Source organism: Bos indicus, chromosome 24, assembly GCF_029378745.1.
Source record: "Bos indicus isolate NIAB-ARS_2022 breed Sahiwal x Tharparkar chromosome 24, NIAB-ARS_B.indTharparkar_mat_pri_1.0, whole genome shotgun sequence".
NCBI classification, from domain to species: domain Eukaryota; kingdom Metazoa; phylum Chordata; class Mammalia; order Artiodactyla; family Bovidae; genus Bos; species Bos indicus.
In genome coordinates, this window is record NC_091783.1 from 7,696,782 (window position 1) to 7,814,009 (window position 117,228).

The 117,228-nt window shown below is 43.0% G+C and overlaps 1 protein-coding gene across 3 annotated transcripts; it reads left to right on the forward strand.

Moving 5' to 3' along the window:
- The first annotated feature begins 430 nt into the window (after positions 1 to 430).
- Positions 431 to 114,612, forward strand: CD226 (CD226 molecule). Of its 3 annotated transcripts, none has more exons than XM_019986993.2 (7): positions 431 to 612; positions 27,760 to 27,924; positions 28,209 to 28,544; positions 82,337 to 82,684; positions 102,130 to 102,232; positions 107,485 to 107,542; positions 109,871 to 114,612. In XM_019986993.2, exons 2-7 carry the CDS (start codon positions 27,879 to 27,881, stop codon positions 109,982 to 109,984), a joined length of 1,005 nt encoding a protein of 334 aa, XP_019842552.2. In that variant the 5' UTR covers positions 431 to 612; positions 27,760 to 27,878; the 3' UTR covers positions 109,985 to 114,612. The 3 variants fall into 3 exon arrangements, with proteins under 3 accessions (XP_019842552.2, XP_019842551.2, XP_070634779.1); XM_019986992.2 differs by lacking the exon at positions 431 to 612 and adding an exon at positions 22,431 to 23,143; XM_070778678.1 differs by lacking the exon at positions 431 to 612 and adding an exon at positions 22,431 to 22,968.
- The last annotated feature ends 2,616 nt before the right edge of the window (positions 114,613 to 117,228 follow it).

Genomic DNA, 117,228 nt, shown 5'->3' on the forward strand with positions numbered 1-117,228 from the left:
AAATAAGATATTCAGAGCTTTGGGCCTGAAATTCCCCATGTGGGTGGAGGGCCTTGGCTGGGACAGCATGAGGGTGGGGTTTGCCGGCCTGGGTGCTCCCAAGGGGCTGGCAGGCTCCGTGCTCTCAGCAAAACACTGGGAGCTGGAGGCCCCACGGCGTGTCCATGAAGAAGTGGGATTTGAACCCCAGTGTCGTTGCAAAGCCCACACTCTTTTGTTTATGGGGAAGTAACTCTCGCTTCTGCTCACTCACTAACCATGGTGCAGAGGGAATATTGTCACTTAGCAGCAGCCCAGAGAGATGTGGGAAGCAGAGGAGGAAGGAAGGAGCTTGGTCAGGGGACAGCTGTGGGGACGAGATAGGAATATCTGCGAGTCCCTGTCTGTCCACAGACAGTAACTTCTCCTGTTCCCTGGGGCCTCTGAACAAATTCCCAGAGAACTTAGTCCTCACTCGGGCTGTCAGGTCAGGAGCCCTGTAAATGTCTGTGCAATGTTTGTTTTCCTGAGACCCTGAGACCATCAGGAGAGAGGAGAGGCATACACAGAGGAGGAAGAAGACCGAGGCCAGCGGAGGCTCAGGTGCGGCTGGGGCCGGCAGTGCCACACCAGGTGAGCAGAGGCTGGGCCTCCTGGCCCGCGCAGAGCTTTTCTGAATGGATGTCTTATTTTTATGAGCATAAGTAAGTGTGTGTCAATTGCTCAGTCATGGCTGACTTTGCAATTCCGTGGACTGTAGCCCACCAGGCTCCTCTGTCCATGGAATTCTCCAGGCAAGAATACTGAAGTGGGTAGTCATTCCCTTCTCCAGGGTATCTTCCCGACCCAGGGGTTAAACCCAGGTCTCCTGCATTGTGGGCAATTATGAGCGTATGTGTATTGAAAAAAGTTCTTCACTTGGTATGTGACATATTTTGCACAAGTAAGTAGAGATCTGCATAACCACTGAAGAGCCGTGGAGCATCCCAGCCTATGGGTTTAGCACCATAAGCTGATCCAGTTCCCTAGAGAAAGGCACACAGAGAGTTCCCAGCTTTCATTCATAGAAACGGTGCTGTAATAAACATTTAGGTGTTTAAACACAGATCTTTGCTAAACGTGTTGTTCTGTAGGATAAATATCTTGCAGTGACCTTACTGGGTCAGAGGAGACAATAAGTCATAGCTTTAGTTCTCCATGTAGAAAATGCAAACCTGTTTGAGTCTACACCCACAGAATCTGGCATTTGTGTTTCTATCCACTCTTTTTTTTTTTTAATTTTTATTACTGTCAATTTATTTATTTATTTATTTGTTGGCTGCACTGGGTCTTGGCTGCTGCTCGGGCCTTTGTCTGTTGTGGTGCACAGGCTTCTCACTGCAATGGCTTCACTTGTTGCAGAGCGGGCTCTAACCTGCATGTGCTGCAGTAGTTGCAGCTGGCAGGCTCTGGTGCACAGGCTCAGTACTTGCAATGCAAGGGATTAGTTGCTCTGCAGTATGTGGGATCTTCCTGGACCAGGAATTGAACCCATGTACCCTGCACTGGCAGCTGGATTCTTATCCACCTTGCCACCAGGGAAGTCCTCCATCTACCCTTGTTAATAATGATCACTTTCATTCTTCTCATTTATATATTTACATTTGTGAAGTGAAAGTGGCTCAGTCATGTCTGACTCTTTGCGACCCCATGGACTATACAGTCCATGGAATTCTCCAGGCCAGAATACTGGAGTGGGTAGCTGTTGGGGTCCTTTAATGGACCGGAACATGGTGGTCCAGAGTTGACGATAAGAAAGTGAAAGAAGGAAAGAGGCTAATATTCCCTGGGTTATGCAGCCGACCTTCGCACTCCAGGGAATCAGCCAGAAAGAGAGAGAGAGAGAGAGGGGGAGAGAGAGAGAGAGAGAGAGAGAGAGATGGACATGGGGACCCAAGTCTCTGGTGGAACAAGGGTGCTTTATTGAATTCTGTGTGAGTATATATACCATATTCCAAGGTAGCTTCTTCAGATAGAGATCAAAAGACCAGAGTTTACAAGTTACCAAGGAATCAAGGAGCAATAGAAGCCATAAGGCCAAAAGGCAATCCATATCAAACGAGGGTCACAGATAATACCTTTCACCATATGGGAAGGCTAATGAAGGAAATCCTATGCAAGCATCCCATCTCTATGATCTCAGTCCTGGGAGTGGCTTGACACTCCTCTTGCTCCTGACAGGAACTGATAAGGAACAGAGGGCTCAAGAGAGATAGGAAACAGCACACAGGAATACTACTGTTAAACATTCCCTAACAATTCCCCCTATTTTATTATATTTGTAAAAAAAAGGTCCAGAACATTTGAGTTTGTTTAGTTTTAACAATTTTTGCAGAAAGGCAATGGTAAACAACAAATATAATTACCAAGACAATCGCCAGAGTTACAGTTCCAGACCCGATGCTGTGGGTGATGCTTTGAAACTATCCTTGTGAGTCTAGCCCAGATAATTGATCAGCTAGTTGTTCAGCTAAAATTTCCAGATGGGGGATGAGGGCAGACTTTTAGAGAAGGTTTCAAAGATTTCTTTTTGCAATAATTGTACATTCAGAGAGGCATTATCATGTATTATTTTGTAAATGAAATTTGATTTGCTCCCAGTTATAGGCACTATGATTGAATTGAACAGGAGTAACACAAAATTGAGTAGAATTCCAATCACATTTTAGTATCACTTGTTTTTGTACATCTATTAATTGATCTCTAACCCATTTGATGGCTGTTTTTAGTTCCTGTATTTCATCTTGAATATCCTCATCTATCTGAGCCTAGTGGCCCACATAGTATGAGCATCTTTAGTCCAATGTTGGATAAAATTATGTGTTTGAATTGAGGTTTGTAAAGCAATTCCAACGATGGCAGCAGTGGTGCAAATAGCTATTAATCCCCAAATGCCAAGAATCAGCCGTCCAATGAATCATTTAGATCATCGGAGTAATTTAGTAAGTAACTGGGAAGCAAGCCTGGACATGGTACCTTCTTCCCAGGGCCGTTGGAAATTTACTGGTAACCACAAATTACGTCAAGATCAAAGAATCAAAAGGGATTCATTTCTTAAGGAAATAGAAGAGTTAAGACAGGTATACAATTTGCAATTTATACAAGTTACAGAATGTAAAGTCTTATTGAATTGTAAGTTTCCTGTGGCTGAAACAAAAGGAAGGGGAATACAAGCCTGTATGAAATATGATTGGTTAAAGCTAAAGAAATAATTACTATGACTACGACTGGTTCCTGTGAAATGTCCTGTCCAAGTTCCAAGTTCTTTGGTGCTTGCAGCAAGTTTCCATATGGCCTATTGTTCAGGCCCAATTTGTTTATCGAGGATGATCCGAGGACGAGGTGGTGCCATTCCACCATCAAGCTAGCCAAGAAGTCCTTTGTCATGGTGATGTTCCATCCTAGTGTTAGTAACTTTCCAAGCCACTTGAGTAGCATAATCACACACAGTGCTATTAATATCATCTGAATAGTTGGACAACCAATACCATGAGGTCCCCAATTGACAATGGTGTGGCTAGCCACAAATATTAGTTTTCCTGATTTGGCTTGACATTTGTCCCAATGAACAGGAGTATATTTAAAGTTCTTATAAGTAAACCCTTTACATAATGTTCTTTGTTCTTTCCCTAACTCTTTCCCTAAAGTTTCAGTAGTATCAACATGGTTCACAAAGAAAGGGCAGTAAATAATCCAAGCAATGTCTGAAAGTCTTTTGGAGGCAGGATGAAAGCCCAAGTTTGTTGGCTGACGTTTATGCATACTTACCCTGGGCCCAGGCACAAGGGAAGGACTTCATAGCCTAAAGAAATGTTGATTAGTTTTCCCTCCTCCCCAGGGTGTGAGGGTCCCTTCACATTCCAGGGAGGGGGCATATGGGTGGAGTCATTGGTTGATACATCCTTTCTCCGTCCATTCTATGACCTGCAATAAAGGGGCATTGGGTAAGTAAGCCCAGTAAGTATGATTAGTTAATCTGGCTCCAGCGGGAGCCAGGGGATATGCAGGCCAACCGAGTGAGCAAAGAGATAAGAAGGTTTTCAGGACTCCGAGGCATTCCCTGTTGAGAAACCAGATTTTCAGCTTGATTAGTAAGGGTTTTTTTCTGTCTCCAAGAGGGGAGGTCATACGGTTGATGTCACCAAGGGCGGTGCTTTCTGGAGGTCTTTAGAGCTGACATGGCCCATATTGGAATTTCTTCCTCCTGGGGTTTTTGTTGTTTTGGTCTCCATTTTGAACGCCGGGGGCCCCCTTGGGTCGAATCTTCTGAAGAGGAAGCCATGTGAGTTCATTGGATCCATCTGGGGAAATACAAGCATATCCCTTTCCCTGTAAGATTATTTTCCCAGATTTCCATTGTTTATTGAACCCGTCTTGATACCAAATGGGCAGAGGAAGAGAAGTGTCCTTCAATTACTCGAAATGTTTTTCTGCTCTTGTCAAGATATCTCTTTGTGGTAAGTTTAAAAAATTTAAAACAAATAAAACTGTACTAACAATAGTTACAGGTTTAGAGAATATCTTATGTTGGAATCTAGTAGAGTCTGCTTTAGAAAGGGAAGATAGCAATGTTTCAGTGTATTCCCCCATTTCAAATTTTTTTATTTGCAATTTTAGTTTGTGATGTGAATAAGAGCATATAATTCGTTTTGCTGAGCAGAATGGAATTTAGTTTAAAAAACTTTATATTCTTTGAGAGACCAGAAAGAGGCTTTAGTGTTCTTTAGTGTTCAGATAATGTCCGATCTATATAGAAAGCTTCAGCTTGAGGTATTGGCTGTGAGCTGAATGTAAGGTAGGTAGAATAGGGAAAAGGAGTCCAAAATGGCGGTGGCTAAAAGACAAGGAAGGTCCGAGGACCAGAGTGAAGACTTCAGGCAGAACAAACAGAACAAACAGCACTCCTGGCTAAGCCCAATTTGCATAGGGCAGGCCCAGGTGGAGGAAAAAACATATAAAAGGAGGAGCCAAAGCGCTTTCTCTCGGACTCTCTCTCCCGCGTGCATGCGCTCTATCTCTCTCTCTCTTTCTCTCTCTCACTCTCTCTCTCTCCCCCTCCCTCCCCATGCACTCCTCCACTCTCTTCTCTTCAAGTCTTGGATTCTCCTGCTATCTTCTAAATAAAATAGAGCTGTAACACTGATTTGCCTAAGAGCTGTAGCACGGTTTGTCCAAGACCCAAGAGCTGTGACGCGCCGAGGGCTTTAATGTCCGTTGCTCCAAATCTTTGTTGTGACGAGACAAAGAACCGAGGAACATACACTCGCGTGACATGACGATACGGGAAATAATAAATTCAGTATTTTTGAAGAAATTCCATAGCTTGTTAGAAGGATAATGAAATGAAATTTCTCCAAAATAGTCCAGAAAAGCTATTTGGAAATCAATAGAAGTTTGTAAGGCATTCTCGAATTGAGATTTATTGACAGGTATCACAGTTTTACGGGGGTCGGAGCCAATTAGAGTTTTAGTCCTACTTCTTTCATTGATAATGGTTAGAGCAATTAAATCAAGGTAGAGTGTACATGACTTTATTCCTCTAAAATGGGTATAGATCCATTCTATTGGGTGTTCTTTTTGGGCAAGAAGTCCCATGGGAGAATGAAGAGAGGGGAGTAAAAATAGTTCTAAAGGTGAAAAGTGAAAGTGAAGTTGCTCAGTCGTGTCCGACTCTTTGCGACCCCATGTGCTATAGCCTATCAGGCTCCTCCGTCCATGGGATTTTCCAGGCAAGAATGCTGGAGTGGATTGGAATTTCCTTCTCCAGGGGATCTTCCTGACCCAGGAATCAAACCCAGGTCTCCCGCATTGCAGGCAGATGCTTTAAATCTAGTCTAATGCGAGTAAGAAATTGCTTTTGTAATTTATTTTGTACCAAATAGAATTCCTCTCATGTCTCCTGAGAAAGTGCTCAGGGGCTGTTTAAATCAGGATCTCCTTTCAAAGTATTAAATAGATTAGTCAGTTGATAATTAGCAATGCCAAGGCAATGGCAACCCACTCCAGTACCCTTGTCTGGAAAATCCCATGGATGGAGGAGCCCGGTAGGCTGCAGTCCATGGGGTCGCTAAGAGTTGGGCACGACTGAGCGACTTCATTTTCACTTTTCACTTTCATGCATTGGAGAAGGAAATGGCAACCCACTCCAGTGTTCTTGCCTGGAGAATCCCAGGGACAGGGGAGCCTTGTGGGCTGCCGTCTATGGGGTCGCACAGAGTCAGACACGACTGAAGTGACTTAGAAGCAGCAACACTGGATCATGGAAAAAGCAAGAGTTCCAGAAAAATATCTGTTTCTGCTTTATTGACTATGCCAAAGCCTTTGACTGTGTGGATCACAAAAAACTGTGGAAAATTCTGAAAGAGATGGGAATACCAGACCACCTGACCTGCCTCCTGAGAAATCTATATGCAGGTCAGGAAGCAACAGTTAGAACTGGACATGGAACAATAGACTGGTTCCAAATAGGAAAACGAGTACCTCAAGGCTGTATATTGTCACCCTGCTTATTTAACTTCTATGCAGAGTACATCATGAGAAACGCTGGGCTGGAAGAAGCACAAGCTGGAATTAAGATTGCTGGGAGAAATATCAATAACCTCAGATACGGAGATGACACCACCCTTATGGCAGAAAGTGAAGAGGAACTCAAAAGCCTCTTGATGAAAGTGAAAGTGGAGAGTGAAAAAGTTGGCGTAAAGCTCAACATTCAGAAAACGAAGATCATGGCATCTGGTCCCATCACTTCATGGAAAATAGATGGGGAAACAGTGGAAACAGTGTCAGACTTTATTTTTCTGGGCTCCAAAATCACTGCAGATGGTGATTGCAGCCATGAAATTAAAAGACGCTTACTCCTTAGAAGGAAAGTTATGTCCAACCTAGATAGCATATTGAAAAGCAGAGACATTACTTTGCCAACAAAGGTCTGTCTAGTCAAGGCTATGGTTTTTCCTGTGGTCATGTATGGATGTGAGAGTTGGACTGTGAAGAAGGCTGAGTGCCGAAGAATTGATGCTTTTGAACTGTGGTGTTGGAGAAGACTCTTGAGAGTCCCTTGGACTGCAAGGAGATCCAACCAGTCCATTCTGAAGGAGATCAGCCCTGGGATTTCTTTGGAAGGAATGATGCTAAAGCTGAAACTCCAGTACTTTGGCCACTTCATGCGAAGAGTTGACTCATTGGAAAAGGCTCTGATGCTGGGAGGGATTGGGGGCGGGAGGAGAAGGGGACAACAGAGGATAAGATGGCTGGATGGCATCACTGACTCGATGGACATGAGTCTGAGTGAACTTCGGGAGTTGGTGATGGACAGGGAGGCCTGGCGTGCTGCGATTCATGGGGTCGCAAAGAGTCGGACACGACTGAGTGACTGAACTGAACTGAAAGAGGGTCTAATCCAATTTATATCATCTAAGAGTTTCTGAAAATCATTTAAGTTTGATAATTTATTAGTACAAATCTGAGTTAGTTGGGGAGTAGTACGTTGTCTATTAACAACAAATCCTAAGTAATAAGGTGTAGAGGTTTGAATTTTTTCAGGGGCAATGATTAATCCAGAGTTTTTTAGGCATTTTTGAGCTATATCAAACATGTGTGTGAGTTTCTAAAATGGATGGAGCCAAAAACAATATATCATCCATATAATGGATAACAAGAAAGTCAGGAAATTGTTTTCTCACAGGCTGAAGGGCTTTAGCTACTTAGTACTGACACATGGTGGGAGAATTCATCATTCCTTGAGGCAATACAGTCCATTGGTATCGTTTATGAGGCCGGATATGATTAGGATAAGGGGGAGAGAAAGCGAATCTCTCTCTGTCTAAAGGGAGAGATTCTCTCTCTACTGCTACTGCTAAGTCACTTCAGTCGTGTCCGACTCTGTGTAACCCCATGGACGGCAGCCCACCAGGCTCCCCCGTCCCTGGGATTCTTCAGGCAAGAACACTGGATTGGGTTGCCATTTCCTTCTCCAATGCATGAAAGTGAAAAGTGAAAGTGAAGACGCTGAGTCATATCCGACCCTCAGCGACCCCATGGACTGCAGCCTTCCAGGCTCCTCCATCCATGGGATTTTCCAGGCAAGAGTACTGGAGTGGGTTGCCATTGCCTTCTCCGGTCTAAAGGGTGTAGAGGTATATTAAAAGAGAAATCTTGCAAGTCAATAATAATAATGTGCCAATTTTGAGGAATAGTGGTAGGTGATGGGATTCCTGATTGTAATGCACCCATAGGTTTCATAGATGCATTAACTTTTCTACGGTCTTTTAAGAGACGCCATTTGTTAGATTTTCTTTTTATAACAAAAATAAGAGAGTTCCAAGGACAGCAAGAGTCCTCGATATGTTTCAGTTCTAATTGTGTGTCTATAAGTTCTTTAGCAGCCTGTAGTTTCCCTTTCGTAAGGGGCCACTGCTCTGTCCAAATGGGCTCGTTGTTTTTCCAAGTTATTTTAATAATTGTATTATTTGTTAAATGAGCAGTGGCCCCTAGGAAAAATGTGGAATGTATATCTGAGTTTGCCATAGCATAAGTAAATCCCTTCCTATTGAATTAAGGGGTGCATCTATCACATAAGGTTTTAATGTTGCAGGTTGGCCTTCTGGTCCCTCACATAGGTAGATTTGAACACTTTGATAAACTTCTTGTACTTTAGTTTGAGAAATTCCTGCAATTTGGCAAGAGATTTTCTTGTATAGGCCAGTATTTGAGCCATAAATGTTTGGATATAATAGTAATATCAGATCCAGTATTGAGGAGACCAGAAAATCTTTTACCATTAATTTTGATATATATATTTTGTCAGGCATATTCAGATACCAGTGATGTCAATAAAGATTGTTTTTGATCTGTTTTGCCGAATCTGCCTGTCCATACATCATTAGAGGAGTTAATAGAAATGTAGGATAAAAGAAATAATTGAGCAATTTTGTCCCCTCTTTTGAATTGCCATGAAATCTTAGATGACATCATAATTTGAATTTCTTCTTTATAATCTGAATCAATTACTCCAGGGTGAACAGTAATTCCTTTAGAAGTTAAACTAGTTCTGCCGAGTAAAAGACCAAAGGTGTGTGGGGGCAGACTTTTTGGAGGTTTTTTATTAGCTTTCTTTGGGCAATCCCTTTTAAAATAGTTCTCATCCCCACATATAGAACATCTCTCATTTCCCTTTTTAAAGCAAGCAGCCATTGTCTCAGCTAGCATTTGCATTTTTTGAGTTTCTGATCCTAGATTGCGACAAACATTCAAATAATCAATAATAGTCCCTGTCTCACGAATTGGGGCTATAGCCTTTTGACATTCCTGATTTGCATTTTCATAAGCAAGTAATTTCTCTAGTTGCCTTTTAGCTTCTTCTCTGATTACAGTATGGGAAATAGCAGTTTCTAATCTAGCTAAAAGATCAGCATAAGTTTCATTAGGTCCTTGCAATATTTTAGTGTAGCTACCTGTAGGTTCCCCTTGAGGAGTAATTCTATCCCACGCTTCAAGGGCCACTGTTTTCAATTGTTCATGCAACAAAGGAGGGCACTGTATTTGAGCTTCTATAGCATCAAATTGTCCAGCGCCAGTTAACATTTCAAAAGTTATTTGGTTTTGGGGAGCGCTAGCTCAAGCGTTTTTGTTAGCATGATCTCTGGCTATATCTTGAAACCACATTATCCATTGAAGATATTCTCCTGGTTTAAGGAGAGCTTTTTATTAAAGTTCGCCAATCATAGGGAATAAAGATTTCAATAGAAGACACCATAGCATTTAGAATTTCTCTAGCAAAAGGTGAATGTGGGCCATACATAGTTACAGCCTTTTTTATTTGTTGCATGTGAAAAATGTTAATATCTTCATATTAAGGTATTATTTGCCCTCGAGTGTTAGCATTTCTTAAAACTGGGAAGGCGGAAAAACCATCATCTTCAGAGTCTTGTGATTGCAAAGCCAGCAATTCAGAGAGCCTCTGTCACGAAGGAGAGTGAGTAGTTAGCAATTTTTTGCAAATATGAGATTGTGCTAAGGACTTATCATTATTATCCAGGTGTGTCTCAGGAGAGTCGTTGTCAGAATCATTAGGTTCTAGAAAAAGAGAGACTTTTGGATTCGTGCCTGTTGGCAGAGGAGGAGCATTTGGAGCAGCCAGGGCAGGGCTTGTAGAAAAATTCTGAAATGTTTTATGTTGTTCTAATTGGTCCTTTTGTAAAGTTTCATCATCTAATTCATGTTCATGTAATAAGCATTCTGTCTGTTGTCGAATATCAGGAGGGCTAGAATTGCCTTGAAATGGCAGAATTACAGCTTTAATGAGAGTCCACAGGGGCCAGAAATCAACTAGAATATTTTTTCCCCATCTGGCGGCTTGTTCAACATTCTTTTTGGCCCAGTGCCAAATTTCTAAATCAAAACTGCCTTCATCAGGGAACCAGGGATGATGGTCAACTATTGTTTGAGGGCAAGCCTCTACTCGTTAGTGCGAAACCGGAAGTCCCTGAACTGTAAACAAATGATGAAGTAAAGTAGAAAAGTGAAGGGGCTTTCCAGCCATTTGATCCATGTCCTTGTACTTACCAGCCTCGATAGGCCCTGAGTCACTCCGTCCGAAGTGCCGCGTGTACCAGGCCCCTGTTCTGGGTGCCACTTGTTGGGGTCCTTTAATGGACCGGAACCTGGTGGTCCGGAGTCGACGATAAGAAAGTGAAAGAAGGAAAGAGGCTAATATTCCTTGAGTTACGCAGCTGGCCTTTGCGCTCCAGGGAATCAGCCAGAAATAGAGAGATAGAGAGAGAGAGAGAGAAAGGACATGGGGACCCAAGTCTCTGGTGGAACAAGGGTACTTTTTTGAATTCTGTGTGAGTATATATACCATATTACAAGGTAGCTTCTTCAGATAAAGATCAAAAGACCAGACATTACAAGTTACCAAGGAATCAAGGAGCAATAGAGGCCATAAGGCCAAAAGGCAATCCATATCAAAAGAGGATCATAGATAATCCCTTTCATCATATGGAAGCATCCCATCTCTATGATCTCAGTCCTGGGAATGGCTTGCCACTCCTCTTGCTCCTGACAGGAACTGATAAGGAACAGAGGGCTCAACAGAGATAGGAAACACCACACAGGAATCCTACTGTTAAACATTCCATGATAGGTAGCCTTTCCCTTCGCCAGGGGATCTTCCCAACTCAGGGATGGAACCCAGATCTCCCGAATTGCAGGCGGATTCTTTATCAGCTGAGCCACAGGGAAGCCCAAGAACACTGGGGTGGGTAGCCTATCCCTCCTCCAGCAGATCTTCCAGACCCAGGAATGGAACTGGGGTCTTCTGCATTGCAGGCATGACATGCAAAAATTAGTTGGTCCTTGTTTTCACTTATTACAACTGATGAGATTAAATAGGTTTTTACATTTTTCAGTCTGTAGTCCTTCTGATGTGAATTGATGTTCAGCATCCATTGCCTGTTTTATATTGGGACATTTGTGGGATTTTTTTGGTCACTCATATTTAAGTACTTTGCACTTAGAAAATACCCACTGTCACATCCCTCTCCTAATTGTCCCACCTTTGGCTTTACTAGTGTGTTGTTGTTGTTGTGTTAGTCACTCAGGCGTGTCCGACTCTTTGCGACCCCACAGACTGTAGCCTGGGAGGCTTCTCTATCCATGGAATTCTCCAGACAAGAATACTGGAGTGGATTGCCATTCCCTTCTCCAGAGGAACTTCCCAACCCGGGGATTGAACCCTGGTCTCCTGCCTCACAGGCAGATTCTTTACCATTTGAGCTACAGGGAAGTGTAATTTTTGCCAAGTCAGAGTTTTAAGTTTTTATGTAGGAAAAACTGTCACATTTTCCCTGGCTTTGGCATTATGTGTGTGTGTGTGTGTGTGGTTTAGTCGCTGTCAATATATATATTGTTTAATTGCCAAGTCATATCTGATTCTTTTGCAACCCCATCAACTATAGCCCACCAGGCTCCTCTGTGCATGGGATTATCCCAGGCAAGAATACTGGAGTGGGTAGCCATTTCCTTCTCCAGGGGATCTTCCCAACCCACGGATTGAACCCACATTTCTTGCTTTGGCAAGTGAATTCTCTACCACTGAGCCTCCAGGGAAGCCCTATATATATATATATATTATGTGTATCTTAATATATTTTACATATATACATATTATATATGTATGTAATCTCAAAACCAAAATTCTGTCTTCACTCTCAGGCTAATAAAACTTTTTCTCCCATTTTTAGAATGTGTTCTCTATTCAAATTATCAATATATTTGAAGTGTCAGCTGCTGTGAGAGCTGAGTGCACGGGTCAGGGTTCTTAGTTCTAACTTTCCAAAATGCTTCCGTCTTAAGTTGAGAAGGAAACAACTTGAAAGGACAGGGGACGTGGAACAGGCCACAGAGTGAATGGGATGAGTTGCGGGGAGCCGGCTCCATGCCGTGGTACCGGCCACAGTCCCCCAGGACCGCCCCACCGTAGGCCTGGAAGACACCCTTGCAGCTGTCGTTTGGCACCGGCCCCGCCACCGCCTGCATGGGGACAGCCAGCTCCCCGCTGCCGGCAGAGCCTGTGCGCTGCTGCCCAGGGCACGGGTGGGGCTGCAGCCCTGCGGCCCTCAGGGGCCCTGGGGCGGTGCTGATATCCTGCTTTGAATCCTCAAGCTTTGGAGTCCAATTCTGATGAAATAAATGTATGGGCGGAGCCTATGTCTGCATCCGGAGGCAAGCTGTGCGGGCCCTCAGGTGGGCGTGGCGGGGCAGTCCTACTACCTGGGGGTGGCAGACGTCCATGGGCAGGGGTGGCAGCCAACTTTTCAGCTTTTCCCAGTAGCTAGGCACTTTCTCTAACACCGGACGGTAGACAATGTATTCCTCCCCGCCCGGCCCTGCCCCACCCCGTGCGGAAATCTCACAGTTGTCATGTGCTGAAAATCTGCTGTTCTGTTTTCTTAAACTCCAAATGTGCTTAGTCACTCAGTCGTGTCTGACGCTTTGTGATTCCATGGACTGTAGCCTGCCAGGCACCTCTGTCCATGGGATTCTCCAGGCAAGAATACTGGAGTGGGTTGCCATGCCCTCCTGCAGGGGATCTCCCCAACCCAGGGACTGAACCTAGGTCTCCCACATTGCAGGTGGATTCTTTACCGTCTGAGCCACCAGGGAAAAGTGGAAATGAAAGTCGCTTAGGCGTGTACGACTCTTTGCGACCCTATAGACTATACAGTCCATGGAATTCTCCAGGCCAGAATACTGGAGTGGGTAGCCTTTCCCTTCTCCAGGGGATCTTCCAACCCTGGGATTGAACCCAGGTCTCCCACATTGCAGGCAGATTCTTTTACCACCTGAGCCACACCAAGGAAGCAAACCCCAATTAATTCTGGGTTTATTGAAAAGAGGCTGACAACCTGACCTGCAGAGCCATCATCCACTGTCTACTCATTTCTAAAAAATCTTTTTCCCTGTGACCTAAATACATTTTGTTTGATGCCACTTAATTATAAGAACGGAGAAGGCGATGGCACCCCACTCCAGTACTCTTGCCTGGAAAATCCCATGGACGGGGGAGCCTGGTGGGCTGCAGTCCATGGGGTTGCAAAGAGTTGGACATGACTGAGCGACTTCCCTTTTACTTTTCACTTTCACGCAATGGAGAAGGAAATGGCAACCCACTCCAGTGTTCTTGCCTGGAGAATCCCAGGGATGGGGGAGCCTGGTGGGCTGCCATCTATGGGGTCACACAGAGTCGGACACGACTGAAGTGACTTAGTAGTAGTAGTAATTATGAGAAAGGGCTTCCCTGGTGGCTTGGTGGTAAAGAATCCTCCCACAATGCAGGAGATCTGGGTTCAATCCCTGGGTTGGGAAGATCCCCTGGAGGAGGGCATGGTGATCCACTTCGGTATTCTAGCCTGGAGAGTCCCCAGGGTCAGAGGAGCCTGGCGGGCTACAGTCCATAGGGTCGCATAGAGTCAGACATGACTGAGCGACTAACACTTTTACTTTACTTTTCAATTACAAGAAAACATTTTACACGTATGTGGACCATCTACCCAATCCTGACCAACTGAAACATTGGGTGTCATAGGAAATGAGATGTTGGCATTGAAAGGATGGTGAGCCATTTGTCTAAGACAAAGAAAGCCCCTTTAGTGATGTAAGAGAGTATTCCACGTCCCACAGGTGCTGGGAATATCCAGGAGGGCAGGGCCCCCTCCTCCTACGTGAGGCCTCGTCCCTTTGCCCAGCATCCTTCTGCAGGAGATGGAAGGGCTTCTTACTCGAGCTGAGCTTCAGCCACAGAGCAGCTTACTTCTTTCACTCGCTCCCTCGTTAATCAGAGGGAACTCTGATGAAACAGTTGTAGACTGGCTTCCTGCAGGGTTTGCTGCTTATTATGACTTCAAGCCTGATGGAGGCAGAATGGCGATGCCTGTGTAGGTATCCTTGCTGTTTCTTGGCTGAAGGAATGCAGCAGAACCCCCTCCTGTCCCAAGAGAGGGACATTTCTTTTGCAGTTGTTGAAAGGATCCTGGTTTCTATTCAGAGCTGCTCTCTGGGCCGCATGAGGTCACTAGACCATCTTCAGTTTGCAGTTGTTGAAAGGACCCTGGTTTCTATTCAGAGCTGCTCTCTGGGCCGCATGAGATCACTAGACCATCTTCATTTTTCAAGTTAGCAGCACCTTTAGGCCCAGTGAGTGAAGTGAAGCGAAAGTCACTCAGTCATGTCTGACTTTGCAACCCCATGGACAGGGGATTGCAGAGTCAGACACAACTGAGTGATAACACCACCACCTCCACCGGCAGTGGGAGGAGGGTGTTGGTGTAAGGAGGCATCGAGGGCAGGCCCCACACACCTTCTTGGCTGCAGTATCCGCCAGCATCACACACTCAGCACTGTGTCACAGACACCAGGAGGAGCCTGTGGAGGAGGTCATGAGTGTTCTTTTCCGAACAGCTGAACTGAATCTCGACCCCTGAACATCTCTAGTTCTTCAGGTCTGCCTCTGAATTCTCAATTCTAATAGAGTAAAACCTTTTCACATTGTTGTTTTATCATGCATTTTAATATCTGGTAGTGCATGGTGACCTCACTCCATTTTTCTTCTTATTAAAAGTGCACTTTGCTCTTAGGCATTTAAACAAAGCTCTTACTCATCGAGAAATGTTTGTTATATGAACATCCATACACACCAACCACACCGAGTGCTGACGAAAAGTTCCCCGACTGCCTCCCATGGCCTTTGCCATCTCATGAGTCAGCGAGGCTTTCACAGTCTCTCCCAGCCCGACCTGCTCAAGAATATAAAAGATTTTAAAATTCCAGATAAATTGAAACATTTCTGATATATTTTCCCAAGATTGGTTCTTGCCATGGAGGAACATAGGATGCTACCTTCATTTATTCAAGACTTATATGTTATTTCCTTCAATAGAATTCACAGATTTTGTATAATTACTACAGATTCTTGAGGAACATTCATATATATTCATACATACATATGTATATGCATAGACTTGCATATATATGTTCATTTTGCTGCTCTTTTGATATGATATAAAGTAAAGCTGATGAGCCTTATGAAATCTTTTTGCTAGACATATCATTTATTCTTTTCTCAGTTCCTTTTTTTTGTTTGATTTCTGTGGTGTTCTCCACATACATTGTTGATCATCTGCAAATAATAGTGTATTTAAAATAATACAACATTTACAATTTTTTATTCTTTTTTTAAAAACTTAGAACATCAGTGAAAACTTCCATGGGGAGGGAGGAGGGAGGAGGGTTCAGGATGGGGAACACATGTATACCTGTGGCGGATTCATTTTGATATTTGGCAAAACTAATACAATAAAAAATAAATAAATAAATAAATAAAAATAAAAAAAATAAAAAATTATCTGTCTACTTTCCACCTTAATAAATACATTAAAAAAAAAAAAACAACTTCCAGAGCAGTGCCAAATAGTGGCATTTGATAGCAGTCATCCTCATCTTGGGAATTTAATTATGATCCTTCTATGTCTTACCATCAAGTTCACCATGTGTTTCTAATCAGGTTTCTTTATTATGCTAATCATATTCCAAAATTATTCTGAGTTTTTATCAGGAAAAGATGTGCCTTTTGGGCATTTGCTGGATTCAGTTCAGTAGCGCAGTAGTGTCTGACTCTTTGTGACCCCATGAAGCGAAGCATGCCAGGCCTCCCTGTCCATCATCAACTCCTGGTGTTCACACAGACTCACGTCCATCGAGTCAGTGATGCCATCCAGCCATCTCATCCTCTGTCGTCCCCTTCTCCTCCTGTCCTCAATCGCTCCCAGCATCAGAGTCTTTTCCAATGAGTCAACTCTTCACATGAGGTGGCCAAAGTATTGGAGTTTCAGCTTTAGCATCAGTCCTTCCAAAGAAATCCCAGGGCTGATCTCCTTTAGGATGGACTCCTTTTGGATCTCCTTGCAGTCCAAGGGACTCTCAAGAGTCTTCTCCAACATCACAGTTCAAAAGCATCAATTCTTCGGTGCTCATCTTTCTTCACAGTCCAACTCTCACATCCATACATGACCACTGGAAAAACCGTAGCCTTGACTATGTAGACAGACCTTTTTTGGCAAAGTAATGTCTCTACTTTTCAATATGCTATCTAGGTCGGCCATAACTTTTCTTCCAAGGAGTAAACGTCTTTTAATTTCACGGCTGCAGTCACCATCTGCAGTGATTTTGGAGCCCCCAAAATAAAGTCTGACACTGTTTCCACTGTTTCCCCGTCTATTTCCCATGAAGTGATGGGACCAGATGCCATGATCTTTGTTTTCTGAACTCTCCATTTTCACTTTCATCAAGAGGCTTTTTAGTTCCTCTTCACTTTCTGCCATAAGGGTGGTGTCATCTGCATATCTGAGGTTATTGATATTTCTCCCGGCAATCTTGATTCCAGCTTGTGCTTCTTCTAGCCCAGCATTTCTCATGATGTACTCTGTATAGAAGTTAAATAAGCAGGGTGGCAATATACAGCCTTGACATACTTCTTTTCCTATTTGTAACCAGTCTGTTGTTCCATGCCCAGTTCTAACTGTTGCTTCCTGACCTGCATAGAGGTTTCTCAACAGGCAAGTCCGGTGGTCTGGTATTCCCATCTCTTTCAGAATTTCCCACAGTTTATTGTGATCCACACAGTCCAAGGCTTTGGCATAGTCAATAAAGCAGAAATAGATGTTTTTCTGGAACTCTCTTGCTTTTTTCCATGACCCAGCGGATGTTGGCAATTTGATCTCTTGTTCCTATGCCTTTTCTAAAACCAGCTTGAACATCAGGAAGTTCACGATTCAGGTATTGCTGAAGCCTGGCTTGGAGAATTTTGAGCATTACTTTACTAGCGTGTGAGATGAGAGCAATTGTGTGGTAGCTTGAGCATTCTTTGGCATTGCCTTTCTTTGGGATTGGAATGAAAACTGACCTTTTCCAGTCCTGTGGCCACTGCTGAGTTTTCCAGATTTGCTGGCATATTGAGTGCAGCACTTTCACAGCATCATCTTTCAGGATTTGAAATAGCTCCACTGGAATTCCATCACCTCCACTAGCTTTGTTTGTAGTGATGCTTTCTAAGGCCCATTTGACTTCACATTCCAGGATGTCTGGCTCTAGGTGAGTGATCACACCATCATGATTATCTTGGTCGTGAAGATCTTTTTTGTATAGTTCTTCAGTGTATTCTTGCCACCTCTTCTTAATATCTTCTGCTTCTGTTAGGTCCATACCATTTCTGTCCTTTATCGAGCCCATCTTTGCATGAAATGTTCCCTTGGAATCTCTAATTTTCTTGAAGAGATCTCTAGTCTTTCCGATTTTCTTGTTTTCCTCTATTTCTTTGCACTGATCTCTGAGGAAGGCTTTCTTATCGCTTCTTGCTATTCTTTGGAACTCTGCATTCAGATGCTTATATCTTTCCTTTTCTCCTTTGCTTTTGGCTTCTCTTCTTTTCACAGCTATTTGTAAGGTCTCCCTAGAGAGCCATTTTGCTTTTTTGCATTTCTTTTCCATGGGGATGGTCTTGCTCCCTGTCTCCTGTACAGTGTCACCAACCTCAGTCCATAGTTCATCAGGCACTCTATCTATCAGATCTAGGCCCTTAAATCTATTTCTCACTTCCACTGTATAATCATAAGGGACTTAATTTAGGTCATACCTGAATGGTCTAGTGGTTTTCCCTACCTTCTTCAATTTAAGTCTGAATTTGGCAGTAAGGAGTTCATGATCTGAGCCACAGTCAGCTCCTGGTCTTGTTTTTGCTGACTGTATAGAGCTTCTGCATCTTTGGCTGCAAAGAATATAATCAATCTGATTTCGGTGTTGACCATATGTTGATGTCCATGTGTAGAGTCTTCTCTTGAGTTGTTGGAAGAGGGTGTTTGCTATGACCAGGGTGTTCTCTTGGCAAAATTCTATTAACCTTTGCCCTGCTTCATTCAGTATTCCAAGGCCAAATTTGCATGTTATTCCAGGTGTTTCTTGACTTCCTACTTCTGCATTCCAGTCCCCTATAATGAAAAGGACATCTTTTTTGGGTGTTAGTTCTAAAAGGTCTTGTAGGTCTTCATAGAACCGTTCAACTTCAGCTTCTTCAGCGTTACTGGTTGTGGCATAGACTTGGATTACTGTGATATTGAATGGTTTGCCTTGGAAATGAATAGAGATCATTCCATCGTTTTTGAGATTGCATCCAAGTATTGCATTTCGGACTCTTTTGTTGATCATGATGGCCACTCCATTTCTTCTAAGGGATTCCTGCCCGCAGTCGTAGATATAATGGTCATCTGAGTTAAATTCACCCATTCCAGCCCATTTTAGTTCGCTGATTCCTAGAATGTTCATGTTCACTCTTGCCATCTCCTGTTTGACCACTTCCAATTTGCCTTGATTCATGGACCCAACATTCCAGGTTCCTATGCAATATTGCTCTTTACAGCATCAGACCTTGCTCCTCACCAGTCACATCCACAACTGGGTATTGTTTGTGCTTTGGCTCCATCCCTTCATTCTTTCTGGAGTTATTTCTCCACTGATCTCCAGTAGCATTTTGGGCACCTACAGACCTGGGGAGTTCATCTTTCAGTATCCTATCATTTTGCCTTTTCATACTGTTCATGGGGTTCTCAAGGCAAGAATACTGAAGTGGTTTGCCATTGCCTTCTCCAGTGGACCACATTCTGTCAGACCTCTCCACCATGACCTGGCCATCTTGGGTGGCCCCACAGGGCATGGCTTAGTTTCATTGAGTTAGACAAGACTGTGGTCCTAGTGTGATTAGATTGACTAGTTTTCTGTGATTATGGTTTCAGTGTGTCTGCCCTCTGATGCCCTCTTGCAATGCCTACTTTCTTACTTGGGTTTCTTTTGCCTTGGACGTGGGGTATCTCTTCACGGCTGCTCCTTACCTTGGACGAGGGGTATCTCCCCACCGCCGCCCCTCCCGACCTTGAGGCGTTTTCTCATGTTAACCATAATTTTCATTATTTATTGAGAACCCAAAACATTTGTCCCATGGTTTCTCTTGCTTTCTGTGTTCAGTTCATTGCTTCCTCATGGGCCCATTCTTTTAGTACCTGTATCCCCAGACACTAGAGACTGGTCCAGATGCAGGTTCCATCACTGGTGGGAGTTCTTCCCAGGTGGTACTGTATTTCCTTCTGCCACATCACGTCAGGAGTCCCTTCCTGTCTGGGTGGACCATTTTAGTGAGATTAGGGTTGATCAGGGAGAAGGCAATGGCACCCTACTCCAGTACTCTTGCCCGGAGAATCCCATGGATGGAGGAGCCTGGTAGGCTGTGGTCCATGGGGTCAGGAAGAGTCTGACACAACTGAGTGACTTCACTTTCACTTTTCACTTTCACTCATTGGAGAAGGAAATTGCAACCCACTCCAGTGTTCTTGCCTGGAGAATCCAGGGACGGTGGAGCCTGGTGGGCTGCTGTCTATGGGGTCGCACAGAGTCGGACATGACTGACGTGACTTAGCAGCAGCAGCAGGGTTGATCAGAGGGCTCAGGTGTTGTCAGTCAAGAGTATATGTCGTTATAAAACCCCCACTCACCTTTTGCCTAATGGCTTTAGCATCTAGTGACAATTGTCTCAAGCTATTACTTTAATAGTGTTGAAAAGCAGTGATTTGAAAAGATCTATTATTGTTTTTTTCCACTCAGTAGCTGAATTTTTCTTCAGAGAGAAATGCAGGTCACTCTGAAATGCAATTTGTATAGCAAAGGCATTTGTTAAAACTTACCACTTGTTAGAACGACAAGTCGGTGCCCTGACCACCTTTGAGGAAGAAGTAGGTGGCAGGTGAGATAGTGCTCTATGCAGAGATGTGAGGATTTTAGCTGTGCTTTCTACTTCTGTCAACAAATGGTAACGTTAAAGAGTCTTTTGACTTTTAAACTGTTGAAGAAGTCCTTAATAAGAGTCAATGAAACCACTGGAGGGAAGACTTTTTCTCATCTCTATCCTGACCCTCTGCTCTTCCTCATCTTGACAGCAGCGTGCCGGGGGGAACACTTAGAACTACCATTGTCTGGGGGTGTCAGGCAGTTTCATTTGCGCAGGATGCTGTTATTGTCTGTTTTGGATTCATTATTGATCATGTGCTCTTTTAACGTTTCCCCTGCTTGCTGAGTAAGACCTTGCTGGGGAGACCGTTGTTGCTTTCCTGGGGCCAAGACACTGAGATGCCAGTGTCCCCACAGGAGCAGATATAAAGCTGATGGTTAGATTCTGGCTAGATTCCGAAAGCCCCAAGAAGAAGCCAAAGAGGATCCTACAGAGATGCAATAGAAACTGTCTCCGCTCCTCCTTCCTTAGTAATAGCAATATATGTATTATGATACGGGTGATGATGACAATGCATGTGTTTGCAGGTGGATGAAAACTTAGGACGTGAGTATAGAAGAGTAATCGTGGAAAAGCCCCTAACCTGTGTGAATCTGGATTTTGTGTGGAAGAATGAATTTGCAAGCCTAAGACCCAAGAGATGTAAATAAATAGCACCTACCGTTACAACAGGCTCTGATAGTTGGCACGACGTGAATCATCTGGGTAGATGGGGATGGTTCTGGGTGCTGTTTGCGGTTCAGTTCAGGGCCTATTGTGTCATTTTGAGAAAGGATTGGCCCCAAACTGCAAAGTTTGTCTTTGGGTTGGTCCTGAAAAATCAGTGTGCATTTTGGCCTGAGGCTTCTTCTTCTTCTTCTTTTTTTTTTTTTTGTTTTATTCATTGGAGAAATAGAAAGATGAGACAAAAGAAAAAAATAAAAATCACACCTTGGAATCGGGACAGATTCCAGATTGTAGTTAGATCACATGTTGTGAAATCTAACAGAAGTCATCACTTCACCCACCCACAACACGTTTTGATTTGATGGGACACCCACCACGTGCTGGGCACCGTGCCAGGCCCTGTGGATACGGCGCTGGACAAGAGCTCATCTTCACCTTGAAGGGGTTTGGTTAGGTATCATAAGAAATTCAGCAGCTAAATGGGCCATTGCAAAGGATGTGGTATGTGTTTCGGTCAGGATGTGCCTAGGATTCTCAGGAAATTCAAAGGAAGAACACCTCTCTGTCTTGGGGGGTGTGCTCAGGGAGAGGACTCTAAAAGGGACATCTAAGCTGAGACCTGCTGGGTGGAAGAAGAACAAGAGAGGTCACAGCAAAGTAACCTCTGCCCTTCAGAATATGTTCCCCAAATTATCAGCCGTTAGGAGGATCAGGAATGGAGGGAGGGAGTGAGCAAATTTTCAAGACATGCGCCTCGAAAAAAAACAGCCGAGTTCAAGTGTGTCTGGCCTTGTAAGTCAGCGAGAAGTTGGATCTTCTTTTTGAGGATGGTGCGGCATTGAAGGGAGGACAAGAGTCAGGCAGGTGCTTTGGGAAGCTTCCTTTGCCCCACAACAACGTGCTCGAAAGACACTTGTGTAATAAAAGGCAGCACTTCAAGGTCTTTTGCACGCTTTCAGGCATCCATGTGCTCTGCAGAAGAGGCCAGCCTGAGGCTGCAACCCACTGTTCAACCCTGGGGCCAGGTCATGCCTTCTCTTTTGTTTGATGCCACGTTTTCTCGCCAGTATTTCCACAAACTGCATGAACTGAGCCTCAGCCACAAACCCTGTGTGTTGGTTTAACCTCCATCCCTTACTAAGTCAAAAGCATGGATAAAATTAACTCTGCTGTCCTCTGGAACAACCTAGAAACTGTTGTGTGTCTGAAACAAAGAAGCTGATAGATTTGTGGGGAAGGTTCTTAGGAAACCACCAACCTGTGTGCTTTCTGTGTCAGAGAGTCGGAGAGGCAGAAAACAAAACCGAGAAGGGTATCTGGGAGGCAGCGCTCAGATCTGGGCAGAGATAAGCTTCCTGGGCCTCAGAGACTTCTGCCTCTGAAGTGCTTTGATTGGCAGGAAAACGAATGGGGAAGAAAAGGCAAAGTAACCAATTTCAGGTTTTTTCTTTTTGAGCGTGTAGTTTCAGTTCAGAGTTAGAACACTGACGGTGAAAGTGCATCCTTTCAAACTGTAGACGCTTACTGGGGGAAAGAGAAGGGACCAAAGTATATCTGACTTGGGAATGAGTCTGAGTGGCTGAAACAGTAGAGATGCTCCCAGAGAGAAGCAGGGCTGCTTGTTGATTGGTTTGAATCCTCCCGGGTGAAATGTCAGTGATTTAACTTCAGCTCTGACCTGAGGGAGCCCTAGTGTGAAGGGGGCGTGGGACCAGGAGGCTCTGGGACAAACCAAGCCCCAGCTGCCCCCAAGACACACCCCCAGGGAATGAGCGGGGTGGGGAGATGGCCTTGACTGAGAGGGAGTGAGGCCAGGAGGCCCCGATAAACAGGAAGCCCTTACCGGAGATGCACACCGGGAAGAGGACTCAGAACGAGCCGAGCCCTTGCGTCTCCAGGTTGGTGGTAACCTTCTAGAGGAAGGTTGGATGTGGTCGAACTCACGCTTTCAAACTTAATACTGATCAGGGAGAGGGGGGCTGTGGATCCAGAAGGATGACCAGCGGGGAAAACAGGCAAGTTGCTGCGGGGAAGAGCTGTGACTGACTCCAGGACGACCATTCCCACAAGCATGTAAGTTTAATGATGGGCATAGTTTAGTAAAAGGGTGTCGCTCAAAGTCCTTTTTCTGTCTGTTCCTGGGAAGGTCCGATAGTTTGGATCTTGAGAATAAGAAAACTGGGCCTTTTTACCAGTGTTGGGCTGCCTGGCTTAACCTGGTGATGGTGGTTTTGTTACTAAGTCATGTCCAGCTCTTTGCGACCCTGTGGACTATAGCCCACCAGGCTCCTCTGTCCAGGGGCATCCTCCAGGCAAGAATGTGGGGGTGGGTTGCCATTCCCTTGTCCAGGGGATCTTCCCCACTCAGGATCAAACCCCAGTGTCCTGCTTTGCAGGCAGATTCTCTATCAACTGAGCTACCAGGGAAGGCCTCTGGCTTAACCTACCTGCCATCAAGAAAGCCTGAGTGAGGATAACTTAGTCATAAAGGTTTGATCTCCAGGTGTAAATAACCCTAGGCAAGGGATGGCAAACTTCTGCGAAGGGCCAGAGAGTCAACACTTTGGGCTCTGGAGGCCGTGTGCTGTTCGGTACATTTCCTCATATGGCAGGAAACAGCCGAACGGGCATGTCTGAGTTCCCGCTGAGCTGTCTCCAGAGATAGGACAGTGGGCTGGCTTGTTCTGGGGGATCCCAAAGCAAAGTCTCTGCCTTGAATGGAAGCAAGTTTCCATGGCCCCTCAGAGGCAGCAGAACCTGTCAGAGGGAGGTCTGTGACTGGCCACCAGGCCCTGGTGGGAAAGGTTCTTTTAAGGAGACTCAGTGAAGCAGGAGCAGCCCCTGGACCCTGCTGCTCCCCTGATAGGCTGCGAGCAGGAGCCTCTGAGCAGCCAGGACCCCCAGCCACAGGCCCCGTCAGCTCTCCCTCTGAACACCGGGGAGAGGACAGAGCTTGAGTGGTCTTGACCCGCCCGCCTTGCCGCATTGTTCTCAGGGCTTAGCTCAGGCTTTCGGTTCCACAGCCCTCGGCTCCCGGGCATGTGGGTCGTTGTCCAGGCTGGGAGGAGGAGGTGGGAGCAGGGATGGGCTTCCGGACGCACCAGGAGTCTCGGCAGGAGACCTGGAGGGCGGACTTGGGGAACCGAGGAGAGAGCAGGATCCTCCCAGTCTCACCGGCACTTGGAAAAGCAGAACGCCTCATAGAGAGCAGAGCAGTGCAGCTGAGGAGGTGGGGAGGGTCTGTGAGGATGGCCAAGGGAGGGGCACCCAGCCCAGGACATGTGGCGGGCATCAGCCCTGTGCGTTGAAGTCACACTTCTGCAGATTGCAGAGATGCGGTCAACGGTAGAGAAGTCAAGGAATGTGTTGATGAATGCCATCCTTGAGAATGGGCTCTTTTTTACACAGATGGCTCTATTAGGAAAAATCCTCAAGCCCAAATCCCTTCATAAATCATGCAAAAAAAAAAAAAAAAAAAAAAAGGCTGCCTGCACAGCAAAAAATAGATCCTGCACAGCTTCTGTTTGTCTTCAGCTGGATGTTGATCAATAGGGCACATCCTTAGCAAAGGTGTTGCAGCTGAACCTTATCTCCAGCCCCATGTCTTTCTGCACCTTTAATTCACGTCTGTGACCTCTAGGCCCCTTGAGTGTAGATGCTTCAGAATGCAAGTGCCCTCTACTCTCTTCACCTGTTAGTAAGTTGGCCTCGGATGCCTTGGGAATGAAGGGGTTACTACAAGTTTTTGTTCATGCACACCCCTTTCCCGGTCAGCCTCCTGCATTCCCCAGTCCTCACTCCCTGGGCGAGGAGGTTCACTGAGGGTCTTTCTGTCTTTCTGATGTGAAGTGTAGATCATTTCCTTGATTCTTCTTGGATCTACTCAGGCCCCACTTGCCTTCTCCACCTCCAGCCCCCAAATCTGTCATAGTTCTCAGTGGAATGGCTCCAATTAGTCATGATATCCCTGTGGTGTGGGAGAAACCAATCCCCAAACCAGAACAGGTTTTTGTTAGGAGTCGGGAGAGGAAGATGGGCAATGCTCGGCTCTCTTTCTAAGAATTTAAAGCAGACACTTAAGATTGGTGTCTTAAGTGCCTCCAACTGATTCCACCTAGAATCGTATCAGAAGGTCTTTGAGGGCAAACAGCCTCATCCTGTCTCTCTGCACAGTCTAATCTCTTGTCATTTTCTGTCTCCATCTGCCCTCAATGGCTTCAGCTGCAGTGATTTTTTACATTTCCTCCTGGAGCTGGGATTCTTTATGCCATCAATACATGTCCCAGGAATCATGCTTGGTGCTGGAGCAACAGTGGTAAAATAGCTGCCAAGTCTGAACTCCTCTCTGGATGTCATTTAAGACCCTTTGGATCCAGACGCAACTTCATTTGTGTCCCTTCCCACCCCTCTAGGCTGTAGTCACATCATTCCTGAAAATGCCCCGTGTTATGCACCTTTATCTCCTCTTTCCATTTCTCTCTGTCTTTTTTAATGATATCATTCACATTTTTCTTTGGCTGTGCTTGTGAAATCTTAGTTCCCTGACCAGGGATTGAACCCAGGCCCCATCGGTGAAAGCGTCCAGTGCTAACCACCGGATTACCAGGGCATTCCCTCCTCTTCCCATTTCTCTACTTGGAAAGTCTCATTCAGGTGGAAAAGCCCAGGAAGAGGTGCAGCTTTCCTATGAAATCTTCCCCAAATCTGATAGAATGAATTTGTTCCTCTTTGGGATGTCGTAAAACTCGATCATACAACTTGAATAGAAATGATTTAGTTTTGTTATCATAAATTGCTCCTTGTATCTGTCTGATACGATGTGCTATACATGACTGGAAGGCAGAGACCATTCTTGTGTCTCCAGGACCTAATCAGGGTCCCTGAGACAGGGCTCAGTAAAATTTTTTATCAAATTACTTACAAAACAAAGATGACAGTTGCCTCATCGGACTAGGTCACAAAACAGAGAGGAAAGGTTTTGGAAAACAGAGTGCTCTGTAGACATAAGAAAGCACTGTGCAGTATTCTACAGACACGTTAGAGTTTTGTTCTGATGATCGTTACCTTTTTTTTTTTTTTAATAATTTTGTTTATTATGTTTGGCTGTGCTGGGTCTTCACTGCTGTGCTGGGACTTCCTCTAGGTGTGGCGGGCTGGTGCCCTGTGGGGGCTGCTCACCGTGGTGGCTTCTCTGGTTGCAGATCACGGGCTCTGGGCGCTCGGGCTTCAGTGGTTGGGCTCCTGGCTCCAGAGCACAGGCTCAGTAGTGGTGGTGCACGGGCCTAGTTGCCATGCTGCACGTGGGATCTTCCCAGACCAGGGATTGAACCTGTGTCTCCTGCATTGGCAGACGAATTCTTTACCCCTGAGCCACCAGGAAAACCCTATCATTACATTTCTGATGTCACACTTGAAGTTCCCACATTAGTTACTGATGTGAAGGAGAAGACACATACTGGCGAATTTTTTATATGGAATCACATAGGCTCAGAGTCAGCATCAGGCAAAGGTGCCTTTAATGGTTCCTGCTCCCTGTTTTCTCCATTTTTAACCCACCTTTTATTTCGACCGTTTCATCAGGGGGTCAGGTGCATTCTTCTTCATTGTCTCTTGTAGTATGCTCCCAGCAAGTTCTCAGGAAACTGAATATTGTTTTACAAGAGAAGGAGAGCAATGATGCACCTCTTAGGATTATGTAAGATGGAAGCATCAGGAGAAATTGGGTGAAGGGTACACAGACCCTCTCTGTACTTTTTCTGAAAATTTCTGTGCTGCTGCTGCTGCTGCTAAGTCACTTCAGTCGTGTCCAACTCTGTGCGACCCCATAGATGGCAGCCCACCAGGCTCCCCCGTCCCTGGGATTTTCCAGGCAAGAACACTGGAGTGGGTTGCCATTTCCTTCTCCAATGCATGAAAGTGAAACGTGAAAGTGAAGTCATTCAGTCGTGTCCGACTCTTTGCGACCCCATGGACTGCAGCCAACCAGGCTCCTCAGTCCATGGGAGTTTCCAGGCAAGAATACTGGAGTGGGTTGCCATTGCCTTCTCTGGAAAATTCCTGTGACTTTACAATTATTTCAAAATAAAAAGTTAAAAAAAACAACGGTGTATTTGTATATAACCCGAGCCACGCTCTGGAGGGCCTTCTGCAGTCCCTTAATTTACCCCCAAAGCAAATGCCTGAGGTCAGCAAAGAGGCAGAGGTGACGGGTTGGCTGTGACGGTGGGCCACCCACGCTGGTAGAGTTCAGGCCCCTCCTCACACCCGGCAGACTCTGCTCCCCTCTCTTGTTCTCAGTGCAGACTCCCTGGCCCTCCTTCCATGGGGAACACCACCACCTCTTCCCCATCGCCTGCCCTGCTTTGTTTTCCTTCATACACTCACCGCCTCACCACACCCCATACTTCCTTATTTTATTTTCTGTCTCTTCCCACTGGAAGGTAAGGTGCATGATGGCAAGGATTTTTTTTTTTTTTTTAATTTATTGGTCCATCCTCATCACCTAGAGCAGAGCCAGGCACCGAGCATGTGCTCAGACCACATTTGTTTGATGAGCGAGTTTTTTGTAGAAAACGAAAGCTTGAAAATAAGCCATTTCCCCAAGAGAGAAGTAATTCGAATCTACCCATCCTTGCGCGAGTGAGCCTGACTTTGAACCTCAGACCTTTTTTCCTGTGTTCACACTTCAGATAAAGAAGACGCTGCTGATAGGATCTGAGAGGAAGGAAGCAGTGCCTGCTGGCAGGGCTCTGCAGATGACATTATAAATTGTCCTTCTAGAAACCGGCCTCCCCGACGGCTTCCAGAGATGGATCACTTCACCCTCCTCTTGGCAATTCTTTATGTGTACACAGGTAACGATAATGTCTTCATTTAAAGAATTTACTCCTTTTTCAAGTCTTATACTGTGACACATTCAGAATTTATGACGCTCTGGGTTGGTCTAGATAACTTCTCACTTGTTCAGAAAAACTACAAGTTGCGAATGCCCATAATCAGCAGTGGAAACCTTTTTAGGCTAAGATAGAAACTGCCAGCCTTTACCGTGATTCCAATGTATTTATAGGTCTAGAATAAGTTTCTGATATCTCTCTGGTGTTTCAGTCTAATTGAACTCGCGTGATGACATGTCTTTCAGCGCCATGTGAAGAGATTTTCTGGGACACGACTGTTAAACTTGCTAAGAATATGACCCTAGAATGTGTGTATCCATTAGCGGACACTGTAACCCAGATGGAGTGGTTCAAGATTAAGATGGAGAGAGAGTCCATGGCCATTTTCAACCCTGCATTCCATGGGATCATAAGAGAGGCCTACACTGATAGGGTCTACTTCTCAAATCACACCATGGCCTCTAACGACATGACCCTGTCCTTCCACAATGCCTCTGAGGCAGACTTGGGCTTCTATTCCTGCCTCCTGCATACTTTCCCACACGGAACCTGGGAGAAGGTGATACAGGTGGTCCCACCAGGTAAGTGACGTTTTCGCTTACCTTTTCACCCACCTCCAATATTTGGTTCTACGAAGACCGTGTAGCAACTGTGAAATGCCTTACCCTATTTTTGTGTCATTTCCCAGTTGCATTTCTAGATTCTATATTGTTGTTTGAAAGAAATAATACTGTGAATCAATTCCATTTTTCTTAATGTGCTATCATCTCGTGAATTCAAATGTCATGGGAGAAAGCACAGGCTTTACCTTGCCTCGATGAGAACTTGAACCTCAGTGAAGCTGCTGTGGACAGTGTTTGGGTTCTGGGGCCAGTCACCCACTGTGTGGTGGTCCCATTTCCTTTTGCAAGACTCCAAGTGCTTCAGCTCTGCGCATTCAGTCCTTTCTGTGACAGCAAATCTGGGTTTATTAGTGAGTCCTGGGCAGGGTTCAAGCCCTGGCTCCTGTTTTCTCTTCACCCAAGTTTCACTAGAGAGGATGCTTTAGAAGTTGCAAGCTGTCATTTCAGGAAGAATCAAATGAGCTCTTTAAGTGTTTCCTGCCATGTCTGCCAGTGACTGTGGTTCAGTGCTTAGTGAGTGAATGAGTCCTGCGAGGAATACCCACATGGATGGGGTATTATATTTGGAAACACTCAGTTTTAAAGCCTTTACTTCCTTTATAACCTTGAATTAGCTGCTCAGTCTCTCTGAATCTCAGGTTCCAAAACAGCAAATTGAGTTAATAGCTCCATTCTCTTTGTTGAATGGTTTAGGGATCAGATATGTAAAGAACTCGGTCCTCGATAGCCGGGGAATTATTATTATTGGTAGGTATTATTATTGCTTGTGCTTTTACTTTATTTTTAAAAAATTTAAACAGTTTTTCTTCTGTTATTTTTGGCTGTGCTGATCTTCATGGCCGCGTGGGCTTTCTCTAGTGGTGAGCAGGATCTCCTCTCTCATTGCGGGGTGCTGGGTCCTCCTTGCGGTGGCTCCTCTTGTGGCTCTTGGACCCTGGCACGCTGGCTCAGTCATTGTGATGCACAGGCCTGGTTGTCCCATGGCACGCAGGTTCTTCCCAGACCAGGGCTCAAACCTGTGTCCCCTGCATCAGCAGGGGGATTCTTTACCACTGGACCACCAGGGTAGGCCTGTGCTTTTGATGCAAAATGACTAACGATGACATTTTTAGATAGACTGGGTAAGGCAAAAGTTCGGGACTGTGTGTTTCCTGTCTGGTGTCTCTCAAGTTATATCCCAAACAGACCTCCAGCAGAGCACACCATATACCACCTGATACAGTGCTCTCTTTTTAAGGAATCTGTATTATAAAGAACAACTTACAGTAGTACATAGGAATATCTAATGGTCAGGAGGTGAGACAAACTTCCATGTGTTAGTTTTCCCTTTAGCTAAGCTTAAGAATAATTCTGTGCATATGAATGAGCCTTACAGAGTGTGAATCAGCAAAATCTCTCCTTAAATACTCACTTATTAAAGACCTCATTCATCACTCAAGCTCTCATTTGCTGGTGAAAGCTATTAAAAGCTGTTTGCACGTCTTCAGTGTCTCGTCCACTCTGATGAGCCACTCAGGTGGGGCAGAGGATGACTAGGGTCTTGGGGTGAGCTCTTGGATGCACGGCCTGAACCACCTGGGCCAGAAACCTATATGCTTCCCCACCCTGCCTCGGGTGGCGAGATTTTGTAGTTTGGGTTCCAAGTCAGGTATTCTGATCTCTGTCAAAGAACAGTCAACTGAAAACAGGTGCAACTGAAACGGACCCAACACCGTAAACCAGCTGTACTCCAGTGAAATGAAAACGTGAAAATACTGTGTTATGAAGCAGCAGCAAGGTAATATATTTTTCATGGGTGTATTTGAGATCTGTACAGACTTTTCTGCTTCTTTCAAGGTCTTGATTCAATACGATTTATTAGCACTGTCTTCTTTATATGAAAAAAAAAAAAAAAAAGCTTTGTATAAAAGTTTGTATTTTTCTGTCTCTAGAACTGACATGTCTATGCTCAATTGTCTTAAAATAACCACTGTGAGTGAGAAAGGCTTTTCTTTAAAAAAAAAAACAAAACACAGGTAGAGCACTGGTTACTAGGGCGGGGAGGTGGGAAGTTGGGGAGATACATGTTGGTCAGAGAACAAAGTTGAAGTTACATGGATGGAATCAGTCTAGAGACCCAATGTTCAGTGTAAAGACCATAGTTAATGTCATCATCTTGAACTCTGGAGGTTTGCTAAGAGAGTAGATGTTGGATGCTCTTCTCAACAACAGCAGCAAAATGTAACTGTGGGGAGAAGATATGTGAATTAACTTGACTATAGCAATTATTCTACATACCATTTTGTGGTATAGGCCCTAAATATATACAATTTTTATTTGGAACAAAAACATGTAGCTTGACCTCTTCTGAAGGTTTAAGGATACAGGGTAGCACTAAATTATTGAGAACTAAATTATGGTTGCCACCCCAAGGTAGGATTTGTAGCACCATGTACGAATGACTTCGGCAATATTTTCCCTCATCCAGATTTATTTCTCCCTGTTGTTATTTTGAGGAAAAGGGAGATCTCTGCCATATGGGACTTTTTCAGAAACTGTGGTGAGATTGTCAGTCAGTCACCAGTCAGAGAAAGGCCAACTCTCCTTGTTGCCGGAATTCTGATGATGGTAGTCTTAAACATATTTTGCTGTTGTTTTTGATCATTTATATTTTTAAAGGATAGATTGCATTAACCAGCCGATGAGAGTATTTCATTCACTTTTGAGATTTGGAGGGTTTCATTTTTTCTTTTAAGCTAAGAATGATAGTGAATTTATAAAATATAGTAGCTATATTTCAAAATTAATCTTAACTATACTTAAGCTCTTCCCTGCGTGCTTTGTTTTTCAGAACGTATTTATCTGTTTACTTTTGGCTGTGCTGGGCCTTCCTTGCCATGCGTGGGCCTTCTCTAGTTGCAGCAAGCAGGGTACTCTCTAGTCGCAGTGCGCGGCTCTCATCGCACTGGCTTCTCTTGTTGTGGAGCGCTGGCACTGGGCCTGCAGTCTTCAGTCATTGCTCCGTGGCGCGTGGAATCTTCCCTCACCAGGGATCGAGCCTATGTCCCCTACCTTGGCAGGGGGACTCTTAACCAGGGGACCACCAGGGAAGTCCCATGTGTGCTTTAGTGCATGTCAGGGTCTACAAACATCACCTGCTTGTATAACGCAGAGGGGTAGTTATCTACTTAACAGTGAAAGATTGGACTCAGAATCCAGAGATCTTCATGTGTACAACAGATTGTAAGATCTTTAAAAAGATGAAAGAATTGAGCCATGTGTGCTCTAAATATACAGATTTCTCCCTTTACTGAAAGTTGATAGTGTGCGAGGAGCTCAGTCAACCTTACTGAGGTCTTCTCGTTTAACTCCCCCTCCTTCCCACTTGGATGTAGATGTAACTTAGATTTGAGGGTGAGGAAACTGAAGGCAAGTGAGGTCTAGTGACCTGTCCAACTTCTCAGGCTTTGTGTCGACTGGATCGAGTTGCAAGTAGAGGACAGGAAGTGCCGGCTCAGGGGACACGTGAGCAGGTGGGGGCTGAGGGGACACCCGTCATTGCTGGTCCCTGCGGTCCTTCTCCTCCTTGAGTTTTCAGCACAGAGTGGAAGAGCACGTTGAAGATCTCCTTCTGGATAAATGATATTGTTAGTGCAAAATTATGTGAAAATGTGCGTTCCCTTCAGAGCAGGCATTTCTTAATCAGTAACTGATTTAGAGCATTTAATGGCAAGAATGGCTACATTTATTTCAGTGCCTCATGGAAAGATATACTGAGGCATCTCGAGAGGGGACAATTCAAAGGCAGCCCTTTCATGGAAGAGTTTGTGGAGGAAGTGGGGTTGTGGAGAAAATGACTGTGTAACCCACGTGTCTCTGGCTTCACTAGTCAGGGTGAATGTAGTTATATTGATGGAAGTGTCCCCCCAAATGTGTCATGCACCCCAAATACTCCACCAGCTAACTCTGACCAGGTTAGCTAAATCTGACTCATGCCAGGTGTGCATGAGGTAGATACTTATCCTCTGGTTTAGTGCTCATGAAACAAGGTGGGGTCGGAGGTAATGTGTTCCCGTTCTGTGTGTGCTCAGTTGCTCAGTCATGTCCAACTCTTGGCTATTCCACAGACTGTACAAAAGAGACTACAGTCTCTCTTGCAAAGAGACTGACGGTGGGACTGGACTCTTTGCGACCCCATGGACTGTAGCCCACCAGGCTCCTCTGTCCATGGGATTTTCCTGGCAAGAATACTGGAGTGGGTTGTCATTTTCTCCTCCAGGGGATCTTCCCAACCCAGAGACTGAATTCGCATCTCCTGCATGGGGAGGTAGGTTTACAACTGTGCCTCCTGGGAAGTCCAAATACAGCTGAGGAAACCGAAGGGTCATTAGCCAATTCAAGGTTGCCGAGTTGCAACACCAGGGTGAAACCAGGTGGTATTTTCAAAGAATGAGAAGGAGAGCCGGATGCCAGCAGAGTGGGTGTGAACAAGGAGGCTTAGGAGGAACAGGTCCTGCTGGACCTGGAGGACTTGGAAGGATCTTTTAAAAAATTATGATATGATTGCTGTACAGTATGATATAAGCTGGGCTTCCATGGTGGCTCAGACAGTAAAGAATCTGCCTGCAAGCCTGGAGACCCGGGTTCAACCCCTGAGTCGGGAAGATCCCCTGGAGATGGGAATGGTAACCCACTCCAGTATTCTTGCCTGGAGAATCCCATGGACAGAGGAGCCTGCTGGGTCAATGGGTTCACAAAGAGTTGGAACAGAACTGAGGGACTAACACACACACACACACACACACACACACGATATAAATCACAGGCATACAGTGTAGTGATTCACAGTTTTTAAAAGTTACACCTCATTTATGGTCATTAAAAAATATTGGCAATATTCCCCTGGTGGCTCAGATGATAAAGAATCTGTGTGCAGTCCAGGAGACCCAGTTCGATCCCTGAGTCAGGAATATCCTCTGGAGAAGGGAGTGTCTACCCGCTCCAGTATTCTTGCCTGGAAAATTCCATAGACAGAGGAGCCTGGCGGGCTACAGTCCATGGGGTCGTAAAGAGTCAAACACGACTGAGCAACTAATACTCCCTGTGTTGTACAATATATCCTTGTAGCTTATTTAATACATAATACATTTTTACAAGGAATTTTTTAGCATAGCCTGGGGGAAGGAAAGAGAGAAAATGGAGGGAAAAAAGTGGGGGTGCTGATGGCCACGAGAAGGGCATGGGGAAGTCTGATTCAGGCAGATGGAGACTGGATGGTGTGACTGGAGGGCAGAGCTCCAGGTCTCACCTGAGCCTCATTTGGGGCCCCTCACCGCCTTAGAGGCGGCCTCGAGGTCACAGAAGGAACTGTGATGGTGGGACCCTCTCTCTGCGCTCACAGCAGAGGTTCTCTGTGGGCCCAGGTAAGGTTTTATACAGTAGATTCTGTGTTTAAAAAAAGAAGCCAAAGCCCACAAAGCAGCAGAAAGTCAGAGAAGAGCCTGGAAATGTTGGACGGCCCAATGTCGCTGTGCCTGATGGAGTTTGAACTTGACTCTGCAGTGTAGACCATCGGAAGTCTCTGAATGTTTTCAGAGGGAGACACATAATAAACCAGTTTTTTCCCTCACCACCTATGTTAAACTCATTGCAGCCGTATAGAAGGGGAAGAGTTGAAGGGCAGGTGAACAAATATTAATAGGATTTTATGAGTTGGAATGCTTATCCACTGGTGACAGGAGTGCAAGTTGGTGGATCTATTGTGTTAATGGTGATGGTAATACTCAGGGCTGTTCAGAGAAACAGAGTCAATACCGTGTGTCATGTGATTTTGGATAGGGCGGGCCAGCAGGTGGAGACCCAGGAGGGCCCAGTGATGGTGCAGATGCCATGGGGAAGCAGCCTGCTGAAGGCGGGAGGGGGCGGTCTTTTTCTTGTATTCAGACCTTCAAGTGATTGGATGAGGCCCACACACATTAGGGAGACCAATCTTCTTGCTCAGCAGTCACCAATTTAAATGTTAATCTTCACTAAAACTGACTCATTGGAAAAGACCCTGATGCTAGGAAAGATTGAGGGCAAAAGCAGAAGAGGGCAACAGAGGATGAGATGGTTGGATGGCATCACTGATTCAATGGACACACACTTGGGCAAACTCTGGGAGACGGTGAAGGAAAGGGAGGCCTGGAATGCTGCAGTCCGTGGGGTCACAAAGAGTTGGATACAACCTGGCAACTGAACAACAACTTAACCAAAACCACTCTCCAAATTAACACCCTAAATTTAGCCATCACATCTATTTGGAAAATGATACTGCTTTAGTTAAAGAATCCGATTCCTAAGACCTAATCATTCCACCCCCTTGTGTATTCTGGGGATTGCCCACATGTAGGAGACATGCCTGAGAAGGTTTAGGCAGCAGGTTGCTGTGACAGCCTACAAATGAACGACTGATCACGGTGCTCCCCGGCCAGGATGAATTTGGGGAACATCATGTGAGAGGAAAAAAGCAAGGGTTTCTGGAGAACACGTAGGGTGCGATTCCTTTCCTTTATGGTTTAGAAACATGCGGGGCTAAGCGGTATGTTGCTTAGAGATGCACACATGTGCTGAAACGCTGAGGAAAGCACAGGCTGGAAAGACATGGAGTCAAGGAGAGACACGAGGGTCTTCCGAGTTCCCAGTCAGGTGTTTTTCTTATCCAGGAGCTTTGTTTCCCATCTGCCTTAAAAATGTTTCATGAAATTCCTCTCAAATCTATTGAATTTCTAATAATAATAATAATAAAAAAAAACAGTGAAGAATGCACTTGCGATTTTGAGCGTTCACAGATAATTATCTAAATTAACGGTGAGATCTTCATTCTGATTTGGGCTAGAGGTCCAGAAGAGGGAAAACGGTCCAAATTTTTATAATCCAAGGGCTGAAAAATGATGGTTTCATTTAGAAAGATGGGAACTTAGGAGATGGCTTGTCTTGGAAGAGAGGAAGTAACTGCAAATGGTTTCAAATACATTGAGTTGAAAAGTAGCCTTTGACCAGTTAATGGGTTGGGTTATGGAACAGAAAACCAAAAGAAAGTTGAGGACTGAAGACATTTGGATGATCACCCAGCACATGTGAAGACGGCAGTTAACCAATCGAGTTCTTATGGGTGGGAGGAAGCTGAGAACATCGCGTCACAGGATGGTCACACTGAAGCTGGTGGGGAGCATTCGTGTTACAGACTGGAGAGGACTGGGGGCGGGGAGGAGGGAAGTGGGGGACACTCAAGCAGGACGGGGGCTCTTGGTGTGGGAGCTACTGTGTTCATGGCAGAGGTGCTCTGTGTCGCTGTATCACGCAGGCTTCTCACCCTATCTTCTTCGGCACTCCAGCCCCACCTGCTCCCATCTCAACTCGGACAGTGAGGGTGTTCCTCACTGTCTCCTTTCTGGTTTTGTTCTTTCCTGGGTGGGATGAGACTCCCTGTATGTCGTCCACACTTGGCCTTACTACTACTACTACTAAGTCGCTTCAGTCGTGTCCGACTCTCTGCGACCCCATAGATGGCAGCCCACCAGGCTCCCCCGTCCCTGTGATTCTCCAGGCAAGAACACTGGAGTGGGTTGCCATTTCCTTCTCCAATGCATGAAAGTGAAAAGTGAAAGTGAAGTCACTCAGTCGTGTCCGACTCAGCGACCCCATGGACTATGGCCTACCAGGCTCCTCCATCCATGGGATTTTCCAGGCAAGAGTGCTGGAGAGGGGTGCCATTGCCTTCTCTGACACTTGGCCTTAGATGGGTCTTATCGCTACGCCCGTCAATGTCAATATTTGCTCTTGTCTTGTCAGTTGGTTTTTCTAAAGTTGGGGTATCTCAGGATTTAAATTTATTTAAAGCTGGAAATGGGAAAGTGGCCCAGATCTGGCAGGTAGACCTGGCTGGGCTGATTTGTGGGAATGACATCACTCATCCACTAATTCACTCATCACGGCTTTATTGAGAGCCTGATCTATTTAAAATAATGTCTGTGCTTGGGAAACTAGAGAGACACGATCTTAGCTCTAAACCGTACACAAAGTATTAGGGGAGATAGAAGTTGTGTATCGCAAATTATAATTTAAAGCCAAGAGTAAGTGCTATTTACTTTCAACCGGGAAATTCAGGATAAATTTCCTGGAAACAGGGAATTTGAAGTTCACCCTGATGGAGGTAAATTTGAATATTTGGATAAGGAGATAGTAGCATTCAGGAGAATCACTTCAAATATTATCTAAAAAGTAGACACTTTGGCTCTGCTTTAACCCACATTGCAAGACAACACCTAGGCGTGTGCTTCTCTGGTGGCTCAGACGGTAAAGAATCTGCCTGCAATGCGGGAGACCTGGGTTTGATCCCTGGGTTGGGAAGATGCAGTTTATTCTGGTTTACAGTTCATGGCTTGGTTTATTTCAGCGTGTTGCTGACTTAATGCTTCAAGAGGCATAGGAATCCAGATGTATTTGGAAATTATATTTTACAATCTATCTCAAGATATTTTCATACTCTCAATTCAGTTGGTGTGTTATCTATCCCAAATTCAGAAGAAAGGAAGAAAACAGAGAAACTAACACTACCTTATATATTAGTGACAAGAGATGGAGGAGGATACTTAGTCTAAAAGGCTTCTTTGTCTTTCAGTGGTAATTCCAGACGGGACTAAGAGGCCACTGGAAAGGGTCTTTCTTACTCTCCCATTACAAGTGTCACCAGGACACACCAGCATGTCTCATCTCTGCCAGATTCTTTCAGTTTTGCCCATCAGATGAATGCTCTTGCTTTGGAGTTGGATTTTTTTATTTGTTTGTTTAAGTGAGGTAGAAAAATTCTTTCACATTTACTATTGAAAGAATTAACAAATGATTACTAATAGATAATAATAAATGATATTAATAAATACCAAACTCAAGATCTTAAGGTCCATTCTTAAAAGCTCAGAAGTAAGTCATGAGCGTTTCCCCATCTATACAACTGTGTGTTGTACACATATATGAGAAGAAAAATGCGTTCTCTAAAATGTTACATTTCAGTAGTTTTTCATTTAAGGAAGGGAAAAAGATATTAAATAGTGTCAATAAGAAATAGCCAGCTGAGGAAAGCAGAAATATTTTAAAGGCTGAGAAATCTCACTCCTTAATGAAATAAAATAGCAGATAGAGGAGGCAGACGATAAAGAGCATCTTAAGACGTGTGGAGAGCGAGTTCACGGTCACTGAACTTCTCAAGGGTGAAATTAATGGGAGCCTGAAAGTGGAACAGTCGCCAGTACGCGAGCCATGCTTGCTTCTACTGACTCGCTCTCTGGTCGCTAAACCTAGAGGAGATGCTTGAGATTCACCATGAGAGTCAACTCTCGGTCTTCGGGGTAGAGCTCTGTAATAAAAAATCAAAAAGGGAGACATAAAAAACGACTCTGAAACAAGGCAATACTGGATTTGTATACAAAATTAAACTCAACAATCGAGTGGCTGGTGAAGTTCAGTTTTGTTGTTCTCCAGTCGCTCAGTCGTGTTAAACTGTGCGACCCCGTGGACGGCAGCACGCCAGGCCTCCCTGTCCTTCATCATCTCCCGAAGTTTGCTCACACTCATGTCCGTTAAGAGCCATCCCGTCCTCTGCCTCGGTTTCAATGAGAGTAGTTTTTTCTGTTCATCCATCCCGGGGCACAGACCTCTCTCTGGGGTGTTGCCTGCGAGCCCTTTTGGGTCACTCAATCCCTCCCACTCTGCCAGGCCTCTGCATCCCTGGAGAGAATGGTCATGCAGGCTTGTGGGAAGATGCACCCAGGCCGTCCAGAGCAGGGGAGGCCACTGGCTGCGCTCCTTGCCCGTGGGCGTTTTTGTTGACTTCACAAGCCCACTCCTTCCTTGACCAGCTGCTCTCCTTTCCCGGGGTGGGGGATGGCTTTGGTGGGACCGCAGGAAGGTGCGCTTCACTCGCCTGCAGCCCTCGAAATCGCCTTAGTGCCGCGCAGACACACAGCTCTCGGGTTTCCCTCCTCCAGCTCACACTCTTCTGTCGCTCGTGACCACAGCCCTTCTCTCCCCAGCGCTCAGGTGGCTGCCAACCGCAGCCTCTGGAACACGCTTCCTCTGCCTGCCGAGTGGGTGCTGCTGGCGTGTGGGTGTGAGTGCAGGGTGGGGACTGTGGCTTCAAGTATGAGTAAGAGCCACCCCCTCCACTACCCCTGGGTTAACTGGAACCCCTTCAGCCCACACACGCCGAGACCCTCCTCTGCACCATCTCAGCTTCTAGATTCTTAAAAAAAAAAAAAATTCCTCCTATGAAGGGGTGAGAAGGTGTGTTCACTGCACCTTTGCTCAGAAGCTTCTCATAGGATTAGAGGTGGTGTCAGGGACCTTCAAAGAAACCTTATGGGGACAGGCATCCTGACAGTACTGACTGAGTATAAAATGATACTTTTGCATTTTATTAGATAAAAATGCTGGATTTTGGATGTTTAAAAGTGGAGAAATGAAAATAAATAACTGAAGCAAGGTGAAAGGTCAAGCTCTCAGGGCCAGCGGCTTGAGACTCCGCAACCCACTGTCTCTTTGAGCTGATGCTGGGGCAGGGGGCTGGTTTAGTATAGACAGAAAAATCACTTGGTCTCTGCCTTTGGTTCCTGGTTTTTGTTTTCCTTTCGTTTTTATAGGGAGGGGAGGTCGCAAGCAGGATGGTTCTTCTGTTCCTTCAGGCACATTTCTGAAGACAGTTAAGATTTTGAAACCATTAAGAATTTTAAAGTTTATCAAGTCCATCCTTCAGGGATCAATGCGAAATTATTCCTCCAGGCACCATCTCTTCTCCTTACTCCACAATAGTTTTAATTAAATAACGTAGCTGATGGGGCTTCTGCTACTTCCCTGGAGAGATTATTCACTACCCAATAAATCTCAATGTGAGAAAATTTTCCCTGACTTCAGCCATTTAACCCACTTACATTTAAAAAAAAAAAAGTCTTCATAATCTGCCTAGAGAGAAAGACCTGTGTTCCATAGAAGATTGATAGAGAAAGCTTTCTAAGGACAAAGATATTAGATGCAGAATTCACATTTAATAACTCTGTGAATAGCCACATGCGTCATACCTGCTGGGCTTAGTGGGGCCGGTGAGGATGGTGTCTGAGCATGAATTCTGTTCTGCGTTTCTGTGCACCGTTTAACTACCGGAATACTTAAGGAACTTAACAGTCTCATTTTGGCAAATTACCTCTTAAGACCATATTTGTCCCATTTCTTGCCAGGCTACGTGAAATCCTGTATGCTATTAATACCAACACTGGCATTTCCAGAATAGTGTACCAAAGGGGCATGCCTGTGTACAGGATACTTTCCTTCTTGACATAGAAAGACCCCAAGACTTCAGAAAATTTTAGATCATCTACCTAATCTATTCCACTAATGGACAGAGTACATTTATTTCTCTTTACAAACTGGATGCTAGTGTTGAAAGTGGATGCACCTGCCATTTTACATCTGAGAAGCAGCCAGGGATTCCATACTTGTCTCTGAGGCAAAGCTCAGTGACATTAGCATATGTCCCCAAATGAGATTATTTTGTGTCCCATTAGCTTGTGACACCACAATTCTCAAGTTATGTCCCTGCTATCTTTTAAGAAACATAGTTGCTCATTTAAATAAGTCAATAGCATATCTATTTAACATAGGACTTGCTACTTCTTCCTCCGGTTTTCCTGAAATCCTACAAATGTTTCCAGAAAGAATGAATATTTAATAAGATGGAAACATTTCTAATCACAGGCATTGTGTTTCTTTAAGCTGACACAGTGTTTGAATTTTTATTCTTAACACAGCCCTGACTATTATGTTTTCAGTGGAAGTAGTACAGTGGAACCAGAGGGCTAGTTATTACACCTTACTGTTGAAAGACACTTTGGGATGTTCTTCTTTTATTGGATGAATGTTGATAATAGTAATTTAAAGCATTTTAAGTCCTCTCTGAAGATACTGAATAGACATTTACAGTTTGCTGTGAGGAGAAGGAGAGATGAGGAAGAAGGTCATTATTTTCGAGAAGCTTATAATCTAAGACAGGGAAGTAGGTCCTCTGCATGATGTAAACACATGGACCAAGGGGCCGTGATGTCCGGTGGAAGTTGATGAGCAGCGGAGAATAACATGTGGGGACTAGCTCACCGCTTGGGGGATCTTGAAAGCTGTCTGCACCAACTGGGATCTAGGTAGGATTCCAGGGGAAAATGCATCAGGGGAAAAATCCCATAAAAGGGAAACACTCTTTGCATTTGGGGCAAATGAAAAAGATCACAGGAGTGGAGGAAAGGCAGTAGTGGAAGGTGTAGCTTTGAACTTCTTCAGTGTTTAATAAAGTTTCCGAACCGTGGAAGTGGCACGTCAGTCATGACTGCAGCCATTATTTGGGACCATTCCTGCGGCAGGTGTGTGTGGGATCACTTAGAGGCAAGGCAGGGAGAAGACAGATGGGAGACTAGGAAGCAAGGCGAGGGAGTGTGCATGGCCCACCAGTGCACAACCAGATAAGGCTTTCCCCTCCTCAGGTGCCTGCTTCCCGCCCCCTTCCCGCTTCCCTTCAGTACATAGTTATGGAATGTTGGCTGTGTGAGGTTTGAGGGTACACAGAAATGTCCCAGTCTCTGATCTCCAGCTTAGGGATCATTTTTAATGCCATTCAATATACAGAAGAGGTGCTGGTTGTGACAGGGTGGTGGGGATAGTAGTGTGTGTGTGTGTGTGTGTGTGTGTGTTGGAAGAATGGTTGTTGGCAGGGGAGCGGGTCATTCAGGAAGCCTCAGAAAACAAAAGATGCTTGAGCTTACTCATAGAGGGAGGTTAGAAACCTCTTAGTCTGGAGGATGACTGAGCTGTTTGCAGGACAGCCCTCCTGCTAGAGGGAGCTCGTGCTAATAGTCATTGTTGTTCAGTCGCTTAGTTGTGTCTGACTCTTTGCAACCTCATGGACTGCAGCATGCAGGCTTCCCTGTCTTTCACTATCTCCCGGAGCTTGCTCAAATTCATGTCCATCGAGTCAGTGATGCCATCCAACCATCTCATCTTCTGTCAAACCCTTCTCCCGCCCTTGATCCTTCCCAGCGTCAGGGTCTTTTCCAATGAGTCAGTTCTTTGCATCAGATGGACAAAGCACTGGAGCTTCAGCTTCAGCATCAGTCCTTCCAGTGAATATTCAGGGTTGATTTCCTTTAGGATGGACCGGTTGGATCTCCTTGCTGTCCAAGAGACTCTCAAGGGTCTTCTCCAACACCACAGTTCAAAAGCATCAATTCATGGTAATAGTACAAAAAAGCAAATTGAGACTGTATGCTTGGGTGCCAGGCTGCTGAGTTAAGCCAGAGTGTAATTTAGTTTCAATGGCTAGTGATACCCAGGGGCAAGCCTGAAGGGGCGGAGAGCAGCAGAGAAGAAATTTGTTTTGTTTTCTGCAGGGGTTCCAGGTTTTGATTTGGAAGGAGTGGGGGCAGTTTTCAGAATACTCGACTTGGAGCTGTGTGTGCAAGGCCTCATTCGGGCTTAGAGAGCAGCTTTCTTTGCTGTGGGGCGGGGGCGGGTAGCGAAGGTTCACTCTGGTTCCATCTTTGTGTCACAACCATACTCCATTCTAAGGGGTCCTACTTTATTTATTTTCTTTTAGGCAATGAGGAGTGGTTAAGAATTTTGATTAGTTGAATGGTTTGCAATTTAGAGAAATCAGACAAGAGTCTACAGGGGGTTAGAGGTGAGGGGGAAGTACGGAGGTGGCGGTGGGCTGAGTCACATTCCCCCCAAATTCGTATATTGAGGCCCTGATCCCTGGTACCTCAGAAGGCGACTGTATACGGAAGTTGTCTGTAAAGAGAGAACCAAGCTCAGATGACATCGCGGGAGTGGGCCTTAATCCAGTATGACTGCTCTCCTGAAAGAAGAGGACATTGGGATGCAGACGCACGCAAAGCCACGGCCATGTGAAAACCCGGGGAGGGTGGCCTCAGGAGGACAGCCGACTTCCTGCCTCCAGCCTTGTGAGAGCAGAGAGCTCTGCGGTTTAAGCCACCCAGTCCGCAGCAGAGTCATGCAGCGGCTAGAGAAATAGGTCAGACAAGAGAGGAAGAAGAGTTACACTGAGGCCACAGAAGTGGGGCTGAAGCAGAGGGGGCATATTTAAGAGAGTCCCCTTTTCTTTTTGGTTGTTTAGCATTTATTTATTTTTTTTTATTTTACTGGAGGATAATTGCTTTACCGTGTTTTTAGTTTCTGCTGTCCAACAGCGTGGGTCAGCTGTGTGTATACATACGTCCCCTCCTCCGTGGGCCCCTCCTCCGTGGGCCTCTCTCCCTCCCCAGCCCAGCCCACCCGCTGGGTCATCACAGAGCACCAGGTGGAGCTCCCTGTGTTTCTAGCAGGTTCCCACGAGCTATTTTACACCGGTAGGATATTGATTCTCTTTCTAGCGTGCTTCTCATTATTTTGATTTTCTTCTCTTCCCAAAGAGTCAAAACTTATATTTTTTAAAAAAAACAAAAAAACATTGCCGCTGCCAGCCCTTTGGCTTAGACATTGCTGGAGCGCTGCCCCCGCCCCGCGCCTGTGCGCTTTGTGAGGACTTTGTTCACCTGCCACTCCGGATCCTCATTGTCCCTCCATCCTAAGCTGTTTTTCCCAGCACACACCCTCCTATCGATCCCAGAATGGAGACACACAGTGGCTTCGTAATCTGTGTCTGACATTCTCATATCAAAAGGCTCTATTTACAATATCAGGCCCCCCACCCCACCTCCATCGCTGATTGTTCCTCTTACTGCTTTATTTCCTTAAGTACTTGGCCGTTTCTGACTCTGTGCTGCTCATCACTCTTCATAAAGCGTTGCCGGTTCTTCTGTGAATGCAGGGACCTTCATTCACAGAGGCGTTATCCTGGATTGCTTTAGTCTTTATAGCACACCGGTGTAATGAGAATTTTGACTGAAAATTCACACGAGAACTGACTTGTGGTTTACAGCTACTCAAGGATTTTCTTTGTTTCCATGGTCTCCTAGGCGTGTGGGTGAGGCCAGGTTTAGTTCTGGTTCATCCTCACCACAAGGGTGTGCCCCCTCAGGCCTCTCGGCAGGTGGTCTTCCCAATTCCCCTGCGGGGAGACCCTGGGCTATGACATCCGTGTCCCTTGCGTTGTGTGAGGCTGAGTCAGAGCCCAAGTCTGCTGAGACCGGCCAGTGGGCTTCTCCCACATTCTGACGGCCCCAATTTCTTACATGCTCCTAGATTGCTCCTGGTGACTCCCATGTTGTCAGAAATTTGGTGCTTTTAAGATATTTTAAATCATGCAGCACACCTATTTAGTTTTTAGTAGGAGGCTGAGTGCTAATAATGGAGCCTGGTATTTTACTAGAAATATCTGCATCTCTAAAGGAATATTCATTGGAAAGACTGGTGCTGAAGCTGAAACTCCAATACTTTGGCAACCTGATGTGAAGAACTGACTCATTAGAAAAGACCCTGATGCTGGGAAAGCTTGAAGGCAGGAGGAGAAGGGGATGACAGAGGACGACATGGTTGGATGGCATCACTGACTCAATGGACATGAGTTTGAACAAGCTCCGGGAGTTGGTGATGGACAGGGAGGCCTGGCGTGCTGCAGTCCATGGGGTCGCAAAGAGTCAGACATGACAGAGCAACTGAACTGAACTGAAATGACATTTCTAAAAAATAAACTCACCCCCCAATCTGTTCTGCTCCTAGTCTCTGTCACTGGAGTCACCATCTCGGGTTCTTTTCTTTTTACCTTATTTTCTCTTATTCTTCTTATCTAAAAGGCTAGACTTTCAAAAGAAGTATCTCATCCTTGTATCTCTGTCCTTATTGCGCTATTATTTCTCACCTCTATGTATTTTTTAAAAAGTTTATTCATAATTTACATGTGTTTACGTGAAGGTCTGATCTGAGTAACATAGCCTGTCATCTTCCCAGAATGACAGCATCGTTGCCCTGTTTTTGGATTCTGGACCTGCCAGGACTGTTTCTAGTTATCTGTGCTCTACATGCAGATAAAGGGTGCCTGGCCTCCTTCATTGCTGACCACCCCCAGCTGAGGCAGACAGTCTGCTTAGCCTCCCCGTTTCCGGAACGAGCTCACATAGTGGCTGTGCAGCAGGAGAGCTGTGGAGTGAATGTCGGGTGTGAAGAGGAGGAGGCCACTGGAGTGGTTCCCAGTTTTAACCTGAGATCCCGGGCAGACAATGCTGCCATTTCCTGAACTGGAGTGTATGGGGTGAAGGGACGGTCTGGGGTGGGGCTGAGTGGTTTAATTCTGGACATCCGAGGGAAGCTCTTTCTTGTAGGCAGGAGGATTTTGAGTCAGAGCCCAAGAGAAGTTGGGCTGGAGATGTAAGTGTGGTGAAGCCCTGAGTGTGCAGAGCTTTGGCTGGTGATTCTTTTGCATCAGTAACTGTGGTTTATTGAATGTTTATTACATGGCAGCCCTGGGCAGGGTTAAAGGCTTTCATGGATTCTTTCATTTAATCCTTGAAATACCCCATGAAGTAGATAGTCTTAATGTAGAATTTTGAAAATGCATTAAAGCAGAAAGTGAAGGACAAACCATGAGAGTGTAGGGAGAAAAAGAACTTAGCACATAAGGGTGACTTGGTAAAAGAGTGTTAAATGGACAGGTAAAAAGCATTTATTCCAGAGACAATTATGTGAAACAGAATGCCTTCTTCTGAATAACTTCCTGAAGTGTAAAGTTCTTTCCTGGGTAGTAAGTAGAGATTTGATTTTCCCAGGTGGCACAGCGATAAAGAATCCGCCTGCCAATGCAGGAGACATGGGTTTGATCCTTGGGATGGGAGGATCCCCTGGAAGAGGAAATGGCAAGCCCCTCCTGTATTCTTGCCTGAGAAATCCCATGGACAGAAGAGCCTGGTGGGCTACAGTCCATGGGGTCACAAAGAGTCAGACACCATGACTGAGCAACTAACTTTCACTTCACTTTCTTCATATATAAAATAGAGTTTGGAGTACTTTGAGGTGTAGTTTTTTCCCTAAATAATTTAATTATTTATATTAACTTCATTCTAAAAGATAAATAGAGGAGATTTTTTTTACCCCCAAAGTTTTCTTTCCATTGAGCATTTATTAAAATATATCTAACCACTTTTGTGCATAATTCACAGCTTGCTAAGATACTTTGGTAATTCACCCTACTGGTTTGTTATTCACACACAGAAAGGTTTAGTGTCATCCACAAGGATGACATTTTGTTATGATATCTGTTAGCACATTATTTGTGAATATATTGTGAGTTTAGTACACCAAGTTCCTAGATACATTATTCATAATACCCAAAAGATGGAAGCAACGCAGGTCTCCGAAGAGGGATGAATGGGTAAGCAAATGTGGTAAAGACATGCAGTAAATGCTATCTAGTCTTTAAAAAGGAAGTTCTTACACATGAAATTATCTGGATGAACCTTGAGGATATAATTCTAAGTGAAATAAGTCAGTAACAAGACGGCAAATCCTGCACGATCCCTTTTTATGGGTTACCTAGAGCCGTCAAATTCATAGAAACAGAAAGGAGCGGGGTGGGGCCCAGGGGAAGTTTAGTGGGTGCAGTACAGAGTTTCAGTTTAGCAGGATGAAAAGTTTTGTGGACTGGTTACATAATGGTGCGGATATACTAACATTATGGAACTGCACACTTAAGGTGGTGAAAATGGTCACTTGGATGTTATATAAAGTTTATGGCAATTAAATATAAATATAGAAATAGCATATATTAAATACACAGTAGTGAGTTTAGTTACAGGATTAACTCATGGGCAGTTTCACTGTTGAGAGTTTTCTGTTTAGAGAAATTCTCGCTCCCGTTTGTGTGGCTTTTTGTCTTCGTGACGGTGAGAACGAAAATGGATCTGTTGGCAGAGGACTCTGGGTTCCGTGTCTGCCCTTCTTTCTAGTATTCCTGTGACATTGGGAAAGTCTCTTCCTGTTTACTCACCTATAGAACGGGGATAATCATGGGTACCTAGGGGGCACACTTGAGCATTAATGAGATCACGTGTCCAGGCCCTGTGAGGTCACAGCAGATGCTGGGTACCTGGTGGGCACATTGGATTCCCTTCCCATGCCCCCTAAAAGGTAATATCTTCTTGTTCTGTGTCAAGAGCGTTTCCACAGTGCTAGAGCTCTAATTTATATATTCACTCAAAACTTTGATACAGTTCCATGTATTTTGGCATCTAGTATTACCACTAAAAGTCTAGAAACTCTGTTACCTTAGTGATTTTTAAAAATAAAATTTGAATGACGTTTGAAACTTCTAATCCAATACTGGGGATATAAAGAAATATTATGTTGTACCCCCCCATTAACATGTGATACAATATTATTAACTAAAGTATAGATTTTCAAATTTCAAAAACAAAATTTTAAAAGCAGATCATATACCTTGATCCCAATGGAAAGATATCTACAAAGGCACTGTATGAAAATATACCTGTAAAGAGCATAGCAACTCCCTATTTTACAGGTTTAGTGAGAGAATTAAACCAGATAATATAAATACAATGTGTAGGATTCAGTCAGTATTACAGCGGTACAGTGTAAGGTTCAATCAGTATTACCTATCATCACTAGTACCTGTTATATATGGAAAGAATAAAGGTTCAGCACTCATGTTAGAACTGATGCTGTTAATTAAGTAAAGCACCTGATATATAATAAGCACTCAATAACTAATGGCTGAGTAAATGAATTACTGAGTCTAAAAAAAGAGACTATTTCCACAATTGCAGAGTAGGCAGTTACTAGTTGCCAGGTAGCCCATCAGGAACTTGAGATAATGTGATGAGTGATAAGAAATAGCTCCTGCCCTCATCCCCTTTATATGTTCGTAGGGGAGAAAAACAGGTGGTCTTAGATGGTAGTATGATAGATGTTCTGATGCAGAGCAATTCATAGTATGATAGATGCTCTGATGCAGAGAAATGCCAAAGGGGGCTGTCAGGACCTTTAAGACTACCCTAATTTTTCCCATTGTTCAAGCTGCTGGCAGGAGTATCTGATAATGAAAGGGGGGTCGGAGTTGGCCAAAGAGGGAGCCTAGTAGGCATGTTCTCTGTGGCAGGAGCAGCATGCATAGAGGTCCAGAGAACAAAAAACGTGTGAGATGGTAGAGATGGGAGTCCACGGTCCTGGAGGGTAAAATAAGAGGTGGGGGTGAGGACAGGTCAATGGAAGAGGCTGGCAGGGACCAAACACGACTCAACGCGGTGTGCCGGGTGGAGGGGTGGGCAACTGAAGGGGAGGGGGAGTGGATTGGGCCTGGTGGGGAGGGGTTTGCATGGAAGAGAGACTGCAGGGAGCACAGGCTGGAGGCTATTGTGGTAGCACAGCTGGAGTAGGTGTGACTGGACTCAGGGCGATGGGCATGGAGAGCAGGGGACATGCGTGACAAATGTTTAGGAGGTAGAACTGACAGGAGCCAAAGCCTGATTGCATGGGTAGAGAAATTCAGAATGGCCCTGGATTTCTGAAAGCCGGGAGAGTGGGAAGGAGTCAGTTTGGAAAGGGGAAGGTGGCTCTGCAGTATCTGTGACTAGAAAGTGGAGAAAGAAGTTCTGGAAACCTAAATCGGTGCATCCATCGGTGCTCCTTTGCTGCGTCACTGTCTACTTTGGAAATCTAGGAGGCAAGTTGGACTTTCTTTCTGTTTGGAGAACAATGCTGCAGTGGCCTTTCTAGTTGCCATAGCATAGCTGGCTTGTGCAGGTGGCGCTAGTGGTAAAGAACCCACACGCCAGTGCAGAAGAGGTCAGAGATGGGGGTTTGATCCCTGGATTGGGAAGATCCCCTGGAGGAGGGCGTGGCAACCCACACCAGTATTCTTGCCTGGAGAATCCCATGGACAGAGGAGACTGGCAGGTTATGAACCATAGGGTTGCAGAGTCAGACATGACTGAAGCAGCTTAGCATGCATGCATGCATGCACTAAGTGCTGTTCCAATACGCTCTCCCTGTTTTCTGGACAGGAGGGGGCCTCAGTGAAGTCAATTTCATGACCTATCTAGACTTCCCCTGTTAGATGGTGCCCGCTGGAAAGATACTTGTTCTGAAGCATGGTACCCATTCGTAAATATCATGCACATTTTGTCAAACAAACTGGGCCTGGCATCTGCAGAGAAACTCTGAGTGGAGGAGAAACTATTCCTGGAGAGGTCATTTCTCTATCCAGTTCCTGAGTTAGATCAAGTGCTCATCATTTCTTTAGAGTAACCTGTTACCTCTCTGTTCTAATAGGGAAGTTTGGAAATTCCCTAACGTAATAGCTTGCCCCAGAAAGATGGAATCAGATCATTCCTTACGTGTCCTTATTCTCATTTTCTTTTTGTTCTCTCGAAAACTTGTTGTGTGTGCTAGTTTCAAATGCCATCAAGTTTCTGTCACTCACTTTCTCTCTTTGATGTATTGTAAAACTTTTTGGCATTTATTCCGTAGTCTTTTGCACGGTGTTTTTCAGATACTCTTTTGGCTTGGTTACTCATTTGTACCTCTGGGCTTCATCACTCTCAGTTGAAGGTCTGTCTGTGGGTGAGAGCTTCATCCGTCTGTGGCACTTTCCCTTTGCCAGCCTAGCCGTGAGGGGTTTGGTTTCAAACACCCAGCCCTTTAGATCTGCAGCACTTACTTCCCCCGGGCTTTCAAAACAGTGTTTTTCAGTAGTCTTGGGGTTTCTTTTGGGATTTTTACCCTTTCAACTATATCTTTTATTTTTTTAACCAGGAAATGTGCATTTTGTTATCATTTCTACTTATGCAGAGTTTCCAGTTTTCTTTTTTTTTCATTTGCTTTCTAGTTAGAATTGCCTTTAGTCATTTGGATTGTGATAGGTGCTTCAAAGTGCATAGCATGTATTTATTCCCTTTCACAATGTGATATAAATTTCAAGGTATTTTTATTTTCTGTGGACACATAGACCAGTTATATGTACAAACCAAATTCAGAGCATAGATAGCTTTTTCAGAGGAGGAATTCACAATGGACTGTAGACACATCTAAGGAGTCCACCAGTTTAACTTTTCATTCCTCTTCCATTTTGCATAATATTTTCCTCTTAAGTTTTATAGTATTGGCTCGAAGGTCCAAAGAACAACCCAAGCCCAAGAAGATAGAACTTAAAGCTATTTATGTATAACTTTGTTAGTGAAACGTTGTTTATGCCACCTACCTATATAAACTTCCTTTTGTGTTTTCTTTAACATTCAGCATTATATGTCGATTCACTTTTATCATTTTGAGTTTCAATTAATACTTTCACTTTAAAATAACTTAAAGGAAAATATAAAAAATAGAAAGAATATTTTTTCACATAATGATCTCTCCAGTGAACAAAATAAAATGATGATACTACTAACTTTCAAAAAAAAAAAAAACACCAAGAAGTTAGTGCCCTACTTTGTAATTTGGTGTTTATGTAACATTTTCTTATTCAGACGATTTCCGTGTATGCTGTTCTTTTATAAACGATGCTGTATCTGTCTCCCAGAAACATTTTCTTTTGTCCGAAGGCAAAATATTCTATTGATTTTTATTGAGTAACCTCTTTCCACCCCAAATCAGACATGTCGCTTCGATCAAGCTTGTCAGTTTCTCGTAAGTTTTCCATTAATCCACTGAATTTCCTTAGGCTCCAGGATAGGTGGAGATAAAGTTATGGATTTCTGTTGGTCAGTTCCCGGACTGGGGTGGGGTCGATGGAGACTTCACTACGGGACAGCACATTTTAAGAAAGGTGGAGATAAAGATGGATTTCTATTGGTCAGTTCTCTCCAGTCTTGACACCTTGCAACCTGACCCCTCCTCTCCAACATTAGGCCATATTTTGCTATTTCGTTACCATATTTCTGCTTCAAATCTACTCTCCATGCCTCTCAGTCTCCCATCTCCCACCTTGGATCTATTTGGGGGTGGAGCCATAGAGGGCTCCTCCCTTCCCGTTTCAGCACCGCGTGTCCCCCGTTTCACCTGGTTCTGAGTGTTTTGACTTGATGGGATTCGGGCAGAGAGGAGGGTGCGAGGTACGGATGGCGAGGGCAGAGAGGCGGAGCTGCGGACGGTGCTCGGGCCGGGGTGCTGGGCTGTGGGTCTGCGTGGCAGAGGCCGTCACCGTCAGACTTACAACTGGGGAAGACTGAGCTCTCGGAAGAGAGGCGGATGTCTGTCTCCACAACCTGGGTGTGAAAAACAAATGCTGTTGAGGATGACGGTGATTGGTTGTATGAAGATAACAGGAGGACACGTACAGCCGATTGGCACTGCACGTGGGAGATGGCGTTTTTATCAAAAGGGCTCCAGGATCAGTGGTTTATAGATGTCAAAGCAGGAGCTGTGATGTGCTGTAAGATAGACACCTACTATTCTGGTCCATCAGGAGCCCTTGGTTCTTTCTGTTAATCATGTTTCAGATTCAAATACTGACTATGGCTTCCATAGCCATGACTTTGTTACCTTATCTTGAAAGTGAGAAGGATAAAAATAGAGCCTTTAAATAGGGTGGTTTTGAGATTCAATGAAACACTCCCCAGATAGTGTCACATCTCAGGTCAAGGTGTAAGTACTGAGGACATGTTAAATATTATTTTCGTTAATTGGCCCAAATTAGCACATCAACGGGGCTTCCTTGGTAGCTCAGCTGGTAAAGAATCCGCTTGCAGTGCAGGAAACCCTGGTTTGATTCCTAGGTTGGGAAGATCCCCTGGAAAAGGGATAGGCTATCCACTTTAGTATTCTTGGGCTTCCCTGGTGGTTCACACAGTAGAAGAATCACCTGCAAGGCAGGAGACCTGGGTTGATCCCTGGGTTGGGAAGATCCCCTGGAGGAAGGCATGGCAACTCACTCCAGTATTCTTGCCTGGAGAATCTCCACGGATGGAGGAGCCTGGCAGGGTATGGTCCCTGGGGTCACAAAGAGTCAGACACAACTGAGCCACTAAGCACAGCATACCACATCAAAGAGAATGTGCCAAAGTTGTTTTGTTTTGAGGGAAGAGTTAAGAGTAGTGCTGTGTAGAGTGAGAGATGCAGAAGACATATATTCATGAAAGTAAAAGAGAGAAGAGATAAGATTCGTCAAATAAGATAATAAGAAAAGAAAGGGATGCCTTAGGAGGGCAATAAGGGCTTCTCGGGGCATCCTTTCATCTCATGTCTGAATGGACATTTGAAAGTAACAGGGGAGTGTTTTCTTTCTTCTTTTTTAAGAAAAATTTTTACTGGAGCACAGTTGTTTTACAATGTTGTGTTAGTTTCTACTACAGCAAAGTGAATCAACTGTACATATATGTGTGCATGCATGCTCAGTCTCTGAGTCGTGTCCGACTCTGTGCAACCCCATGGACTGTAGCCCACCAGGCTCCTCTGTCCTTGGGACTCTCCAGGCAAGAATACTGGAGTGGGTTGCCACTTCCTTTTCCAGGGGATCTTCCTGACCCAGGATTGAACCCGTGTCTCCTGCTTTGCAGAAGGATTCTTGACCGCTGAGCCACTGGGGGAGTGTCACTTCTTTTTTACACTTCCTTCCCACTCAGGTCACCTCAGAGCGCTGAGCAGAGTTCCCTGTGCTGTACACTGGGTTCTCATTAGTTGTACCTGTTTTATACATACAGTGTGTATGTGTGTCAAGCCCAACCTCCCAATTCATCTCAGACCCCCTTCCCCGCTTGGTGTCCATACGTTTCTGCTTTATGTCTCGTCTCTATTCTGCTTTGCAAGTAGGTTCATCTGTACCATTTTTCTAAATTCCACATATATGCACAGGAGTGTGTTTTCTGTGGGGAAATTCCTGTGTTTCAGAACACGTGACGTGAAGCTTTGAAATATGAAGCTCAAAGAGACGAGGTCACCTTTTATCAGAACCAGTAAGGGACAGCAATGGGTTCATTTGCTGTATCTTTCCTGAGGTTAGGGAGACAGTGAAGATTATCTTCAGTGCTTGTCAGTTTGGGGTTGAGTCTAGGAAGAAAGAGTGAGAACAGAGCAGATGACAGTAAGGGGGTGGTTCACGTTCCTCGGGACACCATTGACTCTTTTTTGGAAGAACTTGATTTGCAAAATCGTCATGCAGCGTCCTGTACTATTCAGCAAGTTCCACACCTCGTTACTAGCACTCACGCACCAGCCATGATAAACCATCCTTTGTTGCTAGACTCCACGGTCTTGCCTTGTGTTGTTCAGCAAGATTAGGTGAAAATATGCTTTGCAGAAGGCCACTCACTTCACACAGAGATGATATGCTCGGTCTCTTCACCATTTATTTATTCTTAAAATTGAGATAATCTTCTTGCCTTCAGTTCTTTCAAAAAAACAAAGAGTCACGACTTTACAGTCATCAGCCATTGTTTGAAGGGTTTTGTCTACCTTCCAGATGACCCTGTAAATATCATGGTGCAAATGAAATATTTTGTCCTATGTGATAAATTTTCCTGGTTCATGGCTTCCTTTGGAGTATGTTGGATATTGTGTTGTAGTCATGTAAAAGGTCAGGTTTTTTTTAAACCATTTCCCGAGCAACTTTTCTGCAGCGTTTGAGTGGCTCGAGCTTCCCCAGCGCTCAAGATGGAAGGACAGCGGCCCCAGCCAGTGCAGGTCACCCTGGAGAAACGAGGTGGCAAGTTAGCCAGACAATGTCCAGTCTCATTCGATGCAGTGATTGAAGCCTTGCCTGTCAAAACACTTACCGTGTAGTTTCACCCTCTTTGTGGGCTTGACGTTTCTCTCCCCATGGCTCTTTGCTCTCATTTTGGTGGCCGAATCATCGCTCAGCTCCGTGTTTTCCCAAGTCCTCTTCATTGTTCAGTTTCCGTGCCCTGCACAGGTTCTCCTCTGCCTGTCTCCTCTGCTGCCTTCCCGTGTGTCCACACAGAGAACTGCATCCAACTCACTCCCCTGCGCCATCACAGCTTTGCCCCAGACGTTTAATCTGCAAGACTCAGCATAAGCGCACACCCAGCACTCCAGCCATTTCCAAGGTTTGACACCAGGGGCGCTCGGCAATTATCAAGCCCTATTACTCCTTTTCAGAGGGAATCCAAACTACTCATTAAAAAATTTTTTTCACTAAACCTTCCCACTGTGATCTCAAAGCACAGCGAGCAATGAATGAATTTTGACACTGGAGTCTCAGTCTCAGATCATTTCCTTTTTTCTTTTTCCCTTTTGGCTGTGCCCACAGCATGTGGAAACTTAGTTCCCCAGCTAGAGACTAAACCCGTTCTTCCTGCATTGGGATCGTGTACTCTTAACCCCCAGACCATCAGAGAAGTCCCTCTGGTCATTTTTAATGACTTTTTTTTTTCTCTTTTGCCAAGAAGTTATATAAGGAATTTTAAAAAAAGGTTTATATACAAAACTCAGGGCTTATCTAATGTTCTGAAGAATGAAAGATAAAAGCAACAATTTGCAAATATGTAAATCAAACTGTCAAGACAAAATTGGGTAGGAAAATATGTAAGTCCTTCTGTTCTATTTTTTTAAAGTCAACAACCGTACAAGTTAAACTATGGGCCTAAGTTGAGGGAGGTTGGTCTAAACTAGCAGGAGGAGAAAAAGGACGAGTGAAACAGAGAAGCTTAACAGGAGAATCCACACCTGACTGCAAAGCTGGGGGAAGCGGCCAGGGAAGGGGCAGGAGGAAAGGATGGAGGAGGCAGGGGCGACCTCGTGTGAGCGGTGTGAGGGCGGACAAGAGTGAACTCAGGGACGGGAGGACCGGTGTGCACCAACGCCGCAGGCTGGCAAAACTGGCCCCATGCAGGCTTTGAGGGTACATTCAAGAATTTTAAACTGGGGATTTACGGGGCCAGCTGTGTCTTTTCCCAGGATTGCTCTGACTCTGCGATGAGGGATGGATGGAGGTGAAGTGGGCCTGAGTAGAAAGCGTCAGTTTCAGCCTATTGCTACCACCCAGGGCAGCGGGGACGATATGAATCTCCCAAGAGGGGATGTAGGGAGGGGGTGTGTGAAGGCATGTGGGGAGCACAAGTGAGAGGATTTGGAGGTGCATTAGCTGAGGAGGGGGAGCAGGGGAAGAGTAAGTTTGGCTTCTAACCAGGTAACAGGGCATGTGGTGGTGGTGGGTTAGTCGCTAAGTTGTGTCCAACTCTTCACGACCCCGTGGACTCTAGTCCGCCAGGCTCCTCTGTCCATGGGATTCTCCAGGCAAGAATACTGGAGTGGGTTACCATTTCCTCCTACAGGGAATCTTCCCCACCCAGGGATCAAACCTGCATCCCCTGCATTGGCAGGCGGAGTCTTTACTGCGTCTGGGGATGAGTTTACCAGGATAGACACCATCAGAAGGATACCATGTCACAAAGGCTCAGAAGTGACATGCAGTAAGTCAGTTCTTTTAACACCTCTCAGAGCAAAACTGAGGCTGTGATGAATGCTGATCACATACACATACTGAGTGTAAAAATCCTCCCTGGTGTTCTCTTGGATACAGAAGGCATATGCGTGGTTCATGCCCGGAGTAGGTTTCTGCTGTAGTTGATGAACCATTCAACCATTCATCACAGAAGATGAAGTCAGATCTCTAATTCCTTGGGAATGACTCATTGTAAAATATTATTTTGTAGTTACCTTTTGTTTAAATATCAAGAAAATATACTTTTTCATATTACTCAGTGAATCAAACGTAGGACTGTTTCTAGTTGAGATGATAAATGTGTTGAGTCATAGCTTTCTGGAAAACATTTTATTTCATACAGATTAGCCTGACAGCCTAATTTTTTACCTTTTATTTTGAATTTTTTCAGAAGATGTATTTCATTTTAGAGTTGAAATAACATTTGGGGAGAGGGAAAGTGGAGAAGGGTGGATAGTCAGTGTCATACTAAATTACTCCCTAAGGCTAGCATATTGGTAACTTCTATTATTTAAAATCGGTTTTGGTTTATTTATCTTATATGATTTTATAAGTAAGTAAGTGCTAAATTAATCTTTTCCTGAAATATGCAGTGAGGTTTTGGGTTTTATTTGTGGTGTATCACAACTCACAAATCATCATTTGGTGGTTATTTCTGGTAGCTTGAAGCCACCAGTGATTTATTTTTATGCATTGCTTAGATACCTAATTTAAACCCATGAGTGAATTACTTTTGCTGTTGAATACAGTTGATTCTGTTGACAGACAAAAAAGATGCTTCATTCTCCTATCTGTTACTCTACACAGTAGACCTCTGAAATGAAATAGACAACTATGATAAACCTCACCTTGACTGCAGCACATTAGGGAGTATTTGTAATCACAACGGCCAGCTCTAACACATCCCATGATTAGACACTGATCCCCCAATTGCACAGCTTTTTGTTTTGTTTTTAAAAGGCAAACCCATAAATGGGATAAATGTAATTTCAAGATAATGGAGTTAGGAAGCCATCAGTGAAGGCAATTTTAGAGGAAAATGGAAAGTGTAAAATGATGACTTTAAAATATTTAAAATGATGGAGGTGGAAATTAAATTGCAGACTTTGGAGGAAAGTCTCTACTGTGCAGGGGAAATGGAAGTCACCCCTAATTTAGAGGAAGGGTTTACAGCAAGATAGGCCGGAGAGATGCCAAATGCAGGGTTTAGATATAACCATTTTAATTAGTTTCTGCTTTTAAAAAAATGACATGTAACAAGAGGACACACACATTCCTAAGAGACATATTTATCTAAGTTCTTCAAGGCTGCAAACTGTGTTTGAGAACTAATTGTAATCTGAAAAAGAAATCTGTTTCTTTTTCCTGGTTCATATTTGCTTCCAGTGTTTACATGTTTAATGTGGCTTTTAGGTGAATTCTAACATGTGGAGAGCCATGGCAAAGAGAAAGTACCCAGGGTCTTTGGTCAGTGACATTAATAGTGGATTTCTTTATTAGACTAAAGAGTATATTGCACAGGCTACTTGATCACTTGATGCCTAAACTTGCCTGTATATTTTCACTTACTAGTCAACTAAGGTAGGGCTTCCCTGGTGGCTCAGTGGTAAAGAATCTGCCTGCCAATGCAGGAGATAAGGGCTCGATCCCTGGTCCCGGAAGATCCCACATGCCATGGAGCAGCTAAACCCCTGTGCCAGAACTACCAAGCCCATGTTCTAGAGTCCGGGAGCTGCAACAAGAGAAACCCCTGCGCTAAGAAGCCCATGCACCGCAACTGGAGAGCAGCCCCTGCTTGCCACAACTAGAGAAAAACCCGTGCAGCGACGAAGACCAGCACAACCAAAAATAGATACATGATAAGACTGTAAAAATTAAGGTAGCAGTGATTCTGAACCCTGTTAGAGTCAATGTTATCTTTCATAATCAATACTTTATAAATCCCTTTAACTATTTTCAAATCATATTCTTAGATAATAAAACCTACCTACACAAACCATTTTAACAGAGTAAACTTAGTGCTTTAAGCATAATTTCAAGGAGAAGTAACAAGAAATTAATTTATAATAAGATAGTCTATACTTTTCATACTGTTCATGATCAAACCAGTCAATTCTATAGGAAATCAGTCCTGAATATTCATTGGAAGGACTGATGCTGAAGCTGAAGCTCCAATAATTTGGCCACCTGATACGAAGAACTGATTCATTGGAGAAGACCCTAATGCTGGGAAAGATTGAAGGCAGGAGGAGAAGGTTGGATGAGATGATTGGATGGCATCACTGACTCAATGGACATGAGTTTGAGCAAGCTCTGGGAGTTGATGATGGACAGGGAAGCCTGGCGTGCTGCAGTCCTTGGGTTTGTAAAGAGTTAGACATGACTGAGAGACTGAACTGAACTGAGTCTATACTTTAATGCATAAGTATTAAGGCTTTATTATGTGAAAAGACAAAATAAAGTGGTCAAATGTGTCCACTCTGTTTAGAATCACTGTGAACCGTGACTTCATGTGCCACTGAAGATGCAGTTACCTCGAGTGGCATTGTCACAGCAATGCTGTTTTCAAAATGAACAACTTATGGTGAAGTTCTGATACTTCAAAGTGAAATCCACTCTGATTCAAACTGACTAGAAATAGAATTCCTAAAAAACTCAGGATATGTTAAAAGGGTTCAGAAATATTTCGTGGGTTTTTTCTTGTACCAATTCATTTTCAGATGAGTCAGGACCTCTTACATTATTAATTGTAGTCCCTTTGACTGTTGTTAGGTTTTGCCTCAGAACTCAGAACATTGTCTTAAATGTGGTAGGTCCTCAATTGATGGTTATTTGTGTGTTAGTTACTTTAGAGTGTGAACATGGCTATTTTATTGGGAGTAACAGAATGACAGCTGAATGCAACTGAAATGGTTTCGGCTGTCATTCTCAATTAGAAAAAGGGCCGAAAGTCTGGTCTAGCTTGGCCTTTCTTCTCTTTCCAATTTCTTTTGGTAGAACTACTTTTCTAAAAGAGTGATATATAGGACCTGGCAGAAATACCGAACTCTACAGCTCTGCAGTGAGAAAATCGAAAGAGCCCTTGCTAAGGAACTGCCAACCTCAGGTGCAAATCGAAATAAAAATATTTTGCCCTGGATCCACGAACATCATGAATATATTGATATAAGGTGTACACTGTGAGTTTCATTTCTCACAGTGGTAATGAACTGAGTTCCACTGCTTCTTCTTATTGCCACCGGCACTAATAAGAGGTGGTTGACAGGAAACAGTCAAGGCAGATCTCATCAAACTCCTCACAGGCTCAGCAGTGCAGAGACTTCTTAGCATGCGGTCACCTGGCAGACTAAGGGCTGCAGAGCTGTTTTGAATGTGGTGCACAGAATCCTTTTGTAGAAAGGATTTCAGAGCCAGAAAATGTCTACTTCCTGATATAATATTTACAGACCCAACTCTTGGACAGTATTATAAATCATAGACACTTTTGATCACTGCTCTGAAATAACGCTCGGAAAATATGAATACAGTAACACAGCTTTCCAAATTTTGGAAATGTCCTCTGATAACCGTGAGGTATTTTCACCAACTTACTTTGTGTCCAGAAACTTCATTAGGATCACTAGGGATTATAGAGGAAGTCGAGAAGATCTGACCCAGGGATGGAGAAGGTGTGAGATGCTGATTTCTTCCTTGTGCCCTTTGATGAGAAGCGTCTTCTTTCCTCCCCCTTTCTTCGTACAGGGTGGTTTATCACCCTCTATCACCCTCTTGGCCTATCTGAGTTCTCGCCTGTTTCCTTTGGACTGGTCCTTTGCTCAGTAACAACCGTTTGACTAGGACTCCTGGGCTGTGGATGACGCGCTCTGTATCCACAGTGCCTTCTCCTGCCTCTGAGATCCGTGCTGGCGGAGGGACCACAGCTACCTCCTTCTCCACCGTCACTGGCGCTCACCCCGCTATTGGAATGTAATGGTAAATGCTCTCCGGTTGTCACTCAAGAGCAACATAGATGGAAATTTACCAATTTAAAGGTGATCTTTAAAAAAAATTCACACTTTAATGCATGAGCGAGCATGTGTGCGTGTGTGTTAAGTCACTTCAGTCATGTCTGACTCTTTGGGACCCTAGGGACTGTAGCCCGCCAGGCTCCTCTGTCCATGGAGTTCTCCAGGCAAGAACACTGGAGTAGGTTGCCATTTCCTTCTCCAGGGGATCTTCCTAACCCAGGGATCAAACCTGCATCTCTTATGTCTCCTGCACTGGTAGATGGATTCTTTACCACTAGTGCCACATGGAAAACCCACGAGCATAGATTATTCTATGCATGAGCATAGATTAGTGAAATCTGTTATGAATATATGCATAAATAGATTAATCTATGCATTAATCAATGCATGAAGTGCATTAATCTATGCATGAGCATAGATTAAGGAAATTCTAAATTTGCTTCAGGTAGTTTTCTGTTTTAGGAAGTAAAATTTTTTATTGGAGTGTAATTGCTTTACAGTGTTGTGCTAGTTTTTCTGCTCTACTATAAAGTGAATCAGCTATATGTATACATAAACCCCTCTCTCTTGAGCTTCCCTCGCATCCTCCATGCCCCCGACCCGGTCATCACAGAGCGCTGAGCTCCACTCCCTGTGCTTTACAACAGGCTCTCACTAGCTATCTGCTGTACGTGTGGTAGCATCTATATGTCAATGCTATTCTCTCAGTTCATCTCACCTTCTCCTTCCCCTGCTGTCCGCAAGTCCCTTCTCCACATCTGCGTCATTTTTCCTCCCCTACAAACAGGCTCATCTACACTATTTTTCTTTCCATATGTGTGCGTTATTATACAATTATTTGAAGTAGTAAACATTTTTGTTTGTTTTCCGATTGTGGCCAAGCCAGTCCTTCTTTCACTTTGAGAAATGAGAAATTTAAATGGAAAAATGATCCGATCTGTGATCTGTTGAGGATGTCAAATCCTTTAAGCATATTTATTTAAGGACTCGTTTTGTGGTCAGAGCTCTACCATTCTATGTTCTGCAACGCCCCTGTGTTCTTTTTTCTTTCTGTGATACCCTTGCTAATCTCCAGATCTCTCTCTCTCTCTTTTCTCTACTGCTTTTGAAAACATCATGTGGTGAAGGCTGGGAAGATGTCTTTATGAGTCCGGGTAAGATGCTGCTGGTGAAGCTGGGCCAGCCAACCACAGGGCAGAGGATCGCACCCCGTCAGGCCTGAGTAAGGGTCCCTCTCGGTGTGTGGGTTCCCAGGCACAGCAGGTTCCAGCCCCCTGGGTGGTCCCAGTGAAGAGTGGCAGCTACTGGCTGTTAGGGAGAGAAGCACACAGGGGTAGGTGCACCCCCACAGCGTATAGAGGGCCCAGGGGGTTTGCAGGGAGTGCTGAAATCTCGTCAGTGTCCACGTCGCGCATGGCCCCTTCTCAAGTCTACAGAGCTCCCTGCAGTGCAGGGCTGTTTGGAGCTCACTGCTTGGAGACACCAAGCATTGAACCAGGTTTTTCCATTCTCCCCTTCATCACTTGCCTTTATCTGTTATGGAGAACACGAATGTCTGAGAGTTGAAGGTCCCCAGAAGCCTTCTCCTTTCTTAGTGATGGCACCATACGTATAAGATATTTTTCCCAAGTGAAAGAGGCTTATATTCAGATAGTCAAAAGAGAGCTGTAAGAGTGAATATTCAGCTTGCTTTTCTTTAAATGCTGTTGCTATTATTAACTGGAGATTTTTGCAAAGCCAAGGGAGATGAAAGGGCAGCAAGTTCCCCGTTCCTTACTTAAAATGTCTTCTGTTTCATAGATCTTGACTTCTGGCTGTAGAATTTTGCAGAAATTGCTTTCCAGTTTCTCAGAGAAATTTGAATTGGATAGAAATCCTGTTGGTAAAAATTGTGAATTCCCGATTTTTCTGAGCAGTGTGTTTTAAAGACTGGGTTTTGCAATTCAGTTAATTTTATTACATCGTTTCCTTCTATGGCAGTTGAAGTATCTAAATCCTCAGACATATATTTATATAATGTCACACACGTTATATATTGATGAATTGTGGGGATGTGCATGTGTCATTTCTTCTTTGCCCCTTTTAGCTTTATATCAGTTGCTCCTTAGTCATTTCTCATGTCATTCATCTTTTATTTGTTCTGCACAAAGCCAACTGAAAATATTGAAGAAATGTAATGAAGTAGATACTAAAATAAATACTGTAAATAGTGATGTGCCAGAAAATGCTAAATGAGGAAAGAAATTGAACACGGGGTAGATGCTGTGAAACTTAATCAACCATCTGCCTTTCATGTCCTCAGCAGGTTTTCTTAGGGCGAATAACTTTGCATTTGGTCAAAGAAGCTTTGAGATATCTTGGTGCTCCCAGAGTCAGCCTACAGAATGGCTTTTGGTTGGCTTGAAATCAAAATGACACTTTTTCTATCCCAGGATTTCTGTGAACATGGAGTCTCAATGGACAATTTCTAGAGGCTCTGTTTTTCTAAGACCAGATTATGTGTCTGTTCATCCACTTAGAACTGTGCCTTATTTGTCTTTTTTTTTTTTTAAATTGAAGTATAGTTGATTTACAATGTTGTGTTATTTTTAGGTATAAAGTGATTCAGTGATACATATATTAATATACATGTATAGCAGATATATGCATTGTTTTTTCAGATTATTTCCATTTAGATTGTTGCTGCTGCTGCTTCTAAGTCATTTCAGTCATGTCCGACTCTGTGTGACCCCAGAGACAGCAGCCCACCAGGCTCCCCCGTCCCTGAGATTCTCCAGGCAAGAACATTGGAGTGGGTTGCCATTTCCTTCTCCAATGCGTGAAAGTGAAAAGTGAAAGGGAAGTTGCTCAGTTGTGTCCAACTCTTCGCGACCCCATCAAGATATCAACTATAATTCCTCGTGCTGTGTATGCAGTAGGTCCTTGTTTGGTTTGCATTTCTCTAATAATTAGCCATGTTGAGCATCTTTTCATGTGCCTTTTGGCTATCTGTATGACTTCTTTGGATAAATGTCTATTTATTAATAGACCTTCTGCCCATTTTTTTTATTTTTTATTTTTATTTTTATATTGGGCTGTATGAACTGTTTGTATATTTTGGAAACTAAGCCCTTCTTGGTCACATCATTTGCAAATATCTCCTCACATTCCATAGGCTGTGTTTTTTATTTGTTTATGGTTTCCTTTGCTCTGAAAAAGCTTATAAGTTTAAGTCCCATTTGTTTACTTTTGCTTTTCTTTCTTTTTCCTTGGAAGATTGACCTAATAAAACACTGGTACGATTTACGTTAAAGACTATTTTTTGTATATTCTCTTCTAGGAGTTTTATGATGTCATGTTTTATATTTAAGACTTTCAGCCATTTTCAGTTGATTTTTGTGTATGGTGTGAGGGAATATTCTAACTTCATTGATATACGTGTGCCTTACTTTATGTCAATATTCAGGAATCTTTATTGAATGAATGAATGGCAAAATTGGTAAAACGTCATTGCCTCCCATCCGTTATCCGTCACCCTGCTTATGTCTCCCACCGCCCCTTCCTGCACCCGCAGGCACCCCCCCCCCCGCCTCTGCTCCCCGGGGGGCACCGTGGCCGGTGGGGGCCTGACTCCTGCTTCTTCTGTGTCCTCTGCCACAGCCGGTCTGCTCCAGGCCACTTGCCTGTGGGAGCCTGCCTCCTTTCCTTCACGCAGAGAGCAATCTAATGGACGATTTCACACTAATGTGTGGGTGCCTGCCAAGAGCAGAAGTTGTTATGTGCATTTTAACAAGGACAAGTAAAGAAATTGATTTCTAATTATAGGACTTAAGGCATAATAAAATAAGATTTTTAAAAGCAAGGGCCTCCTGGGAGCCTATTTTGCCTTTGTGTGACTCAGCCTGGTTGCAGGGTGGAGAGGAGAACTCGGAGTATCACGTGAGATCCTTCCCGGAGATGAGGGCCGGGGCCCCAGCCCTGGCTGAGGGTGGCTCTGTGAACCCCACCCCTTCTGTGCCACCCGCCGTCTGGGAGACTCACCTCTGATCGTCAGTCTGAGTTGGCACTCGTCATGCGTCTAATGCTGGTGCATGATTAGGACTCATGGAGAAGGCAATGGCACCCCACTCCAGTACTCTTGCCTGGAAAATCCCATGGATGGAGGAGCCTGGTGGGCTGCAGTCCTTGGGGTCGCTGGAGTCGGACACGAATGAGCGACTTCACTTTCACTTCTCACTTTCAAGCATTGGAGAAGGAAATGGCAACCCACTCCAGTGTTCATGCCTGGAGAATCCCAGGGACAGGGGAGCCTGGTGGGCCACCGTCTATGGGGTCGCACAGAGTCAGACACGACTGAAGCGACTTAGCAGCAGCAGCAGCAGACAATTCACTAACACAATTTAGTCTCCAGTGGCATTAGTGGTAAAGAATTCGCCTACCAATGCAGAAGATGTAAGAGACTCAGGTTCGATCCCTGAATCGGGAAGATCCCCTGGAGGAGGGCATGGCAACCCACACCAGCATTCTTCTCTGGGGAACTCCATGGACAGCAGAGCCTGGCAGGCTACGGTCCGTGGGGTCAGAAAGAGTCAGACGTGACTGAAGCAACTTAGCACACAGGCACAGAAGGGTATGATTAGAGTTGGTGTTAATCTTTTGATTCTTTTTCTGGAAAACTCTGCCATGCAGAAACTCTACATTAAATTTCCAAATCTGGGGCGGGGGGGGGGGGGGGGGCGGGCAGTTGCTAACATTTTAGCAGAAAACAAGCCAACGTTCCTGGGCACTATTGTCATTTTTGGTTTTACAAGACTTCAGAACTAGACTATTTAAAATTCTTATATCCTGTGGGTCATTTCTTTTCCTAGTTGGGAGAAATTGCAGTGTATACCCCAAAGTTAAACTGTTTCAACAGACCTTATGATACTGACTTAAATAAAAAGCATCATTTTCATTGTACCATGACTGAGAGATTGCAATGTGTTCTTTCAGCAATTAAAACCCATGAGGGTTAATTAGGAGATTTGGATTGACATATACACACTGCTATATATAAAATATGTAACTAATAAGGAGTCTCTGTATAGCACAGGGAACTCTACTCCATACCCTGTAATAGTCTATATGGGAAAAGAGCATTAAAAAATAGTGAAATATATATGTATCTATGTATAACTAAGGGCTTTCCAGGTGGCTCAGTGGTAGAGAATCCACCTGTCAGTGCAGGAGACACAGGAGTCTCGGGTTTGATCCCTGGATCGGGACGATCTCCTGGAGAAGGAAATGGCAACCCACTCCAGTATTCTTGCCTGAAAAATCCCATAGACAAAGGAGCCTGGCAGGTTGCTGTCCATGGAGTTGCAGAGTCAGATGCAACAAGTACACACACTTATTTTATGTGTATAGCTGATATGTACGTGTAACTGATGTATGTATAACTGATCCACTTTGCTGTACTCCTGAAACTAACAAACATCGCAGATCAACTGTGGTGGTGGTTTAGTTGCCAAGTCATGTCCGACTCTTGCAACCTCATGGACTATAGCTTGCTTGTCTTCTCTGTCCATGAGATTTTCCAGGCAAGAATACTGGAGTGGATTGCCATTTCCTTCTCCAGGGGATCTTGCTGACCCAGAAATCAAGGTCAGGTCTCCAGCCTTGCAGGCAGATTTACTGACTGAGCTACGAAGGAAGCCTGTACTTAAAACAAAGCCCCCGCCGCCCCCCCACCCCAAAATAAAAAAATGAGGAAAGTTTGCTGTGTAAGAAGGCCTGGTCACCCTTCACATAGCGTCTAGGAGCTCCATGAAGCTTCTGGGGGCTGCCTGGGATCAGGCTGGGGGTGTTGGGTCTGCAGCAGCTGCTTGGAATCACAGAGGGTTTTAATCACAAGTATGGGCAGCCTGAGTTGCAAGCCTTTTACTGTTTGATGCTCAGACAGGGGCATCACATTTTGGACATGAGGCAAACTTTGTCTTACTATGTAATGTTGGGGCCGAATTTCTGACTTACCACCCAGGACATGCCTCCCTGATTCTGGTTACATCCTGCATTTAAACAAATGACCACACTGGTCCTGCCTCCCTGAGGGCTTTGTGGCTGGTGTTTTTATCTCTTGACGCAGCTCTCATTCTTCCAGATTTATCTGCGTGTTTCTGTCAAGCAGTCTTTTAGCTTATTTTTATCTTGTTTGGTTCCTTTACCTCTTATCTGAACTTTAAATGAAGGACATGGGGAGAGGATTTTTGTGAAGACCCCTAATTTCCCTAACCAGGTGGTCTTGCTGCTTCTGATCAGTTCTGGCGAGATCCAGATTGTACTGAAATTCAGCCACTGAAGTCCTCACTCCCCGCCCCCCATTAGTCTGCTGGGGCTGCTGGAACAAGATAGCAGGCTGGGTGGCTTAAACCACAGAAGTGTGTTATCTCACGGCTCTGGAGGCTGGGCATCCAAAATCAAGGTGTCAAAGGTTTGGTTCCTCCCGAGGCTTCAAGTAGAGGCTGTTGCACCATGTCTCCCAGCTTCTGTGTTCTCTGGCCATCCTTGGCGTTCCTTGGCTTGTGGATGCATCACCCCGATCTCTGCCTGCATTGTCACAGACAGTCTCTCTGTGTGCCTGTCTGTGTCCCGAGTTCCCCCGTTTACAAGGACACCTGTCCTGCTGGATCAGGGCCCACTGTCCTTCAGCTCGACCTCACCTTACCTGATGCCCCTGCGACCACCGTGTTTCCAAACAAGGTCGTATTCTGAGGTGCTGGGGGTAGGACTTCAGCACAGGGATTCTGGGGGGCACACAATTCAACCTACAACACCCCAGACATCACCTGGGATAAGTCCAGGTTTATGGAGAAATGCCGTCGTTCCTTGCAGTGCTTTCTACATTCGAAACAATGACACTGCAAGAGTTTGAGGGTGGTCAGAGCATGTAGTCCATACGGCTTCCTGAGGGTGCTCTAGTTCTGTTCCGCTCGAAGCTGCTGGACTCTCGGTTCAGCATGACTGCGTATCTGACCAGGCAGAGCTGGGGGGAGGCAAAGTCACCCGTGGTCAATTCAGCCTTTGGGTCTATGCTCTTCCTTCCGCCTGCGGCCTCTGCTGCCCCCCACCCGCCATCCCTGGGAGACCCTCAGTGGCCACTGCTCCCCTTTCTGAACCTTATTGCCTGCTTGTGATCAGGAATGTGGGTTTCTATTTCTTTTTTTTTTAAAGGAAGCTCTTTTTAATTTTATTTATATTTTTACTATAAATTTATTTATTTTAATTGGAGGCTAATTAATTTACAATATTGTATTGGTTTTGCCATACATCAACATGAATCCGCCACGGGTGTACACATGTTCACCATCCTGATGCCCCCCCCACCTCCCTCCCCATACCATCCCTCTGGGTCATCCCAGTGCACCAGCCCTGAGCATCCTGTTATCATGCATCGAACCTGGACTGGCAATTCATTTCACATATGATATTATACATGTTTCAATGCCATTCTCCCAAATCATCCCACCCTTGCCCTCTCTTACAGAGTCCAAAAGACTGTTCTATACATCTGTATCTCTTTTGCTGTCTCACATACAGGGTTATTGTTACCATCTTTCTAAATTCCATATGTATGCGTTAGTATACTGTATTGGTGTTTTTCTTTCTGGCTTACTTCACTCTGTATAATAGGCTCCAGTTTCATCCACCTCATTAGAACTGATTCAAATGTATTCATTTTTAAGGCTGAGTAATATTCCATTGTGTATATGTACCACAGCTTTCTTATCCATTCATCTGCTGATGGACATCTAGGTTGCTTTCATGCCCTGGCTATTATAAACAGTGCTGCGATGAACATTGGGGTACACGTGTCTTTTTCAATTCTGGTTTCCTCGGTGTGTATGCCCAGCAGTGGGATTGCTGGGTTGTATGGCAGTTCTATTTCCAGTTTTTTAAGGAATCTCCACACTGTTCTCCATACCGGCTGTACTGGTTTGCATTCCCACCAACAGTGTAAGAGGGTTCCCTTTTCTCCACACCCTCTCCAGCATTTATTGCTTGTAGACTTTTAGATAGCTGCCATTCTGAGTAGCGTGAAATGGTACCTCATTGTCGTTTTGTTTTGCATTTCTCTGATAATGAGTGATGTTGAGCATCTTTTCATGTGTTTGTTAGCCATCTGTATGTCTTCTTTGGAGAAATGTCTGTTTAGTTCTTTGGCCCATATTTTGATTGGGTCATTTATTTTTCTGGAATTGAGCTGCAGGAGTTGCTTGTATATTTTTGAGATTAATTCTTTGTCAGTTGCTTCATTTGCTATTATTTTCTCCCATTCTGAAGGCTGTCTTTTCACCTTGCTTATAGTTTCCTTTGTTGTGCAGAAGCTTTTAATTAGGTCCCATTTGTTTATTTTTGCTTTTATTTCCAATATTCTGGGAGGTGGGTCATAGAGGATCCTGCTGTGATTTATGTCAGAGAGTGTTTTGCCTATGTTATCCTCTAGGAGTTTTATAGTTTCTGGTTTTACATTTATATCTTTAATCTGTTTTGAGTTTATTTTTGTGTATGGTGTTAGAAAGTGTTCTAGTTTCATTCTTTTACAAGTGGTTGACCAGTTTTCCCAGCACCACTTGTTAAAGAGACTGTCTTTTCTCCATTGTATATTCTTGCCTCCTTTGTCAAAGATAAGTTGTTCGTAGGTGCATGGGTTTATCTCTGAGTTTTCTATTTTGTTCCATTGATCTATATTTCTGTCTTTGTGCCAGTACCATACTGTCTTGATGACTGTGGCTTTGTAGTAGAGCCTGAAGTCAGGCAGGTTGATTCCTCCAGTTCCATTCTTCTTTCTCAAGATTGCTTTGGCTATTCGAGGTTTTTTTTGTATTTCCATACAAATTGTGAAATTATTTGTTCTAGCTCTGTGAAAAATCCCATTGGTAGCTTGATAGGGATTGCATTTAATCTATAGATTCCTTTGGGTAGTATACTCATTTTCACTATATTGATCCTTCCGATCCATGAACACGGTATATTTCTCCATCTATTAGTGTTCTCCTTGATTTCTTTCACCAGTGATTTATAGTTTTCTATATATGGGTCTTTAGTTTCTTTAGGTAGGTATATTCCTAAGTATTTTATTCTTTTCATTGCAATGGTGAATGGAATTGTTTCCTTAATTTCTCTATTTTCTCATTGTTAGTGTATAGGAATGCAAGGGATTTCTGTGTGTTGATTTTATATCCTGCAACTTTACTATAGTCATTGATTAGCTCTAGTAATTTTCTGGTGGAGTCTTTAGGGTTTTCTATGTAGAGGATCATGTCATCTGCAAATAGTGAGAGTTTTACTTCTTCTTTTCCAATTTGGATCCCATTTATTTCTTGTTCTGCTCTGATTGCTGTGGCCAAAACTTCCAAAACTATGTTGAATAGTAGTGGTGACAGTGGGCACCCATGTCTTGTTCCTGACTTTAGGGGAAATGCTTTCAACTTTTCACCATTGAGGATAATGTTCGCTGTGGGTTTGTCATATATAGCTTTTATTATGTTGAGGTATGTTCCTTCTATTCCTGCTTTCTGGAGAGTTTTTTTTTTTTTTTTTTTTATCATAAATGGATGTTGAATTTTGTCAAAGGCTTTCTCTGCATCTATTGAGATAATCATTTGGCTTCTATTTTTCAATTTGTTAATGTTCTGTATTACATTGATTTGTGGATATTGAAGAATCCTTGCATCCCTGGGATAAAGCCCACTTAGTCATGATGTATGATCTTTTTAATGTGTTGTTGGGTTCTGATTGCTAGAATTTTGTTAAGGATTTTTGCATCTATGTTCATCAGTGATATTGGCCTGTAGTTTTCTTTCTTTGTGCCATCTTTGTCAGGTTCTGGTATTGGCATGATGGTGGCCTCATAGAATGAGTTTGGAAGTTTACCTTCCTCTGCAATTTTCTGGAAGAGTTTGAGTAGGATAGCTGTTAGCTCTTCTCTAAGTTTTTGGTAGAATTCAGCTGTGAAGCCATCTGGACCTGGGCTTTTGTTTGCTGGAAGATTTCTGATTACAGTTTCAATTTCCGTGCTTGTGATGGGTCTGTTAAGATTTTCTATTTCTTCCTGGTCGAGTTTTGGAAAGTTGTATTTTTCTAAGTATTTGTCCATTTCTTCCACGTTGTCCATTTTATTGGCATATAATTGTTGATAGTAGTCTCTTATGATCCTTTGTATTTCTGTGTTGTCTGTTGTGATCTCTCCATTTTCATTTCTAATTTTATTGATTGGGTTTTTCTCCTTTTGTTTCTTGATGAGTCTGGCTAATGGTTTGTCAATATTATTTATCCTCTCAAAGAATTGGCTTTTGGCTTTGTTGATTTTTGCTATGGTCTCTTTTGTTTCTTTTGCATTTATCTGCCCTAATTTTTAAGATTTCTTTCCTTCTGCTAACCCTGGGGTTCTTCATTTCTTCCTTTTCTAGTTGCTTTAGGTGTAGAGTTAGGTTATTTATTTGACTTTTTTTTTGTTTCTTGAGGTATGCCTGTATGAACCTTCCCCTTAGCACTGCTTTTACAGTGTCCCACAGGTTTTGGGTTGTTGTATTTTCATTTTCATTCACTTATATGCATATTTTGATTTCTTTTTTTGATTTCTTCTGTGATTTGTTGGTTATTCAGCAGTGTGTTGTTCAGCCTCCATATGTTGGAATTTTTAATAGTTTTTCTCCTGTAATTGAGATCTAATCTAACTGCATTGTGGTCAGAAAAGATGCTTGGAATGATTTCAATTTTTTTTGAATTTACCAAGGCTAGATTTATGGCCCAGGATCTGATCTATCCTGGAGAAGATTACGTGTGCACTTGAGAAAAAGGTGAAATGCATTGTTTGGGTATGAAATGTCCTATAGGTATCAATTAGGTCTAACTGGTCTATTGTATCATCTAAAGTTTGTGTTTCCTTGTTAATTTTCTGTTTAGTTGATCTATCCATAGGTGTTATTGGGGTATTAAAGTCTCCCACTATTATTGTGTTATTGTTAATTTCCCCTTTCATACTTGTTAGCATTTGTCTTACATATTGTGGTGCTCCTATGTTGTGTGCATATATATTTATAATTGTTATATCTTCTTCTTGGATTGATCCTTTGATCATTATGTAGTGTCCTTCTTTGTCTCTTTTCACAGCCTTTATTTTAAAGTCTATTTTATCTGATATGAGTATTGCTACTCCTGCTTTCTTTTGGTCTCTATTTGCATGGAATCAGAGAAGGCAATGGCACCCCACTCCAGTACTCTTGCCTGGAAAACTCAATGGATGGAGGAGCCTGGTAGGCTGCAGTCCATGGGGTCACAATGGGTCGGACATGGCTGAGCGACTTCACTTTCACTTTGCGTGGAATATCTTTTTCCACCCTTCACTTTCAGTCTGTATGTGTCCCCTGTTTTGAGATGGGTCTCTTGTAGACCACATATATAGGGGTCTTGTTTTTGTATACATTCAGCCAGTCTTTGTGTTTTTGGTTGGGGCATTCAACCCATTTACGTTTAAGGTAATTATTGATAAGTATGATCCCATTGCCATTTACTCTATTGTTTTGGGTTCAAGTTTAGACACCCTTTTTGTGTTTCCTATCTAGAGAAGATCCTTTAGCATTTTTTGGAGAGCTGGTTTGGTGGTGTTGAATTCTCTCAGCTTTTGCTTGTCTGTAAAGCTTTTGATTTCTCCTTCGTATTGGAATGAGATCCTTGCTGGGTGCAGTAATCTGGGCTGTAGGTTATTTTCTTTCATCACTTTAAGTATGTCCTGCCATTCCCTCCTGGCCTGAAGGGTTTCTATTGAAAGATCAGCTGTTATCCTGATGGGAATCCCCTTGTGTGTTATTTGTTGTTTTTCCCTTGCTGCTTTTAATATTTTTTCTTTGTGTTTGATCTTTGTTAATTTGATTAATATGTGTCTTGGGGTGTTTCACCTTGGGTTTATCCTCTTTGGAACTCTCTGGGTTTCTTGGACTTGGGTGATTATTTCCTTCCCCATTTTAGGGAAGTTTTCAACGATTATCTCCTCAAGTATTTTCTCATGGTCTTTCTTTTTGTCTTCTTCTTCTGGGACTCCTATGATTCGAATGTTGGGGTGTTTAACATTGTCCCAGAGGTCTCTGAGATTGTCCTCATTTCTTTTAATTCATTTTTCTTTTTACCTCTCTGATTCATTTATTTCTACCATTCTATCTTCTACCTCACTAATCCTATCTTTTGCCTCCGTTATTCTACTGTTGGTTCCCTCCAGAGTGTTTTTGATATCATTTATTGCATTATTAATTCCATATTGACTCTTTTTTATTTCTTCTAGGTCCTTGTTAAACGTTTCTTGCATCTTCTCAATCCTTGTCTCCAGGCTGTTTATCTGTGATTCCATTTTGTTTTCAAGATTTTGGATCATTTTCACTATTATTATTTGTAATTCTTTATAGATTCCCTATCTCTTCCTCTTTTGTTTGGTTTGGTGGGCATTTATCCTGTTCCTTTACCTGCTGAGTATTCCTCTGTCTCTTCATCTTATTTATATTGCTGTGTTTGGGGTGGCCTTTCTATATTCTGGCAGTTTGTGGAGTTCTCTTTTTTGTGGAGTTTCCTTGCTGTGGGTGGGGTTTTACAGGTGGCTTGTCAAGGTTTCCTGGTTAGGGAAGCTTGTGTCGGTGTTCTGGTGGGTGGAGCTGGATTTCTTCTCTCTGGAGCGCAGTGAAGTGTCCAGTAATGAGTTATGAGATGTCAGTGGGTTTGGAGTGACTTTGGGCAGCTGTATATTGAAGCTCAGGGCTATGTTCCTGTGTTGCTGGAGAATTTGCATGGTATGTCTTGCTGTGGAACTTGTTGGCCCTTGTGTGATGCTTGGTTTCAGTGTAGGTATGGAGGCGTTTGATGAGCTCCTGTCAATTAATGTTCCCTGGAGTCAGGAGTTCTCTTGTGTTCTTGGGATTTGGACTTAAGCCTCCTGCTTCTGCTTTTCAGTCTTATTTTTACAGTAGTCTCGAGACTTCTCCGTCTATACAGCACCGATGATAAAACATCTAGGTTAATGATGAAAAGTTTCTCCACAGTGCGGGACACCCAGAGAGGTTCACAGAGTTACATGGAGAAGAAAAGAGGGAGGAGGGAGATAGAGTTGACCAGGATGAGATGAGGTGGAATCAAAAGAGGAGAGAGCAAGCTAGCCAGTAATCACTTCCTTATGTGTACTCCACAGTCTGGACCACTCAGAGATGTTCACAGAGTTACACAGAGAAGAGAAAAGGGAGGAAGGAGACAGAGGTGGCCAGAAGGATAAAGGGGGGAATCAAAAGGAGAGAGACAGATCCTGCCAGTAATCAATTTCCTAAGTGTTCCCCACTGTCCAGAACACACTTAGAGATTCACAGAGTCGGGTAGTGAAGAGAAGGGGGAGGGAGGAGATGGAGGCGACCTGGTGGAGAAAAAGGAGAGCCCAAAGAGGGAGAGAGCAGTCAAGCCAGTAATCTCGCTCCCAAGTAAAAATGGATACTGAAGATTGGGTTCTTAAAGGTACAAAGTTGATAACAAATACCAAAAAGCAAAGATTAAAAATCTAGAGTAGAGGTTGGATTTTCAAAAATAAAATATTAAAGGAAAAAAACCCACAAAGTCACAAGAATTATAAAATATATATATATATGAAGCTTTCTTTAAAAAATAGGGTGTCTCTCTTTTTTTTGCAAAGTAATAGTAGCTTATAAAAATGAAAATTAAAGGAGTAATAGAGGACTTAAAGATTAAAAAAATTAAAGAATGATAGTAAAAATATATCTAGGACTTTCTCTGGTCTTGTTGTGGGCAGTGTAGGGTCAGTTCATTTTCGGATAGTTCCTTGATCCGGCTTATATATCTCAAGAGCTATAGGCCCCTTCCTATGTAGTCGGTGCTAACTACAGGGTTTTAATCTATTGCACCTGTCACTTCCAAGGAGGTTCCCTCTGTTTTAGCTTCTTCTGTTTGCTGGTCTCTTCATTGTTTGATTTCCACCCTGAGACAAGGAGGGTGGTGGTGGACAATTTTTTAGGCTCACTTGTTCAGTCGTGCTGTGGGGAGGGAGGGAGGGACGCTGCGAACAAATAACACTGGTGTGTGCTCGCAGGGTCTCGGCCACACTGGGTTTGCCCCCGCTCACGGCGTATGTGCTTTCCCTGTCTACACTGCTCAGGCTCTAGGTTGCTCTGCCGGGAACTGTCTGAGGCGGGCCCTGGATTGTATGCACTTCCCAGGTCTAAGCCGCTCAGCTTCAGGAACTTGGGTACTCCTCAGAGGCGCAGACTCAGTTGGGCCTGTGTTTTGTACCCTTGCCAGGTCCGAGCAGCTCAGGTGACCAGGTGTTTGGCAAGCGAGGTCACTGCAACTTATCACTTCCCCTATCCCTGCCGCTTGGTTTTCTGGGTGTACAACCAGCGCACCTTCTCAGGTGGATGTTGACTGTCTAGAATCCCAAGAAGTCTTGGTTAGCAACGAAGCCTGCTTGCAGTTTGGTAGACAATGCCTCTCTGGGGCCGCAATTGACCCCTTCCGGCTCTGGCTGCCCTCGCCTGCCTGTCACCAGGCAGGGGGATGGGCCGGGCTAGCTCTGCTCAGTCCTTTGTTCTGTGAGCGGGCCTGATGGTGTCTTAGGTTAGGGCTTTTCGCGTACCTCTAGTCAGTCCTTTGTTCTGTGAGCAGGCCTGGTGGTGTCTTAGGTTAGGGCTTTTTGTGTGGTAGCTATCCCGCAGTCTGGTTTGCTAGCCCAAGTTAGTTCCCTCAGATTGCCCTCGGGGCATTCAGGCCCAGTCCTTACTCTAAGCAATGCAGCCTGTGCCTCCCTGCCCAGCCCCCCGCTTGCTAGTGGTGGGTGCAGGCATCTGCACTGCTTCTCCGCTGGGGGAGTTACTGTTGGGCACGTAATCTGTGGGTTTTAATTATTTACTTATTTTTCCTCCCGGTTATGTTGCCCTCTGTTGTTCCAAGGCTTGCCACAGACTTGGCAGTGAGAGTGTTTCCTGGTGTTTGGAAACTTCTCTCTTTTTTAAGACTCACTTCCTGGGTTGGAGCTCCATCCCTACCTCTTTTGTCTCTCTTTTTACCTTTTATGTTTTTTCCTACCTCCTTTTGAAGACAATGGACTGCTTTTCTGGGTGCCTGATGTCCTCTGCTGGCATTCAGAAGTTGTTTTGTGGAATTTACTCAGCGTTCAAATGTTCTTTTGATGAATTTGTGGGGGAGAAAGTGGTCTCCCCGTCCTATTCCTCTGCCATGTTAAGACCGACCCTATTTATTTCTTTATTTTAATTTTTTTTTTGACCACACTGCATGCCATGCCCGACCAGGAATCAAACCTATGCTCCCTGCACTGGAAGCATGGATTCTTAACCACTGGACCACCAGGGGAGTCTTTGAGATTCTGTTTCTTTTTCTTGCCTTTTACACTGCTTTAATTAGTTAACTATTGAGATATAGTTGGCATATATCATTATGTTAGCTGGATGTGCAGCATAATGATTTGATATTTGTACATACTGTAAAATCATCACCCTATATATACACAGAATTTAAAATTTTCCTGTGCTGAGAACTTTTAAGATCTGTTCTCTTCGTGATTCCTTGTTTTTCTTTTTTAAAATTTTATAATTAAAAAAATTAGTTTGACCTCACAGCATGGCATGTGAAACCTTAGTTCCCTGACCAGGGATCAAACCTGTACCCCCTGCATTGGAAGCATGAAAACTTAGCCACTGGCCCACAAGTGCCTGCTTGCTTATTTTTTTAGAATTTTATCTCAGGTCACTTAAGAATACTTCCACAGTCCCATGCAGTCATCATTTTATCTTGCGTTTGTAGGGGACACTTTCTATTGGTGAGTTTTTAGAGAAGTTCTCAACTGAGCACATACGTAGTTGCGGTGCAGTTGGGAGTATACAAGGCTTCTGCTCTGCTCACTTCCCGTTAGCTGGTGTAAATGCAGCGCTCTTCTGTATGACAAGGGAGCTCAGCCTGGTGCTCTGTGACAACCTAGAGGGGTGGGATGGGGAGGGAGGTGGGAGGGAGGTTCAAAAGGGAGAGGACATGTGTATACCTATACATGATCCATAGGTCATACACATAGGTGTATGGCAGAAACCAATACCACATTGTAAAGCAATTATCTTCCAATTAAAAATAAAATATTTTAAAAATGCAGTGTTCTTGCAGAAAGCTTCAGGCCATCTGGCTGTTGAATTTTTAGCCTGTTGGAAATCTCAGTAGGAGAAGGCGTTGTCTCAGGCTGTGCCCGGGGAGAGGCCTGACCAAGCAGAGGTTATGGATGTGGCCTCTCTCGGGAGGGTGGGTGGGATGACCCAGGGATGGTAAGTGCAGAGAGGAGAGCAGTGGAATCCAGGGAGGACAACGGTGTTTGAAAAGACCAGCAAAGAAAGAGGGAAGGAGACCAGGGCAGGTGAGGAAGGAGAGGGGTAAAGCAGGAACGTGCGGTGTCAGCAAAGCCAAGGCGTTTCCAGGAGGGTGAGCCTTCAGTTCTGAGGATCAAGAGTGTGGGTGAGTCGAGCAGCGTGGGGCCTGGTGGAAACGGTGTTCCGCGCGGAAGCTCACGTCGGAACTGAGCAGGCGGAGTCCGGGGCAGCGGGTGCCCTGCAGAATTCTGAACGGATGGGGAAGCAAAGGGTCAGCGTGCAAAGCAGGCTTTCAGGGCCGGGGGAGACCTTGCTCAGTGTCGAGGAGCTTTCTGGTTCCCGTCTTCCCCTGGAGTGTTGGCCAGGGTGTCACGTGGCACGTCTCTCTGCCCTTCCTAGTTCTGCAAATTGGTCCTTGGATTTAGAGGCTTGATCACAGTCAGGTTTGATCATTTGGGCAAGGCGGCTACTTCCAGGGTGGCGTTGTGGCGACTCCAGTGCCTTTGTTGTGAATTTGTCAACATGGGTAATGGTTGCTGGGAAACATTAATTCATTTTGTTGTTGTTATTTAGTTGCTAAGTTGTGCCCAACTCTTTCACCACCCCATGGACTGAGCCCGCCAGGATCCTCTATCGATGGGATTATCAAGGCAGGAATACTGGAGTGGGGTGCCATTTCCTTCTCCAGGGGATCTTCTCCACCCAGGGATCGCACCTTCGTCTCCTGCATTGGCTGGCAGATTCTTTACCACTGAGCAATCTGGGAAGCCCTATTAATTCATTTAGGCATTCTAAATGTGATACTAAGCACATTTCTTAATATTATCAACAGATACACATTGCATATTGTCTGCCAAGTGAAACTGCAAATTTTTGTTGTTGTTGTTGTTGTTAGAAAAATATCAGTTGATGTTTTACTCTATGCCAAGCACTGTTCTAGGTCCTAAGGATAGAATGGTAAATAAAGGTCTGGGTTCATGAAGTTTGAAGTAAAACAAAACTCAGGGTTTTGTGAGGTTGGTGACTTTTGTGGCAGAGCTGCTCACATTGCAGGCAGAACCAGTGAGGACTGTGGGGAAGGATGGTGAGTGGCTGGGATGTGATGGCGGGCAGGCAGCGGTAGGATGCCCAGAGGCACCCCGGAATGCAGGTGGTGCCCAGGGACTGAATGGTGCTTGGAAACGGCAGTGAAGCACTGAAGTAGTTTTCGGAAATGATCCATTACCCTGCCAGAAAAAACACATGCACAGTGCAGAGGATTTCATCATGTTATTCTACAATTAAAAAAAAAAAATCACGTGAAAGCAACACACTGACAAACCTATTAGAATGGCCCAAAGCCAGAACACTGACCACACCCAGTGCTGGCAGGAAGTGGAGCTCAGTCATTCAGGAATTCTCATTCACTGCTGGTTTCCATGCAAAATGGTGCAGCCACTTTGGAAGACGGTCAGTCCTTAAACAACTAAACCTACTCTTGCCATTCAGTCCAACAGTCTTGCTTGTTGATGTTTGTCCAAAGGAACTGAAAGCTTATATCCATGTGAAAACCTACACACGGTTGTTTATAGCAGCTTTATTCCTAAGTTCCCAAACTTTATAGAATAAACTAAGATGTCCTTTAGTAGGTGAATGGCACTGTGGTACATCCTGATGACAAAATATTGTTTAGTACTAAAAAGACATGAGCTATCAAACCATGCAAAGACACAGGGGAAACTTCAATCGATATTACTAAGTGGAAGAAAAAGTGAAAGTGTTAGTCACTCAGTTGTCCTGACTCTTTGCTGCCCCATGGACTGTAGCCTGCCAGGCTCCTCTGTCGATGGGATTCTCCAGGAAAGAATACTGGGGTGGGGTTCCATTTCCTTCTCCACGGGATCTTCCCAACCCTGGGATGGAACCCAGGTCTCTTGCATTGTGGGCAGATTCTTTACCATTTGAGCCATGACGAAAGCCCTGGAAAAAGACTACATATGTAGGATTCCAACTGTATGACACTCTAGAAAAGGTAAAACTATGAGGCAATAAAAAGCTCAGTGGTGTGCAGGACTGAGGGGTTATTAGAAGCACATGGAGGGTTTTAGAACAGGGAAACTACATGGCATGGTGATGATGGATACATGTCCTTACACATTTGTCCAAACCGTAGAATGTGCAACACCAAGAGTTAACTCTAAGGTAAATGATGGATTTTGTATGATTATCATGTGTCATTGTGGGTTCAGCCTTGATAAAAGATGTTATCATTCTGTGTGTGATGTTGATAATGAGGGAGGCTGTGTGTGTATACACACACACACACACAAAGGCAGGGAAGTATCTTCCTCTCAATTTTGTTGTCAACCATAAACTGTTCTAAAAACTAGTCTTTCAAACAAAAGACAACACAGACTATTCTATGTGTGCACTACAAATCCATATGTAACTAAAATATATATAAAATTAACTGGTTTTTATTATTTTTTGTTTCTATTTTTAATCAACCTCTTGCTTCCCTTTTAATAATGTCATTTTGATCCTTCCTTTAAGTAGATTCCCTTTCCGGTTCCAAGCACATCCAGATGCCGGGTCGTCTCGGGCTTGTGGGGTCTCTCTGGTTGTTGCTTTCAGGGTCGTTCCATGTCGCTTTACATGTGCTGAGCAGGGGGACCAGGAGGCCTGAGCCCAGCAAGCCTTTGCGCAGGGCAGGCTCTGCAGCCCTCCTCGGGGTCTGGATTCTCACGGGACACAGTCAGCTGTTTGGTTCATCGGCAGAGGTTAATGGGGGCGAGTCTGTGCTGCAGTCACCTGCCTCTGCCATGGGGGCCTTGACCTTCAGTCCAGTTAGTGTCTAGTGACAGGTGGGTCGGGTCCTTACCCAGGGCCTGCGCTGTGAAAACCTCCCTGTGCCTGCTCCCTGAGGGGTCTGTCCGCCCGAGACCCCGAGCGAGACCCACAGAGGAAAACAAAGCAAACAAACAGGGGCTCTGGCCCTGACGACAGACAGCAAACCCGCGGGGAGAGCAAGCGGGCCTCTTCCTTCCCAGGGTCCAGCACGGCTCGCAGAAAGTTTTTGTTGCTCTTTTTTGTTAAAATTATGTCTCTGTTCTTTCACTTCTCCCAACACAGGGCCCCTCTCTGGTGTAGCCTTTCATTTATACTGCCCCACGTTTCCTTCTCTTTTCTCATACCTTCCTCTCCCTGTCTGAATCTCAGTTCTCCTTTGTTTCCTTTAAGCTTTTATTTTCTTCTTGTGCATGGTCTCCCTTTCCTTTTTTTCCCCTGGTGTTGGGTTGTCTTGCTTGGACAGGAAGTGTTTTCTGTCTGGAGTGTTAGCTCTGTGAATTGTTGTATGGCTGCAGATTGTAAACTGCAGGGCTGTGGTTTCTCTTTCCAACAGCATTTTGTCACATGGATCCACTTGCTGAGGAGGAAGCTAGTTTTTGGGGGACGTGAGACTTGCATAGACAGAGTATTGTAGTTTAACACAGATGGCGTGTCTTATTGTATTTTATAATAAATTGTTTTTTCAAGAGCGATTTCCCTTCTCCTCTTCTGTCCTCTCATCTCTATGCCTTTTTTCTTTATTGGAAGTATATTTTGCATGTAATATTATATTAGTTTCAAGTGTACGACATAGTGGTTTAACGTTTATGTACATTACGAACTGATCACCAGGATAAGTCTTGTTCATCTGTCACCATACAAAGTTAGTACAATATTATTGATATTATTTGGCTGCCCTGAGTGGCTTGCAGGATCTCCGTTCACAACCAGGGATCAAACCTAGGCCCATAGCACTGAAACTGCTTAGTCCAGTCCTAGCTCCTGGAGTACCAGGGAATTCCCAGTACAATATTATTATCTATAGTCCCCATGCTGTACATTACATACCTTGTTTGTTTATTTTATAACTGGAATTTTGCGCCTCTTAATCCCTTTCCCCTGTTTCACCTAACCCCCCCATCTTTTCCCCACTAGCAACTGCCAGTTTGTTCTCTGTATCTATAAGTTTGCTTCTGGTTTGTTTGTTTGTTTGTTTTTCATATGGTATTTATCTTTCTCTATCTGACTTATTTAACTTAGCATGATACCTTCTAGGTCTATCCATGATGTTGCAAAGAGCAAGATTTCATTATTCTTTTTATGGCTGAGTATATTCCATTGTGTGTATATACCTCATCTTTCTTATCCATTCATCTGTTGATGGACACTTAAGTTGCTTCCATAATCTTGGCTGTTGTAAATAATGCTGCAGTGTGAATTTAGGGGTGCATGTGTCTTTTCAAATAAGTGCTTTCATTTTCTTTGGATAAATATCCAAAAAGTGAGATTGCTGAATCATGTTGTAGTTACATTTTTAATCTTTTGAGGAACCTCCGTACTATTTCCACAGGTCGTACCAATTTATTATGTTCCCACCAGCGGTGCACACGGACTTCCGTCTGTCTTCATCCTCACCAATACTGATTATTTCTTGTCTGTTTTATAATAGCCATTCTGGCAAGTGTAAGGAGCTATGTCATTGTGGTTTTGATTTGCATTTCCCTGATGGTTGGTGAGGGAGAAGGCAATGGCACCCCACTCCAGTACTCTTGCCTGGAAAATCCCATGGACAGAGGAGCCTGGTAAGCTGCAGTCCATGGGGTCACTAAGAGTTGGACACGACTGAGCGACTTCACTTTCATTTTTTACTTGCGTGCATTGGAGGAGGAAATGGCCACCCACTCCAGTGTTCTTTCCTAGGGAATCCCAGGGACGGCAGGGCGTGGTGGGCTGCCGTCTATGGGGTCTCACAGAGTCGGACACGACTGAAGCGACTTAGCAGCAGCAGCAGCAGCAGATGGTTGGTGATGTTGAGCATCTTTTCATGTGTCTGTTGGCCGTGTGTATGTCTTCTTTAGAAATATATCTGTATTTATGTCTTTATGTATCATGTTCTTAATTACTGTAGCTTTATAGAATAGTTGGAAATCATGAAGTGTGATGCCTCCAGCTTTGTTCTTTTCCAAGATTTTTTTGGCTCTGTGGTTCCATATAAATTTTAGAATTATTTGTTCTCTTTATTCTCTTAAAATTATCAGGGACTCCAAAGAGTCTTTTGTTAATATAGCTTATAACTATCAATATTTACTATATTAGATATTAAAATGGCATAAAACTGAAAAGACCAGAACTTACAAATTGTTGTTGTTGTTCAGTCACTTAGTTGTGTCTAACTCTTTGAGACCGCATGGACTGCAACATGCCAGGATTCCCTGTCCTTCACTATCTCCTGGCGTCTGCTCAAACTCATGTCCACTGAGTCAGTGATACTATCCAACCATCTCATCCATTGTTGCCCCCTTCTTTTCCTGCCTTCAGTGTTTCCAGGCATCAGGGTTTTCCCCAGTGAGTTAGTTCTTTGCATCAGGTGGGCAAAGTTTTGGAGCTTTAGCTTCAGTATCAATCCTTCCAATGAATATTCAGGGTTGATTTCCTTTAGGATTGATAAGCTTGATTTCCCTGCAGTCCAAGGGAGTCTCAAGAATCTTATATAGCACCACAAATTGGAAGCATCAATTCTTCAGTGCTCAGCCTTCTTTATGGTCCAACTCTCACATCCTTACATGACTACTGGAAAAGTCATAGCTTTGACTAGATGATCTTTGTCAGCAAAGTGATGTCTCTGCTTTTTAATACATTGTCTATGTTTGTCATAGCTTTCCTTAGAATAAGCAAGTGTCTTTTAATTTCATGGTTGCAGTCACCATCTGCAGTAATTTTGGAGCCCAAGAAAATAAAATCTGTCCATGCTTCCACATCTCCCCCTTCTATTTGCCATGAAGTGATGGGACCAGATATCATGATCTTAGTTTTTTGAATGTTGAGTTTTAAGCCAGCTTTTTCACTCTCCTCTTTCACCCTCATCAAGAGGCTCTATGATATACTTTTCAATAACTTCTATGCAGAGTACATCATGTGAAATGCCATATTGATAATTCTCCTGGCAATCTTGATTCCAGCTTGTGAATCATCCAGCTTGGTATTTCACATGATCTACTCTGCATATAAGTTAAATTAGCAGGGTGACAGTATACAGCCTTGACATACTCCTTTCCCAATTTTGAACCAGTCTGTTGTTCCATGTCTGGTTTATAAGTACATATCGCATTATCCATCAGAGCCTCTGAAAACATCAGTATATTCCTATATGATGACGAATTTCTAAGAATATATATATATATATATTCTTATATAATAAGATTTAAGAAGGTAAGTTAAATCTTAATATAACTGTGAAAATAAGTTTGTTATTGCAGGTCTCAGACCGGGAACTCCCTAGGGTCCTCAGACCACATTATAAGAACTACTGACTTAGATAGTTGGTAATGATTTCCTGAGCACTGTGTGCTGGGTTTGCCAGCTATGGTGATAGGGAGGTGGGGAAGTATTAGAGAGCTTTCTTGGTTTCCAGGAATTCATATCACATGTGGGTTCCTGCTCTATCTATGCATAAGACAACCTGTATATCTGAAAGATGAGTTTATGTATATATTCTGTGACAATGATTTGCTCTTTCTTTTATGGCCATTAAAGTCTCAATCAGTAAGGTTACAATCTGTATATTTGATACTCAAACACTTGAGTCACCAGCCTAGCATCACCACAGAACAGTCTTGTGAAATTGAGCCTTTTGATATGATCACTACCAAGAAAAACTCCAGGGGGTTCAGTTATGTTCCTATTATATGGTTAACCAAGGAAATCTTAAAGGAATATGTGTGAACAACCACATCCTCTTTTCTATTTATGTTCCAGCCTCTTTCAAAAATCCTTTTCTTATAAAAAATGTGGTGTAAAGGTATCATTTACACTCAGTGAGACTATGTTAAATAACATCATTAATCATCATTTTCATAGAGCTTTCTGGATTTCTCCACCCTTATATCCAAGAACTCGAGGACCAAAATGTAATCACTTGCTTGTTCTTTTCAGACAATTTTGAGGATGCTGGGCCACCAAATAGCCAGATGGTCTCAGAACCTGGAAAAAACATCACGCTCACCTGTGAGCCTCGAGAGAACCATCTGTTAGAAGAAGTGTCATGGGAAAAGATCCAGCCCCAGCAGATTGACCTCTTAATAAGCTGCAACTTGTCCCAAGGAAGAAATTACACGTCCAAGTACCCAAGACAGATACTGAGCAACTGCAACAAGGGCATGAAAAAGGCCTTTGTCACCATGCCTAATGTTATAGGCTCTGACTCAGGACTCTACCGCTGTGGCTTCAAAGCCAGCACTGGGGAAAAAGAAACCTTCGTGATGAGATTGACCGTAACCAATGGTGAGTGGGTGGCACCTGTCTCCACGTGTCAAAAATAGGAAAAGCTCGAGTGGGTTGATTTCTTTTGTCTTTCTCATGACTTTCTTATACAAAATACCTGTAATGATTGAATTTGGTAAGTTGTCAGTTACTGAATGTTATTCTTTATCTTGCTGATCCGTCAATCACAGATTTTTTTTGGATCTGTCATATTCCAAAAACTTTTAAAAAATTCAGTGCATCTGAAAAATATGTGGCATTAACATCCAATATGTTTTGACTATATAATTTCTTTTTTAAAAAGTGTCTTTAAATTTTTTTTTTTATTAATTTAATCAATTTATTTCTGGCTGTGCTGGGTCTTTGTTGCTGCACAGGCCTTTCTTGAGTGGCAGCGAGCGTTTCTAGTTGTGGCATGCGGGCTTTTCATCACGGGGGCTTCTCTAGTGTGGACATGGTCTCCAGGGCACAGAGGCTTCAGTGGTTGTGGCTCAGTTCTAGAGCACAGCTTAATGGCTTTGGTGCCCGGGCTTAGTTGCTCCTTGGCATGCGGGATCTTTCTGGACTAGGCATCGAACCTGTGTCTCCTGCATTGGCAGGTAGGCTCTTTACCACTAAGCCACCAGGGAATCCCCTCAGCTATATAATTTCTAACTTTTCAATTCTGTTCAAACTTGCTGACGGTGGTGACTGGGTTTTACCATCCTCGTGGCTCCTCAGCAATGACGGGGAAGATGTTTGATTAGCGTCTGCTGAATCAGCATTGAGTAGAATGTAATACATGTGTGGTAATGTGCTTGCTCCTTTGCCAGATCAGAGCTTTGGTTCCCTCACTTGTTTTCAGACCTGGGAGCAGGAACAGACTGGCCTTGAAGCTTTGCAACTCGCCTTCAAGGCTTCTCATCTGAGCTGGCTCAAGGCCCAGTGCTTATTTAGTATTAGTCATTTGTCTGCTGTGTCATAATGAAGCCCTAAAACCTGTGTGAGAGTAAGAAAAAGTGGTATTTCACCTGCTGAAGTGCAAATACAGAGAGACCTGTACGGACCTGTGTAGAAGTCAGTCCAGAGGCCCGAGTTACAGCCTAGCAGGAGGAAGGCCATCTCAGACTCCCCCTTCTGGCTCTGGGGAAGTCTGTCAGAGAAAATAATGTCAGAGGAACCTGTCAGAGAAAATAATGTATATTTACTGATGACAGAAATTTTATTTCACTGTATTTTCACTCTTTACTTTCCTCCTCCTCCTTCCTTTCTGCTTTCCTTCCCTCCTTTCCTCCTTCCTTCCTTCTCTCCATCCACCCATATCTCTTTCTCCATTACTTTCGTGTGCTTCCAGCCACCTCGTGTGCTTCAGCCTGTGTGTAGACTTTTGAGCTGAGGCTTCCTAGGATGTGGCTGCCCTGCATACACGCTGCTCACGCTGCCGGCCAGAGTGCCTTCCTGCTTCGGGAAGAAGAGGAGGTTTAGTGTGTACAGCAGCCTCCGCAGCTGCGCCCCGGCAGCTGTGTGTGCAAAGGATGTTCTTGGCCAGAGGTTAGCAGTTGTCAGTACATAATCACTTTGGACAGCATCAAAGCTTTCTTTGCTTCTCAAGTGAACTAGAGGGTTAATGGAATGTTGAGGAGGGAGGAAATATTCAGGGGAGAAAAATTAACAGAGGTTCTTCATTTTAAATGTTGACTTCATTCCTTCATACATATAGAGAAAATACTTCTTGCCTTGAAGAAATACTCTTGCATTATAGAAGTGTTTTTAACACCTGGCCAGAGAAAGAAAGAATAAAAGCAATCATTAAGGCTTCTCTGGTGTCTCAGTTATAAAGAACCCACCTCCCAATGCAGGAGATGCAGGTTCAATCCCTGGGTGGGGAAGATCCCCTCGAGAAGGAAATGACCAATCACTCTGGTATACTTACTTGGAAAATCCCATGAACAGAGGAGCCTGGCAGGCTACAGTCCATGGGGTGGCAAAGAATCGAACATGACTTAGCGACTAAACAATAAACACACAAATCTTCTCTCAGAGACCAAGGTAAGAGAATATTCTCTTCAGAAAATGTCATAACCATTTTCAAACACATCTGAAATAAGATCTTGGCCATTATATGTTGAAAAAGTTATTATAAACATCTTAAATCCTAGAGAAAAATGGATTCTTAGGAGGTATAGTTATTTAACTCTAAATAATTAATAAAAATGTCTTTCACTTATCCAAACATGGCTAAATTCCTTGCACACAGCTATTTCTTTTCTCTGTAAATAAGCCACAGACAGTGTTGAAAATGACTGAATGTAATGATCAGTATAGTTAGGGTTCAAGTGTTTTGAATACTTAAAAAATGGATTTTTGACATTCAATTGACAGGTTGAAAGAATATCAACTGGGCCCATTAGTAAAACATTATAATTGACAGAACATGATAGCTGTTGACTCAATATTTTGGTTTAATTCTTTTCAAAATAACTGTAAGTAAAGATTGAAGGTTAAAAAAAATCAGATGGAAAGCAAAAATAGATCACTTGTATTTCTTTGATATGATTTGATTATTTCAAGTCCTAGGGCTGTTCGGTCAAAAATCAATGTAGGGATGAAAGCAGAGAGACAGGTATGAGATGTGGAGGCGATCTAATTTATTTCAACTGTCAAGGGAAAGGTGATGGTGACGCAGATTTTGTAAACTGCTGGGCATCCTTTTGTGAGCTCCCATCAACTTTTTTCATGGGATCCAAAAGAGATTTTCATGACTCTCGTATTCGACACACACGCACATGCATGTATATACACACACGCACGCACACACACACACATGTGCATGCACACACATGCACGCACATACACACATACACACACATGCACACACACACACATACACCCATGCATGCGTGCACACACACACACACATACACACACATGCCTCTTCCCCTGATTTTGCCCACTTGCGTTCATCTTCAGACAAGTACCAGGTACTGAGAGGTCACCAAAAAGATGATACGCTATCAACTGATACATCGTATATCCAGGCCTTGACTTATTTTGAACAGAGGCAGAAAGTGGCAGAAACATTTTCTCTGCGGAATGAAATGTTTGTTTCCCCTTCTTTGTACTCAAGACCTGGTAAGTAGTCTAAAATGGATCCAGACTGAAATTTCTGAATTTGGAGCTTGTCTGGACCAAGGAAGGGCCAGGAACAGGGGAAAATGCTGGTATACCTACAATGACCAAAATTAATTTGGACCCTTAATATCCTATGGATTTTCACTAGTCATGGGAAAAGTATTTTAACTTTCATCAGAAGGATTTTTGAGGTCTTCTAATATTAACTAAATAGCATTCTGACTACAGTTGTTTTTGATTATAAAAAGAAGGGGGATCAAAGACGTGAAAGCAGTCGTCTCAGAAAGTTTCTGGAGAAGACCTGTTTCTAACTCTGTTAAGAAGTATTCTTCTCCAATCTTTTCCCACTAATGAGGGTATTTAGCTGAACCATCAAGTTTCAAATAAGACTTTGATGATCAGAGCAGAAGAAAGAGTTAAAACAGAATCTGGGGACTTACACAGCACGTGTGGGGAAGGAGGAGTTGTGTGTGTTGGGCTTCCCTGGTGGCTCAGATGGTAAAGAACCTGCCTGCGATGCAGGAGACCTGGGTTCGATCCCTGGGTTGGGGAGATTCCCCAGATAGGGAATGGCTACCCACTCCAGTATTCTTGCCTGGAGAATCCCATGGACAGAGGAGGTGATTGCAATCAAATGACTAGGTTGGTGCTGAGATTCTGAGTTATGGGTTAATACAGGAGGTAGTCTCAATTGAATGATAGCTTGGTGAAATTCTGGATGTTGTATAAGAGCAATGAAAGTTACTCTCAATTCTTTATCACAGGTGGCACAAGGTAGTATTTAAGGATGTGTCAATCAAGTAGTATAGAATAAGAAAGAGGCATTGGAGACAAAGGAAATTAGCTAAGAGTTGGTTGCAACAGTCAGGGCATCAGTGAGGGGGCTCTCAAATGGACTGCCACTGTCACATTCTGGGTCTTTGGCCCACAAACAGGAGCCCACAGTTTGATAGACAAATTACAAATGGCATATAAATTAGAAAAAGGTTCCCCTTCTCTGCACCAATGCAGATCCAAGCTCATGTACAAGTTGGTGATGGGCCCCAGGTCCCCTACCACTCGGCTGGGCACACGTAGCCTGGCGAAGCGGAAAGATGTTGGTCAGATGAGAATGTCAGCCTGTGCTTGTCACCACCTCCACAGTCACTCACACCTTCCTACTCTCTCTTCTTCCTAACCCATTTACTCATTCTCACCACAGTTACCTCGTTTCCTTTAGAGTTTCGGTCAGATCTCACCATCTTCATGAATCTATAATTTCAAATGATTCCCTGACATTGAACCATTAAGCAGCTTTAATTTTTCAAACTTTTATAGCAGGAAAGGTGATAACCTCAAGTTATTGAATAACTGCATCTATTTGCAATGACCCAGACCCTTACATTAGAAATTACTTGAGATTGAGGATCATGATATCTCTGCTTAGAGATGTCAAAGTATCCTTCCAGAGTATGCTTAGTAAGTGTTCTTGACCCATGCTGTGCATGCCGATATTCCTGTGTGTTCTAGTACAAACTGTGTCCATTTCATTTTCCAGTTTTCTAGCTGGATTGCTTCTGGGTTTTCTTCATCAACACTTAACATTTGAGATTTAGTGATTGCTAATCAAAAGAAACCTGAGCTCTCAGAAGATCCATTGGAATGTTTGGGGAGAAAATTCTCATGAGCTTCATTTACATATATATCTTTCAAAAAGTATATCTTCTTTTTAAACTTCTCTTGTTGTGCATATTCTGTATTCAGTTCAGTTCAGTCGCTCAATTGTGTCCGACTCTTTGGGACCCCATGAACTGCAGCACACTAGGCTTCCCTGTCTATCACCAACTCCCAGAGCTTGCTCAAACTCATGTGCATCGAGTCGGTGATGCCATCCAACCATCTCATCCTCTGTTGTCTCCTTCTCTTCCTGCCTTCAATCTTTTTCAGCATCAGGGTTTTTTCCAGTGAGTCAGCTCTTCGCATCAGGTGGCCAAAGTATCGAACCTTCAGCTTCAGCATCGGTCCTTCCAATTCTGTATTAATGGTGTGTAATTACTAATTGATAGACGTGGAGGATGGAACTTGTAAATGAAGATTGCAGAAGTTTTCACTAGGAAATCATGGGCCCACAGCCAAGAGACTCTTTCCTGATCTTTGTGAGGTATGGGTCAACACAGGGGTAGTGTTGAGGAGTAGCTTCTCTGGGTTCTAAATCTTGCCTCTAATGGCTTGCGGAGATCACTGACTCTGGACTCTGTGCTCCTGAGTTGGACTATGAAACTATTAAGGAAGAGGAATTAATTTCATTTCTTTATTTGGGCTTAGTTTCTGCTAAAATTCACTCCGTTTTTTTCCCAGCTGATTTGGATTTCTAAAGAGTTTGAAGTTGTAGATAAAATATGATTTTTAGGGATTTATTAATCCAGAACTTTCTGTCTGAGTCTTCTGAATTTATAATAGATGTGACTATTGTAGGCATTGGAAAAGACCCTGAAATGGTAGGCATGGTGGCTGTCTGAGCTGGTGCTCGCCAGGCTCCCAGGTACATCTGTTTCCATGACCTGATATGGTGAACATCTGCCTTTTATTATCTCTTCCTGCAGAGAAAATCATGTCACGGCAGCTTATATGCTGGAACCACAGGACTAGAGTCTCAGAGCACTGGTGTCGCTGCCTGCAAGTTCAGTATCTTCTACCAGTACAGACCACCTATGGTTTTTAGCCTGTTTAGTCGTTATTAAAGTTCTGGATGATAATTGGGTATCCAGATGAAACATACTGTTTCCATCATCACAAACGAGTTAGCTATTCAGTCATGGCCCTCTTTTGTCCTTGTAGCTTTACTTTGGGAGGAGGAAACGGCAACCCACTCCTTTATTCTTGCCTGGAAAATCCCATGGACAGAGAAACCTGGTGGGCTACAGTTCATGGGGTTGCAAAGAGTCAGACACGACTGAGCACACATCACAGCTTTACTTTACATTTGCCTCTGCCCACATCTTTCTTTTACGAGTCATTGAATTAAAAAAAAAAAAAAAAGCAAGCAGTCAGTCAGTTTGTTTTATAAGCCCTACATCTTGATTTATTCATCTTTCCTAAAGCACACAATCCTGGAATTGCGGCCTGAAGTCATTTTTTGTACATACCATATTTGTGTAGATAAACAAGATATTGAGCTGAATAATGATAGTGACAAGTTAGTATCAGAGAGAAGGAAATGTTGAAAATCTCGTGTTAAATGATCTGATGGAGCTCTTGCATAAGGAGCCTTGTTCATTATCATCACTACTGTACACGAAGCAGCTGGTGGTATTGTGTGTGTGTGCATGTGCGCTCAGTCATGTCCGATTCTTTGTGACCCCATGGACTGTAGCCCGCCAGTTTGCTCTGTTCATGGCATTCTCCAGGCAAGAATACTGAAGTGGGTTGCCATTTCCTCCTGCAGGGGATGTTCCCGACCCAGGGATTGAACCTGTATCATCAACATTGGCAGGTGGATTTTTTTTTTTTTTAACCAATGAGGCACCTGGGCATCCCTGAGTTGATGGTATTAGAAAGCAGCTAATCCTAAGAACTGTTTTTCTTAAAGTGGATCTTTATCCTCAGCCTGAATTTTAAATAATTTTCATAACGCTTTCCTCTCCCTAGAAACTCAGAGTTCAGGTAGGAATTCAAATTCAGAAAAATGTACTGATTTTCCTCCCACTTAAAATCCATGACCACATTTACCTGAGAGACCTGTCTAATGACTCCAACTGCAAAATAGCCATTTGTTCTTCCGTGTCATGTGTGATTTTTTTTTTTTTTAAATTTTAAAACATCTGAGAATCGTTAACAGCTTATAATGATCTCTTAGAGCCTTATTAGGAACCGAACATAGATGATGGTGTGAATTTTTCCCCAAAGGCAAGTAGAAAACTTCTTAAATTTTTAAAAAGACAGTTCTTTGTGTAAGGTTAATGGCATTTCATTCTTAATAGAAATTCTAGTTTTAAGTATTGCAGTTCAATTAGTCAGACAACTACTTCCAACTTCAACTGAGATATTTCGAACATGTTCTGACCTGACCCTTGATAAGCATTCAAAGGTGACCTAGTTCATTTTCAGTAGTCTATATTATTTGAAAGAAAAAGAAATGAAGAATAAATGCAGTCCTGTCAGCCGTAGAGATACATCTTTGAACCCCCCATTTGTATTGTAAAGTTATGTATACTGAAATGATTCAGAGTTTTCTTTAAAGGTATTTATTCAACAGCATAGGGCTTCCCTGGTGACTCAGATGGTAAAAAATCCACCTGCAATGCAGGAGACATGGGTTTGATCCCTGGGTCATGCAGATCCCCCGGAGAAGGGAATGGCAACCCACCCCAGTATTCCTGCCTGGAGAATCCCATGGACAGAGGAACCTGGTGGGCTACAGTCCACTGGGTCACAAAGAGTCAGACTTGACTGAGTGACTAACCCTTTCACATTCAACAGAAGAATATGCTTGGATAAATTTTTATAAAATAAATATTTTTCAATCCCCATTGATCCCTCTACACCTTATTTTCAGAATTAATTGAATGTAGTTCACTTTGGCTAAAACTCAGAAGTAACTATGATGCTCATAATCTTTTAAATATTAAAGTGGTTTTATTTAATTAACCCACAGGAGGCAACTCTTCCTTTCATGGATATAGGGTTGAGCTGTTTTAAGCTCTCCATAGCGCTGGTCAGGAGTGTGAAATGGCTTTAGTGAAGGTGAATAGTGAGTGATGAAAATCCTTATCATTGCAATGATGGACATGGGCAAGTCAAGAGTAATTGTTGATGAGAAGAAACGATGTTAACAAAGGATAGGATGTTTTTGTGACTTCAAATCAAAGAATCTTAAGGATGTGATGGATATGCAAATGACCCCCAAATCAGGGCCACATAGGAGGCAAGTATACGAATATAAAGCAATACAGGCTTGCAAAGTGTAATTATTCTCCTGTTGTTTTTCATGTTTTATATTGAGCATTGAGATAATTCTTCACTCTTTTAGTGTGCACATGTGTGTGTATGCATTTGTGAATTAAGATAACTGTGAATATTTGTTAGGAGGAACAATCTGCCAGATGGCAAACATTCAATAAATACATGTGCTTGTGTGGGCAATTTTACACTCACAGGAAACTCACAAATCCCAAATACTTTAATCAAAACAAGTTGTTTTGCTTTTATGTTGATGACTGTCTTTTCTTCCTGGTCTAGTAAGTAAAGATATCAACTTTGAAATCCAATCATGCAGTTCTTTTTATAATAAAATCACTGGCTATTTTAAAAATGGAGAGAACGGATGAATAGTTAAACTCTAGAGAATAAAGCTGTAGATTTTGAAATTATTACCAGATCCCTTGTTTCTTATAACCAGGCATTGACTTTTACATGTTTTGTAGAGCAATTAGTAAATTTTTTCGTGTAACATAACTTAAAGTTGTACAGAAAAATTAATCTTCAGCCCAATGCTTTCTGTTTCATATTCTGAAACTATCTGTATGACATTTATAGCACATTTATATATACGCCTTTATAAATGTCATAGAGTTTGAGGTATAAAGTTTTCTAAGGACCCAAGGGAAAAGTTATAAATAGCAGTTATAAGGACTAAGTGGCACAAGGCTTTGTCTTGGCTGCTGTATGACAGCCTTGCATATTATGTTTATGTCTGTGCCAGTCACTCTAACACTTACTGATAATTAGTCATGCCGTGTCACCACAACTCTATTATTATCTACATTTTATGGATGAGGAAGGTGAGGCATGAAGAGCTTAAGAAACTTATTTCAGGCTTCATAGCTAGTAAGGAGCGGGGCTGGGTTTCACAGCCGTGAAGATGGGCTCCAGGGTTCTTGTTCTTAACCACAGCACTGAATTACTTCTCCAAGCAGAAGGAAAAAAAACATTACTGCCATCAACAGCAGCATCACAGGAGAAGCTGGCTACAGTAGAGTTCCACAGCCTTGTGCTCTTCCTTTTGGGAAGTGAGTAGGTATCATAGATCACCTACTGAACCAACACATGGAGCAGGGGTAGGCAGAGGAAGCGGGGTTTGATCACCCACTATTTTCTTCCAGCCCCTGTGCTTACGTGTGCTCAGGTCATCCAGGTGCTGTGTCTGTGAGTTCCCCACTGACTCGTCCCCTTTCCTGGGGCTTCTGAGTATCGTGAAGTCACGTGAGGGAGGGTGTTCACACAGTCTCACGTTCTTCAGTCACTAAGTCATTACTGACACTTTGTGACACCCTGGACTGCAGCACACCAGACTTCCCTGTCCTTCACTATCTCCTGGAGTTTGCTCAAAGTCCTGTCCACTGAGTCGGTGATGCCATCCAACCATCTCATCCTCTGTTGCCCCCTTCTGCTCCTGCCCTCAATCTTTCCCGGTATCAGGGTCTTATCCAATGAGTTGGCTCTTTGCATCAGTCTCATGAAGGACAAGTGAAATCAGGTAGCAGGTATTAGGGTGTGGAGGTGAGGGCTGGTCCAGTCCATGCCAGGAACTGATAAGGGGACTTTAAGAGTAACCCCTGAACAAAGGCGAGTGAAGGTTCTTGCTGGAGAGAACTGGTGAGAGCTCAGCTCTCCAGTGGCTTCTCAGCTTTGCAACCACCTGCCTCCTAGGTCTTCACCAGACCCACCCAGTACACTCGTCCCGTGGGAAAGCTCCATTTCCTTGAGCAACTTCCCTGGAATCAGCTCAGAGTTCCCCACATCACCCTCCTTCCATTTTAAGTCTCTCCTCCGCCTCTTCCTCTGAAATCCTGCTCTTCCTTTAGGTCTTGTAGATGATGAACGACCACTGAACCCAGAGCTGGAGTTATTAGCTATCAGAATTAGGGCAGTGAAGGCTTAACCCTTAGAATCTCCCAGGAAAAACAAAAGTTTCTTTTCTATGTTAAGTATTCTGAAGAGTTATAGTCTCTCATATTTATGGACCTTTATTTGAACAGCTAAATACATAAAATATTTCAATGGTATGTTATGCCCACCATGTCTTATTGCATGGGTGAAATGTTCATCTGGATTTTAGTGGAACATTTGAAAATTTTCCCATTATATCCTCTTGGATTAGCATAATAGTGACACCGTAAGGTAGAGCTACACTTGGTTAAACAACAGTAATAACAATGTGTTGGGGAATTAGAATTAGAAACAAAATCTTCTCCCTACCCGGAAAACTGCTCCACAAGGGTAGAAGGGAAAGAAAACAATTTTATTATTGAATAAGCATTAAACTAGAATTGTGATATGCGTCACAGGCAGTCCACTAAGAGACTGCAAAGATAGAAGGAAATCTTAACTTCTCATAGAGTCCCGCAGATGCAACTATATGTATGTTTTCAAGCAGCTGGAGGTAGTTTTGCACCTTGAAGCATGGTGCCCTTGGACCTTAGACTCCTGTCTTCCCATAGAACTGGAAGATATGGGCTCTCTCTTCCTTGATGATTGCATTTCAAAGAGATGGCCCTGATTTAGTAGAGCGAAAGGATACAAAGCAATATCAGCTAATGGAAAAGATGGGTGGGGCAAAGTCAGGATTGGCTGAGTCCCAGAAAGAAAGCAGGTGTTTAGCATAAACCACATTGTGTCAATAGTTCAGATTCAACGAACCACCTTGGCAGTTAAGAAAAGGTAAGAATGCTCTCCAAACCCAACTTCCCACACATCAGCCAAAGGCAAACCTTGTAAGCAGGGCTTTCTAAGGATGGGGGTCTTGGGGCTGCTACACTGACTCTTTTTTGCACACTGATTCAGCACGGAAGTGAGCAAGATGTATGTAGGTCTTAACATTCTTGTTGTTGTTCAGTAGCTCAGTCGTGTCTGACTCTTTGTGACCCCATGAATTGCAGCACGCCAGGCTTCCCTGTCCTTCACCATCTCCCAGAGCTTGCCCAAACTCATGTCCATTGAGTCAGCAATGACATCCAACCACCTCATCCTCTATCATCCCCTTCTCCTCCTGCCTTCAATCTTTCCCAGCATCCGGGTCTTTTCTAATGAGCCGGCTCTTTGCATCAGGTGGCCAAAGTATTGGAGCTTCAGCTTCAACATTGGTCCTTCCAATGAATATTCAGGATTGATTTCCTTTAGGATTAACTGGTTTGATCTCCTTGCAGTCCAAGGGATTCTCAAGAGTCTTTTCAAACCACAGCTCAAAAGCATCAATTCTTCGGTGCTTAGCTTTCTTTATAGTCCAACTCTCACATCCATACATGACTACTGGAAAAACCATAGCTTTGATTAGACAGACCTTTGTTGGCAAAGTAATGCCTCTGCTTTTTAATATGCTGTCTAGGTTGGTCATAGCTTTTCTTCCAAGGAGCAAGCGTCTTTTAATTTTGTGGCTACAGTCACCATCTGCAGTGATTTTGGAGCCCAAGAAAATAAAGTCTGTCACTGTTTCCATTGTTTCCTTATCTATTTGCTGTGAAGTGATGGGCCTGGATGCCATGATCTTAATTTTTTGAATGTTGAGTTTTATGCCAGCTTTTTTACTCTCTTCTTTCACCTTCATCAAGAGGCTCTTTAACTACTCTCTGCTTTCTGCTGTACAACAAAGGGATTCAGTTATATTAATACAAATATATATATATACACACACATATATATTCTTTATATATATATATATGTGTATATATATTCTTTTTTATATTCCTTTCCACTATGGTTTTTATAGAATATTGAATATAGTTTTCTCTGCTATACAGTAGACCTTCTTGTTTATCCATTCTTTGCATAATACTCTGCGTTTGTTAACCTGAACTCCTAACCCACCCCTCCCGCATCCCCGCACCCTTGGCAATCCGTCCCTTCTCTGAGTCTGTGAATCTGTTTCTGTGTCATAGATAAGTTCATTTGTGTCGTATTTTATTTTACTTTTATATTTTTTTAGTTTCAGCATTTTATTATACTTGTTTTTAATTAATTTTTATTGGAGTATAATTGATTTTCAACGTTGTGTTGTGTTGTACTTTGGATTCCACATGCACGATACTTTTATTTTGAGGAGGAATAGTTACTATTCACTCTGAAGAAAAATTAGAGGTTGATGTCATGGTCCTTTAATTCTCTGCAAATAATTTATTCCCTAGGACCTTCTTGCTATAAAACAGGGAAAGGTTTCTGAAATACAGAGAGTATAAAATTGATTTGCACAAAGAAGTTTGACCTTTGAAAACTTGGAATCATATTACCATGCCAAAACCCGCTTGATGCATATTGCAGGCATACAGGAAAGTTCAACAAACTCAAGGCTACCGTTATTTCCAGGGGTCCCCGAAACGGACAGCCATCCTGTACATGTTTATCAACACCCCTTTTACCTTTCCCCAGAAAGGTGAATCTAGTTCCAGAAACAAACACCCTCTGTTTTACATGACTAGAACAACATGGAATTTCAACACGAAAGAACAGAAGTTAGTTACTTAACTCTGTTTTGAATGCATGCATACAAAATATAAGCACACTCTTGATGATTTACATTATGTGATGCTTAAATATATAAAGCACCTCTACATGATTTATCTATAGCCACCGCCATAGCCACTCTGGTGTTGATTTCATCATCATTTTGCAGTTGCTAAGAAAAGTGTCCAGAAGTTCAAGTGTCTTGTACTGGGGTCTTCCAGGGAAAAGACTTAGAAGACAGAACTTAGACTCCAAGGCTTCCCTTCTCAATCTGTGCTTTTCAATATCTAGCTTGGGACAGGTTGGATATTTGCATCATACCGTGAGCCAAAAATTGGAATCGACCTGATAATGCTGAGTCTGTCCATTCACACATGCATCCTGTGGGAACACACACACCCTGAATATATCCTGTCTGAACCTAGAGTGAACTTGAATACTTCTCTTTTTTAATAGGGCAATTCAGCACAGATAACTTTTACTGGTATCTACCGTGACCTATCCAGGGCTGGCTAGAGAGAGGGTCAGGAACTGTGAGTTTTTCCCAGCATGGAAAAACTGGGAAATGTTCATTATTTTGACCCAGATATTTAGGTTTGGAATTACCTGGTCTCCCCACTCCCTGACCCCACCCCAACCATGATAAAGGACATACTGTAAACATCAACGCCTGCTCTTGCCCGCCTGGCTCTGAGGAAAGGACCAGGAAGCATTTCTATCCGAGCCTTTCTAAAGAAAAGTTTATAACTCAGCCATAAATACTTGTCATCGGCAGAAACGTAGCCGGGAGGGCTGCAGTCCTGGAGTAAATTATTCATTTATATCTCTCACTGACGTGCTTTAAATTGTTTTAACTGTATTTATCTTTTCTGATGGGTGGGAAAATAATGGCTTTATGGTTCACGACACTTTTGTCCTCCCATGAATCAACACAGCATGGGGATGAAAGTTGAAAAAAAAAAAAAAAAAAATCAGCCAAAAAGTGGCTGCCTGAGATGAGACAGTAATTCTTCTTTCTTTAAGAGAGGGGCTTGAGGGCTGACATTACTCAAGCTAGGATCTAGTAGCAGAATTTAGGAAAAAGTGAGCATTAGGAAATATTGACTGACTCCCTAAAGTTTCCACCACTGTTTGCTTTTCCCTTTTGTTTCTGGTTTTAGTCACAGAGGGCCCAGCAAGTTGTGTGGTTACACTAGCCCCATCAATTATGGTTCACATTAATGCAGCCGAGGAGTGGGAGGCACAGAAGAGGTAAAAGGTAGGATTACCTATGGACAGCCCTGGCAGGCCAGTGGTTAAGACTCCATACTTCCAATGCAGGGGGCACAGGTTTAATCCCTGCTTGGGGAACTAAGATCTCACATGCTGCACTGCCTGGCCAAAAAAGTAAAAAAAAAAAAGAAAAGAAAGAAATTTTTTAAAAAAGTAGTATTGGCTTTAGGCTGAGATATCTGGATTGTCATACCTCTGGAGTGTGATTGAATCTCTACCTTTTTGTTTTTTTGTTTTTTGTTTTTACCCACCATTCCGTCTCTAATGCCAAGTACGCACTGTGCCTTAAAATACTACGTGTTAAAAAATGAGTAAGATGGATCTGAGTCCAACATTTGCTAGAAGAGGTTAAAAAGAGCCAACATACTTCACATGAAAGAATGTGAAGAATCTGAAATTTTGATTTTGGTTTTATAAGTAAGCAGCATGAAACAAATCACCATACTTTTCAGTGGTTTCTACTTACTTATCATAATGTAGAGCTTAACAAAGAAAGCCATTGTGATTTTTAAGGGTTCTGAGTACAGTTCTGCAGAGAAACTCTCTACGTCCTGCACTTTAAATATAACCATTAAAAACCGGCAGAGTATTCTGTTTTAAGCAGGCAGACCTCTAAGTTTTTCTACTGTTTTTTTTCTGACTATTATCATTTAGTACATTTGGAAAATAGCAAAAAGCCTAAAGAAATAATCACTTTTAATTCTATTCCCTGAAGCTCATCACTTTAAAACTGTGGCATGCTGTTGCCTGGCAGACTTTTTTTCTCATAAGTTCTATCCTCTATTGAGATATCTTAGCATGCGCATTTGTGAATTCTGGCTTTGAAATTTTACTTAACTTTCTATTTATAGTCAACAGTTTTCCATTTCACTGGAATTCTTTACACTCATCATTCTAATGTCCATGCCCTGATTCTCAAAGAGGTGGCTCCAAACCAGCATCACACAGGACCTGCAAATTCTGGGACCCTCCCAGACCTGTGTGCTCAGTTGCTTCGTCATGTCCAACTCTTTGTGACCCCATAGACAGTAGTCCACCAGGCTCTTCTGCCACCAGGTTCTTCTCTCCATGGAATTTTCCAGGCAAGAACTCTGTGCTGGGTTGCCTTTTCCTTCTCCAGGGGATCTTCCTGACCCAGGGATTGAATTCGAGTCGCCTGTGTCTCCTGCATTGACAGGAGGATTCTTCTTTTTTTTTAATTTAATTTTATTTTTAAACTTTACAATATTGTATTGGTTCTGCCATATATCGAAATGAATCCACCACAGGCATACATGTGTTCCCCATCCTGAACCCTCCTCCCTCCTCCCTCCCCATACCACCCCTCTGGGTAGTCCCAGTGCACCAGCCCCAAGCATCCAGTATTGTGCATCGAATCTGGACTGGCGACTCGTTTCATATATGATATTATACATATTTCAATGCCATTCTCCCAAATCATCCCACCCTTTCCCTCTCCCACAGAGTCCAAAAGACTGTTCTATACATCAGTGTCTCTTTTGCTGTCTCGTATACAGGGTTATCGTTACCATCTTTCTAAATTCCATATATATGCGTTAGTATACTATATTGGTGTTTTTCTTTCTGGCTTACTTCACTCTGTATAATAGGCTCCAGTTTCATCCACCTCATTAGAACTGATTCAAATGTATTGTTTTTAATGGCTGAGTAATACTCCATTGTGTATATGTACCACAGCTTTCGTATCCATTCATCTGCTGATGGACATCTAGGTTGCTTCCATGTCCTGGCTATTATAAACAGTGCTGCGATGAACATTGGGGTACACGTGTCTCTTTCAATTCTGGTTTCCTCGGTGTGTATGCGCAGCAGTGGGATTGCTGGATCATAAGGCAGTTCTATTTCCAGTTTTTTAAGGAATCTCCACACCCACAAAGACATGGAGGAATCTTAATGCATATTGCTAAGTGAAAGAAACCAATCTGAAATGGCTACGTACCATGTGATAACCTGGAAAAGGCAAAACTATGCGCACCACCTGGGAATCCCTCCCTAGCCTACTGAGTCAGAAACTCCAAGGGGACCACTCAGCCATCTGCATTTTAACAAGCCCGCTAGTGATGCTAGTTTCGTATGAGACCCTCCGCTATGTAGTCTTGCTTTAGTCTGCTCTCAGAAAATAAAGATTTTTTTTTTTTGCTGTTATAAATGTTTCACAAAACTCTTTGTTCATATTTCTGAACATTTTTGTAGAGAAAAAATTAATCAAATGTGCAAGCAGTTCATGAAAGGATGGATGTACAGAGAATGCTTTCTTCCTGGAGGCTGGTTGTGGTAGATTTCGCTCCCTAGATTGAACTTGAGGTCATCCATCTTGCCACTGGCTTCCTTTCATGCAAATTTAAGTGCTTTGGTTAATAAGTTATCCACATCCTTCTCATTGTCTTGCTTAGTTTTCTCTTAATAGCAAGGGTATGTTAAAGATGTCAACTGATTTTTTTTGTTTCTGCATGTTGTTTGTGATGACTTTGACCTCCAGATACTTTTCATTTTGACCCAATAGATCCTATGTATTTGCTTATTTGTATAAACTGGAAAGTCATTTCTCATTTCAGAGATTAAATAATACTCACATTTTTCTCATGTTTACATTTAAACATTTAGATCTCTGTAGTCTACCCAGATTGGTTTTGTTTCTTTCTTTCTTTTTTTAGTGTAATTAAGATCTAAAAAATATTTCAAAAAGTAGGTAAATTATTTTCCCAGAGTACTGTCAATGAATTTTTTGATCATAACTTTCATTTTTTTCTTTCACAATTGTTCATTTGACTTAACCTTAGCACCTACTATATTCAAATTATGTCAGCATAGCAACTGTGGTCCTTTCATAAGCCTGTGTTATAATGCAGAATAACTTCAGATATTTTGTTTACTTTTAAAAATGTGCCAAGAACTGAAAAATGCTAATTTCTTATTTGATTGGGAGAAAATTCCCTTGTTCCTTTTGCAGTGATGATTCAATGTATTTTTTGCTCTGAATAAATTTCAGTTTCCTTCTCCCCATCATATCTGAACAAAACCCCATCTTAGATGCTACGTACGAGGTCTTTAAAGTGTTCATATATTTTGCTACCTTTATTCACCTTATAGGTTAAACAAATTTAAAAAGTAAAAATAGTGTTTATTATATGATTCAGTCTCTCTTTGCAGTAAACCTTACCAAAGAATGAGTGGAGTAAACTTTGAGCTCTTATCATTGATTATGACAAAGCCTTTGACTCTGTGGATCACAAAAAACTGTGGAAAATTCTGAAAGAGATGGGAATACCAGACCACCTGACCTGCCTTCTGAGAAACCTATATACAGGTCAGGAGGCAACAGTTAGAACTGGACATGGAACAACAGACTGGTTCCAAATAGAAAAAGGAGTACGTCAAGGCTGTTTATTGTTACCCTGCTTATTTAACTTATATGCAGAGTACATCATGAGAAACACTGGGCTGGATGAAGCACAAGCTGGAAACAAGATTGCCAGGAGAAATATCAATAACCTCAGATATGCAGATGATACCACCCTTATGGCAGAAAGTGAAGAGGAACTAAAAGCCTCTTGATGAAAGTGAAAGAGGAGAGTGAAAAAGTTGGCTTAAAGCTCAACATTCAGAAAACAAAGATCATGGCATCCGGTCCCATCACTTCATGGGAAATAGATGGGGAAACAGTGGAAACAGTGAGAGACTTTATTTTTTTGGGCTCCAAAATCACTGCAGATGGTGATTGCAGCCATAAAATTAAAAGACGCTTACTCTTTGGAAGGAAAGTTATGACCAACCTAGATAGCATATTCAAAAGCAGAGATATTACTTTGCCAACAAAGGTCTGTCTAGTCAAGGCTATCATTTTTCCAGTGGTCATGTATGGATGTGAGAGCTGGACTGTGAAGACAGCTGAGTGCCGAAGAATTGATGCTTTTGAACTGTGGTGTTGGAGAAGACTCTTGAGAGTCCCTTGGACTGCAAGGAGATCCAACCAGTCCATTCTGAAGGAGATCAGTCCTGGGTGTTCTTTGGAAGGAATGATGCTAAAGCTGAAACTCCAGTACTTTGGCCACCTCATGCGAAGAGTTGAGTCATTGGAAAAGACTCTGATGCTGGGAGGGATTGGGGGCGGGAGGAAAAAGGGACGACAGAGGATGAGATGGCTGGATGGCATCCCCCACTCGATGGACATGAGTCTGAGTGAACTCCAGGAGTTGGTGATGGACAGGGAGGCCTGGAGTGCTGCAATTTGTGGGGTCGCAAAGAGTCGGACACGACTGAGGGACTGAACTGAACTGACATGAAAAAAAATCTCAGCTAAATAGTGAGTCAGGAAGGAAGAAATCATCTGAATGAGAGATTGGGAAGACTGCTGTGAAAAGCATGGTTTTCAGGTTGCCATGGGATTCCAGACAGCCTGGGAATCAGGAAATTAAATCTCAGTTTCAAGAGGATGGGCAGTTGTGTTGTTCTCTGCCATAGCAGCCCCTTTTCTGCAGGAGGGGGGCCTGGAAAATTTGCCATCTAAAGAGAGATGGGCATAAAGACAGCACCTTGGTTTCCGTTCAATCCCACTTCCATCGACAACACATTCTGATATCTTCTTGCAAGGAGCTCTGTGGGTGGTGGTGGGTGAGGTGTGCTGTGGGCAGGAGGACATCTGAAAGATAAGATGGTCTCTGATCTCACAGGATCTCAGTCCAGAGGGGAGCAAATATTGCTCATTTGAATATTGCCTCATTAGACTCTTATCCCAATTCCGTGATGTAATTAGGAGTGTTGGCATCACTTGACAGTTGGAGGAAGGCTGGCAGAGAAGGTTAGGAATTTGCTGGAGGTCAAATAGCTAAATAGTGAAAGAATCAGTGTGAAAATTTCAGATTTTCCTTTTACCCCGATCGCTGGTCTGTCCAGTTAATACCTGAGTTGGAAAAGTAACATACTTTTCTTGATTATTTTTATCCTAAACTACCATTAAGTAGCCAGTATTTCTTAAGCAAAATTCCACTTACAGATATCAAAGTTACATACTGTTGTGATGTACTTATTATTATCAGAACTAAGGAGTAATCTTCATTTTTTAAAAAAGATTTTTTTTTTTTTTAACGTGGACCATTTAGAAAGTCTTTATTGAATCTGTTACAGTATTGCTTCTGTTTTATATTTTGGGTTTTTGGCTGTAAAGCATGTGGAATCTTAGTTCACTGACTAGGCATTGAATCTGCATCCCTTGTAGTGGAAGGCAAAGTCTTAACCGTTAGATCACCAGGGAAGTCCCAGCAGTAATCTTCATTTATATACTAGTTTGATAGTTTTTTTTTTCCTACTAAAGATTTTGTGTTTCTGATTGGGAGTTCATTAGAATGAAGTGCTACCTACCGTGAATAAATGCTTTCTATTCTTATTCTTCTTAAGGTGTCAAACCCACTATTAGATCAAGGAAGTAAGGAAAATCTGTGAGGAGTCAGAGATATTTAGGAGACTCTGAAAGAAGAAATCTTTTCCCCCTACTCATCCTATGTTTTTTAAATTGGATTCTTTGTTTTATATACATTGTTATTCTGTGATGATTAATGTACACTTTAAAAATTTTCCCAACTTCCTCTCTATTCTAGCTTTAGCTGAGTTCCTAATTCCTCCTATAATTTATTTATTTTTTTTCCTCCTAGGTGAAACCAAGAACTCATACATCCCCTTTGTGGCTGGTGGGGCAGTTCTTCTGTTCCTATTGGTTATCCTAATTACCACCATCACTGTCATTACTTACAAGAGGTGAGTACTGCAGCTCCTCCTGAGTAATTCTGATGCTCGAGTTTCTCTATTAATGACCCAGCAGCTGGCTGAGCTGTCTTAGGACTCATGTACTGAGGCCATGTCCTTTGAATGCTGTTCTTAAAGGTAGAGGAGGAGCAGGGGCTGTGGGGGTGTTAGAGGAGAAGGCTAGAGCAGTTCATCTCAGAATTAGGAGGAGTGGGCAGTCCACCCCCTCATCCACAGGTTCAACTGCCTGTCTGCAGCTATATCTGTCTTCTTCCTCCTGCAAACACAAAAGGCTGGCAGATGGGGGGGCGAGGTGTGTGTGTGTGACAGAGGGGTCGGGGAGGGGTGGATTCTGAGGCCAAAACCAGGGCTGAACACTCATTACATGTATGCTCAGTCATGTCCAACTCTTTGCTACCCCAGGGACTGTAGCCCGCTAGGTTCCTCTGTCTATGGGGTTCTCCAGGCAAGAACACTGGAGAGGGTTGCCATTTCCTCCTCCAGGGGATCTTCCTGACCCAGGGATCTATCCTGCATCTCTTGTGTCTCCAGCATTGGTAGGCAGGTTCTTTATCACTGCGCCACCTGGGAACCCCCAACACCTTCATTTATTTATTTATTCTGACCACAGTGAATGAGATGTAATGGCATGCACATTCTAATAAGCAAACAGTGTGATTTTAAATGGTTATATAATGTCTGAAACAAGTAATATAGGTGCCTTTATTACAGATTATTGAGAAGAAAGGAGTTGGGAGGGGCTACCCTAGAGAGAGCAGGGGGCCACCTTGCCTCTTCTAAAGTCTCCTACCTTTTATTGTCTGTGACACTCTTGGGAATTTTCTAGGATGTTCTTGGTTGACCCTTCCCTCCTAGCTGCCCCACATTCATCGACTCACCAGTCTAGGTATTTGTGGCAATCTTATTTGTAGTCACATTGGGTTGGAATCATTCCTTATAACTCGTGATTCTAACTAATGTGTTAATTTATTTACTGAGTTATTTTTAACTGGATAATCGCTTTACCATGTTGTGCTGGTTTCTGCCATGAGACAACCTGAATCAGTTACTTGTGTATGTATTCAGTTCAGTTCAGTTGCTCAGTTGTGTCTGACTCTTTGCAACTCCATGGACTGCAGAATGCCCTCCCTGTCCATCACCAACTCCCGGAGCTTGCTCAAACTCATGTCCATTGAGTCGGTGATGCCATCCAACCATCTCATCCTCTGTCGTTCCCTTCTCCTCCTGCCTTCAATCTTTCCCAGCATCAGGGTCCTTTCCAATGAATCAGTTCTTCGCATCAGGTGGCCCAAGTATTGGAGTTTCAGCTTTAGCATCAGTCCTTCCAATGAATATTCAGGACTGATTTCCTTTAGGATGGACTGTTGGGATCCCCTTGTGGTCCAAGGGACTCTTAAGGGTCTTCTCCAACACCATAGTTCAAAAGCATCAATTCTTTGGCACTCAGCTTTCTTCACAGTCCAACTCTCACATCCATACATGACCACTGGAAAAACCATAGCTTTGATTAGACAGACCTTTGTTGGCAAAGTAATGTCTCTGCTTTTTAATAAGCTGTCTAGGTCATAACTTTTCTTCCAAGGAGCAAGCATCTTTTAATTTCATGGCTGCAGTTGCCATCTGCAGTGATTTTGGAGCCCCCCAAAATAAAGCCTGTCACTGTTTCCATTGTTTCCCATCTATTTCCCATGAAGTGATGGGACCAGATGCCATGATCTTCGTTTTCTGAATGTTGAGTTTTAAGCCAAGTTTTTCACTCTCCTCTTTCACTTTCATCAAGAGGCTTTTTAGTTCCTCTTCACTTTCTGCCATAAGGGTGGTATCATCTGCATATCTGAGGTTATTGATATTTTTCCCCTCAATCTTGATTCCAGCTTGTGCTTCATCCAGCCCAGCGTATCTCATGATGTACTCTGTGTATAAGTTAAATAAGCAGGGTGACAATATAGTCTTGACATACTTCCTTCCTGATTTGGAACCAGTCTGTTTTTCCATGTCCATTTCTAACTATTGCTTCTTGACCTGCATACAGATTTCTCAGGAGGTAGGTCAGGTGGTCTGGTATCCCCATCTCTTTCAGAATTTTCCATAGTTTGTTGTGATCCACACTGTCAAAGGCTTTGGCATAGTCAATAAAGTAGATGTTTTTCTGGAACTCTCTTGCTTTTTCAATGATGATCTAATGGATGTTGTCAATGTATTCATATCCCCTCTCTTTCAGCTTCCCTCCCACTCCCAATCCCACCCCTTGCATTTAAGTCTCAGGGAAAGAAGGAACCAAACTTTTGGTGTCTGCTTTTTGAAAGTCTGACACATTGTAACCATTTATTATATGTTTGTTGAGTGAATATCTACATCCATCTCCACTCCTCTCCCCCAGTAATATTAATGTACACACACACACACACACACTCATGTGTGCTTATTGGTAGGGTTTCCCGTAGGTTTCTCCATCTTGTTGCCACGCCCCCAGCCTGCAGCTCTCCAAAGGCGGCCCTCACTGCTCACCTGCCATCTGAGATCCCTCCAACTTGCTTGCCTGCTCCCAGGTATCTCTCTCCTTCTAACTCATCTGATGTTTCCTGGTTCCTCTCTAAAAGTTAGACTGACCACCTTGTCTCCCTGTTTAAAGACTGTTTATGTTTCCACTGCCACCAGAATAATGCTAAACTCATTAACCTTGTGTCACAGGTACCCTCTGTTCAGCCTGATTAATCTAACCTCAATCTAATATTCAGGAACTTCCCTGGTGGCTCAGATGGTAAAGTGTCTGCCTGCAATGCCGGAGCCCAGGGTTCGATCCCTGGGTTGGGAAGATCCCCTGAAAGAGGAAATGGCAACCCACTCTAGTATTCTTGCCTGGAAAATCCCATGGATGGAGGAGCCTGGTAGCCTACACTCCATGGGGCCACAAAGAGTTGGACATGCCTGAGCGACTTCACTTTCTTTCAATCTAATATTCATTCATATTTTCTACTTTACTTACTCTCCTGATATTGACCAGTTGTATTGAAATACAACTTTTATTCTGTGAACACACCCGACTCTTCCCCTCTGTGATGCCACCAAAATGCTGGTTCCCCCAGATTTAGCCTCAGTCCTGTGGATGTTCTTGGTGTGGGGAGCATGTCCCCTCTGGGGGGCTGCCCTGCATTCCACCTCCTGCAAGCAGACGTGAGGTCACCATCCAGAGTCCCATTGCGCCTCTCACCCTCCACGCCTCTCAGCCTGCTTTGTAGTTTAATCATTTCCTCCTCGCTTGTCTTCCCTGCTATTCATAATGGCAGGGGTTGTGTTTTATTCATTTCTTTGTGCTTGATGGCATTTAGTGCTAATCTTTCCAAACAATGGATGGTCCACAAGCATATGCCTAATTAAGTTGAAACATGAAACTGTCGATGTCCCTTTCTCTGCATGGCGGGCTGCCCTCCAGTCAATCCCTGGTCAGAAATAAGCAAATCGAGGTGCGGAAGCCAGGTTGTTAGTGGCAGTGAGGGTTTCTCCCCTGCTTCACCTTGGTTCATAAAGATGTGCTGAGGGCCAACGTGACAGCTAGAGCGCATGGGAACACGGGAAACACAGCGGAGAGAGACTGAGCGACAGGCAGGTCTCGGGAGGGTCACAGGTGTCAGACAGGATGGATTTTGAGTCATGAGAATGCATCACTTTTACGTGAATAGCTAAATGGAACTGTAGAATATATTGTTCTACTTGGTTAAATGTGATAAAAAGAAGATTAGTGGACCTGAATGCACGATCATGGCCAAAACCACAAAGCAAAAATTGGGTCCTCTTTTCTACCCTGTCGCTAGTATCGGTTTGTGGTCATTGCTTAGAATAGAAACGTCTTGAAAAATGACCCAAGGACCTGACAATGACCTTCTGAACTCTGTTTTAGCAAACGTTTAAACTAATCCTGCAGCTTCAGCTTCAGATGCATTGACCTGGAGAGGAGCCATAATACATCACAGGGTGCCTGGAGGAAACGAAATCCTTCCTTCATGCCTGGCACACACCCAGAAGCCCCTGGGCACCAGGCCCCCTTTCCTTTTCCAGGGGATCTTCCTGACACAGGGATTGAACCCACGTCTCCTGTATTGGCAGGCAGATTCTTTGCTGCTGAGCCGCCAGGAAAGCCCATACAGTGCTCCATGTCAGTTATATCTCAATAAAACTGAAAGAAAAGAAATCATGTTCTCTTTTCTTTCATCACATTGTATACACTAAGGCTTATGTTAAAATATATTTCTTTACACATGTACACATGTATACACACATACACACACACACACACACACATATATATATATATTTGGACCTACTTGGAAAGTTAACTCTATATTATGATATAACAAGCCTTGTGAATGATAATTTAACAATGAATCAAAGGTCATAGATCTGCATATATTTCCTCACTTGTGAAAAGAGTTTGATCCCTGAGTCAGGAAGATCCCCTGGAGAAGGACGTGGCAACCCACTGCAGTATTCTTGCCTGGAGAATCCCATGGACAGAGGAGCCTGGCGGGCTACGGTCCATAAGGTTGCAAAATGTGGGACGCACCTGAAGGGGCTCAGCAAGCAAAGCAATACAGATGGTTTAGTGAAGTGCCTGAAAGAGTCTGTAAAGCTTAGTTCTTTTGTCATTGTCATCCAAGAAGTTACACTGTGGGCATTTAAAAGGAACTTTTAATTGTGGGAAATGTCTGAAATTATTTGGAGAAGGTTGTCAGTCATATATGTAACAACCTACTCTGCAGCATTCTTCAGTAAACTCCCTGAGATTAATTACTAAGCTACACTACTGGATATCCATTTAGCTGCCTTTGCCATTTGTGAGCACATTGGAGAATGTAGGGAAAATGGAAAAATTTAGGTCAATGGAATTTTGAGTGACTGCATATAAAGCAGCCATGAACAACTTCAGCTTAATCAGTAAGGGTTGGGGTGCAGGTGAGGTATAGAGCGTTTGAAATCATGAGAGTGCTGGGACATCCCTGGTGGTCCAGTGGTTAAGACTTCTCCTTCCAATGCAGGGGGCACAGGTTCAGTCCCTGGTCGGGGAGCTGAGACCCACATGCCTTGTGGCAAAAAACCAAAACTTAAAACAGAAGCAGTATTGTAACACATTCAATAAGGACTTTAAAAATGGTCTACATCAAAAAAAATCTTTGGGAAAAAAAAGAAGAAATACTGCTAGTGCTGACATGTCATTCTTAATTTCTCTTTTGTACATGTGTTCCCAGAAAGAAAAGGCAACAGAAAAGAGGCCTATTTAAAGACGTCTGGATCACACAGAATAGGGTAAGTGTTCTCAGAATAGTTACTCCCCTCTCCCCCCCAACTCTTTTGTGCATCCTGAGTGTCTTGTCAAGTCAGTTCATTTTGCAGCTTGCAAGCTTCTTTTTTATTCTCAATAACCTAACCACACAGTCGCCTGTTGTTCAAGTCTCAGCTATTTGATGAAGCAGTTCTTTTCTGATTTAGTCTCCTATGATTAATACCCTTGGACACTGTTTTACATCCATATAAATAAAGGAGCAATTACACTTAATAGTCAACATTGCACGTTTAGCTACCGCCATTGGAGGCCTGCAACGACAAAATTACCACAAAGTGGGTGACTAGAAACAAGAGAACCCTGTTCTCTCACAGTTCTGGAGGGCTTAAATCTAGAATCAAGGTCTCCGCAGGGTCGAGTCCTTTTTGGCACGAGGCTCTGCTCCGTGCTTCTCTCTCCGTTTCCGCGGTTATCAGCAATCTGCAGCTTGTCGACACATTGCCCAAACCTCTTCCTCTGTCTTCACATGGCGTTATTCCGCATGCACACGTGAATGTCTGTGTCTCTTCTCCGTTTCTTTAAGGGCACCAGTGATATTGAGCTAAGGGCCCATGGTTCTTCAGTACGACCTCATCTTAACCAGTGACAACTGAAGCAACCCTGTTTCCACATAAGGTCACATTAATGAAGGTCTAGGAAGTACATACATTTGGGGGAGATGCTCTCTGACCCGGTGCAGGGCATGACGATATTCTGTGTCTTGAGGTTTTTGTGAGGGTTAAATTAATTTAAACTAACGCATAGCAAGCACATAAAAGGATGCAATACAGGATATTCATTACTGAAATGATATTTGGATTAATTGATTAATTAATTGATGTCCAGATTATGAAGCTAGAGACCCTTCTGCTGGGCAGGACGCGGGTTAACCATGACATTGTCTTTCTACCTGCTCCTGCCCCTTCATGTTTAATTGAAAGAGGAGGTTTCTGGGTTTGCAGATAAGATGTATGCTTATTTCCATGCTCACTCATTATCTCCACTGTAGGTCAAATATTCCCTCTAATGCACATTTTTCTGTTTACAAAATCTTACAATAAAACATTTCCCCGAGTGTTATCTAAAATTACATCCATTTCTCTTCAATTAAATTATTTGCACTTGAATGCTACATGGCCAAAACATCCAGTTCTAAAAAGCTTCTGACAATCCAGTGTGTGTGCTTCAGACTTCTTAATAATCTCTCAGTTTAGCTTTCTTCTTCTATTAAGGAGTTACTCTTTGCAAAACAAATTTTTGTCTTCCTCAATAACTCATGGTTTGCTTCTGGGCACCAAGTGCAAAGGCTGGAGAAGCCTGGCTTTGTTCTGTCACATACAATTTTTGGGTCTCTTCTCTGTCCTTAGCTGTTGTCCACTCAAGCCAATGCAAAGGTACACTTATTGCTCTGAATTCCAGGGGAGGAAAGGCGCTTTGCAACTTCCTGCCCTAGATGTTCAACGCTTCCAGGCTTTTGCAGGCTTTTTAATATTTTGAGTGGCAATTAGAAAGTTAGTCAGCTGGTCTGTCAAAGTTAGACTTCCTTGATTCTTTGGGGGCTCTTTTAAAAAAGACAAATTGAGTAGATAGCAATACCACTTGAACTTTACTTTTGCTTTCTTTGTGCAAACACCAATACCACTCTAAATTTTCAAGCTCCTCACTACTCACCAAAAGGCCTCTCTCTCCTCCTCCTCTTCCCTTCATTTCCGTCCCCTGCTCTCTCTCCCTGCTCTCACTTATGCCTCTGCATCTTCTGTCACACACATGCATACATGTGGTCAAAGAGACTTGATTAGCTAGGGAAGATTAATGACTGTAAAACATCGTCTGGAAAGTGAATGTCCTCTTGCTTTTGTAATTTTTAAGTTGTGTTCAGTTGCTTATTCCTAAGCCAGGACATGGTGTACTTTAAAAACACGTATTTAGTAATTCATCCGTTCAACAGAAATGAATGGTTATCCACTACGGGAAAATACTGTACTAGACCTTCCATATAAAAATGCGAATTATTGTTCTCTTTGAAATAGCGTAACATCAGGAGAGAGAATTTTACATCTAAAGAGGTAATTTATATCCCTCTATATCAAGTGATAATCAAGACTAGTCTCTGTTGTATCTCAGAGTCACGAGATCAAGAATGTAATTTTCTCGTGGAAAGTCCATGCAATGAAGAGAATGGTTTATGAAATTAATTGTAATAGAAATTTGACCTATATTATGGTTGAATTGAGGAGAAATTTGTTTTGAGTGTCTTGATTAAGTGCTGAAATGCAGTGAATTATTAACATCCTCTGTGTTTATCTTTCTAGGCAACCAACAACTACAGAAATCCCTTCCCTCCCAATCCACCGGCAGGTGGTGCAGGAGAGGACATTTATGTCAACCACCCGGTCTTCTGTCTTGGACCAAGGGCTAGAGTCTAAGCCCATCATAGGAGAATGTAAATGATAACTATTATGTAAATGGATTGTCATACAGTTCTTCCCACTATTTAATGTCTACCTTGGATATTGGTTGACCAAATTTATTTCATTCGACAAGAAAAATACTGCCTAACCATAGAGAGCATTCTTAACAGATATGTTTTAGAAAACCTGACTGTAATTAGCTTTTACATGAAAGGAAACATTGAATCATGTAATGGGACAATCCAGGGAAGATCAAGCTTCAGGGAAGGGTTATTTTCCAGGGCTTAAAGATTATGTCCAGAATTAAGAATGGACAAAAGACAGTTTCTGGATCCCCTTTCACAGCATCGGATCTACTTCCCTTGATGTTAGCCTCACTCTCCTTCAGGCTTTCCGCTTGTGTTTCCAAGATGACTGCCGACAACTCTCAGCAAGTCATAATCCTTGTTTCTGCCTGGTAGAGAGCAAGCACATTCGATGACTTGTCCATCGTTAAGCAGTCATCATGGCCAGAAAGGAAATCAACCCTGAATATCAATTGGAAGGACTGATGCTGAAGCTGAAGCTCCACTACTTTGGGCACCTGATGGGAAGAGCTGACTCACTGGAAAAGACCCTGATGCTGGGAAAGATTGAAGACAAAAGGCAAGGAGGGCAACAGAGGTTAAGATGGTTAGATTGCATCACTGACCCAGTAGACATGAATTTGAGCAAACTCTGGGAGAAAGTTGAGGACAGAGGAGCCTAGTGTGCTGTAGTCCATGGGGTCACAAGGAGTCGGACATGCCTTAGTGACGGAGCAACAATAACAACAACATGGCCAGAAAAGGGTGGATGGGCTAAGTCAGTTAAGGGCTTGCTAGAGCTGTGTAGGAGTGGGGCCCAAGTCCATTACTGGGAAGGAGAGGGGAAGAGGCTGAGGAGGGTGTAAGGAAGGAGGAAAAGGGATCAAAGAGTAGGAAGGTACAGAAAAACTTTTTTTTGCCTCAAAGCTTTGACAAGTACCCAGTTTGGCCTCATGATATGACTCTCAGAGCAATTAGACCATGCCTGTTGTTGTCCAAATTCTAGATGGAAGCAACAATGAAAAGTATTTGTGAAACTCAGTAACGGTCATGGTCACCTTGAAACCACAGTGGTTTGGTAATGACAAAACAGTGATCATTCCTGTCTCATGCCCTTATTACTCATCTTTAAAAGATCCTTATTTCTAAAAGACTCATCTCAAAGATTCATTTAGGTTTCAAAGTTGGAGACTTGGCATGATAATCTGAAATGAACCCAAAGCAAATCCTCACATTGTCTAGATTCTTAAGCTGTAATTTACAGTTTTAGCAAGACAGTGGATATGTTGTGGTTTTATCTTTACATACCATGCACACCAAATAGTGCAATTATTCTGTGAATTATGGAAACTGTGAGTGCCCCTAACTGTTTCAGAAGGGAAAGAATGAAAACGATCACTCCCAGTTGTACTATGTACATGCAATGAGAGTTAGCTGTCATTTTTATTTGTTTGCTTATAGATACTTATATCTGGATTCAAGAAGTGTTTCCACAGATATATTTGTAACAACGTGGGCAGGCAGTTTTACAAGAAAACCGTCTACTGTTTTGTTAACTAGATCAGATCTATGAAAGTGTCCATGGCTGACTCTATCCATGGTGAAGCAAACTTGGCATCCTTTAAAAGATAAATGACTTCTTCCTAAAAGTTAATGAAAATATTACTTTCTGGGAGATTCTGATAACCAATCCTCAATGACTAAATGACATAGGGAGAAGTAAAAAATTTCTACCATGGCAACATGATTTCAGGGAGGATTTTTATGTAATCCACTTAATGTGCGGTTTATGGAAACCACAATATTTGAAGTTTGTCTCTTTTGCCATGGATGTTTTAAACTTTTTTTAAAAAAGTCTCTCAAAGCATTTATGAGAATTATTTAGTCTGTCCCTTCTTTTCTAAATTCTTCATCTCCAGGGTTCAGAATTTTTAGGGATTTGGAACCTTCTTAAGTCCTGCTGAAATTTCTCCAACCTCCTCTGTAGATCCTGCTGCACTGTCATCTGTTAGCTTTTGAAACTCTGTTCATTCATTTTCTTTGGACATCTTTACTTAACAAAGCACTTTGATTGTAGTCTCTTTAATATTATACCTAACTTGCTAGAATTGTCAACTGTACCTAATATATTAGGGTTGACAATTCTAGCTTTATATATACATATATATATAAACTATGCCTACTGTATATGTATACAATATATGGTATCCATAGTAGGTATATGGTATATATAGTTTGTGTGTATATACATGTACACACACTAGCACACACACATATGTATTTCCCTAACCTATTGTACCTACTATTCCAGTTGTTACTAAGGAAACAGATCCACAGCATGAAAGGTCAGAATTGAATTAAATTATGTGTTAAATCTTTTCTGCAAGGTGCTATTTAGGAAACAAATGCTTCCTAAGGTTCTTTTTTACATACATAATTTTTATTGGTACTATATTAAATAAAATCTATGTTTTCTTTGAATGACATTCTTTTAGTATCTGCATTAAAGTAACCAATTACAGGGAGTTGCTGTGTGGTGACAAGGTAGGTAAGTTTGTTAAATGCCATCATAGAGTACACAGTTTTGTCAGGGGAAGAAGACATCTTATTAGCCTACAATGATTAGGCATTGATTATATTATCATCAGAGAGACCTTGAAACATTATTTAAAAGCCTTTATGCACACTGGGAAAATAGAATAGGAATTTCATTAACTTGAAATTATGCTTATAAATGGGAGGCAGGTGGATAAGGTTATAATTTTCAGCTAGTAAATATTTATACTTACAGAAGTTTTAAGTAATTAAGTTTATTACTAAAATATACATATACACTTAAAAATATTATCCATTTATACAGAATGAAATAAAAATGACTTAACTTTTATTGTAAACAACCAAATTATGTTTGTTTTTCTAAAACTGTATTAAATAAAAGGTCCAGCTGCATTGCAGTAATTTTCTACTTTGGTAGAGTCCACAGTGAAATTAGAAATCACTGTAATCAAAGCGCTTCTCCTTGATTTTTAATAATACGCTGTGTTTTGTACCACTTGTATGAATTTCAGCAAGACTGAAGATATTGTAGAATACAGATGCTTATAAAGTATGGGTGGAGGTGCTAAATTGTGAGTACAAAGTTAATCTTTTTTTCCACAATCATGATAAGCAAATATCTTTGAAAAAATATAAAATAGTATAAACACGTCTTACCACTGTTTTATTATCATCATTAGTTAAGCCATCGTTAGACTGTCTAGAAAGTATTGACCTTCACATGTAGGCTTTTTGCATAAATTTGTATACTTTTCCACTGATCTGTCATTGGATTGTTCTAAATCAAGTCTCTAAGCTCTTATACATTTTTCGTTTGCTAGTCATCCAATAGGTGGAACTGTAGCTTCTAGAATTAACTGCAATGCTTTCTAAAATTATTTTTTACAAATCGTCAAGGTTGGTTTATGTATTTTACTGTCCCAGATTTAAAGCACTAACTATGTTGTAAGAAAAGATCTGATGTGTGGGGATGGGTAATAAATGTCTGAAAGAATCCCCCGTTACTGTCTGTTTTCCCTGCTGCAATGATGTTGTATAGTCACCCTCTTTAGAACATTTTTTTTTCCAGTTTTACATGTAATTTTAGACTCGGGTTTTGTAGGGCATGTGAATGTTTACCTTAACATACTATATTCTGTTGTTTGGATGAATAAAATGTAGGGCTCCACTATCATTAGTTTCACTTATCAAAGAATATTAGGGGGAAATTCCTGATAATATTAACATGAAGATTAAATGCAGAAAAAAAAAGTCAAATGAGAGACACTTTGTAGCTTCTCTCCATGCCGCATTTAGTGTGTTTTGTAAGTGCATGTAGTTCAAAGAGTTGAAGTGTGCTGTACAAGGGTCATTTTGGCAAAAAACAAACAAACAAAAAAACAAACAAAAAACCTGTCCTTCTGATTTTACCTCCATTGAGACAAAAACTGTCACTTCTGCTTATTTATTTTTCTGCTGTTAGAAGAGTTTGTTTGGCTGCACCAGGTGTTGGTCGCAGCACGCGGGACCTGAGTTCCCTGACCAGGGACTGGACCCGGACGCCCTGCACTGCGAGCACGGGGTCGTAGCCACTGCACCACCAGGGAAGTCCCTCTGCTTTTCTGAATCGTGTACATATATCACTGCTGCTGCTGCTGCTGCTAAGTCGCTTCAGTCGTGTCCAACTCTGTGTGACCCCATAGACGGCAGCCCACCAGGGTTCCCCGTCCCTGGGATTCTCCAGGCAAGAACACTGGAGTGGGTTGCCATTTCCTTCTCCAATGCAGGAAAGTGAAAAGTGAAAGTGAAGTCGCTCAGTCGTGTCTGACTCTAGCGACCCCATGGACTACAGCCCACCAGGCTCCTCTGTCCATGGGATTTTCCAGGCAAAAGTACTGGAGTGGGGTGCCATTGATGTTTTTCCATTTTAGACATTCTTTATTGATTTCGATATTGTCTTTCCTACAAACTCACCACACGCACACACCTTTGTCATGTATCCATCCTTCCAAAATATTTACATTAAACTTTTGATTATTTCAATATTTGTTTATTTTTTCATGATCTTGCCAATGCTCTTCTTAGTTGAATACCACGGTAAAAATGATTGTTCATTCTCTCCAGAGTTAATATTTTTTTTTCTGTCTAGCATTAACAGTTGTCTCTTTTCCTAGTTTACTGTTTTGGTATTTACCATAACTTTATCTCAGACTCTTCACCCATGGTCTAAAGGCTCTCTTCAGATCCTCTGAGACACACTGGATATTTAGACAATCTTGTCTTCCTAGACCAGAACCTTGACCTGGGCTGATAAACAGTGGTTATAAGCACAAGTTATGACTGCATAACTGTCATCCCGACATCTCTCTTCATCCAGGATAATAGTGGAGAGAGGACCATACAAGCTGGAATTGATTCTACAAAATTTCCCAGTTGGGCTGCTATCCAAAAGTCTACAAGCAATAAATGCTGGAGAGGGTGTGGAGAAAAGGGAACTCTCTTACACTGTTGGTGGGAATGCAAACTAGTACAGCCACTATGGAGAACAGTGTGGAGATTCCTTAAAAAACTGGAAATAGAACTGCCTTATGACCCAGCAATCCCACTGCTGGGCATACACACCGAGGAAACCAGAATTGAAAGAGACACATGTACCCCAATGTTCATCGCAGCACTGTTTATAATAGCCAGGACATGGAAGCAACCTAGATGTCCATCAGCAGATGAATGGATAAGAAAGCAGTGGTACATATACACAATGGAGTATTACTCAGCCATTAAAAACAATACATTTGAATCAGTTCTAATGAGGTGGATGAAACTGGAGCCTATTATACAGAGTGAAGTAAGCCAGAAAGAAAAACACCGATACAGTATATTAACGCATATACATGGAATTTAGAAAGATGGTAACAATAACCCTGTATGCGAGACAGCAAAAGAGACACAGATGTATAGAACAGTCTTTTGGACTCTGTGGGAGAGGGCCAGGGTGGAATGATTTGGGAGAATGGCATTGAAACATGTATATTATCGTATGTGAAATGAATCGCCAGTCCAGGTTTGATGCCTGATACAGGATGCTCAGGGCTGGTGCACTGGGATGACCCAGAGGGATGGTATGGGGAGGGAGGTGGGAGGTGGGGTTCAGGATGGGGAACACATGTACACCCGTGGTGGATTCATGTTGATGTATGGCAAAACCAATACAATATTGTAAAGTAATTAGCCTCCAGTTAAAATAAATAAATTTATATTAAAAATAAAAGGATATGAGGTGGCAGATTACAGATTTTTAATCAGTGCCCAGAACATGGCAGGATAAGAAGGCTGTTATGTTTGGGTTTGTGTCTGTAAAAGTTGAGGGTATTGGTTTTAAGCATTAGAAGCAGATGCTGACTGTGTTATAGGGAAAAAAAAAAAACAACCACAAAAACCAATTAATTTATTTGAGTGATACAGACTCATAGCAGTTCCAGGATGTTGATGGAATAAGTTTGGAAAACAGAAAATAAGAGGCAACTCCAGGGGTCCATAAGCAGGAAACCACTTTGAGCTATGGTAACTTTCTTTACTCACTCCAAAATTTGATCTCAACTGATTCTGTATCTTTCTGCAAATTCAGTCTTAAGATGATCTTCTTCTTATTTAATCATTTATTCATAACAGCATTTATTCCAGATATTTAAAAATGCTTATAGTGAATAAGACCATTATCCTTTAAGGGCTTCCTTGGTAGCTCAGTTGGTACAGAATCTGCCTGCAATGCAGGAGACCCCGGTTAGATTCCTGGATCTGGAAGGTCCGCTGGAGAAGAGACAGGCTATACACGCCAGTATTCTTGGGCTTCCCTTGTGGCTCAGCTGGTAAAGAATCTGCCTGCAATGCTGGAGACTTGGGTTTGATCCCTGAGTTGGGAAGATCCCCTGGAGAAGGGAAAGGCTACCCATTCCAGTGTTCTGGCCTACAGAATACCATGGACTGTATTTTTTAATATCTGGGATATTAAATTAAATTAATATCCCAGATATTAAAAAATACAGTGAATAAGACCATTACCCCTTAATCTCATGACTGAATAAGACTGAGCTCTCCAATTTACTCTCAATATTATTAAAATTTCTTGCTACAGTTTTTGATGTGGCTTCAGTTGAACTAATTTATCTTACTTTGAAATTTTATCATTTCTAATGAAGATCTTCAGAAGCAAATTTGAATTTCTTCAGCTCACGTGGTAAAAGGACAAAGAGATACAATGGCTCAGTAGTTTGTAGAGACATACAAACTTCTTCGAGCCTTTTTATAATCTTGGATGTCTGTTTGATCATCATTTCAATGGTTAATGAATAGCAAGCTATTATAAATTTGGTTTATTGACAAAAATATCATTATATTCTTTTGCTGTGCACTGTCATTCTCAAAGCACTTTCTTACGTTATTCCATTTAATTTTTAAACAACTCTAAGATGTAGGCAAGATAAATATTATTATCCCAATTGACAATTAAGGCAAAAAAATCCAGAGACACTGTGTGCCCAATTGTGTTCTGTCAGTTGGTTTAACTGAGGAACTCTTACATCCCAGAATCTCCTCTTTTAATGCGGTTATGGGTTAGAATCGGCCTACATGGAGCTTTAATGAGATGTGGGCCACTGCACG

Excerpts from the sequence above, each read along its gene's own strand:
- CD226 (XM_019986993.2), top strand. The coding sequence starts at position 27,879 with ATGGATCACTTCACCCTCCTCTTGGCAATTCTTTATGTGTACACAG. Across the intron at positions 27,925-28,208 it reads AATTCTTTATGTGTACACAG|CGCCATGTGAAGAGATTTTC; the intron begins GTAACGATAATG and ends CATGTCTTTCAG. Across the intron at positions 28,545-82,336 it reads GATACAGGTGGTCCCACCAG|ACAATTTTGAGGATGCTGGG; the intron begins GTAAGTGACGTT and ends TGTTCTTTTCAG.